The following is a 121,896-nucleotide window of genomic DNA, read 5'->3' as shown; positions in this document are numbered from 1 at the left end:
CCTGTTTGTAGATATTTGATGGACCAACAAGAAGTCTTAACAGGTCACCAGAAATGTACATTGTTGCTTTTGATGCTCCCACCAAATACTGTCCTTCATCACAATGCACCCTTTGATGAGTGCCTCCACATACCTGAATTATTACAAAAAAAACTTAAGATTGACAAATTTTTATATCCACTTTCTCTCCAGATATAAGAGGAGCTTGTCATCAGTCAAGTGAACTGGGAGTCAGCTCTTCAAATCTGTGAGGTGTATCCTGAACAAACTGAAGCTCCAGCACGTTCGGGTGGCCTCTTTACACAACGTTTGACTGCTTTTAGCATCTTCTGAACCTCTTCAAAATGGAGGACGGCTACCAAAACCGGACTGCCTTCATAAAAGGTGCCAAAGACATTGCCAAAGAAGTCAAGCGGCAAGCTGTTAAGAAGGTCGGCCGTTCAGTGGATCGGATGAGCGATGAGTACAGTAAGCGCTCCTACAGTCGTTTTGAAGAGGATGACGATGATGACTACCCAATGCAGGGAAGCCAGGATGGCGGTTACTACCGTGGAGACAGCCAGGCGGCCAATGATGATGAGGGTGGCCACAGTGACTCCACGGAGGGTCATGATGAGGATGATGAGATCTACGAGGGCGAGTACCAAGGAATCCCCAGGGCTGATTCAGGCAAAGGTAGCCTGGCTGGAGGGCCGGGCTCGATGGGGGCTGGCGCTCAGCAGTTCAGAGATATCGGGGTGTCTGAGGCCGAGAGGAGGAAGGACCAGGAGGAGCTGGCTCAACAATATGAGACCATTTTACAAGAATGTGGTCACGGGAAGTTCCAGTGGACCCTGTACTTTGTGTTGGGTCTGGCTCTCATGGCAGATGGCGTTGAGATCTTTGTGGTCGGCTTTGTCCTCCCCAGCGCTGAGAAGGATATGTGCCTGTCCGAACCTAACAAAAGCATGCTAGGTAAGACTCTTTTACAGGTGACCGTGTCTCCCTTCCTGTGTCACAGTGGATTTTTATATCAAAGATAAGGCTTCTACTACATTAGAAGCCTTATCAAAGATAAGGCTTCTAATGTAGTATTTTTTTCTTATTACCAACAAATTCCAGGAAAAAAAACTAAGAATGATCCTACTAACAAGTATTTCCTGTGTGGTCAAAGCCTGAAATAAAACAATGATAAAATCATTCTCTAATTAATTGAACAAAAACTGACATGTTGCATTTAGATCACCGTTTCTTTTCTTTCTCCACAGGCCTGATTGTATATTTTGGGATGATGGTCGGGGCTTTCCTCTGGGGGGCCCTGGCTGACCGGATAGGCCGTCGGCAGTCTCTTCTCATCTCTCTCTCCATCAACAGTATTTTCTCCTTCTTCTCCTCTTTCGTCCAGGGCTACAGCACCTTTCTGTTTTGCCGGCTCCTCTCCGGTGTTGGGTAATTGCAAAAATAATTTTCTTTTTCAATCTGGGCCACTTACTGTGATTTGTCAGTTGCTTATCTTTAAAATTGGATGTGCTGACGTTTACAGGGCATGCTGTTCTACAGTACAGTCTAGCAGGGACAAGGGAAAAACAAAAAGTCAAACTCAAAAATCAGGCTAATATAATTACATAACTATACATGTCAGTATTGACAGAAGGATGATGATTATCAATTATAGATGTATTTTGCTGTTATTTGTTCAGTTTTCAGTCTTTCCCACCGTGTAGCAAAGTTTTTGAAGACTCCAGGTTTTATGGCACCAGAGTCTTTATATTATTAAAAACAGCAACTTCTCTGGTTTACTGAAGTGGCAAATTGAGATGCTGAGATCTTTTCCATTTGCGCTCACTTGCAATCACTTTCCCACTGAGCCTCTATGATTTACTTTTGCACCATGGTGGCGGAGTAACACAAGTGCGGAGAGATTGAAAATAATGTTAGGGCTTTGGTGACCAAACAAAACAAACCATTGCAGTAAATTAAAGGTTGGAGAGTCAAGCTACGGTGCCTCCACTTAACAGTTCAGTTGCTCTGGTTTTAGCTCAGATTTGAAGTAGGTTGCTCTCACTCGAAGTATGATATCTCGTCATATCCATCGTACAGTTATTCAAAGTAAACAAGTGCCTGACCAAGTGTATCAGCACTTTAACAAGGTGTATATGATGCATTGGTACAATATAAATTATATAAACTTACCGATTATTTCTAAAAACAAAATTCTGTTAGTCTGACAACCTTAACTCTGTGTGCATTGCTGGATCTTCAGCTCTGGCCTCAGTTGGTGTCTGTTCTTTGCAGGATTGGTGGCTCAATTCCCATCGTGTTTTCCTACTATTCTGAATTTCTGGCCCAAGAGAAGCGCGGTGAGCACCTGAGTTGGCTCTGCATGTTCTGGATGATTGGGGGAATATACGCATCGGCTATGGCCTGGGCTATTATCCCACATTATGGTGAGTACAGTAACATATCCCTGAGATTATAAACTTATGGGTAGCTGCACTGTCCAAATTACCTGTTTATCCCTTTTTATTAATAGCAGAGAGTTTTGCACAGAGTTGGATAAAAAGACTGATACCACTCTTAGACTGTATCTGTCCATTAAATATAAAGCTGTAGGCAGTTAGCTTAACTGAGGACAAAGACTGTAAACAAGGGGAAACATCTGGCCTGGTTCTGTCCAAAGGTAACAGAATATGTTCATTATATAACATGATATATTTTGTTTTTGGACTATTTTATTGGCTCTGGGCAGTTGGTAGGCACTTTACACAACCATGAAATAGTCTGGTACATTACCCCCTATAAAACTGTAAATGCTGAGATAAGATCAATAAGCATGTTTCTCAAAATGTCAGATTATTCCATGAAATTTCGATATCTTTTAAAGCTTTGGTTTTCGCAGCAGGTGAGCTTGTTGGTGGAGGAATGCAGGTTGAAGCCCTTTGGTGGCAGATACTACGTCGAGACCGACCTCTGACCTCTTACTTCCCTGGAGGGAAGAAGAAATAAGAACATGGTTCATAGTGTGTCACATGAAATTAAAGATATTCCAGACTGTGCTTTATCAATACTGATTGTCTGACCTTATCTGCTGTTGTCTTGAGTTGACTCACATTTGTAGAGTGAAAGTATAAAGTGTGAGCTCATTTCTTTGTGTCCGTCCGTTTGTTTGTTTCTGTCTCCTCAGGATGGAGTTTCCAGATGGGCTCGGCGTATCAGTTCCATAGCTGGCGTGTGTTTGTGTTAGTGTGTGCATTTCCTTCTGTTGCAGCCATCGCTGCCCTCAACGCCATGCCAGAGAGCCCACGCTTCTACTTGGAGGTTAGTAGACGTGTTTGCTAAGAGTTAGTCCCTTTCTGGCAGTATTAGCTGGTTTTACTCATATATAATTGTGTAAACTAAAGGCCAGTTTAGACTTCTGTTTGAGATTGACATAGAGCCTATGTCAAGCCTATGTAGCCTACACAAGTGGCCCACGCTGTTGTGAGCATTTATACTTGTCTGTGTCGCTTTACAGTAACACCACCAAAATGCTATTAGGCAGTGTGGTTTCTGTGCCACTGTCTTGATTTTCTTCATGCACTTCAAACAATGGTGACTGAATCTGAGCGGATCATGTTGGACTTGGAGCTAATTAATGTTACTTTTGCAGAAATCACTGCAACGCAGAAAAGAGTATGACCTTTACTATTTTCCCAAACAGAACGGCAAGCATGACGAAGGTTGGATGATTCTGAAGCAAGTTCACGACACAAACATGCGAGCAAAAGGATACCCAGAGAGGGTGTTTTCTGTGAGTATCATCGACAAACACTCATACTGTTTTGTTCAGCATGGCAGACATTCAGATACACCCACATGACCTACTTGACATATTTTCCTTAAAACAGTGAGCCACAGTGGACCTTCATGACAGGAAATCCAAATATAGATTTAGCAGAGTAAGCTGATATGGAGTCAAAGCACAACAGCTACTAAACAAACTTTGTGGTGGTACAATGATAAATTGGGTCTTTACTTTAAAAAACATTTGAGTTAATAATCAGGTACATAAAGACAGTTTTCCATCTACTTTGACAGACAGACATCTGCCTCCATATTTCTTATCTACATTTCAATGTGTCAGCATTAAACTGTTGTATTATCTGCCTGGAGTTCCCCTCTGGTGGACTCAAAGCAGCTGGAGAAAGAATCTCTGAAAATCTAACAGTAAGTCAGAAAACCACGACATCTGGCTGAAGTCATGCCTCTGAAGGACTTTTGTCTCTTTCATCTAAGGTCACCACAATCAAGACGGTGAAACAGATGGATGAGTTGGTGGACACCGGCACCGACACTCCAGTCTGGCAACGCTACAGACTGAAGATTATGAGCCTCTCCCATCAGGTGAGTGAAACAGAGAGAGGGAAAAAAACTCTCATAGCTGAAAATCTAATTCAGATATATCATTTATTTAAGCCAAAGAAGCTGATACTGAAAGGTCTCTGTGGGCTCATGTGGGGTTTGCTTGCATAAATCAGAGATTTGTGGTTGTGCAAGCGCTTGTGAACTAAAACTGTAACCAGGTGCCTGCAACCAAGTTTTTAAAGCATGAAATTACCCTGAGATCACTACATCTTTAAACCTGTGGTGTTACGGTTATTATACAAGAGTATGAGACTGAGGCTCTTAACAGCTATCCCTAAGCTGTAAAAGGCCTCAGTGGATCTGGCGTTGGTGAAAACAGACAGTGTGGATGGAGGTGTCGGTGGTAGTAGTTCAAGCGTAGGTAAAAGGTTTAAATCATCATCTTATTCCCTATCAATTATTTTGTGTTCTTGACCTATATCTGATTTTGTGAGTGAATTAAACAGAAAATTGGCTAATTGATACAGGTTTGTTTTTTTCAGCCATAACCACACTCAGATTTTCTCCACTCCTTTTGTGTAATAAAATTGAACTGGCAGAAAGTAGCTCTGACAAATCCTGTGCACGTTTTCTGGTAGGTGTTAGTTTTTACAAATGTGACGAACCAGGGACATTTATTTTACCTTTTCATTTGACTTTCACATGTTCAAATGCGTCTTTTCCTTGTGTTGTACATTGTTGCAGCACCACTGCTCTTGGTAGAAACTTTGCCAGCTTTGTGCCTGATTTTAATTTGCATTCAGCCTACGTTCTGCTGCACACACACGCCTACACCCTCCATTTCTTCTGAATCTGCTCCTGCACCACCTGCTTAAATGCCTACAGAGAAAAGTCTTGACAATAAGAGTTGAAGCAGTAAAAATGTGGTTTTACATGGAAGACACTGAGGGTCTATGCAGAGACCAATAGGACAATTTGGAAAACCTGCATGGCTAATATCATGTGATTTTAACTTCTACTCATAAATTTCTTTCTAGCTTTACAAGTTGCACGTTCCTGCTCAGAAATATCTCATTTCAGATGAATGTGATCACATATGCAGTGTGATCAACCACAAATTTATTGAGAGTTTAAATCTGGTATCCAAGGCTTTCTTTATCAAAAGTTGTGTGTTTTGCTGTTCATATGTTGCAGATCCGGAATAACATTCTTGCCTGCTTCAGCCCTGAATATAAGCGGACGACTTTCATGCTCATGGCTGTTTGGTTTACCATGTCTTTCAGGTAAACTAAAGACTCATAAATCCTTTGCTATATCGTGAACCACGTTCACTTTTGATCCTTGTTTGATCTGTTCTTGACTCTCACAACTTCACAGCTATTACGGCCTGACGGTGTGGTTCCCAGACATGATCAAGTACATCCAGAAGCAGGAATATGAATCAAAGACAAAGACCTTCACGAAGGAACGAGTGGAGCATGTCACTTTTAACTTTACCCTGGAGAACCAAGTGCATCGCCAAGGACACTACTTCAATGACAAGTAAGTCCAGGATGTAGTTAACTGGTCACTGTTGCTGTCAAATTTAATACCAAAGCACAGAACATTTTACAAATATGCAACATAAAACCGAAACTGAAAAAAATATCCTGTTCACCAGGTTCCTCAACCTGAAGATGAAATCAATGGTGTTTGAAGATTCCGTGTTTGAGGAGTGCTACTTTGAGGACATCACCTCCACACACACCTTCTTCAGAAACTGCACCTTCATTGCAAGTTTGTTCTATAACACAGGTAAATATCAATGGAAATTCATCAGTGTATTCAATGATGATTTCCATCAAAGTGGACAGTCAGTATCACAAGGTTTAATTAACTCTAACTGATGATTTATTCAATTAATGATTATTCTTTAGATTGTTTCTTTTGATCATTTAATCTATAAAACATCAGGAAAAAGTGAAAAACAGAGAAAACCAGCAAATCTGCTCTGTGTACATCGACTAATTGTTTCAGCACTAGTTTTAGTTGCACTGTAGGGTTTGTAATGATCACTGTGCTTTTATCACACTGCTGCTCAGCAGAAACTGAAATCATGGGAGATTGCATATGAATTTTAAATATTTTTTACTGCAGCTTAAACTAAGAATAGAGAAAAAGAAAAAAGAAAACCACAGTAGTTCAGCAGGGCTGTTACCAAAGAAACACTGTGATGCTAGTATCCCGGGGTTACACCGCACTGTTACCGTAGCAACATAAACAAATTGAGCCCAAATGTTTTGAAGCCAGAGGGATGAGATTAAATGTGAAACAGTGCTTCATAATTAAGAAAAAAAAACAGATGCAAGAATGTGTTAACAGGATAATCAGAACCAAAGCTCTTGCCGACACTAAACAGACCAGTGTATATGTTAAGATAAATTTATTTCATGTCCTTTATTCTGGATCTCAGCATCACAGTGCCTGTTTATATAATGACTGTTAATCTGCATTAATCTGCTCCATAAGAACTTTCTCCTTATGCTGCAAATTATATCAAAAATAACAAAAAGTGTGTAAGAACTCTAACAGTGATTCTACTCTTGAATGTGCCTGTGTTTTTTGTCTGCTGTTGCTCTTGAGTTTTTTTTGCTCTTGAATCTCTAAGGCAATTATGATCTACTTAACTTATTTATAGTATGTGCAGCTCATTTACATGTGATCTGTCACTGCACACAAAAATGCACATAAAATGGAAGCATTTAAAACTTGATTTTGTTACATGAAAGCTGCAGTCCACGGTGTGTTATTGGTGGTGGGGTTTTTTTTCGTGCTGTTTGTGGTTTTGATTTCTGCTCATGAGCCTTTAAGTCAACATGTCAGATTGAGAACTGGGAAGTACATCTGAGGAACTCAAAAACTGCTTTCTGTTAACATACAGCAGCTTTCCATCCAGTTCTAAGCCATGAAAGATTTAGTTTTGAAGCTCAACATCTTCACTCCAACGGTTACAGCAGCTTTTACAGGAGCAGAATCTTCCCATCCTTGAAGCCAATTATACATTCTTTTATGTTTGTGTCATTTGAGCATCTAAAATTTTATGATCCTTCAGCACTTTTATGCCTGACTCCCTTTAATAAAACTGTTATTGGTTATTGGAGGTAGTTTCAGCAGCGTCATCAGAAAATCTAATCATGCACTTCTCAGCTGCTGCAGGCTGCAAAAATATAAACACAGTGTAAAGTAACTGACCTTATAAGCTCGAGGAGAAGCTGTCTGACCTCCCATGACCTTTTATGTTATTTTCCTGATGCAATGTATGTTTGAAGAAGTCCCGGGGAACAAAAATGATTGTGTTGGATTCAGTTTTTTCATGTTTAGTCCCCGCCTTAAAGGAATTTTGATAAAAAACAGACGCTGACAGAGGATTAGTTGTGTGGTGGCTGTGCAGATGTCCTGGCTGCTTTTGCAGGGAGATCATTTAGTTTCTTCTTTCCCCTCTTCTGGGAAAATGGATCTTTTATGCAAGGGTGTAGGTTTGGTTCCAGAAATGGGGGTTGGAGGGGTGGGGGGTGGGGGTGGTGCAGTTGGACTTTTTTTCTTTATATAGAAAAAATATGTATATTCACCACGGTCTTTGCTATAAAGAACACTGCCCTTTTGTAGTAAGAATAAATAAAACCCTTCTTAAAATATATATATTTTTTTATCCAGAAAACATGCAGAGGAGGTGAAAACATTATTCCTCCCAGGCTGAAGTATTTTGCCACTCTGAGAGGCAAAATGTGGGGCAAATAAGGTTTCTCGAAGCCAACACAAAGTGATTTAGATGAGTGTATCACCATTTTGACACTTTTCCAACAACTCCTTTCTTCTTTCATTTGGATTTTGTCAACTGGACAGTCAGAAAATAATGACAGTTGAAAATGAAACTGTAAAAGTTGTGGGATAAAAGTGGAATTTTTAAAAAGTGTAGTAGACATTTCCCTCTTACTCCCTGTGGGATTTACAATTTCTCAAGAATTCAAACATTTTCTTTCTGATTCTTTTGATTCTTATCGATCAGCTTATCAATCAGCGATAACACTCCTTTCGCTCTCTTTTTCTCTTTCATTTGTCAGATTTGTTCAAATACAGGTTTGTCAACTGTAAACTGATCAACAGCACGTTTCTCCACAACAAGGAGGGCTGCATGCTCGACTTCAGTGACGATTTCAACAATGCTTACATGATATACTTTGTCAACTTCCTCGGCACATTGGCAGTGTTGCCCGGCAACATTGTGTCGGCTCTATTAATGGACAAAATTGGCCGTTTGAGGATGTTGGGTAGGTAGACCTAAACACTGCAGATAATTCACTTGTGGCCATAGAGGCTATTCAGCTTAATGGAATTCTCATCCCTCTCTCCTGAACAGCGGGATCCAGCGTTATATCTTGTGTCAGCTGTTTCTTCCTGATGTTCGGCAACAGTGAGTCAGGGATGATTGCCCTCTTGTGTCTATTTGGTGGCATTAGCATCGCCTCGTGGAACGCCCTGGATGTGATCACAGTGGAGCTCTACCCCTCCGATAAAAGGTAACAAAGAGAGCAGCTTTTTCCACTGCTGCCAATACAGAGAAGATCATACCCTGTGATGAGGAGAGTACAGCTGGGTGTTATACAAAAACATATCACAGTGTAATATTCATGATGCTCAACACAAATTGTTCCTTACTTATAAGCAAAGATAGTCTATTAATTTTTGGTACAAACCTAAATTAAACCTATATCATCTCATAAAAATACATAACCAGTGTAGACCCATATGTGTACCGTAAGTCAAAGATCTGTGTTTGTGCAGCTATGTTCAATTACATTTAATTGGTATTAGAAACGGGTAGACATAATTGTCTGTCTGAAGAAGAAGGGCTTTGTTTGTAATGTGATTTGCTTCACACTGAAGTCCTTTTCATGTTTTATTGATAATTTAAAGTCTAAGCTTTTGAGTAAAATATTCTTTGATGACTCCTTTTGGTTGGATTATTATAAAAACAGTTTTGTATTTTAGTAATGGGACCCTTATTTGTTAGTCTACGCTCTGAATTTTGAGCTTAGAAGGTTGAATTGTGTTAATCCCTCTGTTCTTGTCCTAAGGACCACGGCGTTCGGCTTCCTGAACGCCCTCTGTAAGCTGGCGGCCGTCCTGGGCATCAGCATCTTCCAGTCATTTGTCGGCATCACTAAGGCTGTTCCTATCTTATTTGCCGCTGGTGCACTCGCTGCAGGTAGTTTCCTTGCAACAAAGTTACCTGAAACACGAGGCCAAGTGTTGCAGTAAAAGAGATGACCAGCAGTGGGCAACAGAGTACAGCTGGAGTGTGTGTTTGACAACTAGAGCCCAAACATCCCTGAGAGCTTCAGCACTGCCCATCACACACCAACAGAACAGACTGCCATCCCCATTGTAAGCCCAGAATCCTTTGAAATATGGATCACATCTTTCAAAGTCTTAACAGGCCCACAGAGATTAACAGAAGAGCACACAGACGTAGAAGTAAACACCCATGTCATGATAGCACAAGTACGTACATAAACACTTAATTTCACCTGCGGTGAAATTAATTATAAAACAAAACAAAAAAAGTCAGATCTTTTACAGAAGTGTAAAACGTACAGGGTGATATGGTACAAATGGAAATGCTGTTAAATGCCGTTAGGATAAAATGCCCATAGATCAACAGTGAAAACACCAGTGGTCAGATGAAACAGAAAAAAAAGCCATTTCTTGTGGAACGCGTGAAAAGATTTAATCTGTGTGTGTGGACAATTTTCAGATATGATTGTGTTTTTCTCTCCCGTCTGTCCTGAGCCTCAGTGACTGGCTTTCAGTGCTGCTTTTTAATTTGCTGTGATGTTACTGGTGCAATTCACTTAACATTTCCATTCAGACTGATGCTCATAGACAGGTTGGTGAAATGTTTTTCTTATGAAAAGACCTTGAAATTATTTTCAGGGTGGTTATATTTTCTCTAAAAGCACCCCTGACCCTTCACCACTGCCAACTACTGAAGCTAGACCTACTGAGAGCCGTTACTTTCTACCAAATAATACCAAAACATTCCAGTGAGGCCGGATTCATTCAGAAACAGTTTAATTCTTTTTCTTTTTTTTGTCTCTGCATAAATCCAGTCTGCTCCTCTTCTTATAGCCTAAAAATAAAGGCGAAGATGCATTTCACAGGATTCTCAGTTGTAAATGGGAATAGTTTGATCCAGCTCCTCGGTGTTCAGTGTTAAACTAATGTTTTTCCCTCCCTGTTGTTGAACCTTACAGCTGTGGCAGTGTGATGATGTTCATGTCTGCAGCACAGGAACGTCTGTGGGACGGATTTTGGTCAAGTTTCTAAATGTGAGAGCAGATACAAAAGTGTAATATTTGCTGAATAAGTCGAGTGAGTGTGTTTCTATGTGACTGTGAGTGATTGCATGTGTACATGTGTGAGAAAGTGTCTAATTTATTCTTCATTTCAAGGAAATCAGTGCCGCCACATAGACCATATTTTTCAGTCATCTTATTGATCCAGTAGCAGAATGTACAGAACAGCAGTCTCATGTTTACGGGATAAATTCAAAAAATGATAGCAACATTTGTATTTTAGCACCACTGCACCAAATTACTGTACATGCAGGATAATTTTCCATCCCATGTGCATTAATTAGCCTTTGAAAGCAAGTCACTAAACAAATCATCTGAGTGTGAAGGTTCATTTTTGACATTGGAAACAGTAGTTCTACAAAAAAAACCCTCAGTCAAAGCCCAGTAAGTGCACCTAGTTAAGATTTTTTTTTTCTTGTCAGCATGCTTTCTTAAACTTGTGTTGCGCCCCTTAAAAGTCATGATATGACTTCATTAGCCTCATAAGCACAAATCAAATGGGACCAAAAGTAGGAAGAATAAGAAGCAGTAGCAGCTGATCAGGCAGTGAAGCACAAAGAGAAAACAGATTACAGAATCGCTTGTTTAATTTCATTTTAAGGGCTCCTGTTCAGTCATTCCTTCACTGCCTCCATTCTACTAAAAGTGAAAAGTTATTCACTGTGCTCCCGCATGATACTGTCTTATTGTCTTTAATGGTATCATACGTACCCGTCTGCTGTGACTTTGATCTGAATCAGACACAATCGCTCTAAAAGGGAGGCTAAGTGAGTACCATTTTTTATACATATCACTACTTCGGTATCATTTCTCCAAAGGTGTACATCAATATGTGTGCTGACAATCAGTGAGTGAGTAGATGAGTGCTGCTGCTGCTGCACAGCAGAGTGTGATGTTTTGACCTAAAGACGTCCTCTGGATCGCGTGTGTGTGTGTGTGTGTTCAAGATGTTAGAGGCTTTGTTGTTGTCTATTGATGACCTCCCCCACCCCTGCAGCAGACTAATAAAGTTAGTTCAGATGGATAACGGATAATCTCAGCTACAGGAGTGTGTCACTTTTGTTAGCTTAGCTTAGCTTAGCATAAAGACTGGAAGCAGGGGAAAACAGATAGCCTGGCTCTGTCCAAAGGTAAAAGAAAGAGGGAAGAAATCATCTGGCATTTAACCCGTCGTAAAACTACAGTTTGTTATTTTTACTCTTCGGTGTTTGGACAGATTAAAGAGACAGGTTATAACATGTTACTGTACAGACACGAGAGTGACATTGATCTTCATCCAACTGTCAGCAAGAAACAAAATCAGAGTCCCAAAATGTTGAACTGTTCCTTTAACATTGTCAAATCTGGATTGCGTTCTTAGGATCAAAACTCCCCTTAGTTGCTTGTGTACAAAGTCTTGTGCATGTTCAATGAACAAATTTGTCCCGTCCTGTTCATGTTTGAGAGGCAGTTTGGATGTGTTGCTGACGTGCGGATGTATGTATGTGCATATAAGCTGACTCTAAATCTTCTGCCACATATTTTTCTACTTTTTTCTGTTGCGGTGTTTTCATCCCTGTGATGAATACAGCTCAGCTTGGGACCACGGAAATATATTTACACTATGAGAAGAAAAAAAAACTAATACGATATATGCAGTGTAGAATTTAATGTAATGTTCCTCATAATAGACACTGGTGCTCTTTTGCTGAAACACTTCAGTCGTTAAAACAAATCCCATCAAAGACAGCCAGTCTCAGAGATAACGTGTGGTCTGTTCCTCTGTTTAGAAACATGGTAAAAGGATTGCATCTCAAATTAAGACGACTTCACCCCCTAATCCTTCTGTATTCAACCGATCGTGACGCATGTTTGTATCGTATTGTCTGACTTCTTGGACGTCCTGTATGCCAGCTGTTTTTGTCTAAAGCAAGAACTTGTTTTCATTGTTGTATGATGACATAGATTTGTTGCTTGCAGTGATTGTTCTTAATCAAAGTGGGGTTAAAATTGGTGAAACTTGAGTATGTGTTCTGAAAGTAAGTTAGTGGTGACTGTGCTCCTTGTTTACCTTGGACCCAGGTAACTTCATATATGTATATACATACATATATGTGCCTGAATTTCTGATGAGGATGCTTGTAATCGTGCAGTTCATCTTGTTGCAGAGGTACAAGATAGCTACAGCCAGAAAAGGGAAATACTTTTAAGTGAATGGAGCCAAAAATATGCATAAACTTAAGTACAAAAAATACAATTTGACATACACTTGTTTGTCCATGTGAGTCCGTTGAATATGGGGAAGTGTAAGCAATAAAGTGGAGGCTTTCCCCAGTTCTGAGGAAACAGGAAGTCAGCGTTAAAAGGACCACGGCTTATCAACTCATCAAAAGAGCGCCCTCTGTCAAATTGAAGCTCCTGCCCAAAATATAAAAGTTTACTATTTAATGTTATTATGTGTATAATTTCATTCTATATATATATATATATATACATATACATATATATGTATAAACTATCAGAAGTGTCACTGGTTGGAGTTTTATATATAACAATGGCAGTGATATATGAGGTGTCAAAATAAAGCAAACACCAGCCTGAAGACTTCCCTTAATGATGGTGGTCTGACAAAGTGATGGAGGACTTTTTATGGCATGGTTTGTGGCCATCTCAACTCTTAGGAGCACACGGATCAGTCGTGGTGGAATTCTGAGGAAAGGGCCGTCCCATGCCAGAAAACAACTCCTTTGTCTGTAAAGAACTGCAAGAATCCTTCACTGTAGTTTGCACTGAAGGAGTTGCTGTTTTTGTTTTCTCTGGTTTGACTCTGACCTGTTTATTAAATGATAAAAGTTCTACTCTAAATGTGAGTTCAATTCAAAAATCAATGTACTGTGTGTAGAAACTGTAGATGTTTGTACGTGCAAGTATGGAATTTGTGGAACAAAAGATCAAGGAAAAAAAAATCCAAAAAATAAGACACAAAAATCTATTGTATGTTGTCTTTGTGTTTTGTATAATGAAGACTGAAAATCTTGGTAAATTCAGTATTTATTACTTCTGGATATTGAGAATATTTTAGTGATGCTGAAAAGGTGCTGTATTTAATTTATGTGAGAGTTGTTCATTATGCTGGGAACTGCACTTTTGTGTCATTTACCCAGTTCTATGAAGAAAATGATGAATTATAATGAAAATAAAACTTGAAGAAAGAAAAACATGTCATTGTCTGGATTACAGGGCATGAGATCAGTGTAATTTAAATTAAGTTTTTCTTCACACTTTAAATGTTAATGTCAGTGGGAAGTTGTATACACACTCCACATGTACACTAACCCACTGAAGAGACCCACATACAGCTGCCCTGCTGAAAAGTTACAGAGTAGGTGTTTCAGTTCTCTTGTGTTGTTTGGTGGAAATGTATTTTCCACGTTAGAAGCAAACAGGAGCTTATTGCTTCATAGTAGTTTTATTGCCGGGTCGGCAGTGACCCTCTGTTGTACTGTTTCTGGAGTTGAGTAATGTAGTGGTCACCCTCCCCCATGTACCCCCCTCTAACTTTTCAGTTAGATAAAGAAAGTCATAAGTTATAAGGATCAAATAATTTTATTTAAGAGATTTACTGTACATAAAAAAAAGAAAACATTAGGCCATCTGCTGATCACATGATGGGGTAACAAGCATAGAGAGCAATGCCACACTGGTTGTGACTGTTCCGAGCCATCTTGATGTAGCCTTCATCTCCGTAGTTTACACCCCAACTACAATTGAAGCATATTTACATCATAAAAATCAGTAATAAACAAAACAAAACAGGTTTCCCGTAATCTAAAATTCAAATTGACTAGAAATTCTGGTCACCTGTTTTTGACCAGCCAGTAATCGAGTCCTCTCTCTCTGCCGTAGCCCACAGCCAGCACTCCGTGGTTCACATTCTTGGTGCATGTGTGGTCCTTATACACACCTGTCGGGCCACAAATAGCAGGCATCAAAACTCAAGCTCAAGCTGAAACCAGACTTCGATCATGGGACAAAAACTCACTTCTTCAAGTCCCTGCTAAAATTAAACTTGGGTATTACTTTAAAGAGGAGAGGCGATAACCACTCACCATGATGGTAGAAGAGAAACTTCGACCTGGAAGCATCAATTGCGACGGAGATGGGGCCAATGTTAGCTAAGGCTGCTTTTAATGCAAGTTCATCCCCTGCTGGCAACAAGACATAGCTGGAGCAGTTAGCTGCCCGATGCCATGGGTTATACTTGCATTTCCCACGCTGAAAAGAAAGTCATGTGAAGGGGAATTATTGTATGTTTTGACAGAAGCTTATTTAAAAAGATTTAACCACAGTATGTGAAACTCTTAACATGCACTGGTTGACCATTGTTAACTCACTTTGCCAGTATAGGGGTAGGAAGCATCAGAGTTAATGCCTTGGTTTTTAATGACATACTTGAAGGCATTTGTCATGAAGCCACCATTGCACCCGTGGTTGTTGTATTTTAGGGAGCAGTCCACCAGATTTTGAGAACTGAGGGACATCAGGATACCTGTAGACTTCTTGAGCTGCCCTTCCAGAGCTCCAACTGCACTGAAGGCCCAGCAAGAGCCACAAGAACCCTAAAAATTAGCAAAGTTGCTCATGAATGAAAACATAGACTAAATCTATTGCTACAAAGACAAGTCCAGATGTTCTGTGTTGGTGTGTACTGACGTTGTAGGGCATGACCTACTGGGACCTCACCTGCATTTTGACCTCAGTTACCAGGCCTTTTTCCCTCCAGTCCAGTGATGCTGGTAGAGAAGTATTGACCCTGACGAAGTTGTAAGGACCCCTCTTCAGATCAGAGGGCACAATGGTGCCCATCAGTGTGCCCACGACCTCCTCAGAGGTCTACAAAAAATAAATAAATAACAATAAAAAAGAAATTCTACATTTGTGTGTAAACCTGTCAGTTTAGGATGAATATATTTGATTTTCAGTCACTTACAACAACTTGTAAACCCAAAGTAGCAGGGGAAAAAAATCCACATACTTTTTTATTGTTGGCATGGTTTTATGAGGCATACACACAATGGTTTGATGAAACAAAAATAGGTAACAGTGTTCTAGTCACCAGGTCTCCCAAGTGGTTCATTGCTAGTTCGTAGGTGTGTAAACCCAGGGATGCTTCCAGGTTATGGACATTAATCATTTCCAAGTTTTCTTCCCAAATCCTCCTGCGACCCATCTCCTCAATCTGTGTTATACAGAACAATTTATTCGTCACACAAAACAGCTTTCATACCGTATGAGGCACAGAAAATGTTTCTATTAGGATTTCTAGATATATAAGTAAAGGTGGAACAGTTTTCCTCAAGCCAAACGGTATTGTGTTCACATGGAAAAAGAAAAAAAACTGTTCACAGTCACTACTCTAGACATAATTCAATCATTGAACAGGATATTGTGCCTAAACCAAAACCAGTATGGATTTATCATCTAATTAGCAACTGAAGACAGACCCAACAAACACACATCCTCTAGACAAGAACAACGTAAGTTTAGGCGACTAGGTTGACAGGGATTAAAGACATTTACCTGATGAGAATACACTTTTTTATGCACTGTCTTCCATAGCTCCCAGTGTCGATCGAGTTCTGAACTGTTAACGGCCGCTGCAAATCCACACAAGATGGTGAAAAGCAGGCTCCGAGACATAGCTGGATCTGGGATAGGAAGAACTTGTCAATCAACCAGAGGCAGTGAAAACAAATGCTATATAACTGACCACAGGCCTGGTTCATGCTTTGATTGGACAGCTGCAGCTCAAACACCTCCAGGTGATGACAGTTAACAATTAGAAGCAGTGGAAAGCAGGAAAACTTGACTAAATCAAAACAGTGAAATTTATGCTAAAGACATTTAGGCACGCATATCATCATCAGTTCTGGCAAACATTGGCAGGTAGAGAAGTGCATGTACAAGTAATTTCCAGTAATTTTCAGAGTGTTCATAGTTCATATAATTTGACAAACTGACTGGTAGTAGACATTAATACTCTACCAGGTGGCTGATGTGGAACTAGAAGAAACATATTGACCTACCTGAGCAGGTGACCTGGGGAAACTCCAGGCTGTATCTAGAAGCACCTGTATTTGTCAGTAACTCACTGACTGCTCACCTGTATTTCATTAACTCTGCAATAACTGATTTTTGGCTACTGTGGGGCAGCAGAGGCATCACCTGTTAAGCTGATACAGTGAAACAAACAGTTGCCAATGCACATGGAGCAACATTAGCACTCATTTGGAGTCATTTTTGTGGATGAATGTAAGTCCAATATTCTCACTCTTTTAGCTCTGTTTTTAGTCTCCACCAACTCCTGAGGGAAATATCTGGGTCTTCAACTGCTAAAAGTTCCAAAATGTTCACCAGCTGGTCTCTAACTATGTCTGTCTGATGGTTGGTGCTGAGCAGGTTGTGTACTCTGGATTTTTAACCTAACCCTCACCCTCTGAAAACGATGCCAGGAGAGTGGTGAGAGTGAACTGAAATAGCTGAACAATGAGCTGAAACCCAAAATAAATCTCCATAAAGCTGAGAGGAACTGTACATTCAGGTAAAGTCCTGAATTGAAAATCAAAAAGGAAAAGTACAAAAATACCAAATGGTTACAAATGTACAAAAAATATCAAAAATAAAACTTAATAGCTTGCGGTGATCTGGAATGTGACAAAGGTCTCCAATGAAATGTTGCTTTTTAGAGGGGGTTTTGTGTGTCGTGTGTTTTAATGTAAAATCTTAATTTAGAAAGTAACTATTATCTACAGCTATTGTAAATAGTAGTGGCACAGCACAACTCGTCCTCGTGTCCTGTCACATGTTTCAGTAGATTAATTAAACCAGATCAAAAAGGTAGGATTTTCTGTTTAGTATGCTCATTTAATTCAATGGAAAGTTTTACAGCAATATAAACCTGTCTTTGTCCCACTCTTTTCAAAAAAGGCTTCATTAATCAACATATTTTGAGAAAACAGTGAGATCTGAGGAAGAATAAAGGAAAATGAGATAAATGAGCCACAGAATGATGGTGATGAGGGATTTTGTGACTTTAGGAGACAGAACTAGCATCAAATATGGCAGATATGAAATATTTATATCTCTATGTTTCTTCCATTATCTTCAAGAGGTTTATTAAAAACTGCATTTTAAAACACTGTAAAATATTAATATTTAAATTAACACACCAAATATACATACAATACAGTGAAAACCTTATTAGATGTATTAAATTACAAAGCGGATTACCGGTAAATAATTTTGTGAACTTGACTTTTTAAATCCTTTTTTTTTTTACATTCAGGACAGCATCTGAACCTTCAGTGTTAAAGATAAAAACCACAAACGTCTGATCTCTGATAGTGAATCAAATAATGATTCAGATGGTGGGTCCCATTTTCACAGTGTTGGGTAGACTGCAAAGCTGGCAATGCCACAGAGATTATTCTTGTTCCTCGCAAGACGAATGAAGCCTTCCTCTCCCCATGCAGTGCCCCAGCTGAAACCACAAAAACAGGCAGATTTACACACGCGATGCCACATGTTTTTTTTCACATGTGGGGTAAAGGTGTAGCAAATTTTATTGGTCAACTGCTTTTAACTAAAGACAAGTTCACCTGTTTTTCACGAGCCAGTAGTCTTGTCCTCTGTCTGTGCCATAACCCACAACTAGGACAGCGTGATTTATAAACCTTGGGTTGCAGCTGGGGACGTTGTACAAACCTAAAAGATCCATAAATTCAGTAACATGTTAAAGTGGCCAAGAAAATTAAATATAAAGTAATAAAAAGTCACAAATCCTCTTTTACCCTAACATTGTACATTACTGCTCTCTGCTGATGTCTGACACTTGAGTAAGAAATGATAATTTTCTTGTCTGGTTCTTGATGAACAAGTTCAGGTCGTGCTGTAAAGTCACTTCTGCTCTCATTTTGTTCTTCACTCCTGACAACTTTCAGTCAAAAGAAATCACACTTGACGTATCAGACTGAGCTGATCTTAAATTTCTCTCAGCATCACAAATTAATTTTGTAAACATTTGGGAAAAGAAAGGAGAGTCATACAGCTCAACTCATACAGTCATTGGGAGCAGTATAAATGCTGCTCAGAAGCCTTCAGCCTCACCCCCTCTGTAGAGATGGAAAGATGGCAGCATGGCGTTCACGGCCACAGCGACAGGTCCTACTGATGCCACTATAGCCTGCAGAGCCCTCTCATCGCCTCGTGGAAGGATGTGAAAACTAGAGCAGTATCCGGCCTTTCCTTTGAAGGAATAGCGACATTTCCCGTTCTGTAAACAGAAATAAGATTTACAACATAGATAAATAGATCATTATTTAATCAAACAAGTAAATATTGTGCACATTTTGTAAATGTTTTCAACCTAAAACAAAGTTTGTTGGTTTTTATCTTTATTTGAAACATAAATAACAATATTACACAATATATTATATGTATTATTCATGCAGTCACACTGCATATCTGCAGTGTAAATATTAATATGCAAATTAAAAGTCTCATATCACGTCGGCTAAAAAGAGAGCTGTTGCCCTCTGTATTTAACACATTTCATTTCTAAAATATAATGATCAGATATGTTATTCCCACTCCTAAATACTCATGAATTGAATTCTTTGTCTAAAAAATGTTATCAATTATTTTGAAAGAAAGTAAGGAATCAACAAACAACAAACAAGCAAACAAGAAAGAAACCATCAAAAAAGAAAAGAGAAAGAAAGTTGCTGCCTTCATGCTTTTCTGAGGACGACCTGGTGTTCGTAGGGGTAAGAGCTCTCTGAGTCGACACCTCTGTTGCGGATGACGTAGCTGAAGGCCTTAGAGATATATCCTCCTCTGCAGCCGTGGTTTCCATCCATGGTGCTGCAGTCTACCAGGTTCTGTGGACTCAGGGGAATGAGGACGCCTGTTCGCTTCTTCATCTGCCCCTCAAGAGCTCCCAAAGAGCTGAAGGCCCAGCAGGACCCACATAAACCCTTTAAAAAACATAGGAAAACTTTGTTTCTTGCCACTGGTTTTTCATCAGATTGTGCTCATTTCCCTTCTTTAAATCGCTGATCTTACCTGATTTCGGATGGGACTGACCAGGCCGCTCTTCCTCCAGTCCACACTCTGAGGTATCGACAAGCCACTCACATACTTAAGAGTGTCATTTTTGATATTAACAGTCTCCTCCACCTTCAAGCCGTTCAGTTTCTCATTGATCTCCTCAGCTGTCTTAATAGAAGACAGTGCTGGTAAATACATGAAATGCACATGAAAGAAACATTACGATGCCCAAGATTAGTGAAATCTTTACAGCAGTTTCAGGACACAGTGAAATACTTTCTAAGATTCCATCTTGAATTTAACAGCCTCTTCTAAAATGTTCTCCATGGATTATTTGTACTGGAAAAGTTCCGTTCACGGTCATAAATTAGGTCTCTGTTATACAGAATGCTGGTTCCACCACTCTCCCAGTCTTCCATATAATTATGACTCTATGTAGAAACCATTGTAATCTGTGATACAAGTTTTTATTTTGCACATGCTTTCTCGGCATCAGCGACACCAACAAGCAATCATAAAATTAACCACAACTTCCTCTGATTCTTATCAAAATTTCAGCTTCTGCCTTCAGGAGAAAGAGCTCAAAGTAGACAACAAATCAGCTTCATTTTATTAATTACAAGGTCTGTCACCTCACTTCTTTGCCATTTTGCCTTTCCTGTTCAATCCTGCTGTGAGCAGCTGGTGGTCAGATTTGACGCTCAGCCTAGTTTTATTGATCACAGCCTTTATTTATTCATTTATTTATTAATGAAGCACATTTCAGCTGTCCTCCCTTTTATCTCCAAGGCAACTATAACACACTGTCCTTTGGGATCTTTGACTGGGGGCCAAAAGCTGGAGTGTGTCCCGAATGCTGTTGCCAGTTTCCTGCAGAGTTAACACGTCACGCCCATACAGGCTCCTCAGGTTTCCTGCCGTCTTCAGGTTCAAAATACAAACCCTCCTCTTTCAGCTACCTACCAGTGCAGCTTTGTAAATGTCCTCCCTTCCTAGTTTATCTACCTTTTTACTCCACAAACCTCCATTCACACCAGGTAAAGCAACAGCCTGAACGATGAGCCCACACTGAAACATGATCAAAAATCTTTAATGACTTTTCTATCATGGATATATATAAAATTGTTTCTTTGCACTGCATTTTTTTGTGCATTCTACCTAATTTTTTACAATTTCATAGTTGTTTTAATTTGGGTATTTTTTTTTTACATAGAATACATAATTATTAAAACTGTTTGTATATGTAGATACAAATTTATGTAACTTTGTTAGCCTTCCCAGATGTACTTTAGGTCATATAACAGTCCTGATTGTCCAGATTGGCCCAGTCTATAGTGGATTAAATTAATCAGATTGTACAGAGGAAGATTACAGCTGCTCCATAGGTTAGGGTTTATATTAAGCTTTCAGGGTGCAGGTTTAAATGCAGATTAAAAGTGCTGATCAGTCAACCATCTTGTACCAGCAAAGGTCAATGAGTGTGGATGCACTTCAGGCTATGATGTGTGGCTATGTGTGTGTCTGTACAGGTCGCAGGACGGAGACAGCGTCAGCGCATTGAAATGTGAGGACCGGTGTTTGTGCTGAAATGTTTGTCATGTAGCTTGCATCCACCAGAGGTCTCTCAGGCACATTCCTGTCCCAAACAAACTGCACTCTGGTACTGTAATTTGATGGATGACGTCTGTTTGGCAGCACATTCCTTTATCTTGAACATTTTCAGGCGTGGATTATTAGGTTTTCCTCAGTTATACAACAGACGGATCTCTTGTTGTCAGGCTACTCTGGTAAGTTACGAGTCAGTATCGCTGCTTAATTCGGCAGCCAGCCAAGAAACTCTGATTACATTGTACAAGCAGTAATTCAATCTGTTTCTATTGTAATGAAATTAGCAGAAGATTGAGTCATAGAGCATTCATAAAGATAGTTGTCTGCAATGTTGTCAAGTAGTGAAAGAAAAAGCAAATGAAAGGTAGAAAAAAGTCAGTTAGCCAGTCTGTTAGATTTTAGTTTCAACTTGTGGCTCAAAAAGCAATAAAATATGCAAGTTACAAATAAAAGGTTACACAACCTTTTCTACTATTAGGGATGTAAATTATTCAGAAGTTAACTCAGTGGTAGTGGAAGTGGCTCTTTGTAGTGATCAGAAAAATTGTTAACTGTTATTTGTTGTTTTCGTTGCGACAGACATCGCCCTGCTTTGAGGTCAGTGTTTCCAAGTTTACCACTGGATTTCAACAGTTCACTCCCACGATGAAGCCAGAGTACAGGAAATGTTGAAGTGCTGATCTAAGACATGTCTCGTCTGTCATGATCCAAAACTCATAAGTTTGGGAGGGCCTATTTTCTCAGCAACAGAAACTAAAAAAAAAACACTGCTGCTGTGCTGGAGCAGAATCCTACCATGTCAGCCAGGTGGTTCAGTCCCAAAGCGAAGCTGTGTTTTCCTGCTGAGGCCTCCTGGTTGTGTCTTAGCACTAAGTCCATGTTCTTCTGCCATACGGCTCTCCTAAAGTCGATCTCTGTCTGAAACAGAAACACTGACTGAGTCATCTGTCTGCCAGTGGGAATGAATATGCGTGAGTGTGACAACAGAGAGAACAGGTTGTCAAAGTCCTACCTGATTATCATAAACCTTTTGATGTTTGATTTTCCACTCTTCCCACATCTTATTTAAAGCAGACGAAGAGTGGCCGAGGACCAGAGAGGCCAAAAGCGACACCACACAGAAAACCTGCATCCTGCAAATGGGAAAAACAGAAAACCAGTCACTTTGTGTGCACAGATATGACCCTAATGTTTTTCTTAATAGAGCTGAAACCACATGACTTATCAGTTATTCGACTGACAGGAAATGAGACTAGTTATAGCTTTGAGTATTCGCTGCTTTTCTTTTGAACTTTTTACAGATTCATAATTCAGTACTTTTTACAGATTCATAATTCAGTACATGTAGAATGTAAACACCTCCAGGTTGTTTGTGTCAGTCCGTGCAGCTGATTAGCTTCTTTGTGAAATCTTTTCACAGTAGAAAATATTCACATATACACTCTTACCCTCATTAAAGACGGCACTACTTACGTGCACAGTGAAACCAAAACTGTGTCAAACAGAGTCTTAGGTGCTAGTGCATGATTAAATGGAACAAGGTGGAGCCTGCACGTTGGATAAATATGAATCAGAAATGTGTTTCTAGTTTACATTGCAGACTTTTCAAAGTTTCTTCACCTCAAAAATGAGAAGTTCAAACTTGTTTTACTGTAATTTCTGAACTTCTTACTCTGCCAATCTTGTCTACACCTTCATTCATCCACACACCGTAGCTTACAGTCGTAAACAAGCATCTGATCTCTACGCAGAAACTCAGCCAAACAATCTAAATTCATTACAACAAACGAAACATTTACCTTGTTACAGAAGAATCAGCAGGGTTATTTTGTCCCAGGAAGAAAGTGTACCCGTTTTTAACGAACCGGAGGACCTTCACACTTAAAAGAGGAAGTATAGTTTCTTTAAACACGCAGTGTGCTGCTTTTTTCTTCAGTGCATCTGCTCTCTGGCTCATCATGTGAATCTAATTTATAACCAGCTGCACTGGCCCAAAACACCCTTCCAAGTATAAGAGGTGGAAGTGACAGCAGTTACATGATAGAAATATATGTAAATGAAGCATGCAGTTTCATGTGCTTTTTGGGGAACAGCGTACATGGCAAATTTCCCAAAATTGTACAGCAGTGTAGCAGAAGTAGAAGCAATAAAAATAGTAATCATGATAGTAATGTTAAATATAATAATGTATACTTACAATTCATGTACAAATGTAGTTTGTAAGAAAATTAATGGATACATTTATTTTAAAATGCTAAACAAAATAGAAGTAAAACAAGAATAACATCACCCAATAAGATTACTGACCCCCAAATGTTAGAAAACATTAAAATGGGTTTTAAAGGGCTGCCAAATCTGAAAAAATATATCCCTTGAGCCTCTCAGTGAATATTTTTATGTTCTCGTGTTTGAGAAAAAACATGACACCTTTAAGCCTTTGGGATATAGAGGGACTCTTGGCTGAGTTCCAGTGTAATAGTACGATACGTCTGGCTGTGAGAGATGTGGATGCAAATCTTTGTGTTTGTATAGAGTTAGCAGCAGAAGTTGCTACCGGTGGAAATGGTTGTAAATTGAAAATAAATGAGATGCAGCTAATTTCTATCAGTATCAGACAGAGTTTGCGATGAGAGCAGCACTTAGTCTGAACCTTCTGAGGAAAAGAGACTTCACACCATCAAGACTCTTCTCAGTCAGGCATACTGCATTTAAAAATGGAGAACAAAATAGTTATCATCCTATTGTTAAGGGGTTGGCCTTGTTGTTTGTTTGTTCTGTGTGGGAAGTTGAGGTGGAGGGTTAAGGTTCTGGTTTTCACTTGGCAAACATGGGTTGCTATATTGTGTGAATTCTTGCTCAAAATGTCCGGTTTGTGTGAGAGCCTGTGTGTGTAATGTTTTCAGTATAAAAAACTCCCTCAGTTTAGTTTCCCTTTACCTCATATTTAGAACCGTTTCCCTGTGTATATAAGTTGAAAAACACAACAAAAACAGAAAATGCATTTAATTAATATAAAAAAATGTCTGTTTATTTAACATACATTCTATTTACTTTTGGACAGAGGCAGGCTAGCTGTTTCCCCCCGTTTCCAGTCTTTATGCTAAGCTAAGCTAACCAGCTGCTGGCTTTAGCTTCAAATGCACCATACAGACGTGAGACTGGTAATTGTCAGCAAGAAAGCAATGTAATAAAATAAAATTAAAATTAAATTAAAATTAAACAAAAAATTAAATTAAATTTCACTCATCTCTCTTTTTTATCTGACAAAGACAGGGGAAAAAAAAAAAACTTAGGGAGGGAATTACCTAGAAACAACACAGCAGGCATCACTGCCGGGAGCAGCAATGACGAAACAATGTCACAATGAAACGACAGGAGGATGTTATGCAATGTGAAACTTTGATTTGGCCTAGGCTGTAACTGCCGTTCATCCATGATCTCTCCTCTTCCTGAAACCCAGGGTTGGACACAGATTCGCTGATGAATGCAGGTTCCCTGAGGTACCAGATGGTAATTTCCTGACTCAGCACCGGCTCTTCTTCTGTGGTGATCACGCATCTTTTGTGTCAACACACCACATAAGCCTGCAGCTAAGCAGAGAGGCAGGCAGCTCTACTCAAACACCTGAATGTTTTTTTTCTTCCTATAATTGAACTTTTATTGAATCTGAAGTGAGTGCTTGCTAATTATACAACACAGTGTTTGAAAAATAGCATGAACAACAGGGGCAGTGTGGGTGCAGTGAGCAGCTAAAACACAAAAGTATACAAATTCACAAAAAAACTTACACCCTTGATATTACAACACTTGAGAGATCTGTTGTTTGAAATCCATGAAATCCCACCCTGCATGTTCTCTAGCTGAAAATGACCTTGATAAGTTTTCGTCTCGCAGAAACACACTTACAGACTTAATTTACTTCCTCACACAGCCAATTTCATCTTGTTCTATTTTATTTGAATGAGACAATGAGTCTCTTTACCCAGACCATAATAGCCTTAGTCACCGCATCCACTACTTTCCCTTTATAAACTTCTGTTCACCTCACTCATTCATGATGTGTATTTCGGCTGTACAATTAAATTAAATGTGGGACCATTCATTCATACATTAGACTGCATCTCCTATTTTATCAAACTTAGTTTATTTAAGCTTATTTTTAGCTTCAGTTTTACTATTTTAAACCCTTTTATTTTGCCTTGTGTTTCTGTTATGTATTCTTTGTATACAATTTGTCTTAATTGTATTTTATGTCTCCTGTACAGCACTTTGAATGGCCTTGCTGAAAGGTGACATACAAATAAACATGCTTTGCCTTACCTTGCCTTACACCATGGTACAGTATATATTTTTAACTGGTATAAGTGTTAAGTAATACTGTTCTTTCCATTATTAGTTGTCATTTAATCATCACTTACAGCAATATTAATATTTTTGTTGATTTGTGACTTTTGAGTTGCCCTCTCTTGCCTCCTTTTCTATTGCTTTTACAGTGAACAAGCAGAGCTGAGAGTTTCATGTGAACACCAAAAAAGTGAAATTGGACTGTGTTTACTATCTTGCCATGTTGACATTCATTTAAGAGGATCATTCAATGAGAAACCATAGCCTGTTTATTACCCACAGCCTAATGTGACTGGAGTACATTACACCATCAAGTCTGCAGAGTTATATGACTATTCTGGGCTGAAAAAAACCCAAACCCTCAAGTGCAGTAAGTAAACCTGTTCAGGAAATTTTTCATAAATCAGAGACAGTAACTTTCAACAAGACAGAATTAACAAAGTGAAACATGTTGGGACCTAGTAATGTGCTGAAAAAACAGCTGTGATGGAGTTTTTGCAGCATGATATTCATACTAATAATCACACTAATATTAGCAATACATCTCACTGTTGTTCTTTAACCTATAGTACGGCCCTTTATTAATCACTGCAAGCCACTCATTTACAGACAAAAAAGTAGAGCATAGTCCAAACTTTCAAATGGCTCTGACAGACCAAGAAGATTAAAAAAAGATATTCCTTTATTTCTAAGTGTCAGTGCTTAAAATCACTCCCATCTGGTGTTGCTCCTAAATCTCTGCATTTGGCTGACCTGTGCCTTCATCCAGTGCAGTGTGTTGGATGAAGTCCAGGAGCTAGTGCATATAATCCCCCAGCATGCACCGAACACTTGCACGTCCAGAGCCAGATTGTTGTTGCCATGAGGACAGCGAAGCAACAGGGGAACTGAGCCGCAGCAACGCGCTTCCACGGGAATTGAAAAATTCAGAATGGGAGGATGAAGCTCTCTTGTTATGATGTGTCCGTCTGATTGTCTCACATCGCAGTTTTCACTCGGATGTATTTTTGAACAACAGAGGGTTCTGAGGTGGAGCTGACAACCCAAAAGATGAACTCTGCTCTTTACATTCTCTCTGCTTGTCTCAACAGTTTATACAGAGGCAATTTCAGAAGAAAAAGCTACACTTGCAAATGTACTGTTTTTTTTTTTTTTACTGCAAAATTGTGAAAATGGAGTCATCACAATGACAAGCCCTCCAGACTGAAGAGACGGTGAGTTACAATACTTGATTTTTCTTTCCATCCAAATTACTGTAATGCGGTGCCTTTTACTCTACCATCCTTTGTATTTGAGCTATTGCAGCTGTCAAACCACAGTAAATGACTGCAATTTCACCTTTGCGCGCTATTTTCACTTTCGAGCATGTGCGCTCCCAGAGGAGTTCAGGAGGAGTCAGCCTCCATCATTTACTGCTCTGGGGAGTTGCTGCCATCAGCAGCAAACTATACTCCCAAGGTCCATAGAAATAACTGTGTCAAGATAAAACTGCCACCTGAAAAATAGGATCTTGGATACAGTGAAAGATCATTTCACCCTGCTTCACTCTGGCATGTTTGTTTGCTGAAATTTTTGAATATTAGACCACGTTTCCTAGGCTACCACAAGTTTCAAAATAAGATGATTTAAGTGGAAAAGCATTTGGGGAACTCTCAAAGATATAAGCATGAGGTGTGGAAACTTGGAACCAAAATGAATTAGTTTGCAAGGATAAGAAAAAACATGCAATAAATGTTTAGCTCTTCAGCTTTCATACACATGAGTAATTTGATATTTTACATTTATAATCACAACTTTGTGCAGAAAATGTCACAAATGTATCTGAAATCAGTCCTACTGTTCTCCGACCTTGTTCACACATGCTCTAAAGTGTTGCGTCCTTCAGCATAACAACATGTGAGGAGAGCTGCCAAAACTGAGGGTGGCATCCCACTAGAAGGTGTTATCTTTTTTTTTTCTCACTCCCTCGACAATTTGAACAGCACATTTCAGCAAGTCACATATTTTTTGATGAACTGATCCCTTAGTCATTTTTACAGACTTACAGTTTGTTGGCTTCCTAAGTTTCTTGTTTCCATATAAGACAAAACAAAAGATATCTGCTTACATGCTCATGTCATCATAACACATGAATGAATTATTCTGTGTGTCACAACTTGCTGTGTGATTAAAGATAGCAATGTGACAGTAACATTTTTACAGTCAACCTTCATGCAGTGTTAGAAAATGCCTTTGTGTGGACAGAACGGACACATTTCTTCAAATTACCATACAAACATATTTCTGCTTTTGCCGCTCCCTAGTGGTGGGTTTAACAACTGTTAAAATAAAATTAGATGATCTGAGGACAGAACAAATGTTAGAGGTACTGGCCCCCTACACAGTCCTAACATTAAGCCTAGAAACCTTTTATGTCTAACTGTTGGAGCTATTATAACTGCTACAGTTTTTATTCCATTTCATTCAAGATCTTCTGGATCTGAGCATCAATAAAGTGAAATTCATTTTCCATTTCAAAAGATCTTGCTCTATCTTTGAGGCAGCAAACTACTGTTGTTGAGAAAAAGGTTAAATTGAAACTGGTTGAAAACGATTGAAACAACATTCATAGTCTAACAACGATGGGCATCAGCATCACCATCTGGCAGCACTTGACAATTTCCTTTGTTTTTTGCCTTATTTTTTTTTCTTCAGCAGGAGGAGCTTCTATCAACAGCTATCTGGTTATGAAAAGCGACTTCCTGTCAGCCAGGTAAGAATAAAAAAAATCTTATATAGTAAAACAATTATTTTCAGTATAAAAGAACAGATTAATACCATAGGCCACATCTTAAGACTGTCAGCCTTGTTGTGTTTGTGTGTTGCAGAAAGTTATGTTTCCCCCATTTTTTCTGATGTGATGTTGGAAAGTGTCATCACTCTCTCACTCTTTTCACAGCTTGTCTCTCTCTCTCTCACACACACATGCAGGCAGGCCACCAGATGTTTGAGGGGACTGCCGTCCACCAACGGCTGTGCTGGGGAGCTCTCTACTTGTTGGCAGCAGGGGTGGCACTGACATTTGAAACACGCCGTCTGTGTCCACAGTCCTGCCGCTGTAACACCGAGCTGCTGGAGGTGAACTGCTCCTATGGCCAGCTCAGCACAGTGCCCGATGATCTCTCACAAGACACTAAAGTGCTAAACTTAACTCATAATAACATAAAAACTCTGGTGCATCAGCAGTTCCAAACTTTAACACAACTTCTAGATCTGGATTTGAGTGACAACCTTCTGGCAGTAGTTGAACTGGAAACCTTTCTCGGCTTGCAAAGTCTGCTAACTCTGCGTCTTGCCCGCAATCATCTGAAGATTATTCCTGTAGGAACATTTGCTGGTTTGCCAAACCTGCAGTTGCTGGACATAAGCAGCAATGAGATCCTTGTTTTCCTAGATTTTACCTTCCGTGGCTTGACAGCCCTGCAGCATATCAAAGCAGCAGATAATGACTTAGTTTTCATCTCTCATCAAGCTTTCACTGGACTAACCAGTCTACAAGAACTGCACCTTGATGGCTGCAACCTCACTGCTGTGCCGACAGAAGCACTCACACAGCTTAGTGTGCTGAGAAGCCTTCACTTTCACCGTCTGGCCCTCACCACACTGCCGAACTATTCTTTCCATCATCTAGTCCGCCTCAAGGAACTTGTCATTTCTCATTGCCCCTGGCTGCAGACGCTGTCAGGAAACAGTCTATTTGGCCTAAATCTTACATCCCTCACCATTACACACTGCAACCTCAGTGCTGTCCCCTACATTCCTTTGCATCATCTTGTATATCTTGTATACCTTGACCTTTCCTTTAATCCAATCACCCACATTCAGGGGAACCTGCTAGGAGACTTGCTCCGGCTCCAAGAGCTCCATCTGGTAGGGGGATCTTTGCTACATATTGGAATTGGAGCATTCAGGGGTTTAACTCATTTCAAATTGCTGAATGTATCTAGAAACCTTCTCAACACACTGGAAGTGGGTACTTTTCAATCAGTGGACACCCTAAAAACTCTGGGACTTGATAACAACCCATTGGCATGCGACTGCCGTTTGCTGTGGGTGGTGCGAAGGCGTCAGTACCTGGACTTTGGCGGACATTCACCGACTTGCACTACCTCAGTCCAGCTCCAGGTCTGGAATTTTCTTGACTTTTCTGAAGTTGAGGTACCAGGCCTGCTCACCTGTCGGCAGCCTCGAATTCTGAACCGCAAACCTCAAGAAGTGAAAGTAGATCAGGGACACACAGTGGTGTTTTATTGCAATGCAGAGGGTGACCCTGTGCCATCTTTAAGCTGGCTAAACCCACAGCTGAGACCTTTATTGCCTATTGGTAGAATACGGGCTCTGTCTAATGGCTCATTGGAGGTTCGCTATGCTCAGCCTCAAGACAGTGGTACTTATTTCTGTGTGGCATCTAATGCGGCAGGAAATGACAGCCTGCCTGTCAGCCTTCATGTCCGAGCCTTTCCATCATCTTCTAAAAACCCCTTTCGTTTTAAAGGTTGGTTTGCCTTTCCATCTGCCTCTCCAGATGTGAATGGAAATCAGAAGGTCACATTTGATGTCAAGACTTTGCTGATAGCTGCCACCATTGGATTTCTTTCATTTTTCAGTTCTGTGAGCCTATGTTTCATTTTCATGTTGTTCTGGAGTAAGAGCAAAGGGCAAATAAAGCACACAGCCACAATCGCATATGTGCCACGAAGTGCCATGTCGAGTGGTAACAGAGGCACAGGCAACTATACGGAGACAAGCAGATTCACCATGAAACTAATATGAATCACTAAGTAAAACTGGTATAACTTGATATACTTGAAGGAAGGTGCCAGCTGAAAAATACAAAACTACCTAGAATTAAAATCCAAAGTTCTTGACAGAATTGAAAGATTACAATTAAAATTGAATTTTATTAGCATGGTAACTTGTGTGCAGCAGAGACAATAAATAAATACATTCACACAAATGTGAGCATTTGTATGCTCACATCTGTGCTGCAAAGTGAAAAAGACAAAGCCATACAACAAATTGTGCTGCTTTCAGTTCTTCAGGGCATTAAGAAGATTGTAACTAGAGCTCCACTCCAACAAAGCTGGAGTGCTATGCAACCAATGTTAGCCGTATTTAACATGCTAAAACATGTAAAATGTAGAGATGTAAATTGTTCTGTTAACTGCTTATTGCAAACATTGCTCTTCTTAATGTTTATATAATATAGAAACAAGAACCCAGTACAGAGATTGTACAGGAGAACAGTTACCTGGTTGACTAATCTTTTAATGATTTATTTGTTTGTTTTGTTAAAATGGAATAGTAGACTTATTTATTGAAATAATTAAGCCTTAGGATGGTAGCCATGCGATAAATAAAATGTAATAATAAGAATTCTAACCTTATGTTAAGGTTAATGTACAAAACACTTGCATCTATATAGCTTGGCATTTATATTCTACTTAATTTGATGTAATAGAATACAGACCTTGTCATATTTACTACTGTACTCATTCTTTAATGGATGCGTGTTTTTCTTTCTTTTTTTTATTACTCAACAAATCACTTTATATATTTTCTTTCAAAATGCAACATATAATAAAATGGTTGTGCACGTTGGTCTCCTTATTCAGTGTTTCTCAGCCCAAAATATACACAAAAAAACATCAGATGCAGTAAGCATTGTGTCTACTTTTTCAGTGTAGATTTTCACATGATTGGAAAAAGTGCCATAGAAAATGCATACTATAGCAGCCAATGGAGAGCTATGAGAGACAAACAACTTTAGTTTTAATCTGCCCATATGTGGACTACCATGTGTAGGCAGAATTTTGGGCAACACTGTATCCATCAGTGAGTGGAACCTTTTGCTGGGACCACTAAACAGTAAGTGACATCGTTTGGGGGTTAGTGCCTGATAAACACGTTAAATAAATTACACAATTACCACAAAACGAAAGTTCTTCAAGTAAAAGCACGTGGTAGTCATCTGCAGTGAGCACACATCAAAACTGCCACAAAGAGGTTCAGCCAAGTCGTGTCGCTGCCATGGCAATACATTGGCTCTCTGAGCGTTAGACAACAACTCCACTGGTTTTCGTGACAACAGTATCAAACGCCATTCCAAATATTTCAGAGGTTAATAAGTCACTGTGAATGAATCAATGCTGTTAGATATATTAGGTTAAAGAGCGTGCAAATGGTGCACAGACTGTGTACTTTATCAAGTCAAAATTTACTAATACTACATTCCATGGTTTAGCACTATTTTATTTTGAAAGTACCTCGGAAGTACATCATCTGCCCCGGATGTGTTGGATAGCTATGAGGAGGTAGCGGCAAGTAGCGGTTAGCGTTAGCTGTGTATTTATCTGATGTTACTACGAACAAATTTAGCATAATAGTGAGAATTTAAACCGTATTCGCAACTTAAATAAAACATGGGCAAACACATATGATTGAGTAAGCACAGTGAGTAACGACGAGGCAAAAGAAGTCCCGAAGTTTTACGGTTAGCGCAACACTAGCTATCAGTTAGAGCTAGCCAAACGTAAGTTAGCCTTGTTTAGAAATATAGAACAACCATGAGTTTAGCAGTCGGTCGGGAACCCAGAAAGACTGCGGGGAACCGCATGTCCAAACTACTGGATGCTGAAGAAGAAGACGAGTTCTACAAGACCACTTATGGAGGCTTCAACGATGTGAGTATTCAAGCTGATGGGTGCACATTGAGCCTATAAGGTGGCATTAGCTCCTAGCTAGCTTGAGTTTGTCGGATTTCCAGGCTTTTCGTAATAGTCCTAAAGGGAAACGTTGTTAAATCGAATCATATTAGGCTGCAACTGACTGCAACCGAACCCCTAATTATTATTTTGTCTTTTGGTAATTTTATTAATCATTCATAAAACTGAGAGGTAGCGTCTTTATCAACAAAAGTCAATCAAAAGTTATGTGAGGGTTGAACGATGCCTGTCCCTGGTATGACAAAGAGCCAAAAATCTGAAATTATTTTTATTAGACAAATTGGAGAAGAACCCAGAAGGAAAAGTATTGAAGTGTTATCAAAAATAGGATCAAACTAATTTCTCTTGATAGAGTTATCGATTATTATCAGTCACTGTAAGGAGTTTCTCAGGTGTGTGTAGGGATTGCGCTCGAGGTGAAAGTAAGAGAAGTTCAAAAATCCAGTAGACGTCAACAAAACCTCCAAAATGGAAAGAACTCACAAAAGAAGCAGTCTGAAAATGTGCCTATAGTTAAGGCCTGCAGCAGCCCTGGTCATCAAAACCACCATGCCAATGTGATTCATCTGAAACTGTGACCATAATACCAAAATATCCTGGCTCAGTCCATCTTCACAGCTAACAAATCTGTGAAGGCCGGATGAGGGTGCCAGTCTTTCTTGCATCAGGCCCAAGAAGAGAAGAAAGGCTACAGTATAAAGGCTTCAAGCTAAATTGTGTATCAGAACATTATGTGCTAATAACTGTTATTGTTGCAACTTCATTTAAGGCTTACATGTTAAGATGTTGATTTGTTTCCTCATTTAACAGTCTAGCTAATTTTCCTCCAACAGCTGCTGGATCAAGGGTCACCTTGTGTGGGGGGATTTGGCAGCGGCTGCTCTGGCAGTTCTGACGTTAGTCTCAGCTGAGGTTGACAAGAGTAGCTAGATAAAAAAAATATATATCACAAACAAATCCTGAGATACCTCAGTAATTTCTGCTGGCACTTTAATAAAACAGTGTGACCATGGCTGTTCACATACTTAAATTTTAAGGCTAGTGTAATTAATAATGTCAGTCAAGTTTTTTTTTAACGTGTGACAGGTTTTGCAGCTTGTTTGTGTTTGCATATGTTGTCATGGTTTTAATATCAATTAAATAACTTTGCAGGTCTTCTCTTATCTGTGCAATTAGCACCTATGAACAGATTATTTTTTTCCTTAGAGCTCTGTTATTTGTCTCAAGCGCATTCAGAAACTCGTATCAAAATGCCAAGTTTTGTGTAGCTGAAAACTACTGTTAATTGGCACTGAGCTTAAAGGAATCCAGTTTTAAAGGAATCTAATCTAATCTAAACCTAATTTTGTTCTTTTTGTGAAAGTTTTGTTCTTGTACATCTCTCTTAGTACTTTCGTTCTTTCTTTTTTATCCTTCTCTTAATTCTTTCTTTCTTTCTTTCTTTTTTATTTTATATTTTTATTATTTTCTGTTTTTGCACCAACAACACCATGGCAAATTCCTTGTATGTGTAACATACCTGTCAATAAAGTTTTCTGATTCTGAAATAGTGGTATTATTTTGTCTACTCCTTGTAAATACACTACACGGGTCTGATAGCTGTATCACTGTGAGATTTGCTTGGTGTTAACACAGGCACTTACATTTCTGTGTTTGTGTTGTAGGTCAGGGTGTGAGTAAGTGAGTAGCCCGAGTATCTGAATTAAAACTAAATCTATTATATGGAGAAGATTCTCCCCTACTTCCTCTCCTGGCTTCTAGCACTACTTTCCTCAGTGAACATGTACATTATAGAGTTTAACTTAGCTACAGTACTTAGTATCTTGTATATATTGTGTTTTTCTCTATTTTTATTATTTTTATTTTTATTTGTATTTGTATTTTATTTTTTAATTTTTATTTTGTCTTGTTTTGAAATGTCTTGTTTTCCACCTCATGCTGTTCAGTGTTCCTTATACTGCCCCTCTGGGACAAATAAAGTTCTCTGAATCTGTACAGTAGCCTGATTGACTTCACTTGTATTAACTGTGTTAAAAAGTCTGAATGCAACATATGGAAAACCTCAGAGGAAATTTGTTCTACCAAACTGACTCTAGGGTGTGTTCTGAAGGTGATTTCATTAACAGGTAGTCTTTATTAATCATATTTCATAAATTGTAGGCTAAGTTAGTATATTTTTTTCCTTTCAGGAATCAGGAGATGATGAGTATCATGGAGAACATTCAGACACAGAAGATGAGGTGGACAGCGACTTTGACATTGATGAGGGAGATGAGCCAGACAGCGACCAGGAGGAGGATGCACCTAGGCGGAAAAGTCGAGTTGTCACTAAAGCTTATAAGGTAGTGCCACTCATTTCAGCAGCTGACAGATTCTGAATAAAGTCTCTGCATTCATAAGTCATTTTAATTACCTTAATGAGTCTATATTCCCAAGAGACCTTTAGAATGACAGTGCAGCATAAAATGGTGTGTGCTTTTGAGTTGAATATTTCTTGTTCATGACATGAACATGGAAAGTTTGTTAAAACCAAATTTGCCATCAGCCCTGTTTATATTCATACAACTAAACACATTAACTTGTTAAAGGTGATTTTTACTGTGTATTCTTTGCAACCAATGTCAACAAGTGGTACTAGAGGAAATACAGCTCCACAGGAGCCATTGGTTGCCAAATGCCATTCTCTTAACATTTGCCAAAGGAGCAGAAAGATAATTGATTTAGCTTTGTTACCACACTTTGGATTAGATCACTTTATGGTGACAAGCCCTTGTAACTTGCTGTTGGGAAAGTTTGGACTTATTTTACTGGTTTGTCATACATTAAATAGATGGCTTTTGTTTTTCTTTATTCCAAGGAACCTATAAAGGTGGCAAAACCCAAACCCAAAAGACCCTCTGAGGAACAGAAGAAGACTGAGAAAGCTAAAGTGGAGCTCAAAAGGAGGATTCCACAAGAATTCCAAGATTTTAGCGAGAGTAAGATTTCCACAAACTACCCACAAAAACCTCAGTTTTCCTATACCTCCCCCAAAATGATCTACAAGCACTTCAGTTGTTCTAACACAAACTGTCTCGTCATAAGCGCGCAGTTCTTCTTTGTTTGGGTTCATTTGAGTTGTATGCCTTTAATCGTTCTTTAGCTCGAAAGTCTGTGCGACAGTCCACCAGTGAACATACCCGAAAGACCAATCTGCGCTTGCAAGAGCGCCAGGATGCCCCTCGGAGAAGGAGAGGTGCTCATCGTGACCGTCCCCTTACCCAGGAGGAACTGCTGGCTGAGGCCAAGATAACAGCTGAGATCAACATTCGATCACTAGGTAAAAACATCAGATTACTCAAAAGCAAAGAGATTGTAATATATTCTGTCTTCAGTAGAATGTTATCTGATGCTTAAGGTTCAGTACAGTATGTAATGTGATCTGACACAATTTACAGCGATTAATGCCATTTTTGTTCTTTACATTGCTCATCTAAAACAAGAAATAAAATGTTTTCATAAAGTTTTACTACAAATACAGTATAGAAAGTGCCGTGCTTAGTCCATAACCAGTCTAACAATTGTGGAAATGTCAGCCCTTCAAAGGGCATCATGACTACATAGACACAAATGTGAAATATGGATGCCCCTGCCCCTACTTTCTTTTTATAGAGAACTATGAACGTCTGGAGGCAGACAAGAAGAAACAGGTCCACAAGAAGCGCCGTTTTGAGGGACCAACCATCCGTTATCATTCAGTCTTGATGCCCCTTGTCTCTCACTCGGTCTTAAAAGAAGAAAATGTAGATGTTGAAGGGTATGTATGATCTCATGTTAGACTTGACAAGAATATTCTAGTTTAAATTCATCACCCTGAGGTATTTAATCCGTTTTTAGAATGGTGTATACCCAAACATTAAATGACAGTGATTAGTAGTTGTGTTTATCAATTCTTGTGCTGTCATTCATGTGGTTCCTTACTTGATGTGTTGTAGCTGTTGCAAAAAACACATGTAATAATTTGACCAAAACAAAAAGATGAGCGGGCGGCATGGTGGTGCAGTGTTTAACTGTCGCCTCACAGCAAGAGGGCTCCAGGTTCGAACCCCGGCCTGGGCTCTTCTGTGTGGAGTGGGTTCTCTCCAGGTACTCCGGCTTCCTCCCACAATCCCAAGAACATGCATGGGATAGGTTAATTGGCCACTCTAAATTGCCTCTAGGTGTGAGTGTGTGCGTGTGTGGTTGTCTGTGTGTCAGCCCTGCGATTGACTAGCGACCAGTCCAGGGTGTACCCCGCCTCTCGCCCATAGTCAGCTGGGATAGACTCCAGCTGCCTGCAACCCTGATGGATTAAGCGGTAGAAAATGAATGAATGAATGAAAAAGATGACCAAAAAATGAGACACTAAAGTAAAACTGGAACTCATCATATTGACTATTAGCATTCAGTATGTTTAGGTAAAAATGTAATTTTTGTCATTGTACTATTTTTTTAAAGGTTGGATCAGGATGTTCCTCAGACTGCACCACAAAATCCCACCACACCTTCCCAGCAGCCTGCAGGAGGCCTGTGCTCCCGAACCTACATAACGTTCAGTGACGACGAGGCTTTCGAGGCAGCCTTTCCATGCAGCTCACAGTCAGCTCCTCAGCTTCCCATCCAGGAGGTTTGTCCTGTCACCCACAAGGCTGCACTGTACCGAGACCCAGTCACTGATATACCTTATGCTAACACACGAGCCTTCCGCATCATCCGGGAAGCGTACCGTAAATATGTGGCAGCTCATGGATTTCCAAACACTTCGGGAGGGGTAACGGGACTTGATTCCTCAGCATCTAAGGGTGCTCGCCAGAAAATGGTTGTCAAACAGAGTGCAGTTGCAACATAGGCTAGTTTCATAAAGAATTTAGGAAATAGGTTTGTGTGTCATTTTTAAATTTCTCAGTTCAGGTACGGTGACTTGATCGAGTGGCATGAGGGAAAATCAAAACCAGTCACTCTCCTTCGCCACCAACACCACAAATACCGTTTCTTTCTACAACTTTGAAAATTAATTCTTATCTCCATCTGTATGGAGTCTCTCGCACCAGGGATTTACAGAAAAAGTTGCAGACATTTTGGGGATTGAGCAGTCGCTGCGATAATTATGTTACACAATTATTGTCAGTGCTTCAGCTGCCAGGTCAAAATTAAATTACAAAAACTTGAAAAACAAACATTGGGAAACCAGATCCGGTGGTGCATTCTTTTAAACTGCTAAAAACTTACTTACTTGTGACGTCTCTGTGAAAGGGAGTTTGCTTTGTGCATTAATACCTAGATAAATCCAAGTTGAGTGGATGGCTTGGCTTTGGCATTTGAAATAGGTTTGCATCTGCACATTGGCAGCTTTGATTTTTATTTTTTTTTAACTCCGAAGATTTTTTTTGTTTCTATAAATGTACATACTTCTCAACAAAAAAATAAATATTTGAAACTTTGAATAATTCATACTTTGAATGAACTTTGGTTTGTAACACTTTTCATAAACATCATTAGCAGCAGTCACGCTGCAAGGACTTTTGTGGAACAGCATGCCAAAAACAAAAGCACTTGATTGTCTATTGGTATTGGTTCATGCAATATATTTTTTAAGCCTGTGTATACAACAGAGACTGGCTGAAATGGCCAAAAGCTACAGGATGGTGGAGTGACTGTCATTCAGTGGTTGAGGGGGTCAAGGTGCCATACTAGTCAAGCATTCAGTGGTGTTCAGGGTGATTCTGTTGCTTTGTTAATGTACCTGGAGAGAATAAATATAGAAAACCTAATTTAAGTCCTAGAGAGATCAACACAACAGTATTGTTCGCTGTGACACTCGAGACTGGAGCTCAAACAATTTTATGCTATTAACTGTGAACTGGAAAAAAAAACACCTTTTATAATAGCTTCACAACCAGCTCAGACATATTCATATGGTAGTGAATCAGCTGTCTGGCTTATTTAGATACTGTAATATGACAGCCATTCAGTATTTTATATCACCTTATGTCTGGCAGTAAATTTTAAAATACAGTCAGACTAAACATAAAGAAAGATAAAAGAAGGACATTAAAAGTGTACAGTACAGTGTAACATTTTTGCTATTTTATTAGAGAGGAAAAACTCTTGTGACACTTGAAATTTAGCTAAGGTCACCCTTGAGATGTTTCCACACCTTGAAACAGTCGAAGGAACTGAGCAGAGACAGGATTGTGCTGATGCATAGATCTGGGGAAAAAAATCCTGCAGCATTGAAGGTTCCCAAGAGCACAGGAGCCTTCATAATTCTTAAATGGAACAAGTTTAAATGACCCAGGTCTCCTTCTACATCTGGCCACCCGACCAAACTGAGCAATCGGGGGAGAAGGGCCTTGGTAAGAGAGGCAGTCATGAACTTGATGGTCACTCTGGCTGAGCTCCAGAGTTGATGTGTGGAGATGGGAGTAAAATTCCAGCACAACCATCACTGCAGCACTCCAGCAGATTTTCTCCTGCTGTTCCTATAATGTACTGATGATTCTCAACAGAGCATCTCACTAAGCAGTCAACCACGTCTTTATTCTGTCAGGCTTTTGGTGTTTGAGCTTCATTAGTACTGCATGATCTAATGTAGAACCCACATCCCTGATCTTTAAGCCCAGATACTGTACATGCTTCATATGTTTGGTAAGCCCAGCTTGTTTTGTGGATTATGGGAAAAAACTGCCTAATTTGCCAAGATGAAAGTCTTTGACATCTTTCAAATTGCTTAGGCTTTTGTCGGATGTGTTTAATAGGTAGCTAACACTTTTGTCAGTGAGGACCTTTTAAAATACTGTCACTTGGCTCAGGTGTATGTTGACTGTGCAGTTATTAGGACACTGATCTACTAAAAGGAATAACTGAATAATTCATTAATTAGATGTAATTTTGCATGAATTCATGAATATTTAAAGTTACTATTTATATTGAAGTGGAGAATTTAAAATGTGGACAGGGGGGCCCAGAGTTCCCATAACAAACTAGGCAGCTCAGATGAAGGGTGAAGATCAAACCTCTTTCACTGTTCAGGCAGTCAGATGGTCTCTGTCATGATTCAAACAATGCTGGTGATGTTGAAAAGCAGAGGCGGACCAGCCATCTGGAAGTTGTCCTGATGGGCCGGCCAACAACCGACCTCACTCGCTCTGTATTCGTCATATGCTGAGTTGACAGACAGACTGATTTACTTTGTATTACTCATGACAGTCTGCCCAACAAATTAACACTGACTGACAAAAGACCAGACAAAGAAAATCCCCTCAGACTGACCTGACCAAACAGCACAAATTGATTCCTTTTTTTCAAATTTGGTAGCAGAATTAGTTATTCCAACAGCAGCATACCCTGTTTCTTTGGAAGTTAAACAAGCTGTTTTTAGATATCAAAATGAGTCCAGGGTAGGATAAAAGGGCCCTGTAAAGATGGCTAAAAAAAGGAGTGGTGGGTGTAGCAAAGACTCATTGTCTCAAGTAATTTCACCAGACTTTTATGGTTAAACCCAAAGTATCGTGCAACACAGATTGTACACACAGTTTGTGCAATGTCATCTACACATCGCATTATTTCAGAATAATGCCCCAAGTCAAACTGTATTCAGCACACTGGGGTCCTCAGTTTTTGAGCACACAGATTTCAAAGCCCATGTTGCACAAAACCACATAAAAAAGGTTTAGAGTTGTTATGGTGTCGGTTTACATTCACACCAACAGCAGGAACCACGATGGGAGAAGTAATTTAATTTATCATGCCTTTTCAATTCTATCAACCTCAATACTTGTTCTTTGAAAGCAACTGCTGCCCACACACTGTGCCACTTGCTTTGGTGAAAAAAAAAAAAAAAGACATTAATTCAAAAAATAACAAGTTATCCCTTAAAGGGATGATGATGAATTCAGTGTCAGGCTAAGCCGATGTCTTTGGCGGATAGATGGATGAAACATATATATGAAGTTAAAATATTTATCCTGAAACGCTTTAGAAGCGTCACAATTTAAAAGCTTCTCATATCATCCGCAACAACAGAATACTGAAAGCTTTGTCTCCCACATACTGCACAGCGCATATGGTACCAATTGAACAGTTTTCAGAATAGGAAGAGAGGGAACTGCATTATCACTCGTTCTAGTGTGGTAGTTGCCATGGAGACGAGTGTAGGTGGTGTACTGTGCTGTACTCTGTGCTGTACTCCTTCCCTTGTCCTCTCCCCTCTTCTGTTGCCCACCCTCTCTGTTCTGCTATCTGCCACGTCCGCCTAACTTTCATTCCTTCGTGTTTACTCAAATCTTTCTGCTCGGTTGGTATTTGCATTGTTGCATCGGGCAGTTTTTCAGTACTCACTCATATTAAATAAATAGCCGATAATTTAACCAAAAAAAAAAAACAACTAAATGATAGAAAGTCAGAATTGGATTGAGGACATTTTAGATGCTACTCTTTGTAGTAGAGTATCATTTTCTCTGAGTGTTTTTTTAAAATAATATAGCTTGGTAAATTTTCTATAACTGCTGGCCTGTTTTGTTAGATATCTCAGATCTTCCTGGATTTTTCTTTATTCCATAAATTATTTTCTTGCTGACCATCCAAGTTCTTATATATGCTTTGTCAATCTCTTTTTTTTGCAGACCAGCTATTCTTTTATCAGTTTCCATGGAGATGTGTGTGTGTTTGTGTGTGTGCATGTGTGTGTGTGCTTGTGAGTGATTGAGTGAGGGTTGAGAGTGAAAGAGTGGGGATGTGTCATTTCCAGTTTACATTTTCGGTGTATTTTTGAAGACTGCATGTGCGTCCAGTGTCCCAACATAGTCTTTTGAAAAATCATGTGTGACTAATGTAGCCAACATTTTACAAAATACTATTATGAAAACGACAGAAATGTTAATCTGGTTTCTATTTTAATGTGGTGGGTTTATCCTCTTTGTCAGTGTATTTTTAACAGATTTAACCTTTAATGATTTATTCAGATGACTATTGCCACTTAGGAAAAATGTTATCATTTCTCACGTCTCCGTTTTCTAACCATTTTATGTCCCCAATTTACCACCAGCCTTGTGTTTGTGATCTAGAGAAAAAAAAAAACCCTAACCGGGTTACACCTTCTTTATCAGGGATTTATGTGAGACCTTCTTTATATATATATGCCCACAAAATGATCTATGACACATTCAGGATTTAACAATTAGCAATACATGTTTACGTAAGATGTTTACATTGCAGATATTAAAATAAAAATCCTTTGAACCAGAACAATTGCTGTTGCCTCCACACTCCTATATGGACAGTTTTGTTGGACTGGCATTTTTTCAGTGACCAGAATAAAACTGATTACAGACTATTAAAATCCCCATGAGTCAGCCACAGACTCTGATTTCTCCTGTGTATGGTCGATTGGGTTTCTATTAAACACAAAAAACATCACTGAGCATCTTAAAGGACAGGGTCACATATTTTTCCAAGGCTCTCTTTAACAATGCTCACATGTCTGCGTGAACACTGAAAGATCTATTGGTCATTCCTCTTCCTGCATACTGGCTGTGAAACGATTCCTTCCTAGCATGACTCCAATGTAAGAAATCAGGGTCAAAGTCCACAGTCCTCATCCTGTGCAAAGACGCTTTCTCGCATTCAGCAGTCGCTGACATGAGGGTCTGCAATCTGAAATAGTCAAATCAAGTGTGTATCCTTCAAAGTTACGCTTTTTTTGTGCAAAATTGCCTTTTTGTGTTACTGTACCTCCACTGCATCTCAGAAAAGAAATACTGTTCAAACACAAACAAGGAATTTCTTTGCTAAAAAAAGACTTTAACTTAGGACAATACTCTTCATTTGGCTAATTCAGACTGCTGAACCCTCGTATAAGCTTCGGCTGATCTTAGAGGGGCACTCCACTTATCCACTAAGGATCAGCTATGCATCCAGCTATGTGCCATTGGGAGTGCCACTCAGCCTATGGAAAGGGTTGTATAATTTCTCTGTGAGGAGCTTGGGAAAATAAACCTGATGATGTCATGGTGATGTTATCAGGGTTATTTCAGTTTGAGCAGGACAGGAAAGCAGAATTACAATCTGACATTGAAGTTTAAAGTTGTGGACATTTACCAGACAATGCATGTCTAACTAATGATACTACTGAGTTGTTTTTGCAGCTTGATACATTCAAGGGACTAAATCCGTACTCAGACTGACTTTAGCTCTGCTTGGAAAAAAAAAACACAGCTCCTTAATTCCCCTAATTCATTTGAATGAGATAGGTCTGGCATTGTATCGTAGGGTCATCTGGCAAAATAAAGTCAAACCTGGCTAAAGTTCTTAAAATTAAGATACCGCAAACCCATTCCTTCACAGTGAACCTGGGGCTTTTGGGGGCCCTGGGGATCTTGTTATCAGAAATCTGTTGTGCCTGCTGACACAGAATGAGCTGTTTTTATCCATCCAATTTCCCCCATTTGTCACCAATGCACCGTGCAGCTACTGAGAGCACTGTCTTATTAAAATGTTGTTTACATGAAAAATGATTAAATGTAGGTTGTGATGGATCCCACTATATATATATATATATATATATATATATATATATATGTGTGTGTGTGTGTGTATCTATCTATCTATCTATCTATCTATCTATCTATCTATCTATAGATATAAGAATCACTTTCCTCACCTACTGTGGCTAAAAATAAGTTTATGGATTTTTTTTTTCAGGTGTGCAAACTTCAGCCTTATTAAAAGTGCAGCATCCCTACTTTAACTCAAGAGACATGCTGCCCACTCTAAATATTCAAGAAGTAACTTAAATGAACTTTGATATAGTCCCCAGCTTTATTTCCATCGCAGTTATTCGGCAGTGGGCGGACGGCCATCATCGTTGCGTTTTATTTTCGGGTGTTACAAACTCCAGAGATGGAACAGCGCAGGGCGGACTCGCCTGCCTTTGGAGGCGTTGGTTTCTGTTTCTGTCTATCTCACGCACTATCTCCGCCCTCGAGGGAGAGACTTCTCCGTTTACTGAGCACCTTTTTTCACGCAATGCCGTTAAATCAGAATTAGGTGTGACGGACTGCAAGAGCGCAGGGGACACGGCGTCAATTTGGCACCGGATTCACCCTCTCGCAATGAATTTCTGGATTATGGGGACGTCGTTATGCCACGCAGGGTGAACTACAGACGCTTTCCAAGATTAAATCAGCCGAGCTAGAAACAAGGAGCTTGTCAAAAAATGTGCATGAAATCAGATATTTTTCAGATGCTGCCGCACATCTTCGGAATTTCGCCTGTAAATACCTTTGGGATGTTTATCTTGATGCATTTGTGGTTTTAGTGCGCGCAATGTGCAGTAGGTTTTTTTGTGTGCTGTTCAGAGTTGGCATAGCCCACAGGCATCACCTTCATAATAATCCTCATTTTAATATCAGAAATCGGCATCATTAATGTGCAGCGTGGTGTAGTTGTAACCATACAGAACCCGTTTTGTGTCGTTATTCTCTGTAGAGTGTTTTAAATGTAAATATAAGTGGCAGATGATGAACTAATTGGCTCTGTGGATCGTTAGACCGACGGCACTAACAGGAGTTCATATTATTCCCAGATAATAAAGCGACGCAGGGGCTGTTTGAAGTCACATGTGCCCAGAACAAACAATTAAGATGACAAAACCCGTCCTCAGAGGAGATTCTCCATATTACCGAAGAAACTGCATTGGGATCACATCTCAGTTCCTGGATCGTAATAGAGTTGGAGGACAGGGAACAGAGGAAGAAGAGAGGGAGGAAAAGCAGAGGAGAGCTACTGAGCTGCACAACAGAGCCACTGCTCATAGGCAAGCTTTGGCTTCAGTGATGGACTGAGCTGAAGGTGAAGGGATCCTTGTGACAGCTTCACGTTTTCCTTCACACTTGACAAAGGCATGTATGGACACACTGCAGCATAGGTGAGAAGCAAGAGGAGCTGCCCGCTTTGAACACAACAAATTGGCCTAATGATTGAAACACAACTATCTCTCGAAGAGGACAACACTGGCCTTTTATTTGGAAACCGTCTCTCAGGTCTGCACAAACTGATTCTACCTTTGACCCAAAAATCAAGTAAACCTGGAACCTCAGCCCCTTCCCAAGTGCCCTGGACACCCACGGGATACAGTCTGTAACCACAGATGTAACTAAGCTCTCAAGATTTCGTCACCAGGAAGTCCTGTGTTTTTGGGTAAGTGTTGTATACTACTGTGGATGGTGGGAAAAGTAACATTCACCAGAACTTGTAGTGTTTTAGATATGTATACCATGTCACACTGGAGTGTCAGAGACAGCTGGCCTGTGCAGCAAGTGCTAAAGCTGGTTGTCCACCTTACAGCCTGATATATGAGTCTACAGCTCAGGCAGGAGGGTCTGTAACAGCTGTTAATATAGCTGTGAAAGTCAGTAATGCAGCTCAGGTGTCCAACACACCTGCAAGCAGAGGGCAGGTGTTCAGGTACAGTGTCTTGCTGAACCCGAACCTGTTTTAAGTTGATGCATTGCAGGCTGTGTAACTTCTGATAATGCCTAATAATTTCCTAAATACCTGGTGCACATGTCTTCCATGTTTTTTCTTTTCTTTTTTTAAGGAATAGTTTTACCAGTGTATTTTAGAGAAGTTTTTGTATGAAATATCTGTTAATTGGGACAAAACCGATTTCACGTTGTGCCATTTATGTAAAAATGCAAAGAAAATGGAACACATATCATGGTACACTGAGTAGAATATTATTAATCATATTATTTATTTAATTATTGAAGAGAATTTTAAAATAATGCCTACACAAACCTGCTGCTGTCTTCAGATGAAGTCAGTGCAAGGACCTTGGTTGATTGGCAGTTTGCTACTTGAGACTAGACCAGACTTTTTTGCCATTTTGCACTGATTTCACTGATACCTGCAGCTCGCTAATTAGCTATCCCTGGGTGTTGAGCACTGAACACCTGCACAGACTGTGCATAATGAAATATTAAGGGATGATTAATTTCACTTAAATTAGAACAACGTAAAAGACAAACCAGGATTTTTCAGGGTTAGTTTAGCCTCTCCAATCAGATATTACTCTGACAGGCTCCAAGTATGGAGTCAAGATTTGGTCCACTTTACAAAAACAGAATTGTTACGGGTAATTTTATTTTACGGTTACAGTAACATTTGCCTATCAGTGTCTAACTTTCACTGGACTTTGCACTGAGGCCTTTTTGTTCCATCTCAACAGGCAAAAACAGATGTAGTTGATATTTGGACACATATTCATAACATAGCGATGTCATGATTGGTGGCCACCATCATCTTTTTCCATTGTATTGCACAGTTAAACGAGTGTGGGCTCGTGCATACCGTTCCCCACCTTAACGGGAAAACATGATGCAGTGGAGAGAGAAGAGCTTCAGTTAATGAAATGTCTGAGGCTGCACACTTGATAGAACAAGATAAGTCCAGCTCACTCTGACTCATTGCCCCTCACAGGATTTCCTCGTCCTCCTCCGTATAAAATGCCCATCTAGGATAAGAACTGTCTCAGACATCTCTTAATGGAATGATTTGGTTAGTTTAGCTGAAATAGAAAAACGTAAGTCATGGAATATCTATTAATCTTTCTGGTGAACTGGTGAGAATCCGATCTCCTTGCTACAATTGTCAGCCGGGAGCCTGACAGCTGGCAAAGAGCTGATTCTCCTCCAACACCAAGTTTCCATCATGATTCTGCTGCTCTTCAGCCATCTTCAGTGCAATACACAGAGGGGGCTTTCTCTTGCTGCCAAGGACAGAAAGGCTTTGTCAGTCTGTTTGAATGTTCGCTATAAAAAAAAAAGAGCAAAAAGAAAAAAAAAAGTAGGGATGCCTGTCAGCAAGCTCCTGTCCTGCAATCTTCTCAGATTGTTTTCCTTTGCTTCAGGCTGTGATTTGCTTTCCTATCCTTATTTTTTTTTTTTAGAGTAACCCAACAAAGAAAACACAAGATATTTTTATCCTTCTGGTAATTCTTCTCCATCCTGAGCCTCTGTTCTCACTTAGCACAATCGACCAACGTACTACCTCATAATACTCATGTTTTCTCCAGCAAAACTGCCTAACAAACCTGTCCTCATATTCTCCTCCTCTTAATCTGTACATACATGGTCACTAGAGTTAGCCACCTCAAATTTCTCATTTAAATTGGCAGCCTAACTGTTTAGCATCTCATGAGAGAATAATTAAATATCTTGAATGTTTTCCTTGTGTTTTCCCATGTTTGGGTGACACTTAATATGTGTATTGGCTGCGTTATGAGTGTCTTTCCAACCTTTCCTCCTAAAATTACAATCAGAGAACAAGGAATAGAAAACACTGATGTGTCTGTACAATGCTTATCAATTAATCATAGTAACAGCTTGTGGTTAAGCAGCATCATGACATTTAGCCTATAAGTCTATAAAGGGCAGCTATGATAAGTTGAATGTGGCTTGCAATACAAATTCATAATTCACTGTGGCCTACAGGTTTTCAATTTTCTTTGCTATGGTCTGTGAAATTAAGGTGTGACTAGATTTCCTAAGCTGGAAGTTACCTTTCTCCTTTTTTCATTCTATTTATCTATCTGTTTATCTGTCTATCTATCCATCCATCCATCCATCATCTATCTTTATTGATTATTTTCAAACGCAATAACATGTTTATTTTACTTGTGTTCTTTTTTTTGTCATTGTTGTATAGTGATCATGCCGAAATCATCAATGCCGAAAACTAAAAAAAAAAACCCAAAACTTGTGTCTGTGCCATATAGCTGCATGGACACATCTTCAAAGACGTGGCTGCCGCATCAGAGTCAGTTTGGGTTGGTTGGCCAAGCGGAGGTTTGCTGTGGCGGACCTGGAGTTTTAACCCCAAGTGAGTCAGTTTAGCCCCAAAACGGTTCAATTTTTCTCCACTGTCAGCTGTGCCTGCTGTAATTTCTCAACCTCTTCTCCAGTCTGTTCGTGGTCCAGTAAGATTTTTCTGTTATATGTGTTTTTATATGTTCGCCTTTAATCCGTCCTTTACTCTGAGATCCGTGGACACAATTGTTGCCAATGTTTAATGAAAGGATTGACACACACTTTAGACTCAGCTGTGCCGCTCTGCTCATTTTCCTCTGCTATGGCTTTCCGGTCCTTTTCAGCACTATGAAGCTTTACAAAAGTACCATAATATATTGAGGATTTTTTACCACTCAGTCCTCCACCGGAGTATCACTCACCCTCTGAGCCCTGCTTTGTCACACTCCCAGAGTTTTATTTTGACATCCTCTAGGTTTGATAACGCCATTTGCCTTTTACTCCGGCTTTGATACACTCTGGAGTCTTCCTCCTCTCTGTGCTCTTTACTTCCGCACATGAAAGCAGCCATTTTTGCTCCTTCGAGGGACAGGGAGACAAATAATTTTTTTTGTTAGTTAGCGCAGCATGTAAAGCTGTTATTTCATTTGAGACATTTAGCCAGGCAGTATTGTTTTGAGCCGAAACAAACAAGAGGCGGTTTATACTGTAGCAGAAGTCTCGTTTGAAAATTGCCTCAATGTGAACTATGATGTGGTGATATAACACAGAAGTAGCTCAGTACAGTCAGGATTGAGAGCTTCAAATTGCTGCTTGATTGCTAGATTTTCATTTTCACCATTTTCAGCTCTTTAATTTGAGTCTGCTCATTTACAAGCACCACAATAATGCTTCAAAATACATTAGTAAAAATGAAGGTAGTTTGATGGAGAGCAGTGCACAAACTACAAACACGTTCCTATGGTAACTAGGCCACACTCCCCTTGGCTGGCTCACACACACACAGGCAGAGGGACATGCAAGAGAGAGACGAGAGTGATGGAAAACACACGTGATGGAGAGCAACTTCAGATTGTTTATTTAGGTTACTGTTTTTCTACCTTTCTGTGCTCTGAGGGAATTTACACTTTCAAAAACCGGTCTCTTGGCCCTGAGAAATTGTGGTTACATTGCAGGATGTTAGAAGTCACTTTCTTTCTGTTCCTCCAAAAATATCTGTCAGTTTTCAAGCAGGTTCTTTCCCGTGGCTCCCTCGCGCCCACACTGCCCCTGATTCCTCAACCCTTCCACCCACCTCTGCTTTCAAATCCTGCAGCTCTGCCTCTTCTGTGCATTTTGCATTTACTTGATTACAGATTACAGTACTGTTTCTAAACATAGCACCAGAGTGGCTCTGAACACAATCAGAAGTGTCACTTGTCCTTATTTTTGCTCAACTTTTCCTCTCCCAAGCCTAAGTTTTTTTTTCCTCCATTTAAAAATCTTTGATCTAAACCATTAAAGCACTGTTAAGTTTTAATGCCATTATCTTTTAAATGAATGCATTATGTAGGGTGCATAATTGAGCTGCTTTGAATATATTAACACCTCCAAGTTTGCATTCATAAGGCAGTTTAAGTGTATTAGTTTATTCACCTTGCACGTGAAATCACCACGCATTGCAAGACAAGAGTTTAATCTATCAAACAGCGGATTCCCTAAATGTCAGCAGTGTATGTCTCTGTGTGCTTGGCATCTCCAGTGTAATTCTGTGTTTCCTAAATCGCTGCTCACCCTTAAACCGTGTCAAACCTCCTGGGGCGAAGCTGCCAGCTTGTCAAAGAGCCACGAGGCTGATGCAGCAAGGTTTTGCTCCTGTCAGTTATGCAGGCTGATTGTTTGGACATCTGACTGTTAATGAATGGTCTTAACTTTCTGTAAACACTTGCACTGTCTGTGGTTTTTCAGCAGCTGTTTTTGTGGCAGATAATACTTAAGAGCAAAAAAATGGATAATGATGTAACAGCCAATATTCTTTTTTTTTTTTTTTTTACATACACACATAGCAGACATTTTGATAAGGATCCCTAAAATGTATTTTTTTAATAATTGGGAGTAAATATTTACTACTTTTTTATGGTTGGAAACATATTGCGGCATTGATTTTAAATAATCTCAAATTTATCTTGAGCATTTCTATAGTACAATCTCTTGCTACTTACGGGCCATCGTATATGTTGATACTGATATGCCTGTGTTAAGCTATTAGCTCACAATATTGGCCAGCAAATTTATCGGTAGGATTGTAAAAGTAACAGCAAACAATTTAAGACAAGCAGCGCTGGGTCTGACTGTTTTGAATAGATACATACAGTAGAAACTGTGAATGGGCAAAAAACTGAACTGTCAGAAAGCAAAACAGTTTGTCTCGAGTAAATGAACGCTGAGCCTTCGCCTCAGCATCATGTTATTGGCTGCAGAAACTATGCTATGATATATGGATGTCAGTTATTTGTTATTTTGATAACATTTTCCCAGATGTTCAACCACAGTTCAGTGACGGGCATTTTATGCAGGAAAGTCAATGTTGTTAGTCTACCTTGACATATTGACTTAGATTATGGACATATTTGTGCTGCTGGAAAAACAGCAAATTCTCAACCATAATTACCAGTCGGTTGTTGACATGAGCAGTATTTACTAGTTGGAATATGGCAATTACAGAGACTTCCATATGACATGAATGCGACATCTGCCCCAGCAGGCCTGCCTGTGAGTCACCAGAGGCTCCTTGTTGTCAGATGCTCCAGACCAAACAAAACAAGATTTTGCGTGTGTGATCAGTTAGTGGAAACATTATCACTCCAAGACAAACTGGACAGTCACAATAAAATCAGTATACGGTCACTTTTCTCAGAAGGGTCAGCTCCCAACCTCAGTGCAATGAGTCTTGAGATGTAAATTATGTCCTTTGTAGCACTCATAATACTGGACAAGGCACATATATGACATTAAACAGAACTGACTATGAGAGGGTCATATTGACCCTCTCATAGTCAGGATCCATATTGAGGTAATTTTCCTTTTAAAACTGTGCTGTTAAATACATTCAAACCTTTATGTTCACACCAGAAAAGTGAGTGATTTTAGGTACTGACAGCCTTATGTTTATATTCAGCTCCAGAGTTGTGTTGACTGAAATGTTTGGGAAAATTCACAGCACTGTATAAACCAGCTTAACGCTTTTAAACCTATCTGTTGTCCCAGCAGTATTCTCTGTGGGAATTTTTTGGCCATGCTATTATTTCTTCAGTCATAGTTGTGTCCTCCAAATGACACAGGCATCACTGGAGAGGACACAGTCAAACTCTAAAATAACTTTCCAGACAAGTGAAACTGTGTGGGGATGTTAGCTGTTTTGTAATATGTGTGAAAACTTGTTCACATTGAATGTCGAGCCTTCCTTTTTGATAAAGTGCATTTGCAAGCCAACAAACAGGCAGTGTTTAGGATTGTACTGTAGTATTGTTTTATCTTCTGATACTGATCCTGATACCTCAGCTCAGGGTCCTGATAACTCAGATCCTGATACCTTCTGATACCTCGTTGGGATCATTATCAGTGGGTTGGTTGGTTCACCACTTGATGGACTGACATGAAATTTGGTGCAGATGTGCATGGTGGCCAGAGGATGGCACCTACTGTCTTTAATGACCCCCTGACTTTTCTCCAGTACTATTGGCTTATGACCCAATGCCTCCAAAAGTAATGGCATTCCCATCCGCTTCTGTTGTGCTTTGGGTTAAGTGCGAACTGGCAAATGTGAGGATGCTAACATGCCAAATTTAGATAGTGAACATGCTAAACATTATACCTGCTTAACATCAGCATGTTAGCATGCTGGCATTAGCGTTTAGGTAAGCAATGCTGTGCCAGAATATAGCCTGAGAGAGCTTCTTGCATGGCTGTAGACTTTTAAGTGTGTTTGGCCTGTCATCTTGTTGACCACTAGTAGTGCCATAGAGCATTGCTCTTGAAGTGCTGTCTTGTTATGTAAGCATGAAGTAACTGAATCCAGGGATTGCTGTGGAGCTAAAAACTGAGTCGGCTGCTCACTGCGACTGAATGAGTTTAACTGAATTGTTTAATGACACTGAGTAAATGTATTTAATCTAGATCGGTCTCATCATAGCTGATACTCAGTCCACCTGATAAGGCCAGCATTGGTGTTGATACCAATCCAGCAGATCGGATCGGCGCATCCCTAATTGTGATTTCAGTAACGATTTTTTGATGACTGTGTGCCATGGGCTGAAAGGAAAGAGGGGGTCGGTTTTCATTAAGTGCATCTTTTGGTAAATGAATAGCTGCTGTGGGATTTCATGGCTATTAAAAACCAATCAAGTATCCTTATACTGCATCTGTTTTTTTTTTGTAGATAACAAAAAGAAAATGTTCCTGTGCAAAACATTATGATTTTATTCAGTTTATTAAAAAAAACAAAGTTTCCAAATGTGTATTAATAGAGAGATATACGGTCTCCAACACCCACTCACAGTCTTCCTCTTGCTGTCTTTCTCTCCCTCTGTATCTCAGTTAGCTAGAGGCTGTTGCCACCCACACACTCCGTCCTGACAGCAATTTACATTCAGAGTAGCCCATGTGAACACATCCGTGTGTTATAATATGTCACATTTACTTAAAGCACCAGATGCTGCAGGTGACTGTTTTAGTGGCAGCAATGTTAAAATCAGGAATATGCTAGATGTTCCTCCGCAGGGTCATTCAATCAATTCGATGCAGGTCTGCCTCTGAGAGGTGTCAGAATTCAGCCCCACATCAGAGACAAAAGAAGCCGAAATATTTCCTCCAGCTGAGGAAGATTCCCCCTCGTGGGCAGCCAATAGGTCTGATCAGGTCACTCACACGTGTCTTTGCAGAAACACGGCGCTGTGCGGCATGTTACTTTCTCATCATCTTTATTGTGCAGTTGTGTGCCAATATCTTCTACAGTTCAAGCAGCAGCCCTTGGAGTTGTTTCCATGGATACCAAACAATTAGCTGGGATTCAGAATAGAACCTGGAGAGTAGCCTATTTACAGGCTTTGGGAGCAGGGAAATCATAGGATGACAGAGTGTCTTGATTCTCTGTAGCAAAGGGAAAAAAACAGCTCTGTTGGGTAGTGGGTAATTTCTAAAAAAAAAAAATAAAAAAAAAATTACCCCAGCACATCAATCATGGACAAAAATAGAAGGGTGAATATCAACAAGAAACCTGATCACATTTTTAGTCTTAAGAGACCAACCTATGGATGAGTCAGTGACATTTTATGCCTCGCTTCAAAGGATCAAATGTATGACGGATGATGTTGATTACACAACCAGCTAAAAAAATGAATACAATCCTAACAGTGTATGAATATAAATTAGGATGTGTCTCTGTTGTAGAACCAGGGCTGAAAAATCATCTTTAGCCTCAAGTAAGGGCCACCTTACCTTTAGACAGGCTTCATTCCCCCTTGTACTGCTGTCATTACATTCACACTGACATTGTTTTTATGTTATCTGATGTCTTACTGAGAGGGGGGATATTTTGTTATGTTTCACACTAATCTTTAATTGGTGGCAAGTGATGTATCTGTCCCACTAATGGAATTTTCAATTGACACGACGTAATGTTTTCCACATTGATCAAAGGAATATGTCAATTTAAGACTTGTTATTCCTGCAGCTCGGCTTAGAACAACCGCGGTGTCAGTCTCATCAGTGCCACCAAAATGACACTATTTTTCTGTCATTGTTTTTCATGAATGTAGCTAGATAGATAGCTGTAATTGGTCAACTCTTTTTCTAACATGGGGAAATGTCAATCAACAGGAACAATACCAGACCTATCTGAAACCAGGCTAGGAAATAGGACAATAGGAGGGACAGAGGGAGGAAATTGGAGGGAAATATACTGCTTGCGGATTTGGTGATTGGAGTTATATGGGACATATTTGCATCCATTCTGCTGTTTGTAAAACCCCTCTTTCATTTCTGTTGTTGTTTGTACAGGATAAGGATTTTGGAGTAACATATGGAGCATTCACGATCTTCCTTTCTCCTGGGCATTGGCCCCTTCTTAGTCAGCACACAGTCATACAGAGGAAACATCAGATCTTAATCCCTAAAGATAGCTGCTAGTACTTTTATAGATCCATCACCATGTTCCAGAGTTTTCAGAGGCCTAAAGTCAGACGAAGACTGTGAGGTTGAGGATGACTCATTTGAGTGTGTTTCCTCCTTCGATTGTATAGGTGTCCAATATAGTTCTCACACCAGGATTTGCGTCATTTTCCATTGGCCTTAGATACAAAAACTTTTCCAGTGGAAGGGAGATAAATAGCTACTGTCACAGACAACATACAAGTGTCTTTCAGACTGTCACAATGTTGTTCTTTGTGGTTTTTTTGAGGCTGTAGCTGTCTGTCTTTGTTGGTGAGCTTCACTTACACCTACTATTCTGAATTGTTGATGTGCTGGTAGCTTGCTAGTGATTACTGTGTGTTCTGTCATGATTTCCGATGCTGTTTCCCTTTCTATATGTGACAGAAGCAGCTCCAAGGTAATGATTACAGGCTATGAATAAGACAATGTTCTAACTTGATAATGTGGTATAAAAGGTACTAAAACATCCCCTTTTAACTGACTGAACATTAAACAACATACAAGAAAAATAAATATGTAATGCAATAACAATTCAAGTTATTATATTATGATTCAACATTATAATTACATTATCTGCTAAGCTGTTACACCCTTGATGAAGAAATCATGCAATATGTACTAATGTGTTTTATTCCTTTAATGACTTATTTCAAAGGGCATTTTGTCTTGTTTTGTTATTACAGCCTAAAATTTACCACCAGTTGTTAGAGACATTTCTGTAATTCTGCTCATGGCCTCATGTTGTTTTAATATCTGATAAGAGTGTGAAAACATTTTGAAAGGTGACACACACTGATAATTGTCATTCAGACTTAATATCACTCAATTGTGTGGCTGCCTGTGCACCTGTTACCTCACAGTTTATCCATGAAGCCCATTCTCCTGCTATTTTGACTATTTTCAACACTTCATTCATTTTAATTATGCCACATCTTATAATTGGTTGCTACAGTCTTGTAGCTGTGGCCTGTTTGACATAAGCATAACTCTTGAATGCAATGTGAAATTGATACCAAATTTAGTTGACACAAGCACTGGTGCTAAATTCGATGGTATTTTGTGTACAGGCAGCCCTACAGCAATGCAATGAATTTAAATGGCAGTAACTTAGCAGCCATAAATCTAACGCTCATGGAAATTTGCACCGTTCATACAAAACCATAATATTCCCAGGATTTTAGTGATTTATTTGATAATATATGTAGTTCAAAGAGAATCTGGAACCAGATGCAGAGACAAATCAAACTAAAAAAATGATCTAGAATAACCTTTTGTTCTTTTTCATATTTACTAATCACCTTTTTTCTGGATTTTTATCTTTTTTGGCACTCTTTGCTCATAGACCAATCTCGCAGGGCAAGTTTTGCCTCTGCAAGACAGTCAAGCATGGAAACCCCTCCCAATGCCACCCCACAGCCCTTCAGACAGCCGGTGAGTACAGCAAAGTCTCTTACATTTTACAATGCAATCCAATCTCACATAGAAAATATGCACAGATTGGCTTTTTGGGGCCCTGTCTGATATCATTAATTACTAATTCTCACTTGGGAAAGAAAGCCAATTTGGTGCTTGAATGAGAGTTTAAATTTTCATAGAGAAGAATCCAAATGGTACAATTTTCATACATACATTTTTGGGTGTGAAGGATATTTTTATTGAATTATGCAGCCTTTCAGTTGGGGAAATGTCTTTACTCTGCAATGAACTGCAATTTTTTTCTGTTTTCCCTGATTGAATCTTCAGAGTTTTCTCAATCGAAGGTTGAAGGGTTCCATCAAGAGGGCCAAAAGTCAGCCCAAACTGGACCGGACCAGCAGCTTCAGACAAATGATTTTGCCCCGGTTTCGTAGTGCTGACCAAGAAAGGTAATAAACCTTTACTGTATAAAGCTTTCCTATAATTTCACGTAATACCATTGATCCAGCCTCTAGCTGCATATTCTAACTCAGCGCCATGGGGGGGTTGGAGCCTGTCCCAGCATGCTTTGGTCAAAAGCCAAGCAAGATACTGTGGACAGGCTGCCAGTTTATCACAGGTGTAACAAATATATTCCTACCTGTGAGTGAGTTAGTGTTCACAGTTCACCCTAGATACATGTTACGAAAAGTCTGGAGAGGCCATAGTTGCAATTAATCATGTGTTTCTTTGTGATTTATATTGTTTTCTTATGGTAATATAATAATTATCAAATCAAAGCTGAAAAAAATATGTAATCACACTAAACTGGTTGTTATATGTATAATTCATGATAGGAATCGGTGCATAATAAAGATATAAATATCATAAATATCTTAATGATTTTTTTAAGTTTAAATAAACCAAATTTAATTTTTCAAACTTTAATAGACCCCACTGATTCACAGGAGGCAGATATAACAGTTCCATAGACAGCTCTTCCAAAGCAAATTAATTCCCATCACCTTTACCTGCACGTTAAGATTATTACTCACAATGCATGCTTACATGCCTAAATTAGCATTTGTGTTATCCTGAGGGACGATGTGTTTTAATCCTTTCCTCAAAAAGCTAAAATCTACTCTGCGGCCTGAAAAGCCACTTCTGCCTTTATGTGTCTGAGGCAGAGTGTGGATAAATGTCACACTGCCAGCGGTGCTCTGAGGAGCCCACCTGACGCTCTTCACTCAAACTGTGTCTCCTTATCAACCACTCTGACGAAAGCAAAGCTCTGCTGAATGAAGGACATTGCCTTTAGTGATACCTTCACAGGTAGTTAGAGCTTGTGCTTTTTCCAGAATGATATTAATAGAAATGTTAGAAAAGCTGCCGTCAGCATCAGCTGTTACAAATTACCAACTTAAACCTGATTTGCTATGTGAAGCTCATTAAATGTGGAGAGCATATAATCACTACATTAAAGAAAAATGCTGGTTATCTAAGGTCATTTTATGTCTACAAAAATGAAATGCTCTTATATACTATAACAAAAGGAGAAAGGTATACAGTATTGTATGAACATCGCAGTTACAAGGCTAATGACTCCAAATCACGCATTTATTTTAATAAATACTCCTGTTTGTTTTTGATTGAATTTTCACAGTGTTCTACTGTTAACAGTTTTGAGATATTTATCACCCTGGGTGGATTGGATGGTTAAGTGCACCTGCCATCATGCCTACATATATATATATGTATATGTATATATCACAAGTCTCAATATTTCACAAGTCTGTTGGACTTTCTGGTAGAACTGAGTTACTCTGTGGTTACATTTATCTTGTCAATGTGATTTATATCATATGATCATGTTAGCATGCAATAGCTTGCAGGTCTCATGACAGCTTTTTCTTGTTTTGTATTCTGACGCAAGGTCATATCCCCGAGGAATCTCGCTTGCATTGTGATCAAAATTTTATGCAGTCCTCACACAATCCAGTCACGATGCACATATGGGAAATGTAATGAGGTAGAGAGGGAGAGGCACAAAGTAAAAATGTAATGCTGACAGTACACTTTCCTCCCACCAAAGGAGATGCACAATAGACATTTTTAGGGCAGGTGTGGATGTCCGATGCTCAGAAGATGCGGAATGTGTCGTTTAGCAAATGATGAAAAGGTCCTTTGTTCTAAAATGCGAGGGTGAGAGCCAATGCAGAAGCAAAATCCAAATGTTTAAACAAATTATATACTAACCCAAGGGGTTCTGTGGAGGCTGCACTAAAGAAGGTGGGGGGGGCTTATTGGTGTTGGGGCTAAAGTGACTTTCTGCCTCAGTTAGTGTGCTTTCCCCTCTAACCATAGCCATTCACCGGCTCCCACTGCTGTCTCAGACAGCTGCCTTCACAGCCTGCTTTGAGTTCTGCCCACACACGCTTAATTCACTCAGTAGTGTTAAGTTGACTTTGCTATAAACCCTCGGCGTCCAACTTCACACTCTAGCTTTCCAACACAGCTGCTCTGCCTCTGCTGCCAAGTCGGTTTACCAGAGCATTTTTCATGGGCTGCGTATTGCGATGGCACTGTCAGCTCCTTAAACTAGATGATCCGCTGTACCTCTGACCAGTGTTAAATCTGGCCTTAAAACAGTGCTCATCATTTGCAGTTATCAGGTGTTTCTTCAAAGCTGCTGCCTTTTACCAGTTTCTTACCCCTTATTTTCTCTCTTATTGTCAAAGCTAATGTTAATAATGACGAGGCTCTAGTTTTTCAGTGCAGATACATCTTCAGTTCATCATTTTTCAAAATTAGTTTCAGGAAATGTTAAAGAAACCGTTACACATTACACTTGTTCACTTTCTCACTGAGCATTATATGAGAAGATTGATACCACTCTCGTATTTGTTTATCAAATATGAAACCATTGCCAGAAGCCGCTTAGCTTAGCTTAGCTTTAAGACTGCAAACACGGGGACTGCAGGACGTTTCTGTTCCCCTTTGAGAAATAATCCACACGCACATAACCCACTGTAAAAATTTACACTTCAGTTTTTGTGTGAATAAAACAGGTGAGATATAATGTATTAATTAATGAACTTTAGATGTGCTGGTATGTAGATTTTGTCATCTTTGGACAGAGCCAGCACTAGCTGGTGTAAAAACTAGAGGCAGCCTCTAGTTTTTACACTAAGCCTTCTCATCTAACTTCAACCAAGAAAGCAAAGATGTTTATTTCCCAAAATATTGGACTGTGCCTTCAAATCAAACTGAAAAGCCAAAGATCTGTATTTTTGCCAATAGGACTGGAACTTTCATTCTATATTTTATAGTTCTGTCAGCCATCCAATCAATTTACTGGCTCACATTCAGTCTCCATTGCTGCACATTATCCTGAAAAGCCACAGCTGAACCTAAAGGACAGGACCTAAAGGACAGGCACCCACTTGCTGGCTGAGATAAGACACACATACTAAAGTTGTACCAATAATGGATTTAATTTGGTTTGCCTCCTTTTCCCACAACTCCTCAGAAAAAATGTTTTCCTGGCTACATTTTTTTTCATTTGTCCTATTGACCTCACTTCGCCTGAGAGACTCACCTTTCTGCTTCCATTTTTCTCTCTCTTGATAGAGCTGCCCCGTTCCAAAGGTTACCCAACGATCAGGCCTAATCCTCTGTGCCTCTTATAGTTACTCACTATACTACAGTATTCCTACAGACTTTAACTGCTGCTTTTACACTGTAGGCAATACCAACATTACATTTACATGTACATTTTTAAATTCTTGTGTATCTATAGGAAATTAAAGAATGGCATTTCCAGACAACACCACAATCGGAGAAACTGTGGGCCATTTCCTAACATACAGTATGAGTCACATGAGCCGGAACAACAGATCAAACTGCAAACACCAGAACTGAAAATCTGGTAGTCTTAACTTTTCCATATACTCATTATAAAAGGATCAGATCTCAAAAATCAGACTGCAATTGCAGAAGGAACTCACAAGGATTTCAGAGCTGCAGTGACTCATTTTGTATTATATGACAGCACCGATATAATCAGATCTGAATTCGGAAATGTAAATAAATCACCTCTCTGTTCTTCTTCTCTCACCAGGACTCGCTTGATGCAAAGCTTCAAAGAATCCCACTCCCATGAGTCCCTACTTTCTCCTAGCAGTGCTGCGGAGGCTTTGGACCTAGTTTTGGATGAAGAGGCCATAATCAAACCTGTCCACTCGAGCATTTTAGGACAAGAGTACTGCTTTGAGGTGTGTGAAATTGTTTAACCTTTCTCCCATTCTCCCTGGTTTTGCCCACCTACTACGGGATTTATTTTCTTTTTTATTCAATCACTTTATTTTTATAGTTAACTGACCCATTCAATTTAAATTGTTCATTGTTTTAAATACGTATCACTTCAGGCCACTTCACACTTCTCTTGAAAATTAACAAAAAATGACCTAATGGTTTGAGGAATTAGTGCTGAAACAGTTGAGTTGATTGTTCAATTTAGGTGTTTTATTAAGCAAAATGTATAAGTATTGCCTTGTTCTAGTTTCTCTTGCAGATTTGCTATTTTTCTGTGTTTGATGTAACTCAAAATTGAAAATCTGTGGGTTTTTGACTGACATGACAAGCAATTTTACACCATTGGAAATTGTCGTGGTCATTTTGCAGCAATTCAGACAATTTCTGAACTACAGATTAATATATTAATTGGAGAAACATTTAACTAGGTAATCGAAAATGAAAGTAATTCTTGCAGCCATATAAGGTGTATTTTCATTAGTAGGGGTATGCTGAAATGGTATGTTTTGTCTGAAGGTGACCACCAGTTCAGGGACAAAATGTTTTGCCTGCCGATCAGCTTCAGAGAGGGACAAGTGGATTGAGAATCTGCAACGGGCTGTCAAACCTAACAAGGTAGATACAATAGATTTTTTTGGTCTTTCATTTTAAATTCCATTAATTCCACAAAATGTACAATTACAGAAAACAGTACAATGTTTATCCGAACCCCTCCACACCAGGTGACCTGTTATCTTATCACAAAATTCAGGTTGTAAAATTAAGGACAGATGTAAATAAGGACTGTTATAATGCAGTAATAGAACTCCTCATTTCACCCTCAGGACAACAGTAGACGGGTGGACAATGTTCTCAAGTTGTGGATTATTGAAGCTCGAGACCTTCCAGCTAAGAAACGCTACTATTGTGAGCTGTGTCTGGATGACATGCTGTACGCACGCACCACCAGCAAACCCCGGACCGACACCGTCTTCTGGGGAGAGCATTTTGAATTTAACAATTTGCCTACCATTCGTAGCCTTCGCTTGCACCTCTACAAGGAAACGGACAAAAAAAGACGCAAGGTGAAGACATTGTGTCAGTAAAGCAAGCATTTAAAAAAATGAAATAAAATGAAACTAATAAGATGTGTTGTTTTGTTTGGTAATCTAGGAAAAAAGCACATACCTTGGCCTTGTCAGCATCCCCATCTCCAGCATCACTGGCCGGCAGTTTGTGGAGCAGTGGTATCCGGTGATACAGTCCAGTGTATTGGCCAAAAGTGGTGGTGTTGGAAGTGGCAAAGTCATTAACGCCTCGCTGCGTGTTAAGTCTCGCTACCAGACAATGAACATCCTCCCAATGGAGCTGTACAAGGAATTTGCCGAGTACATTACCAACAACTACCGAACACTGTGTGCAGTTCTGGAGCCGCTTTTGAGTGTGAAGAGCAAAGAGGAGGTGGCATTTGCTCTGGTGCACATCCTTCAAAGCACAGGGAAGACAAAGGTAAACAAGAGGTCAAAAGTTACCAGACTGCGTGTTATTTTTCCACAAATCAATGCTGTTCATGTCTGAGTTCATGTTTGAGTTCTCTGTGTGACCAGTTGGTTTATTTCTTTGCAGTACCCTTATATAAAAATGCTCTTTCCTTTGCATACACTCCACTGAACTGCAAATGTAATCTCTTCTCAGGAGTTCCTGTCTGACATGGCGATGTGTGAGGTGGATCGATTCATGGACCGTGAGCACTTGATCTTTCGGGAGAACACGCTCGCTACTAAGGCTGTGGAAGAGTACCTCAAACTGATAGGTCACAGATACCTCAAGGATGCTATAGGTAAAACTGCACATCACCGTGTTTCTCATTTCCTGCAGACTGAATGAAGGGGCTATTTGAAGCTCGAAGTAAATCAAATATTTTGATCAACTCAACTACATCTTAGCATAAACATCTGCCCTTTAGCAAAGTTGATGGCATTATTTAATGTCGAGATAGTTCTACACCTACATTTATGATATATTTGTTACATTTTCCCAAATTCCACTTTCATTTGAGAAACACTTGAGCTAAAGAAGAACATTTTAAATGTCACAGATACAGATTATGTTTTAATAACATTTCTGTCACAACATTAAATACAAATTTGTTCTTCTCTTCTTTTTCTTCAAATAAAGAGCTGTATTAGCTGATTTTAGATTATTATTCAATGCACATAGAGAGTAAATATGTATATGAATAAATATGCTTACAATTATATTTTCAAGTGCCATCCAAGCAGCCATTGTTAAACACCGTCTACTCACATCTTTATGTCATCCCAGTATTTTTTTTTAAACAATGACAAACTTATATCTAATAATAATATTACAGGGGGACGGTTGGTAGTAACATATTTCCCCTTGTCCCTATTTGTGGAAGATGTTGTTTTGGACAGGATTTTAGCCACTGGCAAATTACAGGAGCTGGTTCTGGAATAGAAAATGATATTCTGGGGAAACCAAGTGACCTTGATCACCGGCAGTCAGTATTATTTTACATTCGACAGCCCTAATTGGTGCTGTAATTATAGCCAAAACGAGAGGTAAAAAGTGAAGGACATAAACATTCTATACAGTCCTTAAAACCAGCGTAGGTAATGTTGAAAGCACTCAACCTCCCCTGGAATAATAGTCACATAATTTTCTTACTTCATTTTTTTTTTTTTATTCCTTATAAATAAGAGGTACAGCATTTGTGTCACTGTGTCCTGATCCAGGTTTAGCAGTAGTTTAGAGCTGAGCTTTTTGTATAATGATGCATTTTTTTGAATCATAATGACAGTCTCCTCCACAACTTTCAGGTGACTTCATTCGAGCCTTATACGAGTCTGAGGAGAACTGTGAGGTGGACCCTATGCGTATCCCGCCGTCAGTCCTCGCTGACCACCAAGCCAACCTTCGCATGTGCTGTGAGCTGTTACTCTGCAAGATTATCAACTCTCTCTGGTCAGTTTTTACATATTTCTACTCCCCCAAAAACCAAATGCATGTATCTGTTCTGCATGTGTATTGACTGGTGCCATGTGGGGTTTAAAACAGCTTGATGAACACAACTTTCTCTGTGAAGTCCATTTTGTCCATGCCAGTCACGTGAATGTGGTTGGTAGGAAATTCTGAGCCCTGCCTTTCTCAGTTTCCACATTTCTTGAAATCAGTATGTTTGAGCAAAGGTCTTAACCTGCTTTGTTATGCAGTCACTCACCCTTTCTCTTGCTCACACCCCTCCACAGCAGCAGAGGGAGGGTTAGCTGAAGGAAAAAAATGATTTTAAACTGAAAAAAGTTTCTTTCTAGAATTAGGGAAAACTGATCATTTAAAATGAGGAAAAGAAATGTATATAAAATTTTAAAAAGTACAAATTATTTTAAACAAACTCCAAAAATTAATCAAAATTAAATTTGCATTGACATTTTTTCACACCTTATTTTGTTTTTGTTTTGTTTGTTAGTCCCTTGACCTTGCTGAATTCCTTTGGATGAGCTGTTGGAGTTTATCTTGCACTTCTCCTTGACAGTGGGTTATGAAATCATGTTCTTGTTTCAGCATATTTCCCCGGGAGCTGAAGGAAGTTTTTGCCTCATGGAGGGCCAGATGTGCTGAGCGTGGAAGAGAGGATCTCGCTGACAGCCTCATCAGCTCCTCCCTGTTCCTTCGCTTCATGTGCCCAGCCATCATGTCCCCCTCCCTGTTCAACCTAATGCAGGAGTACCCCGCTGAACGCACGTCCCGCACACTCACACTCATAGCCAAAGTGATGCAGAACTTGGCCAGCCTCAGCAAGTGAGTTGCTATCCTCTTTTAAACAGTTCCCACTACATCGCCATTAAAAAGACCCTTTATTAGGCCAGCTTTGATTTTTTTACACTGAACTAAACAGAGCTGGCATATTGCTACCCTTGAGTGATTTTAGGTGACAGAGGTGTGACGAACACAACAGCATCAGTGTCTGTCCCATCTAGCCAGCTCTTCCTTTTACACAAAAGTTGATCCAGCTCTGTGACTACCTCCGCTGCCGGCTTATTGCCAGAACAATAATACCCCCCCCATCCCATGTTCATGCCTTTTATACAGAACAGGGAGGCGGAATAAAGACGCCACATTCCAGCCTTGAGCAGGCTGTGGAACTACAACATCACATTAATTTGATTCAGTTCATTTTTAGAATTGTAGATGATGACGCTTGTGCTAGGTGGGATGCATGTCACAGAGTAACATCTCTGAAACAGTGGCTTGCAGTTTTGACTGCGAGGGTATAAACTGTTAACTCACCCACAATGAGCTCTGAGCCTTTCAGCTGCGACACATTTGCTCCTGCCTTCACTCTGTTCTCTTTACCGACATTTTTTTTTTCAAAATTAAAACACTTCCTCTGACTTAAATAGGCACCTGTGATTAAGACATCAAAAGTTTGGTGGCAGTTTAATAGACTCTACCTTTCAGGAACACTCGATTTAATGCTCAAACGATCAGACGTGATACTTTTTGCACTCTAAAATATTATCACGTCTGTCGTCAGATATCTGTTATCTGAGGGTGACTTTTAAGGTGAAGCTATTATGAAAAATTTTGCATAATTAATCTTCAGGTCCCTTATAGAGCTGAAACGCTTACTCTATTTGTAATTAATCGTCAACAAATTTAATTATCAAGCAGTCCTTTAGATCTTTTATCAAAGAAAAATTCCAAACCTTCTCTTGTTCTTTCCAATGTTAAGATTTGCTGCTTTTCTCTGTATTGTGTCATTGTAAATTAAATATCTTTAGGTTTTGGACTGTTGGTTGGACAAAACAAGCAATCTGATGTCATGTTTTAATGACCATTTTTCACAATTTTCTTACATTTTTTAGACCAAACAGTTAATTTAGTAATCTTTCACATTACACAGTCATTTGGCCCATTTTTCATATACAAATGTTGTTTAATGGAGCTTTAAGGCTTTAAAAAGCTAAACCTCTTCATGTGTGTTGTCACACAGATTTGGACCCAAGGAGGAATATATGTATTTCATGAATGAGTTCCTGGAGATGGAGTGGGGCTCCATGCAGCAGTTCCTTTATGAGATTTCCAACATGGACACAGGAGGAAACGCTGGAGGGTTTGAGGGCTACATTGACCTCGGCAGAGAACTGTCCATGCTCCACAGCTTACTGTGGGAAGTCATGGGCCAGCTCAGCAAGGTACATGGAATAACATAATAAATTACTAGAAAATTTAAATTAAACATTTAATCTGATTTCGCTCTCACTCTGCAGTGTCGAAGGGGGAGGGTTGGAAAATGAGGTTCTGCATTTTTCTATCTAACAGACACAGTGAATATTATTCGAACTCTGAAAACAGAGGTGGAATTAGTACTTTAATATTTAATTGGTAATTTAAGCACAGTTCATTTGATTAAATATAATTATTTTTTACTGTAGCTGTAACATAATGAAAGATATAAATACTTTATGGTCAGCCATAAATTGCCTGATAAGTTAAAAAATGCGTTATATGTGTTTTTTATGCTTTTTTTCCTCTGATTCGTGTTTCTGTATGATATTTGAATTTAATGAATGATGAACATATGAATGATGAATGATGAGTCATATATATATTCCAAACCCCTTGGCCACGGCTTGGTGCTGGACCATAGAACATTTCCTTCCAGGCTGTGAGGAAATGATATGATTCTGCACAAAAAATAATGCATAATGATTTGAGGAATGCACTGATTTTATTATTTTTAATACAGAGTCTAGTACCTGAAATTAGGATATCATGATACCATGCTTTCTTTTTCTCAAAACTAAAATGTTTTTAATACAAGTTGCGTGTTAAACGTAAAATAAAATTGTCCATTCAGTGTTTCAGGAAAGCCTCCTGAAAATGTGATCATCAGATTCATTTTGGTACTATCAGCAAACCCTGAAAGGCACTTTCAGCACTTCCTTCACATTAAAATGCATTCATAATGAATCATAAGGGGAACATGATCAACTATTATCAGCACTACCTTTACAAATGTTAATTTTCACTCTGGCTATGTTACATTAAAAAATTGGATGTTGAATTTGACCTTTATTGTAGTCTAGTCTAGTAAAAAATAAAAATGGTTGTTAAAACAGTCTGTGGTGCCCAAAAGGTTGAGAACCCATGGTAGAAGGCATGTGAGCATAGGAAGCTTGGAATCCTTGATTTTAAAAGTGTTTCCATGTTTTAGGATGCAATTCTCAAACTCGGACCCTTACCACGGCTGCTGAATGACATCAGTGTTGCCTTGAGGAACCCGCAGCTCCACATGCCTACAAATCATCAGCCAGATCGGCCGAAGGACAGACTCTTCTCTCGACCGTCTTTCAATCGTCTCATGTCCTCCGACTTCCAAAGCCTCATGATGCGTGACTTAAACAGGTATATTCTTATGGTTTCCTCTGTTTTCCATGTCTTTGCTGCCTTCAGTTTACACATGAAATTGGATTTGCGTGTCCCCAAAGAGCTCATAATGCTAAAGTTAATACACCTCTTCGGGCTCTTGAAGTATTCTATCAGTCCATAACTGTCAGCATGTCTGTTCTCAGACTCTCTTACCTAAACCTCTTTCCTCTGTGTTTTAATTCACTTCAGCACTCCGCTGTTGTCAAGAGACGGTTACTCTCATTACAGCCTAACTATTTAAATAGAGTAAGAGGGCTTAACAGCAGCTATTTTGTGTTTACTGTGATACAGTAAGTCCTTCCTACCAAGTGGGAGTGAGCATGTAATTGAATGAGAATAACTTAACTCTGCGGCAGGCAGGTGTGAGAGGACAGGGATCAAAGCTCTGGACATTCAAACCGGCACCAAACACCTGTCACTCCTCGAACCCATAGGCATCAGGCTACGTGTGACTGACAGGACGGAGTCATGCCCTCTCCTCACTGTGTTTCCACGTGTCAGTGTGCAACCATTACATTAAAAAAATGTGTTCTTGCATACCATTAAATCTTACAGACTGGGGCACGGGATCAAAAACTTTTGACTGGATACCTGCACACTTTTGAACATGTGTTATTTATTTAGGGCTGCAACCAACAATTATTTTCATTATCAATTAATTAAGTTGATTTTTTTTTATTAATTGATAAAACAACACATTCTGATACACAAAACAATGTTTTTTTTTTTCTGACATTTTTCCCATCTTTGCTTATTTCTTGTGACATACTGTAGTTTTACCCATTTATGAAAATGATGTACCCAGTTCAGGCCCAGCAAGGGACCTTAGTTGTTTGGTTTTCCTCCTCTTTTTCACCTTTCTTTCCCATCAACTCTTTATTTTCCATTGTCTGATTAAAGCATAAAATACCCCAAAATATTGTAAAAATGTAGAACAGAAGGCAAAATTTGGGACCACCTGTTCTTACAGTTTTGTTTTTCTCCACAGAGCCCATGTACATTATTTAAAATCAAGTGGGCAGATATGAAATAGAATCCAGTATAAAAGATTTATAAGCTAGTGGAAATTGTAATGTCTTTCTGTTGTGTTTCTAAAGTTCAATAGACATCTCTCGCCTGCCGTCCCCTACGACTGGAGTATCAGCTGTGGAATCCCTCTCATCCAATCTGAACATGAGGCGTCACGCAGAACGAGACCTCCGCTCGTCCAGGGAGGTTTTCTATGTGACCCGTCCACCGCTGGCTCGATCCAGCCCCGCATACTGCACAAGCAGCTCGGACATTACTGAGCCAGATCCGAAGGTACGGTGTGAAATAATCATGCATTTGTTTATTTTCACTCTGGTATATCTTAATTCTGAAGCTTTTAAAGCCCTGTGTACAGTGTTGTGAATGTGTTTGAGGCCTTGGGGCAAATGCATACATTTTAATGTAATATAAACAACCAGCTAATATACTGCATTTACATTAGAAAGTGATGATTACAGTGCTACATAAACTGAATAAACTGATATGATTGTGGTTTAACACTCTTTTAGATGGACTACTTAATGTAACAGATGATGAGGAAATTTCAAACTAATTTCTTTAAGAGTGGATTAGAATTAAACTAGGCCTAGAACAAAAGGAGAGTTTTTTCTGTTAAATTATTTAATCATCAACACCATTTTACATTTTACAGTTTGACTTTTCATTCAAGTGGACTTTGCAATATATTTAATTTAGTTTAATTTAAGTAAAACTGTCTTTAAGTCACTCTCCTGTTTTTGCTTGTTCATTAGTTTCATCTTATGAGGAACTGAGAAGGAAAAATTTTTGTCATGAACAATGTTTTTGTAAATATGCTGTGATTTTAGGAGAATCCACTTAAGAATGAAGCTACAGTAAATCTGTTTTTTGTGTGTCTCAGGTCCACAGTGTGAATAAAAGTGTGTCTATGATGGATCTTCAGGACTCCCGTATGAACAGCATTTCCAACCTAAACTCTGTGGGAGACATGCTCACTTCCTCTCAAGCCTCCATCGCCGGCCTCGGCCACAGCTTCGGGAACCTCGGCGGTCCTCTTCGTATGGGAGGGCATATGCCGACGGGCTCAGCGGGCTCTGGTTTGAGGCTGAGCCAGATGGGCCACATAGGGGGGCCCACTGAATCCATCTCTCAACAGCAACAACAGGCAGCAGCGGCCATGCACTTCCCCCTGTCTTTCCAGAACCCGCTATTCCATCTGGCCGCCCAGAACTCCCCAGCTCAGCCTCAGCCACCTCCCCCTCCTCTCCTCCTCGCCCCCGAGCCTGAGAATGGCCACCACGACTACGCGCCCGCCTTTGGCAACAGTGCTTTCTCCCGCAGCGAGGACTTGTCCGCCCTGCGGTCACAGAGCAGTCTGGTGCAGCCGAGCATTGTCCACTCACACAGTTACAGTGATGATTTCACCCGACAGAATCAGAACAACGACTACGCCTGGCACCAGCTGTCACTTCAAGTCCAGGTAAGAACCTCTCGCTTATCCTCACACATACAGAAAGACAGGTTAGGTGTTCGTAATGAGATGCAACATTCTCTTGCAGAACCTTCTTAAAAAAAAAAAAAGCCTTACCATTGTATCTACTGTATACAGGATTCACAGAAAAGTGTACACAATTGTATTGATTGACGCAATGCCACTCTTCTTAAAATTGGTGAATCATGAGACATGAGGCACCAACATGTCCTGTAACTCCTCATATTATAGGCAAATAAATCACTGACACAGTTTTCATAGATAGTAAACCAAAAGCTCTAACCACAGAACATCACTCAGCCTATTAATGAGTGTCTAACCTGTAAGAGACCACTTCCAACAGGATATAAATGAGTCTCCATATTTATTGACTGCAGCTGAATAGCCAGAGTGGTATTGTGTTGTGAAGAACACCACTAGGTGGAGAACTTTAGTGTTAATAGTTTACCTATAAACTCACAATGCTCAGAGACTGCTATTCATTTACAAGGCTCGTTCTCTTTTGTTCATTTGAACTTGCTACAGTGGATTAAAAAAAAAAATTCAGGACATACTCAGAATCTTCAAATGGCACCAACTGTTGTGTGTTCAGTGCCAGAGACTGGCCGCTGCCATTGTTGTTGGTTAAACCTGTTGGAATGATAGAGCTGAGATTAGAAGCTTTGTACAGGCACGTTTCCATAAGGCATCACAAATGTAAATAAGGGAATATGTGCATGTCATACAGAAATTAACTCTTCCAAGACTAAATTAATTTTTAATCCATTTAACAGGCTACTTTGGCTTTTCAAGAAAGTTTGACTAGATTTAAGAAATGAATGTAAATTCATTAAACTGCTTGTTTATCATTAACCAAACCCCTTAAAAGTTTGAGTGAACCAACAAGGCTAAGAAAGAGGAATCGCTTGTTTTTTAGAAAAAATGTATATCCCTGAAATAAAGAATTAAGATACCCAAAAAACAGACAGTTATAAAGTCAAAACGAAAGCTTCCTACTCCACAGTCCTCAGTTCTGTTTTGGAGTAACTCTACTCTTATATGTTGTAAAAATCAGTGGATCTCCTGATATATATCCCCATTTTTTCTGAACTTTTATTTTAGATCCCAAATGACAAGGACAAGCGCAGCCAGAAATGAATTTTCTCAGTTTTGTCCTGGAGTCCTACAGACACTTTTTTTTTTTTTTTTAAATTCCAAGCCAAATTACCCAACATACTTATAGCCTTGTCATTTATTCTTAGTGTGATTTTAACACCTCAACCGAACAACAAAAATGTCTGCATCAAGTGCTGCTTTTCAGTTTGGCCCTTGCAGTTCATTAGAACCAGCGTGTGCCTCTGTTTTCAGACTGATTTTCAGGTTATTAAGTATAAAATTCACACAGAGTGGGAAATGTATACAAAAATGGCCCTCTCTCCCTCTCTTGAGCAGTAGAACATACATAACTAACAGTAATGTAAGGGCACTTTTTATAGAAGTTTGTTATGCCACAGACAAACACATTGAAGCCGCATCATTCACTCTCCTCTCTGCTGAACTGTGCTAAGGTGCTTGACACCTATCATACCTGTGTGTCCTTGTTTCAGTGGGACTGGAAACTAGCTTACGGTCAAGAGGGCAGAGAAAAAGTGTCGTAACTGCTGATAGTACATATATCATTATATTATACATGCTTTAACCCTCAGTGTGCTGCACACCATATTTGAATCTCCACTACAGAGACTGTTTTATAGTCTACACAGACAGCGAAAGTTTATTTTCAGCTAAAGCTCATAAACTCACTTGTTTGATGGAGCTCAGTAGTATTCTTGCGTTTTGCAGAACAGCTTTTAATGAAACAGAAATCTAAATTGACCTTTTTGGTTTTGACTTGATGGTGTACTCATGGGTCGCTGATCTATCATGCTGATCGGTTTACTACAGCATGTCTGTGTAAAATTACAGTGTTTAATGATACTGTCATGTAGTCTCAAGCTATTTCTGTCATGCTGTGTGGGCTTTAATGGAACAAACATCACAAGAGCCTCCTGTTTTATTAATACAGATAGTGTCAGCAGGACAGTGCTTTATGCATTAATTATGCATCTACCTATCCTTCCATCCATCATCCATCCATCAATCCAGTCCAGACCATAAGTATTTGTGCAGTTGCACATTTTTTTTGGTTCGTCAGGCTGTATGTCACACACAGTTCTTTCTATATTGATGGAAGCCTACTCAAATTAAAGCTGAGACTTGGCACTTTAATGTATTATCTGTTACTTTGATTTTAGATTGAATATGCTAAAGCAGAAACCCTGACAAACAAAAAAACGTGTAATGCAACAAATACTTAGTCTTTTATACATACATCTATACATCATCTATCTATGTGTCTATCTATACAGCTAGACATTTACCTACACATCTATCTATACATTCTACTGTTGGTTTATAAAACATTAGATAATAATAGCAAAAACACATTTCTAACCATCCAAACCTCTCAGGTCATCTGGGACTGGTCTGCTTTTGTCCCCAGAGTCCAACCAGTACATCAGCATTCAGTTTTTATGCATTAATTATTCTGTTGTTTTTTTAAATGAAAAATTAAGAAAACTTAAGGTCTGCTCCAACTCTAGGCTCAAAACTGCCTTTTGTTACCTTGATCTCTCCTCAGGAGTCTCTACAGCAGCAGCACCTGATGGGAGTCGCATCTCAAACACCCACTGGGACAGGCACTCCCGCCTCTTTGGCTACACCTCCCACTACAGTTCATCCCGTTCGCCAGTCGTCCATCGCCCCGCCACAACACCTCAAGTCCCAAAGGTCCATTAATACTCCAGCTACTGCCACGCCTCCCAAGGTTCGCCCACAGAGCAGGAACCTCCTCCTCGATTCTTCCGACAAAAGTTTCGGTGGCAGTCAGCCAAAACCACGCCAAGCTCAGCAGCTGCCACAACAGCAACAACAGCAGCAGCAACAGCAGACGCAGCAGCAGCAACAGGAAACACAGCTGTCAGTGACAGACAGTCCAGCTCCAGGGCTCCCGTACCAGACGAGCTCCTCCAAAGAGAACCAGGGCCCGCCAGCAGCGGCAGAGGAGTCAACAGACACACCAACAAAAAGCACCAAGAAGCCTCAACAGTCACAACTGCAGCCTCCACAGCAGCATCTGCTCAAGCCAGTTGTCAATAAACAGGTGAGTCTAACTTTAAACCTTCTATCTTAAAACATTCTCCTAAACTGTATAGCGACATTTCTTTAGCACATTAGTTCATACATAATGCCATGATATTAAGATTATTTGACATGATGTGAGAAAATACTAGATTTTGAAATAATACTTGTGTTTGAAGAAATTAAAATCACAACTGACCTGTTTTGTTGTTCCAGGGTTCTCAGTCGACCTTGAACACCCCGGCCCTCAATGAGCGGACAGTCGCCTGGGTGTCCAACATGCCACATCTCTCTGCTGACATCGAGAGCCTGCGGCCGGACCGTGAGGGTCAGCTGAAAGAGTACTCCAAGAGCATGGATGAGTCACGCTTAGAGAGGGTTAGTACATGTATAGTTTTCCACACCTTTTTTTTTCTTGTAAAAAAGTACACTCTTATGCTTCTATATGATAGCTGCCGGGCCAAATGCCAACTGAAATATGTGAGTAAGAAAACTCTCAGACAACTCAAGGGTGTGTGTGCATGTTTGTGTGATTTCTCCAAAATACATATGACAGTGTTTAAAGTGAAAGCTGAGATACAAAAGGAGATTCACAGGAATAAGCAGAATCAAAGAAAGATTATCTTGAAGGCTCCTTCAGGGATCTGAAGTGTAGTCATAAAATATCTGCTTTCGTGATCAGTACATTTTTCTTGTAATATGATGCACACACTCTAGTGCTGAATGTAAAAATCTAGTTGAGTATGCGGGTATCTCTAAATAACAGCAAGGGTCGGTTGTTTGAATAAAAATCATTGTTTGGAGTGATCAATAACCTGCACAGAAGATTCATGTTTAGTCTAATGCTGCTATGTTTAGTTTTATGTTTGAAGGCTGCCTCGATAGTTTTTAGGATATAGATCTATTGACCCAAACCCAACAGCAAAATTTCATGACACAAATCTTGCAGTACTGTTTCTTTATATTTTCCCCATCACTGAGGTGACACTTTAAATGGGTTTTGGCAAATTGAAATCTTAAATTGGAGCTTTAACAGAATCATACATGAGTTAGATAGTGGTGGCTGTTGTTGTGCATTTTCTATGATGAATAACTCCCACACTCTTGCCTATATTAGAAACAGATGCCTACTTTGTGTGGTGCTTATTACATTGGAACTTACGGTTGCACAAATTCAAGCCTAACACAATTCCACTGCAGCTTTGTCTGTACTTTCTACTTATCATAAAGAGATCTGTACCATCTGTGGTGTCTGTACTGATAAAAATCGCTCATTATTCAGGAATGCTGCAGAACACAAAACACAAATAACCTGAAGTCACTTTATTTCTTTCACCTTTCAGGTAAGAGAGTATGAAGAAGAGATACATTCCTTGAAAGAACGCCTGAAGATGTCTCATCGCAAGCTCGAAGAGTATGAGCAGAGACTTCTGACGCAGGAACAGCAGACAAACAAGATCCTGCAGCAGTATCAGAACCGCCTAGAGGACAGTGAACGCCGCCTAAAGCAGCAACAAATGGAGAAGGACTCCCAAATCAAAGGCATCATCAGCAGGTGATTAGTGTTCAGGTTGAACTAGAGCTGGCAGAAATGAGGCTGTGCAAGCTTAAATTCCACAGTGTTTTATGTAAAGTTTATGCCCCATATCATGATTGTATCCAACAGCAAAGCTGAGTGCGATGAACCTGAAAAGCTGCATTTACTGTCCTGACACTCTACAGTCTGTTACTGCTGCTCACATTCATGTGACCTGGTAAGGCAGCGACAGTTCAAAGTGTAGCAGGTCATGGACTACAGCTGTAAAGGCAAATGTTTGAGTGCTGCAAGAGAAATAACACATAAAAGTAGTTAAACACAGCTGCAGGGAAAATCCGTGCAAAGTAAAGGTGGTTAAAAGCTTTACTACGTTTTTTAGAAAAATTAAAAGATGTTTTTCAGAAAGAACTCAGTCAGAAAAGTTGAAGTTTTCCACTGAAATACAATTTGCATCATGTCATTTGAATCAGATTTTAAAGACAGTTCAACATTTGGGCTCTGCACTAGTATGCTATCAGGCTGAGAGTTAAATGAGAAAATAGAAAGCACTCTCATATTTGTGCTGGAGCCAGGAAGCTGTCAGCATAGTGTATTTTTGTATGGATTAAACAAATGAGTTACAACGTTTTAATTATCACTAATTATGTTGTTATGCTAAGCTAAGCTTATCACCTAGGGGCTTTAGCTTCATGCTTAAAAGTACCCTGTGGGGTCTTCTTGTAGAGAGCTTCTTGTAAAGAAAGACCTGTGTGGAAACGCTAAAAATAAAACTAAAAATATCATTAAAAAGTTTTTTAAATTTGGTGGAAAAGCATACTGCAACGATGTGCAGTGAAAACAGACGAAGCAAAAACAAACAAAACTTCCACTACTGAAGCGACTAAAAGAAAACATGAAAGAAACAAATGAAGAAGTAGCACTGTTCAGAGAGCATATCATAACTTCTTGTATTGTAAACACAATGATAGCTGAAATTCTTGAAAAGTGACAATCACCACCACCCGCTCCTGGCAAGAAACCACATTCAGTGGCAGAGAAAACAAAAACAAATAGCACATCTGGATTTGCCCAACTCATAATATTTTCATAACGATAGTGGATGGAAATGCCCTTTTTTTTGGGCAGATTTTGTGGAGAGTCAGTTAAAATGTGTGCTATATTTAGGTGGAAACATGGCTATTGTGCCCAAGCTAGTAAAACACAGAGACAAACAGAGAAACAAACAAGGGCCCTGCTCATCAATACATTGCTCCATTAGCACCATTAGTGGTTAAAAACTCCACAGGATACACAGACATAAGAGTGATATCAGTCTTCTCATCCAGCTCTCAGACAGCCAGCAAATAAGTGTATTATTTCCCAAATGTGGAACTTTTCCTTTAAATGTACATTTGAATATCATGACTAATACCGAAAAGTATACCCATTCGGCTCATCCTTGACATGAAACACTTTATTTTACTTCAGTAACTTTATTGTGAGGACAGAAGAAACCAAACCAGCCCAATTCTGATCGTAGCCACACAAAAAGGAAATGTTTGACTTCTACCCAATGCACCACATTAAATTTTCTGAAAGCCAAACTTTTGTATAACTGGAGTATACAGACTTCACATCTCATTTGGTGGAAAACCTCCCTCAGATAAATTTTTCTGTAGTTCCTCTAAATCCAGATCGGGCAGATGGGTGCACACTTCACTATCCTGCACACACCCATTTCACAAGTTCTGTGTCTGAACAGTTGAATTTGAACTGCGCTTTCACTGAGCTTTATTGAAGGCAGTTCAGAGTCAGCTGCAAGACACTGAGGATAGCTGAATGTGCCCAGAAACATGTCAAGACCTTAATATCATCATATGGCCACGTAATCCTACAGTAAATTTGAAGAACACCGGCTTCATAATTCTATTTTTGTCAACCGGTATGTTTGTTTCTATTTCCCTGTTGTCAGACTCATGGCTGTGGAAGATGAGCTGAGAGGGGGTGCCATTCCTGATATTAAGCCTCGAATCCTCACAGACCAGGTTTGTGCCTGTGTCTACATCTTTTATCATCCCTATTCGCTAAGCCAGTCATGTCCTAAAACAGTTTGCATCATTCTTACATCACATCCAGAGCATTTGCCAAAGCCAGTTCAGGGGAAAAGCTTGCCGCTGTCATGCGCTTTCACCTGTTCCCATCTTTTTGAAAGTACGTTTATGTCACATCTGAAATCACTTTTCACCATTTTACTGCAGACGTTTTAGGGGAGTGTGGAAAACGCGGTGCTGATCCTAAAAATCAAGAGCTGGGTGCAGCTTAAAATTGCATACAGAGGTGAATCTAGTTTGTTTCTGTGAAGGAATAGCCAGTCTTCAGCACTGAAATTGAATAATATTGAACACAAAAAGATGATTATTATACCACAGAATGCGTTCATGGTTAGAAAAACCTTGAGTGTGAGTCACCAGCAGCGTCACAGCAATTCTTCAGGGCTCAGCTTCATGAAAGCACCATGTGGGCTGGATTGTGACGCAGGTGAAGAGACTCTGTGTGTGTGTGTGTGTGTGTGTGTGTGTGTGTGTGTGCGTGCCACATTTACGCTGAAACAACTCAGAGAGAAGAAATTTGCTGTCCTTGAAATTCACTGTCACCTTCTTTGCAGCTCTCAATATCACGGGAAAATAGACCAAAATTGCCTCTTGAAAAATCTGTCCGTATATAGAAGTGTTTTTCACTGCAACTGCTGTGAGATCGTAATCGTTTTTACACCAGACTTCTCAAACAAAACTCTGCAACCAAAATTAGAGTCTAGTAAAGTATGCTGGCAAAGCAGGATTAGTCTGCAAGCCGTTGTTCTGTGGCTCAAGCTCACAGCTACGAGAATTTTGCAGTGCTTGGAGTCCATTTACAAAGAACAAAAGTCCAAGTAAGTGTTGAGAAATGCTATACCTTCAAAGTGGGAGAGTCAGCATTTTAGAAAATATTGTTTGCTTTCTTGAGCAAAGAGTTAGATGAGAAGATTAATACCACTCTCAGGCATGTACTGTAAATATAAATCTACAGTCAGGAGCTGATTAGCTTAGCTCAAAGACTGGAAAGAGAGGTAACCAAATCTATCTAACATCTCTAAAGCTCATCGATTGACTTGTTACCTCTCACTTGTTTAATCCTGAGGAGTAAAAAGGACAATTTTTTGAGGAGGGCTTATGTCCTGGACTATTATTGGCCAGGAGCAGTGACTTCCTGAAGTCTCCGCTGGTTGCCTGGCTCCCAGCCAAGACATATCACAATACCCCCACCCCAAATTGGCGAATTACCTTCAGACAGAGCCAGGCTAGCTGTTTCCTCCTGTTTACAGTCTGTGCTAAGCTAATTGCCTGCTGGCTCTCTATGCCACAGACACGAGAGTGGTATCCATCTTACCTCCTAGCTCTCGGCAAGAACGTGAATACACATTTAACCCAAAATGCTGAACTATTCCTTTTAACGTGTGCCCTTATGAAGTTCTAAATGGAGATATGTAAGTCACTTGTTTTCTCTCCCTTCAGTCTATCAGCCAGGGCTATGGCCACCCAGGATCCTGACTGCCAATTCCAAAGTGACCAGAGTTCATGATGGTCACTCGAGGGTAAGAAGACTGACTCACATCCTCTACAAAAACCCCATGAAGACGAAGCTCTGCAGTGGATCCAGCAGGACTACTGGAGGTTTCATACTTCATCTCACAACATTCTTAAAAAAAAATAAAAAAACTTTGCACATATTCAAACTTTGCCTGTACCAGAACTTGACAATCAGTTTAGCGTGATGACCAATGTGTGTGGTGAATCTTCTGCACATGTTGACTGAAATATAAGCCAATGCCACAATAACGGCAATACTGAACCTAATGAGTTTCTTTATTTGATTGGAAGAATTGAGAAGAGATGTGTAAAACACTGAGGATGAAGACTGATTCATGATTTTCCCAGCTACAAGCAGCACACTCGCTTCTGGCTTTAGTGGCTGCAGACAAAATGTAGAAAAGGCTTTTACAAGCACAATATCCCCTCATGGCGACGCCCATGACAAGCAACAAGCATGTTGTCAAATCATTTGCCATCTATGATGCTCAGATGCAGGGCCCAAGCGAAGGCCTACTGTATATTACTATCTGATTCTGATTAAATCATTTAGTAACATATTCTCACTGCAGAGGTATTTTCACTTACAGAGGAGGTTATCATTATGATTTTTGCATCCTTTATAGTGCAACCATTCTAACTAAATAGATGCCAAACAAGTCCTACAATCATATAACTGCATTCAGTACAATCAAAATCTTCTCGTTGGTTTCATTTTCTTCGGCCGACAGTGTAAAACCAGAGCTACAATCTCTTGAATTTCAGTGTATAGAAGAAATATTTCTACTATAGCTACTAAAAATTTTTAATAATGAAAATATTTTACAAAAATAATTGAGATTAAAATGTGTTTTGTTCACATGATAAATATGGTGATGCTAATAATAAATAAAGTATGTATATATAACATTTCAAAACAGTGATACAAAGTGCTTCATAAAAAATATAAAAAATTTAACCAAATATAGAGTTTAAAGGGGGCACTCCATCAATTTTACAGTCAAATTTCTCGAGCGGAGAACAGCGCAGCCTGTGGAAAAAGTTGTAAAATATTTGGGTACATTATTTGGATTATGTCATCCAGTCCACAGGATGATATTACTAAGCGTGCTCATCATCATCTTGATTCTGATCTCAATTTGTAAATTAGACAGGCTGCATTGACAGACAAGTCAACAAGAGAAGCAATGTCATTGATGGCTGTCGTTCATTTCTAAACCACTTTTTGTTGGGGAAGATTTGCTTGCAGGAAGAAGCAGAGTTGGGTGATCTTTCAACTTGCTCAGTGGATTTATTTTTTCTTTTCTCCTTTTCAAATGAGCACGGTCACAGTGTACAGTTGCAGTATACATCTGATTGAGATACAATCACAGTGCGAGCCAGACCATCTCCAGACGTGGCTTGGCTAAACCAAATGATCTTGCTCTCTTCTGCTTCAATTTTAAAGAATTTCGGAAAAAAAAAATCGCTGGAGTGCCCCCCCTTTAGGGGAAAAAAGACACGTCTTGAGGAAAGGTTATGCTTTCAGAAAATTCTTGAAGATAACACTTCCATAGTTTGTCAGGCGCAGCATTAGTGACAGGTCAACTTTAGTTAACAATCAGTGTTTGCCTCTGCGCTCCTTGATGGCCAGTTACATCTAAAGCTGCAACGATTAGTCGATTAATAAATTAGTCAATCATCAGAAAATTAATCAGCAACTATTTTGATCGATTAATTGTTCCAGTCATTTATCAAGCAAAAATGCCAAAAAATGTGATGGTTCTAACTTCTTAAATGTGTGAATTTGCTGAGTTTGCTTGTCTCAAATTTAATATCTTTGGGGTTCACCTTCAGGTCAGGAATTTCTGGTGGCTGTTTTTCACCATTTTCTGATATTTTATAGGCTAAGCGATTAATCGAGAACATAATCAAAATCAAAAATGAAAAATGAGTTGCAGCTCTAGTCTAGAGACAGTGTTGGTCTAAATTAGCCAAACCTAACAAAGCCTTAAAAGTGATAATTCAACCAGAAAAGTTAGAAAATCAAGGCCTTTCACTTTTCAACCCTTCATTTTATTTTGTTCATATTCATTTTGTTGTAAAGCACTTTGTTACATTGGTTTGAAAAGTGCTTTATTAATAAATTTATATATAAACTATGATTATAAACATGATGTGCAACTGGAAACAAATCATATTATAGCAAGTAGTGAATTACTCATCTGTTGTGTTTAATGTTTCTGAAGCATAGATGTGCAACAGTTCTGCATGTGCTTTTTAAATGCGAGGACGAGTAAGTCGGTTTGCTGTCAGATATCATTCTAATATCATTCTAATATACTAAAAAAAACCATGGCTTTCTTATTGGAAGGCATCTTTTTTTTTCTTTTTAAATCCAACCTGCTGACTCTTCGGGTTTTTTTTTTTTTCAGAAGAGGGTGGCATTCAGCCTTTTGCATTATACAACATGAAAGTTCTGAGAGGATTGGACAGAAATTGCAAACTAACAAAAAGAGGAGAGACAGTGAAAACAACAGAACAATAAAGAGTTTCCACGCAGGGATATGTAGTATATGTGCATAGGATTTGACTGCCTTACAGTCTGTGCCACAGGGCCCAAAATAACAATGCCAATACAAAAGAACTTGTAAACTTTGTATATTAAATGTCCTTTTTTGTAGTCAGGTGATGAATTAATAAGCAGTGTGTTGGTTAACTCTGTATGTTAGTCAAAATCATTTATATTAAGAATTCATGGTTGATATAATTTATCTTAACCTCTTGCCTTTAAAGACATTTTCTTTCAACATAAATATCAGTGATACAAAATTATATGTTTATGTTACCAGAAATGTATAAAATAGCTCAATGTATATTTATTCTTATATGTAAAATGTGTTCAAATCAAGGGTAGGCCTTCAGGCATGCTGAACGTGTGGTAAACACTGATTCTTATATATTATAACTCTTAATGCTGCAATCCAGAAACTATAGTGCTATGATGTGACTGTGTTTATGGGATGAGAGTTGAATAATTTCCCGGCATAGCACACTTGTGTTAAAGATGAAATAATACAACAAATTCCTAAAATATCTCGCCTACATTGTGTAACCAAAATAGCAGTGGTGCTTTCAACAATACTGGATTGCAGTTTTAAGTAATCTTCTTTTGAAATATGCGTTTATTTATTTGGCCGGCATTGCAATACAGTATTTTGAAATGTTATACTGCGCTTCTGTTTTCATTTTATGAGAAGCTGCAATCCATAAACTGAGAAAAAATGTTTTTAAAGACAGAAAACTATATGTTATACCCATGTATTATTGAAACTTTCTCTGTATTAGCTGCAGTGGTACAGTGTGCTACCTCTGAAATCGTGCCCTCATCTCCCTTTTCTGCTGGAATTAAGGACCCTTATTGTACTTTATACCACAACCTGAGAGCATGCTTTATTCCATTTGGCTAGAAAAACTTATTTATTTAAGAGACAGTGCTCAGAAAAAGTTCTAATTTTGTTCATAACCAGATGCAAAGTTCAGTTGCTTGTTCATTGCTGTTTTAAGATTTCCTATATAAAACTTTTGCCATCACAGGGCCATTTCTAAAGTTTGTCCTGTTTACTATTGTATTTAAGTGCTGTTACCATCACATTCTTACAAATCTCCTTTTAATTACAGGATGAAATTGGTCGTGTTCCAGGTATTTGTCAGACTCTCAGGTGTTAGAAGGAACACAGAATCATCTTTTAATATCTTTAATGCCAAATGCACAGAATATTGAAACACAATCTTTGGCAAGTGAGCATTAAAGCTAAATACATTTCCAAAAGCACATGAAATGGGGGGGTGGGGTCTGTGCTAAGACAATTACTCTGCTTTTATTTTGGTTGGTTCTTGACCCTAATACATATATATATATAGTTTAATTTACACCTTATTTTGTATTATTTGTTGCATAAAAAAAGGAACAAGAGTTTTGTTTCTTGGTCCAAATGAAAAATGTGACTAATGCTCCACTTGTAATAAAACTTGGTAAGAAATATTATTGAAGTTACTATTGAAGAAGTGCTTTATGTTTACAGAATCATGACATTTTAGAGGACATATGAACCTTTATTGACCCTAGGGAGGAGAATAACTGCCCCTTTGCTGCAGCTAAAGCAGGACCTAATAAATGAAATGAGATAGCTTGTATATTTTGAATAAGGGTATTTAACATCAATCAACATATTTATGTTTCTAAAATGGATGTATAGCATTTTGGAATGAAAAAGTATTTTTCTTGGCAGCTATTATTCTGCACAATTGATCTACTGTGTCTCAAATATATAGTTGGTGGGGTTTCTGACTTGAATTAGGCCTACTGGATGTAATACCTTAATTTACTTGACATTTCTTTTGAAATAAGCCATGCCCCATGGATAAGCCATACCCTCCAGTCCCCCGATGTTGTATGGTGGATGTTTAATGTTGGTAGTTTTATTTACAATGGTAGTTATTGTAGGTATGATTGCGCTTGTAATGATTATTATTAGTGTAAGTATACTTGATTGATATGATTTGTTTGAACAAAGGGAATGTATTCATTTTTCAGGTGATTTTTCCGAGTGATTTAAATAAATTAATAAATCTCTAATTGAAGATTTTTTATTTTAAGTAGGGATGGGGTCGATCCGATCCAGTATTGGTATCGGGTTCTGATACCAACCAACCAGCCATTTTTCACGGCTGTGCTTTAATGTTGTCTGCTGAAATGACTCCACAAGTGATTCCCTGCCGACTGCTCTGCTAACTGGCTGCAAAATGTGGAATGGATTTCCTTGAACGGAGGCGTGTCTCAATGAGATGCAGAGTAATGAGACACGCCGCCGTTCAGGAAGTCCATTCCACAGTTTGCAGCCAGCTAGCAGGCGAGCATTGAGCAGCACCATGGCTTTTCAGCACAACATGTTCGCTGTGTGGAAATATTTTGCACTAAAAACACCCCAAAGCAAGACAACAACGTGCAATGTTTGCAACGTGCAATGTTTACAAAGCCGTTGTACCGAGGGGCGGAAGCTAAGTCGTGACCTACAAGTGGTACAAATAAGTAGCGATTAGCTCAATGCTACCATAATATGTCTGTGAATGTTCTCATTCATCCAGGTCATAGTTCTCTCTTTGAAAATTGAATCGAAGGCAACTGGACTTAAGTTTGTCTGGGAAGACGTTTCGCCTCTTATCCAAGGGGCTTCATCAGTTCGTACGCTGCGTACTACGGATAAGAGGCGTAAATTTTGACTTTTTTTGCCCGAAAAAAACGCCATACTATACTATGACGTTTTTTATGACTTTTTGAGGTCCAAAATTTTTTTGACTTTTTTTGTCCGATTTTGACGTTTTTTATGACTTTTGGAGGTCCAAAAAATTTTTGACTTTTTTTGCCCGAAAAAAACGCCATACTATACTATGACGTTTTTTATGACTTTTTGAGGTCGAAAAAAATTTTGACTTTTTTTGCCCGAAAAAGACGCCATACTATACTATGACGTTTTTTATGACTTTTTGAGGTCAAACATTTTTTTGACTTTTTTTGTCCGATTTTGACGCCATACTATACTATGACGTTTTTTTATGACTTTTTGAGGTCCAAAAAATTTTTGACTTTTTTTGCCCGAAAAAAACGCCATAGTATAGTATGGCGTCAAAATCGGACAAAAAAAGTCAAAAAATTTTTCGACCTCAAAAAGTCATAAAAAACGTCATAGTATAGTATGGCGTTTTTTTCGGGCAAAAAAAGTCAAAAAAATTTTCGACCTCAAAAAGTCATAAAAAACGTCATAGTATAGTATGGCGTTTTTTTCGGGCAAAAAAAGTCAAAAATTTTTTCGACCTCAAAAAGTCATAAAAAACGTCATAGTATAGTATGGCGTTTTTTTCGGGCAAAAAAAGTCAAACATTTTTTGGACCTCAAAAAGTCATAAAAAACGTCATAGTATAGTATGGCGTTTTTTTCGGGCAAAAAAAGTCAAAAATTTTTTGGACCTCAAAAAGTCATAAAAAACGTCATAGTATAGTATGGCGTTTTTTTCGGGCAAAAAAAGTAAAAAAAATTTTTTCGACCTCAAAAAGTCATAAAAAAACGTCATAGTATAGTATGGCGTTTTTTTTTCGGGCAAAAAAAGTCAAAAAATTTTTCGACCTCAAAAAGTCATAAAAAACGTCATAGTATAGTATGGCGTTTTTTTCGGGCAAAAAAAGTCAAAATTTTTTTGGACCTCAAAAAGTCATAAAAAACGTCATAGTATAGTATGGTGTTTTTTTCGGGCAAAAAAAGTCAAAAATTTTTTGGACCTCGAAAAGTCATAAAAAACGTCATAGTATAGTATGGCGTCAAAATCGGACAAAAAAAGTCAAAAAAAATTTGGACCTCAAAAAGTCATAAAAAACGTCATAGTATAGTATGGCGTTTTTTTCGGGCAAAAAAAGTCAAAAAAATTTTTCGACCTCAAAAAGTCATAAAAAACGTCATAGTATAGTATGGCGTTTTTTTCGGGCAAAAAAAGTCAAAATTTTTTTTGACCTCAAAAAGTCATAAAAAACGTCATAGTATAGTATGGTGTTTTTTTTCGGGCAAAAAAAGTCAAAAAATTTTTCGACCTCAAAAAGTCATAAAAAACGTCATAGTATAGTATGGCGTTTTTTTCGGGCAAAAAAAGTCAAAATTTTTTTGGACCTCAAAAAGTCATAAAAAACGTCATAGTATAGTATGGTGTTTTTTTCGGGCAAAAAAAGTCAAAAATTTTTTGGACCTCGAAAAGTCATAAAAAACGTCATAGTATAGTATGGCGTCAAAATCGGACAAAAAAAGTCAAAAAAAATTTGGACCTCAAAAAGTCATAAAAAACGTCATAGTATAGTATGGCGTTTTTTTCGGGCAAAAAAAGTCAAAATTTTTTTTGACCTCAAAAAGTCATAAAAAACGTCATAGTATAGTATGGTGTTTTTTTCGGGCAAAAAAAGTCAAAAATTTTTTGGACCTCGAAAAGTCATAAAAAACGTCATAGTATAGTATGGCGTCAAAATCGGACAAAAAAAGTCAAAAAAAATTTGGACCTCAAAAAGTCATAAAAAACGTCATAGTATAGTATGGCGTTTTTTTCGGGCAAAAAAAGTCAAAATTTTTTTCGACCTCAAAAAGTCATAAAAAACGTCATAGTATAGTATGGCGTTTTTTTCGGGCAAAAAAAGTCAAAAAAAATTTTCGACCTCAAAAAGTCATAAAAAACGTCATAGTATAGTATGGCGTTTTTTTCGGGCAAAAAAAGTCAAAAAAATTTTTCGACCTCAAAAAGTCATAAAAAACGTCATAGTATAGTATGGCGTTTTTTTCGGGCAAAAAAAGTCAAAAAAATTTTCCGACCTCAAAAAGTCATAAAAAATGTCATAGTATAGTATGGCGTCAAAATCGGACAAAAAAAGTCAAAAAAATTTTTCGACCTCAAAAAGTCATAAAAAACGTCATAGTATAGTATGGCGTTTTTTTCAGGGAAAAAAAGTCAAAAATTTTTTGGACCTTGAAAAGTCATAAAAAACGTCATAGTATAGTATGGCGTCAAAATCGGACAAAAAAAGTCAAAAAAAATTTGGACCTCAGAAAGTCATAAAAAACGTCATAGTATAGTATGGCGTTTTTTTCGGGTAAAAAAAGTCAACATTTTTTTGGACCTCAAAAAGTCATAAAAAACGTCATAGTATAGTATGGCGTTTTTTTCGGGTAAAAAAAGTCAGAATTTTTTTCGACCTCAAAAAGTCATAAAAAACGTCATAGTATAGTATGGCGTCAAAATCGGACAAAAAAAGTCAAAAAATTTTTCGACCTCAAAAAGTCATAAAAAACGTCATAGTATAGTATGGCGTTTTTTTCGGGCAAAAAAAGTCAAAATTTTTTTCGACCTCAAAAAGTCATAAAAAACGTCATAGTATAGTATGGCGTTTTTTTCGGGCAAAAAAAGACAAAATTTTTTTCGACCTCAAAAAGTCATAAAAAACGTCATAGTGTAGTATGGCGTTTTTTTCGGGCAAAAAAAGTCAAAAAAATTTTCGACCTCAAAAAGTCATAAAAAACGTCATAGTGTAGTATGGCGTTTTTTTCGGGCAAAAAAAGTCAAAATTTTTTTCGACCTCAAAAAGTCATAAAAAACGTCATAGTATAGTATGGCGTCAAAATCGGACAAAAGAAGTCAAAAAATTTTTCGACCTCAAAAAGTCATAAAAAACGTCATAGTATAGTATGGCGTTTTTTTCGGGCAAAAAAAGTCAAAAAAATTTTTCGACCTCAAAAAGTCATAAAAAACGTCATAGTATAGTATGGCGTTTTTTTCGGGCAAAAAAAGTCAAAAAAATTTTCCGACCTCAAAAAGTCATAAAAAATGTCATAGTATAGTATGGCGTCAAAATCGGACAAAAAAAGTCAAAAAAATTTTTCGACCTCAAAAAGTCATAAAAAACGTCATAGTATAGTATGGCGTTTTTTTCGGGCAAAAAAAGTCAAAAATTTTTTGGACCTTGAAAAGTCATAAAAAACGTCATAGTATAGTATGGCGTCAAAATCGGACAAAAAAAGTCAAAAAAAATTTGGACCTCAGAAAGTCATAAAAAACGTCATAGTATAGTATGGCGTTTTTTTCGGGTAAAAAAAGTCAACATTTTTTTGGACCTCAAAAAGTCATAAAAAACGTCATAGTATAGTATGGCGTTTTTTTCGGGTAAAAAAAGTCAGAATTTTTTTCGACCTCAAAAAGTCATAAAAAACGTCATAGTATAGTATGGCGTCAAAATCGGACAAAAAAAGTCAAAAAATTTTTCGACCTCAAAAAGTCATAAAAAACGTCATAGTATAGTATGGCGTTTTTTTCGGGCAAAAAAAGTCAAAATTTTTTTCGACCTCAAAAAGTCATAAAAAACGTCATAGTATAGTATGGCGTTTTTTTCGGGCAAAAAAAGACAAAATTTTTTTCGACCTCAAAAAGTCATAAAAAACGTCATAGTGTAGTATGGCGTTTTTTTCGGGCAAAAAAAGTCAAAAAAATTTTCGACCTCAAAAAGTCATAAAAAACGTCATAGTGTAGTATGGCGTTTTTTTCGGGCAAAAAAAGTCAAAATTTTTTTCGACCTCAAAAAGTCATAAAAAACGTCATAGTATAGTATGGCGTCAAAATCGGACAAAAGAAGTCAAAAAATTTTTCGACCTCAAAAAGTCATAAAAAACGCCATAGTATAGTATGGCGTTTTTTTCGGGCAAAAAAAGTCAAAAAATTTTTCGACCTCAAAAAGTCATAAAAAACGTCATAGTATAGTATGGCGTTTTTTTCGGGCAAAAAAAGTCAAAAAATTTTTCGACCTCAAAAAGTCATAAAAAACATCATAGTATAGTATGGCGTTTTTTTCGGGCAAAAAAAGTCAAAAATTTTTTCGACCTCAAAAAGTCATAAAAAACGTCATAGTATAGTATGGCGTTTTTTTCGGGCAAAAAAAGTCAAAATTTTTTTCGACCTCAAAAAGTCATAAAAAACGTCATAGTATAGTATGGTGTTTTTTTCGGGCAAAAAAAGTCAAAAATTTTTTGGACCTCGAAAAGTCATAAAAAACGTCATAGTATAGTATGGCGTCAAAATCGGACAAAAAAAGTCAAAAAAAATTTGGACCTCAAAAAGTAATAAAAAACGTCATAGTATAGTATGGCGTTTTTTTCGGGCAAAAAAAGTCAAAATTTTTTTCGACCTCAAAAAGTCATAAAAAACGTCATAGTATAGTATGGCGTTTTTTTCGGGCAAAAAAAGTCAAAAATTTTTTCGACCTCAAAAAGTCATAAAAAACGTCATAGTATAGTATGGCGTTTTTTTCGGGCAAAAAAAGTCAAAATTTTTTTCGACCTCAAAAAGTCATAAAAAACGTCATAGTATAGTATGGCGTTTTTTTCGGGCAAAAAAAGTCAAAAATTTTTTGGACCTCGAAAAGTCATAAAAAACGTCACAGTATAGTATGGCGTCAAAATCGGACAAAAAAAGTCAAAAAAAATTTGGACCTCAAAAAGTCATAAAAAACGTCATAGTATAGTATGGCGTTTTTTTCGGGCAAAAAAAGTCAAAAATTTTTTCGACCTCAAAAAGTCATAAAAAACATCATAGTATAGTATGGCGTTTTTTTCGGGCAAAAAAAGTCAAAAATTTTTTGGACCTTGAAAAGTCATAAAAAACGTCATAGTATAGTATGGCGTCAAAATCGGACAAAAAAAGTCAAAAAAAATTTGGACCTCAAAAAGTCATAAAAAACGTCATAGTATAGTATGGCGTTTTTTTCGGGTAAAAAAAGTCAACATTTTTTTGGACCTCAAAAAGTCATAAAAAACGTCATAGTATAGTATGGCGTTTTTTTCGGGCAAAAAAAGTCAAAAAATTTTTCGACCTCAAAAAGTCATAAAAAACGTCATAGTATAGTATGGCGTCAAAATCGGACAAAAAAAGTCAAAAAATTTTTCGACCTCAAAAAGTCATAAAAAATGTCATAGTATAGTATGGCGTTTTTTTCGGGCAAAAAAAGTCAAAATTTTTTTCGACCTCAAAAAGTCATAAAAAACGTCATAGTATAGTATGGCGTTTTTTTCGGGCAAAAAAAGACAAAATTTTTTTCGACCTCAAAAAGTCATAAAAAACGTCATAGTGTAGTATGGCGTTTTTTTCGGGCAAAAAAAGTCAAAAAAATTTTGGACCTCAAAAAGTCAAAAAACGTCATAGTATAGTATGGCGTTTTTTTCGGGCAAAAAAAGTCAAAATTTTTTTCGACCTCAAAAAGTCATAAAAAACGTCATAGTATAGTATGGCGTCAAAATCGGACAAAAAAAGTCAAAAAATTTTTCGACCTCAAAAAGTCATAAAAAACGCCATAGTATAGTATGGCGTTTTTTTCGGGCAAAAAAAGTCAAAAAATTTTTCGACCTCAAAAAGTCATAAAAAACGTCATAGTATAGTATGGTGTTTTTTTCGGGCAAAAAAAGTCAAAAATTTTTTGGACCTCGAAAAGTCATAAAAAACGTCATAGTATAGTATGGCGTCAAAATCGGACAAAAAAAGTCAAAAAAAATTTGGACCTCAAAAAGTCATAAAAAGCGTCATAGTATAGTATGGCGTCAAAATCGGACAAAAAAAGTCAAAAAATTTTTCGACCTCAAAAAGTCATAAAAAACGTCATAGTATAGTATGGCGTTTTTTTCGGGCAAAAAAAGTCAAAAAAAATTTTCGACCTCAAAAAGTCATAAAAAACGTCATAGTATAGTATGGCGTTTTTTTCGGGCAAAAAAAGTCAAAAAATTTTTCGACCTCAAAAAGTCATAAAAAACGTCATAGTATAGTATGGCGTTTTTTTTCGGGCAAAAAAAGTCAAAAAATTTTTGGACCTCAAAAAGTCATAAAAAACGTCATAGTATAGTATGGCGTTTTTTTCGGGCAAAAAAAGTCAAAAAATTTTTGGACCTCAAAAAGTCATAAAAAACGTCATAGTATAGTATGGCGTTTTTTTAGGGCAAAAAAAGTCAAAAAATTTTTGGACCTCAAAAAGTCATAAAAAACGTCATAGTATAGTATGGCGTTTTTTTCGGGCAAAAAAAGTCAAAAAATTTTTCGACCTCAAAAAGTCATAAAAAACGTCATAGTATAGTATGGCGTTTTTTTCGGGCAAAAAAAGTCAAAATTTTTTTCGACCTCAAAAAGTCATAAAAAACGTCATAGTATAGTATGGCGTCAAAATCGGACAAAAAAAGTCAAAAAATTTTTCGACCTCAAAAAGTCATAAAAAACGTCATAGTATAGTATGGCGTTTTTTTCGGGCAAAAAAAGTCAAAAAATTTTTGGACCTCAAAAAGTCATAAAAAACGTCATAGTATAGTATGGCGTTTTTTTCGGGCAAAAAAAGTCAAAAAATTTTTCGACCTCAAAAAGTCATAAAAAACGTCATAGTATAGTATGGCGTTTTTTTCGGGCAAAAAAAGTCAAAAAATTTTTCGACTTCAAAAAGTCATAAAAAACGTCATAGTATAGTATGGCGTTTTTTTCGGGCAAAAAAAGTCAAAAAAAATTTGGACCTCAAAAAGTCATAAAAACGTCATAGTATAGTATGGCGTTTTTTTCGGGCAAAAAAAGTCAAAAAATTTTTGGACCTCAAAAAGTCATAAAAAACGTCATAGTATCGTATGGCGTTTTTTTCGGCCAAAAAAAGTCAAAATTTTTTTCGACCTCAAAAAGTCATAAAAAACGTCATAGTATAGTATGGCGTCAAAATCGGACAAAAAAAGTCAAAAAATTTTTCGACCTCAAAAAGTCATAAAAAACGCCATAGTATAGTATGGCGTTTTTTTCGGGCAAAAAAAGTCAAAAAATTTTTCGACCTCAAAAAGTCATAAAAAACGTCATAGTATAGTATGGCGTTTTTTTCGGGCAAAAAAAGTCACAAATTTTTTTCGACCTCAAAAAGTCATAAAAAACGTCATAGTATAGTATGGCGTTTTTTTCGGGTAAAAAAAGTCAAAAAAAAGTCAAAACATTTTTCGACCTCAAAAAGTCATAAAAAACGTCATAGTATAGTATGGCGTTTTTTTCGGGCAAAAAAAGTCAAAAAATTTTTGGACCTCAAAAAGTCATAAAAAACGTCATAGTATAGTATGGCGTTTTTTTCGGGCAAAAAAAGTCAAAAAATTTTTCGACCTCAAAAAGTCATAAAAAACGTCATAGTATAGTATGGCGTTTTTTTCGGGCAAAAAAAGTCAAAAAATTTTTCGACCTCAAAAAGTCATAAAAAACGTCATAGTATAGTATGGCGTTTTTTTCGGGCAAAAAAAGTCAAAAAAAATTTGGACCTCAAAAAGTCATAAAAAACGTCATAGTATAGTATGGCGTTTTTTTCGGGCAAAAAAAGTCAAAAAATTTTTCGACCTCAAAAAGTCATAAAAAACGTCATAGTATAGTATGGCGTTTTTTTCGGGCAAAAAAAGTCAAAATTTTTTTGGACCTCAAAAAGTCATAAAAAACGTCATAGTATAGTATGGCGTTTTTTTCGGGCCAAAAAAGTCAAAAAATTTTTCGACCTCAAAAAGTCATAAAAAACGTCATAGTATAGTATGGCGTTTTTTTCGGGCAAAAAAAGTCAAAAAATTTTTCGACCTCAAAAAGTCATAAAAAACGTCAGTATAGTATGGCATTTTTTTCGGGCAAAAAAAGTCAAAAAATTTTTCGACCTCAAAAAGTCATAAAAAACGTCATAGTATAGTATGGCGTTTTTTTCGGGCAAAAAAAGTCAAAAAAATTTTTCGACCTCAAAAAGTCATAAAAAACGTCATAGTATAGTATGGCGTTTTTTTCGGGCAAAAAAAGTCAAAAAAATTTTCCGACCTCAAAAAGTCATAAAAAACGTCATAGTATAGTATGGCGTCAAAATCGGACAAAAAAAGTCAAAAAAATTTTCGACCTCAAAAAGTCATAAAAAACGTCATAGTATAGTATGGCGTTTTTTTCGGGCAAAAAAAGTCAAAAAATTTTTGGACCTCAAAAAGTCATAAAAAACGTCATAGTATAGTATGGCGTTTTTTTAGGGCAAAAAAAGTCAAAAAATTTTTGGACCTCAAAAAGTCATAAAAAACGTCATAGTATAGTATGGCGTTTTTTTCGGGCAAAAAAAGTCAAAAAATTTTTCGACCTCAAAAAGTCATAAAAAACGTCATAGTATAGTATGGCGTCAAAATCGGACAAAAAAAGTCAAAAAAATTTTCGACCTCAAAAAGTCATAAAAAACGTCATAGTATAGTATGGCGTTTTTTTCGGGCAAAAAAAGTCAAAATTTTTTTCGACCTCAAAAAGTCATAATTTTTTTCGACCTCAAAAAGTCATAAAAAACGTCATAGTATAGTATGGCGTCAAAATCGGACAAAAAAAGTCAAAAAAAATTTGGACCTCAAAAAGTCATAAAAAACGTCATAGTATAGTATGGCGTCAAAATCGGACAAAAAAAGTCAAAAAATTTTTCGACCTCAAAAAGTCATAAAAAACGTCATAGTATAGTATGGCGTTTTTTTCGGGCAAAAAAAGTCAAAATTTTTTTTGACCTCAAAAAGTCATAAAAAACGTCATAGTATAGTATGGCGTTTTTTTCGGGCAAAAAAAGTCAAAAATTTTTTCGACCTCAAAAAGTCATAAAAAACGTCATAGTATAGTATGGCGTCAAAATCTGACAAAAAAAGTCAAAAAATTTTTCGACCTCAAAAAGTCATAAAAAACGTCATAGTATAGTATGGCGTTTTTTTCGGGCAAAAAAAGTCAAAAAATTTTTCGACCTCAAAAAGTCATAAAAAACGTCATAGTATAGTATGGCGTTTTTTTCGGGCAAAAAAAGTCAAAAAATTTTTCGACCTCAAAAAGTCATAAAAAACGTCATAGTATAGTATGGCGTTTTTTTCGGGCAAAAAAAGTCAAAATTTTTTTCGACCTCAAAAAGTCATAAAAAACGTCATAGTATAGTATGGCGTTTTTTTCGGGCAAAAAAAGTCAAAAAATTTTTCGACCTCAAAAAGTCATAAAAAACGTCATAGTATAGTATGGCGTTTTTTTCGGGCAAAAAAAGTCAAAACATTTTTCGACCTCAAAAAGTCATAAAAAACGTCATAGTATAGTATGGCGTTTTTTTCGGGCAAAAAAGTCAAAAATTTTTTCGACCTCAAAAAGTCATAAAAAACGTCATAGTATAGTATGGCGTTTTTTTCGGGCAAAAAAAGTCAAAAATTTTTGGACCTCAAAAAGTCATAAAAAACGTCATAGTATAGTATGGCGTTTTTTTTGGGCAAAAAGAGTCAAAATTTTTTTGGACCTCAAAAAGTCATAAAAAACGTCATAGTATAGTATGGCGTTTTTTTCGGGCAAAAAAAGTCAAAATTTTTTTCGACCTCAAAAAGTCATAAAAAACGTCATAGTATAGTATGGCGTCAAAATCGGACAAAAAAAGTCAAAAATTTTTTCGACCTCAAAAAGTCATAAAAAACGTCATAGTATAGTATGGCGTTTTTTTCGGGCAAAAAAAGTCAAAAATTTTTCGACCTCAAAAAGTCATAAAAAACGTCATAGTATAGTATGGCGTTTTTTTCGGGCAAAAAAAGTCAAAATTTTTTTGGACCTCAAAAAGTCATAAAAAACGTCATAGTATAGTATGGCGTTTTTTTCGGGCAAAAAAAGTCAAAATTTTTTTCGACCTCAAAAAGTCATAAAAAACGTCATAGTATAGTATGGCGTCAAAATCGGACAAAAAAAGTCAAAAAAAATTTGGACCTCAAAAAGTCATAAAAAACGTCATAGTATAGTATGGCGTCAAAATCGGACAAAAAAAGTCAAAAAAAATTTGGACCTCAAAAAGTCATAAAAAACGTCATAGTATAGTATGGCGTCAAAATCGGACAAAAAAAGTCAAAAAATTTTTCGACCTCAAAAAGTCATAAAAAACGTCATAGTATAGTATGGCGTTTTTTTCGGGCAAAAAAAGTCAAAAAAAATTTGGACCTCAAAAAGTCATAAAAAACGTCATAGTATAGTATGGCGTTTTTTTCGGGCAAAAAAAGTCAAAAAATTTTTCGACCTCAAAAAGTCATAAAAAACGTCATAGTATAGTATGGCGTTTTTTTCGGGCAAAAAAAGTCAAAATTTTTTTGGACCTCAAAAAGTCATAAAAAACGTCATAGTATAGTATGGCGTTTTTTTCGGGCAAAAAAAGTCAAAAAATTTTTCGACCTCAAAAAGTCATAAAAAACGTCATAGTATAGTATGGCGTTTTTTTCGGGCAAAAAAAGTCAAAATTTTTTTTGACCTCAAAAAGTCATAAAAAACGTCATAGTATAGTATGGCGTTTTTTTCGGGCAAAAAAAGTCAAAAATTTTTTCGACCTCAAAAAGTCATAAAAAACGTCATAGTATAGTATGGCGTCAAAATCGGACAAAAAAAGTCAAAAAATTTTTCGACCTCAAAAAGTCATAAAAAACGTCATAGTATAGTATGGCGTTTTTTTCGGGCAAAAAAAGTCAAAAAATTTTTGGACCTCAAAAAGTCATAAAAAACGTCATAGTATAGTATGGCGTTTTTTTCGGGCAAAAAAAGTCAAAATTTTTTTCGACCTCAAAAAGTCATAAAAAACGTCATAGTATAGTATGGCGTTTTTTTCGGGCAAAAAAAGTCAAAATTTTTTTCGACCTCAAAAAGTCATAAAAAACGTCATAGTATAGTATGGCGTCAAAATCGGACAAAAAAAGTCAAAAAATTTTTCGACCTCAAAAAGTCATAAAAAACGCCATAGTATAGTATGGCGTTTTTTTTGGGCAAAAAAAGTCAAAAAATTTTTCGACCTCAAAAAGTCATAAAAAACGTCATAGTATAGTATGGCGTTTTTTTCGGGCAAAAAAAGTCACAAATTTTTTTCGACCTCAAAAAGTCATAAAAAACGTCATAGTATAGTATGGCGTTTTTTTCGGGCAAAAAAAGTCAAAACATTTTTCGACCTCAAAAAGTCATAAAAAACGTCATAGTATAGTATGGCGTTTTTTTCGGGCAAAAAAAGTCAAAAAATTTTTCGACCTCAAAAAGTCATAAAAAACGTCATAGTATAGTATGGCGTTTTTTTCGGGCAAAAAAAGTCAAAAAATTTTTCGACTTCAAAAAGTCATAAAAAACGTCATAGTATAGTATGGCGTTTTTTTCGGGCAAAAAAAGTCAAAAAAAATTTGGACCTCAAAAAGTCATAAAAAACGTCATAGTATAGTATGGCGTTTTTTTCGGGCAAAAAAAGTCAAAAAATTTTTCGACCTCAAAAAGTCATAAAAAACGTCATAGTATAGTATGGCGTTTTTTTCGGGCAAAAAAAGTCAAAATTTTTTTTGACCTCAAAAAGTCATAAAAAACGTCATAGTATAGTATGGCGTTTTTTTCGGGCAAAAAAAGTCAAAAATTTTTTCGACCTCAAAAAGTCATAAAAAACGTCATAGTATAGTATGGCGTCAAAATCTGACAAAAAAAGTCAAAAAATTTTTCGACCTCAAAAAGTCATAAAAAACGTCATAGTATAGTATGGCGTTTTTTTCGGGCAAAAAAAGTCAAAATTTTTTTCGACCTCAAAAAGTCATAAAAAACGTCATAGTATAGTATGGCGTTTTTTTCGGGCAAAAAAAGTCAAAAAATTTTTCGACCTCAAAAAGTCATAAAAAACGTCATAGTATAGTATGGCGTTTTTTTCGGGCAAAAAAAGTCAAAAAATTTTTCGACCTCAAAAAGTCATAAAAAACGTCATAGTATAGTATGGCGTTTTTTTCGGGCAAAAAAAGTCAAAATTTTTTTCGACCTCAAAAAGTCATAAAAAACGCCATAGTATAGTATGGCGTTTTTTTCGGGCAAAAAAAGTTAAAAAATTTTTCGACCTCAAAAAGTCATAAAAAACGTCATAGTATAGTATGGCGTTTTTTTCGGGCAAAAAAAGTCACAAATTTTTTTCGACCTCAAAAAGTCATAAAAAACGTCATAGTATAGTATGGCGTTTTTTTCGGGCAAAAAAAGTCAAAACATTTTTCGACCTCAAAAAGTCATAAAAAACGTCATAGTATAGTATGGCGTTTTTTTCGGGCAAAAAAAGTCAAAAAATTTTTGGACCTCAAAAAGTCATAAAAAACGTCATAGTATAGTATGGCGTTTTTTTCGGGCAAAAAAAGTCAAAAAATTTTTCGACCTCAAAAAGTCATAAAAAACGTCATAGTATAGTATGGCGTTTTTTTCGGGCAAAAAAAGTCAAAAAATTTTTCGACTTCAAAAAGTCATAAAAAACGTCATAGTATAGTATGGCGTTTTTTTCGGGCAAAAAAAGTCAAAAAAAATTTGGACCTCAAAAAGTCATAAAAAACGTCATAGTATAGTATGGCGTTTTTTTCGGGCAAAAAAAGTCAAAAAATTTTTCGACCTCAAAAAGTCATAAAAAACGTCATAGTATAGTATGGCGTTTTTTTCGGGCAAAAAAAGTCAAAATTTTTTTTGACCTCAAAAAGTCATAAAAAACGTCATAGTATAGTATGGCGTTTTTTTCGGGCAAAAAAAGTCAAAAATTTTTTCGACCTCAAAAAGTCATAAAAAACGTCATAGTATAGTATGGCGTCAAAATCGGACAAAAAAAGTCAAAAAATTTTTCGACCTCAAAAAGTCATAAAAAACGTCATAGTATAGTATGGCGTTTTTTTCGGGCAAAAAAAGTCAAAATTTTTTTCGACCTCAAAAAGTCATAAAAAACGTCATAGTATAGTATGGCGTTTTTTTCGGGCAAAAAAAGTCAAAAAATTTTTCGACCTCAAAAAGTCATAAAAAACGTCATAGTATAGTATGGCGTTTTTTTCGGGCAAAAAAAGTCAAAAAATTTTTCGACCTCAAAAAGTCATAAAAAACGTCATAGTATAGTATGGCGTTTTTTTCGGGCAAAAAAAGTCAAAATTTTTTTCGACCTCAAAAAGTCATAAAAAACGTCATAGTATAGTATGGCGTCAAAATCGGACAAAAAAAGTCAAAAAATTTTTCGACCTCAAAAAGTCATAAAAAACGCCATAGTATAGTATGGCGTTTTTTTCGGGCAAAAAAAGTCAAAAAATTTTTCGACCTCAAAAAGTCATAAAAAACGTCATAGTATAGTATGGCGTTTTTTTCGGGCAAAAAAAGTCAAAAAATTTTTCGACCTCAAAAAGTCATAAAAAACGTCATAGTATAGTATGGCGTTTTTTTCGGGCAAAAAAAGTCAAAAAATTTTTCGACCTCAAAAAGTCATAAAAAACGTCATAGTATAGTATGGCGTTTTTTTCGGGCAAAAAAAGTCAAAAAATTTTTCGACCTCAAAAAGTCATAAAAAACGTCATAGTATAGTATGGCGTTTTTTTCGGGCAAAAAAAGTCAAAATTTTTTCGACCTCAAAAAGTCATAAAAAACGTCATAGTATAGTATGGCGTCAAAATCGGACAAAAAAAGTCAAAAAATTTTTCGACCTCAAAAAGTCATAAAAAACGCCATAGTATAGTATGGCGTTTTTTTCGGGCAAAAAAAGTCAAAAAATTTTTCGACCTCAAAAAGTCATAAAAAACGTCATAGTATAGTATGGCGTTTTTTTCGGGCAAAAAAAGTCAAAAATTTTTTCGACCTCAAAAAGTCATAAAAAACGTCATAGTATAGTATGGCGTTTTTTTCGGGCAAAAAAAGTCAAAATTTTTTTCGACCTCAAAAAGTCATAAAAAACGTCATAGTATAGTATGGCGTTTTTTTCGGGCAAAAAAAGTCAAAAATTTTTTCGACCTCAAAAAGTCATAAAAAACGTCATAGTATAGTATGGCGTTTTTTTCGGGCAAAAAAAGTCAAAAAATTTTTCGACCTCAAAAAGTCATAAAAAACGTCATAGTATAGTATGGCGTTTTCTTCGGGCAAAAAAAGTCACAAATTTTTTTGGACCTCAAAAAGTCATAAAAAACGTCATAGTATAGTATGGCGTTTTTTTCGGGCAAAAAAAGTCAAAAAATTTTTGGACCTCAAAAAGTCATAAAAAACGTCATAGTATAGTATGGCGTTTTTTTCGGGCAAAAAAAGTCAAAAAATTTTTGGACCTCAAAAAGTCATAAAAAACGTCATAGTATAGTATGGCGTTTTTTTCGGGCAAAAAAAGTCAAAAAATTTTTGGACCTCAAAAAGTCATAAAAAACGTCATAGTATAGTATGGCGTTTTTTTCGGGCAAAAAAAGTCAAAAAATTTTTGGACCTCAAAAAGTCATAAAAAACGTCATAGTATAGTATGGCGTTTTTTTCGGGCAAAAAAGTCAAAAATTTTTTCGACCTCAAAAAGTCATAAAAAACGTCATAGTATAGTATGGCGTTTTTTTCGGGCAAAAAAAGTCAAAAAAATTTTTCGACCTCAAAAAGTCATAAAAAACGTCATAGTATAGTATGGCGTTTTTTTCGGGCAAAAAAAGTCAAAAAAATTTTTCGACCTCAAAAAGTCATAAAAAACGTCATAGTATAGTATGGCGTCAAAATCGGACAAAAAAAGTCAAAAAATTTTTCGAACTCAAAAAGTCATAAAAAACGTCATAGTATAGTATGGCGTTTTTTTCGGGCAAAAAAAGTCAAAAAATTTTTCGACCTCAAAAAGTCATAAAAAACGTCATAGTATAGTATGGCGTTTTTTTCGGGCAAAAAAAGTCAAAAAATTTTTGGACCTCAAAAAGTCATAAAAAACGTCATAGTATAGTATGGCGTTTTTTTCGGGCAAAAAAAGTCAAAAAATTTTTGGACCTCAAAAAGTCATAAAAAACGTCATAGTATAGTATGGCGTTTTTTTCGGGCAAAAAAAGTCAAAATTTTTTTGGACCTCAAAAAGTCATAAAAAACGTCATAGTATAGTATGGCGTTTTTTTCGGGCAAAAAAAGTCAAAATTTTTTTCGACCTCAAAAAGTCATAAAAAACGTCATAGTATAGTATGGCGTCAAAATCGGACAAAAAAAGTCAAAAAATTTTTCGACCTCAAAAAGTCATAAAAAAGTCATAGTATAGTATGGCGTTTTTTTCGGGCAAAAAAAGTCAAAATTTTTTTCGACCTCAAAAAGTCATAAAAAACGTCATAGTATAGTATGGCGTTTTTTTCGGGCAAAAAAAGTCAAAATTTTTTTCGACCTCAAAAAGTCATAAAAAACGTCATAGTATAGTATGGCGTTTTTTCGGGCAAAAAAAGTCAAAATTTTTTTCGACCTCAAAAAGTCATAAAAAACGTCATAGTATAGTATGGCGTTTTTTTCGGACAAAAAAAGTCAAAAAATTTTTCGACCTCAAAAAGTCATAAAAAACGCCATAGTATAGTATGGCGTTTTTTTCGGGCAAAAAAAGTCAAAAAATTTTTCGACCTCAAAAAGTCATAAAAAACGTCATAGTATAGTATGGCGTTTTTTTCGGGCAAAAAAAGTCAAAACATTTTTCGACCTCAAAAAGTCATAAAAAACGTCATAGTATAGTATGGCGTTTTTTTCGGGCAAAAAAAGTCAAAACATTTTTCGACCTCAAAAAGTCATAAAAAACGTCATAGTATAGTATGGCGTTTTTTTCGGGCAAAAAAAGTCAAAAAATTTTTGGACCTCAAAAAGTCATAAAAAACGTCATAGTATAGTATGGCGTTTTTTTCGGGCAAAAAAAGTCAAAAAATTTTTGGACCTCAAAAAGTCATAAAAAACGTCATAGTATAGTATGGCGTTTTTTTCGGGCAAAAAAAGTCAAAAAATTTTTGGACCTCAAAAAGTCATAAAAAACGTCATAGTATAGTATGGCGTTTTTTTCGGGCAAAAAAAGTCAGAATTTTTTTCGACCTCAAAAAGTCATAAAAAACGTCATAGTATAGTATGGCGTTTTCTTCGGGCAAAAAAAGTCACAAATTTTTTTGGACCTCAAAAAGTCATAAAAAACGTCATAGTATAGTATGGCGTCAAAATCGGACAAAAAAAGTCAAAAAAAATTTGGACCTCAAAAAGTCATAAAAAACGTCATAGTATAGTATGGCGTCAAAATCGGACAAAAAAAGTCAAAAAAATTTTCGACCTCAAAAAGTCATAAAAAACGACATAGTATAGTATGGCGTTTTTTTCGGGCAAAAAAAGTCAAAAAATTTTTCGACCTCAAAAAGTCATAAAAAACGTCATAGTATAGTATGGCGTTTTTTTCGGGCAAAAAAAGTCAAAATTTTTTTTGACCTCAAAAAGTCATAAAAAACGTCATAGTATAGTATGGCGTTTTTTTCGGGCAAAAAAAGTCACAAATTTTTTTCGACCTCAAAAAGTCATAAAAAACGTCATAGTATAGTATGGCGTTTTTTTCGGGCAAAAAAAGTCAAAACATTTTTCGACCTCAAAAAGTCATAAAAAACGTCATAGTATAGTATGGCGTTTTTTTCGGGCAAAAAAAGTCAAAAAATTTTTCGACCTCAAAAAGTCATAAAAAACGTCATAGTATAGTATGGCGTTTTTTTCGGGCAAAAAAAGTCAAAAAATTTTTCGACCTCAAAAAGTCATAAAAAACGTCATAGTATAGTATGGCGTTTTCTTCGGGCAAAAAAAGTCACAAATTTTTTTGGACCTCAAAAAGTCATAAAAAACGTCATAGTATAGTATGGCGTTTTTTTCGGGCAAAAAAAGTCAAAAAATTTTTGGACCTCAAAAAGTCATAAAAAACGTCATAGTATAGTATGGCGTTTTTTTCGGGCAAAAAAAGTCAAAAAATTTTTGGACCTCAAAAAGTCATAAAAAACGTCATAGTATAGTATGGCGTTTTTTTCGGGCAAAAAAAGTCAAAAAAAATTTGGACCTCAAAAAGTCATAAAAAACGTCATAGTATAGTATGGCGTTTTTTTCGGGCAAAAAAAGTCAAAAAATTTTTCGACCTCAAAAAGTCATAAAAAACGTCATAGTATAGTATGGCGTTTTTTTCGGGCAAAAAAAGTCAAAATTTTTTTTGACCTCAAAAAGTCATAAAAAACGTCATAGTATAGTATGGCGTTTTTTTCGGGCAAAAAAAGTCAAAAATTTTTTCGACCTCAAAAAGTCATAAAAAACGTCATAGTATAGTATGGCGTCAAAATCGGACAAAAAAAGTCAAAAAATTTTTCGACCTCAAAAAGTCATAAAAAACGTCATAGTATAGTATGGCGTTTTTTTCGGGCAAAAAAAGTCAAAATTTTTTTCGACCTCAAAAAGTCATAAAAAACGTCATAGTATAGTATGGCGTTTTTTTCGGGCAAAAAAAGTCAAAAAATTTTTGGACCTCAAAAAGTCATAAAAAACGTCATAGTATAGTATGGCGTTTTTTTCGGGCAAAAAAAGTCAAAAAATTTTTCGACCTCAAAAAGTCATAAAAAACGTCATAGTATAGTATGGCGTTTTTTTCGGGCAAAAAAAGTCAAAATTTTTTTCGACCTCAAAAAGTCATAAAAAACGTCATAGTATAGTATGGCGTCAAAATCGGACAAAAAAAGTCAAAAAATTTTTCGACCTCAAAAAGTCATAAAAAACGCCATAGTATAGTATGGCGTTTTTTTCGGGCAAAAAAAGTCAAAAAATTTTTCGACCTCAAAAAGTCATAAAAAACGTCATAGTATAGTATGGCGTTTTTTTCGGGCAAAAAAAGTCAAAAAATTTTTCGACCTCAAAAAGTCATAAAAAACGTCATAGTATAGTATGGCGTTTTTTTCGGGCAAAAAAAGTCAAAAAATTTTTGGACCTCAAAAAGTCATAAAAAACGTCATAGTATAGTATGGCGTTTTTTTCGGGCAAAAAAAGTCAAAATTTTTTTGGACCTCAAAAAGTCATAAAAAACGTCATAGTATAGTATGGCGTTTTTTTCGGGCAAAAAAAGTCAAAATTTTTTTCGACCTCAAAAAGTCATAAAAAACGTCATAGTATAGTATGGCGTCAAAATCGGACAAAAAAAGTCAAAAAATTTTTCGACCTCAAAAAGTCATAAAAAAGTCATAGTATAGTATGGCGTTTTTTTCGGGCAAAAAAAGTCAAAATTTTTTTCGACCTCAAAAAGTCATAAAAAACGTCATAGTATAGTATGGCGTTTTTTTCGGGCAAAAAAAGTCAAAATTTTTTTCGACCTCAAAAAGTCATAAAAAACGTCATAGTATAGTATGGCGTTTTTTTCGGGCAAAAAAAGTCAAAAAATTTTTGGACCTCAAAAAGTCATAAAAAACGTCATAGTATAGTATGGCGTTTTTTTCGGGCAAAAAAAGTCAAAAAATTTTTGGACCTCAAAAAGTCATAAAAAACGTCATAGTATAGTATGGCGTTTTTTTCGGGCAAAAAAAGTCAAAAAATTTTTCGACCTCAAAAAGTCATAAAAAACGTCATAGTATAGTATGGCGTTTTTTTCGGGCAAAAAAGTCAAAAATTTTTTCGACCTCAAAAAGTCATAAAAAACGTCATAGTATAGTATGGCGTTTTTTTCGGGCAAAAAAAGTCAAAAAAATTTTTCGACCTCAAAAAGTCATAAAAAACGTCATAGTATAGTATGGCGTTTTTTTCGGGCAAAAAAAGTCAAAAAAATTTTTCGACCTCAAAAAGTCATAAAAAACGTCATAGTATAGTATGGCGTCAAAATCGGACAAAAAAAGTCAAAAAAAATTTGGACCTCAAAAAGTCATAAAAAACGTCATAGTATAGTATGGCGTCAAAATCGGACAAAAAAAGTCAAAAAATTTTTCGACCTCAAAAAGTCATAAAAAACGTCATAGTATAGTATGGCGTTTTTTTCGGGCAAAAAAAGTCAAAAATTTTTTGGACCTCAAAAAGTCATAAAAAACGTCATAGTATAGTATGGCGTTTTTTTCGGGCAAAAAAAGTCAAAATTTTTTTCGACCTCAAAAAGTCATAAAAAACGTCATAGTATAGTATGGCGTTTTTTTCGGGCAAAAAAAGTCAACATTTTTTTCGACCTCAAAAAGTCATAAAAAACGTCATAGTATAGTATGGCGTCAAAATCGGACAAAAAAAGTCAAAAAAATTTTCGACCTCAAAAAGTCATAAAAAACGCCATAGTATAGTATGGCGTTTTTTTCGGGCAAAAAAAGTCAAAAAATTTTTCGACCTCAAAAAGTCATAAAAAACGTCATAGTATAGTATGGCGTTTTTTTCGGGCAAAAAAAGTCAAAAATTTTTTGGACCTCAAAAAGTCATAAAAAACGTCATAGTATAGTATGGCGTTTTTTTCGGGCAAAAAAAGTCAAAATTTTTTTCGACCTCAAAAAGTCATAAAAAACGTCATAGTATAGTATGGCGTTTTTTTCGGGCAAAAAAAGTCAAAATTTTTTTCGACCTCAAAAAGTCATAAAAAACGTCATAGTATAGTATGGCGTCAAAATCGGACAAAAAAAGTCAAAAAATTTTTCGACCTCAAAAAGTCATAAAAAACGCCATAGTATAGTATGGCGTTTTTTTCGGGCAAAAAAAGTCAAAAAATTTTTCGACCTCAAAAAGTCATAAAAAACGTCATAGTATAGTATGGCGTTTTTTTCGGGCAAAAAAAGTCAAAAAATTTTTGGACCTCAAAAAGTCATAAAAAACGTCATAGTATAGTATGGCGTTTTCTTCGGGCAAAAAAAGTCACAAATTTTTTTGGACCTCAAAAAGTCATAAAAAACGTCATAGTATAGTATGGCGTCAAAATCGGACAAAAAAAGTCAAAAAAAATTTGGACCTCAAAAAGTCATAAAAAACGTCATAGTATAGTATGGCGTCAAAATCGGACAAAAAAAGTCAAAAAAATTTTCGACCTCAAAAAGTCATAAAAAACGACATAGTATAGTATGGCGTTTTTTTCGGGCAAAAAAAGTCAAAAAATTTTTCGACCTCAAAAAGTCATAAAAAACGTCATAGTATAGTATGGCGTTTTTTTCGGGCAAAAAAAGTCAAAATTTTTTTTGACCTCAAAAAGTCATAAAAAACGTCATAGTATAGTATGGCGTTTTTTTCGGGCAAAAAAAGTCACAAATTTTTTTCGACCTCAAAAAGTCATAAAAAACGTCATAGTATAGTATGGCGTTTTTTTCGGGCAAAAAAAGTCAAAACATTTTTCGACCTCAAAAAGTCATAAAAAACGTCATAGTATAGTATGGCGTTTTTTTCGGGCAAAAAAAGTCAAAAAATTTTTGGACCTCAAAAAGTCATAAAAAACGTCATAGTATAGTATGGCGTTTTTTTCGGGCAAAAAAAGTCAAAAAATTTTTCGACCTCAAAAAGTCATAAAAAACGTCATAGTATAGTATGGCGTTTTCTTCGGGCAAAAAAAGTCACAAATTTTTTTGGACCTCAAAAAGTCATAAAAAACGTCATAGTATAGTATGGCGTTTTTTTCGGGCAAAAAAAGTCAAAAAATTTTTGGACCTCAAAAAGTCATAAAAAACGTCATAGTATAGTATGGCGTTTTTTTCGGGCAAAAAAAGTCAAAAAATTTTTGGACCTCAAAAAGTCATAAAAAACGTCATAGTATAGTATGGCGTTTTTTTCGGGCAAAAAAAGTCAAAAAAAATTTGGACCTCAAAAAGTCATAAAAAACGTCATAGTATAGTATGGCGTTTTTTTCGGGCAAAAAAAGTCAAAAAATTTTTCGACCTCAAAAAGTCATAAAAAACGTCATAGTATAGTATGGCGTTTTTTTCGGGCAAAAAAAGTCAAAATTTTTTTTGACCTCAAAAAGTCATAAAAAACGTCATAGTATAGTATGGCGTTTTTTTCGGGCAAAAAAAGTCAAAAATTTTTTCGACCTCAAAAAGTCATAAAAAACGTCATAGTATAGTATGGCGTCAAAATCGGACAAAAAAAGTCAAAAAATTTTTCGACCTCAAAAAGTCATAAAAAACGTCATAGTATAGTATGGCGTTTTTTTCGGGCAAAAAAAGTCAAAATTTTTTTCGACCTCAAAAAGTCATAAAAAACGTCATAGTATAGTATGGCGTTTTTTTCGGGCAAAAAAAGTCAAAAAATTTTTGGACCTCAAAAAGTCATAAAAAACGTCATAGTATAGTATGGCGTTTTTTTCGGGCAAAAAAAGTCAAAAAATTTTTCGACCTCAAAAAGTCATAAAAAACGTCATAGTATAGTATGGCGTTTTTTTCGGGCAAAAAAAGTCAAAATTTTTTTCGACCTCAAAAAGTCATAAAAAACGTCATAGTATAGTATGGCGTCAAAATCGGACAAAAAAAGTCAAAAAATTTTTCGACCTCAAAAAGTCATAAAAAACGTCATAGTATAGTATGGCGTTTTTTTCGGGCAAAAAAAGTCAAAAAATTTTTCGACCTCAAAAAGTCATAAAAAACGTCATAGTATAGTATGGCGTTTTTTTCGGGCAAAAAAAGTCAAAAAATTTTTCGACCTCAAAAAGTCATAAAAAACGTCATAGTATAGTATGGCGTTTTTTTCGGGCAAAAAAAGTCAAAAAATTTTTCGACCTCAAAAAGTCATAAAAAACGTCATAGTATAGTATGGCGTTTTTTTCGGGCAAAAAAAGTCAAAATTTTTTCGACCTCAAAAAGTCATAAAAAACGTCATAGTATAGTATGGCGTCAAAATCGGACAAAAAAAGTCAAAAAATTTTTCGACCTCAAAAAGTCATAAAAAACGCCATAGTATAGTATGGCGTTTTTTTCGGGCAAAAAAAGTCAAAAAATTTTTCGACCTCAAAAAGTCATAAAAAACGTCATAGTATAGTATGGCGTTTTTTTCGGGCAAAAAAAGTCAAAAATTTTTTCGACCTCAAAAAGTCATAAAAAACGTCATAGTATAGTATGGCGTTTTTTTCGGGCAAAAAAAGTCAAAATTTTTTTGGGACCTCAAAAAGTCATAAAAAACGTCATAGTATAGTATGGCGTTTTTTTCGGGCAAAAAAAGTCAAAAATTTTTTCGACCTCAAAAAGTCATAAAAAACGTCATAGTATAGTATGGCGTTTTTTTCGGGCCAAAAAAGTCAAAAAATTTTTCGACCTCAAAAAGTCATAAAAAACGTCATAGTATAGTATGGCGTTTTCTTCGGGCAAAAAAAGTCACAAATTTTTTTGGACCTCAAAAAGTCATAAAAAACGTCATAGTATAGTATGGCGTTTTTTTCGGGCAAAAAAAGTCAAAAAATTTTTCGACCTCAAAAAGTCATAAAAAACGTCATAGTATAGTATGGCGTTTTTTTCGGGCAAAAAAAGTCAAAAAATTTTTGGACCTCAAAAAGTCATAAAAAACGTCATAGTATAGTATGGCGTTTTTTTCGGGCAAAAAAAGTCAAAAAATTTTTGGACCTCAAAAAGTCATAAAAAACGTCATAGTATAGTATGGCGTTTTTTTCGGGCAAAAAAAGTCAAAAAATTTTTGGACCTCAAAAAGTCATAAAAAACGTCATAGTATAGTATGGCGTTTTTTTCGGGCAAAAAAGTCAAAAATTTTTTCGACCTCAAAAAGTCATAAAAAACGTCATAGTATAGTATGGCGTTTTTTTCGGGCAAAAAAAGTCAAAAAAATTTTTCGACCTCAAAAAGTCATAAAAAACGTCATAGTATAGTATGGCGTTTTTTTCGGGCAAAAAAAGTCAAAAAAATTTTTCGACCTCAAAAAGTCATAAAAAACGTCATAGTATAGTATGGCGTCAAAATCGGACAAAAAAAGTCAAAAAATTTTTCGAACTCAAAAAGTCATAAAAAACGTCATAGTATAGTATGGCGTTTTTTTCGGGCAAAAAAAGTCAAAAAATTTTTCGACCTCAAAAAGTCATAAAAAACGTCATAGTATAGTATGGCGTTTTTTTCGGGCAAAAAAAGTCAAAAAATTTTTGGACCTCAAAAAGTCATAAAAAACGTCATAGTATAGTATGGCGTTTTTTTCGGGCAAAAAAAGTCAAAAAATTTTTGGACCTCAAAAAGTCATAAAAAACGTCATAGTATAGTATGGCGTTTTTTTCGGGCAAAAAAAGTCAAAATTTTTTTGGACCTCAAAAAGTCATAAAAAACGTCATAGTATAGTATGGCGTTTTTTTCGGGCAAAAAAAGTCAAAATTTTTTTCGACCTCAAAAAGTCATAAAAAACGTCATAGTATAGTATGGCGTCAAAATCGGACAAAAAAAGTCAAAAAATTTTTCGACCTCAAAAAGTCATAAAAAAGTCATAGTATAGTATGGCGTTTTTTTCGGGCAAAAAAAGTCAAAATTTTTTTCGACCTCAAAAAGTCATAAAAAACGTCATAGTATAGTATGGCGTTTTTTTCGGGCAAAAAAAGTCAAAATTTTTTTCGACCTCAAAAAGTCATAAAAAACGTCATAGTATAGTATGGCGTTTTTTCGGGCAAAAAAAGTCAAAATTTTTTTCGACCTCAAAAAGTCATAAAAAACGTCATAGTATAGTATGGCGTTTTTTTCGGACAAAAAAAGTCAAAAAATTTTTCGACCTCAAAAAGTCATAAAAAACGCCATAGTATAGTATGGCGTTTTTTTCGGGCAAAAAAAGTCAAAAAATTTTTCGACCTCAAAAAGTCATAAAAAACGTCATAGTATAGTATGGCGTTTTTTTCGGGCAAAAAAAGTCAAAACATTTTTCGACCTCAAAAAGTCATAAAAAACGTCATAGTATAGTATGGCGTTTTTTTCGGGCAAAAAAAGTCAAAACATTTTTCGACCTCAAAAAGTCATAAAAAACGTCATAGTATAGTATGGCGTTTTTTTCGGGCAAAAAAAGTCAAAAAATTTTTGGACCTCAAAAAGTCATAAAAAACGTCATAGTATAGTATGGCGTTTTTTTCGGGCAAAAAAAGTCAAAAAATTTTTGGACCTCAAAAAGTCATAAAAAACGTCATAGTATAGTATGGCGTTTTTTTCGGGCAAAAAAAGTCAAAAAATTTTTGGACCTCAAAAAGTCATAAAAAACGTCATAGTATAGTATGGCGTTTTTTTCGGGCAAAAAAAGTCAGAATTTTTTTCGACCTCAAAAAGTCATAAAAAACGTCATAGTATAGTATGGCGTTTTCTTCGGGCAAAAAAAGTCACAAATTTTTTTGGACCTCAAAAAGTCATAAAAAACGTCATAGTATAGTATGGCGTCAAAATCGGACAAAAAAAGTCAAAAAAAATTTGGACCTCAAAAAGTCATAAAAAACGTCATAGTATAGTATGGCGTCAAAATCGGACAAAAAAAGTCAAAAAAATTTTCGACCTCAAAAAGTCATAAAAAACGACATAGTATAGTATGGCGTTTTTTTCGGGCAAAAAAAGTCAAAAAATTTTTCGACCTCAAAAAGTCATAAAAAACGTCATAGTATAGTATGGCGTTTTTTTCGGGCAAAAAAAGTCAAAATTTTTTTTGACCTCAAAAAGTCATAAAAAACGTCATAGTATAGTATGGCGTTTTTTTCGGGCAAAAAAAGTCAAAAATTTTTTCGACCTCAAAAAGTCATAAAAAACGTCATAGTATAGTATGGCGTCAAAATCGGACAAAAAAAGTCAAAAAAATTTTCGACCTCAAAAAGTCATAAAAAACGTCATAGTATAGTATGGCGTTTTTTTCGGGCAAAAAAAGTCAAAATTTTTTTCGACCTCAAAAAGTCATAAAAAACGTCATAGTATAGTATGGCGTTTTTTCGGGCAAAAAAAGTCAAAATTTTTTTCGACCTCAAAAAGTCATAAAAAACGTCATAGTATAGTATGGCGTTTTTTTCGGACAAAAAAAGTCAAAAAATTTTTCGACCTCAAAAAGTCATAAAAAACGCCATAGTATAGTATGGCGTTTTTTTCGGGCAAAAAAAGTCAAAAAATTTTTCGACCTCAAAAAGTCATAAAAAACGTCATAGTATAGTATGGCGTTTTCTTCGGGCAAAAAAAGTCACAAATTTTTTTGGACCTCAAAAAGTCATAAAAAACGTCATAGTATAGTATGGCGTTTTTTTCGGGCAAAAAAAGTCAAAAAATTTTTGGACCTCAAAAAGTCATAAAAAACGTCATAGTATAGTATGGCGTTTTTTTCGGGCAAAAAAAGTCAAAAAATTTTTGGACCTCAAAAAGTCATAAAAAACGTCATAGTATAGTATGGCGTTTTTTTCGGGCAAAAAAAGTCAAAAAATTTTTGGACCTCAAAAAGTCATAAAAAACGTCATAGTATAGTATGGCGTTTTTTTCGGGCAAAAAAAGTCAAAAAATTTTTCGACCTCAAAAAGTCATAAAAAACGTCATAGTATAGTATGGCGTTTTTTTCGGGCAAAAAAGTCAAAAATTTTTTCGACCTCAAAAAGTCATAAAAAACGTCATAGTATAGTATGGCGTTTTTTTCGGGCAAAAAAAGTCAAAAAAATTTTTCGACCTCAAAAAGTCATAAAAAACGTCATAGTATAGTATGGCGTTTTTTTCGGGCAAAAAAAGTCAAAAAAATTTTTCGACCTCAAAAAGTCATAAAAAACGTCATAGTATAGTATGGCGTCAAAATCGGACAAAAAAAGTCAAAAAAAATTTGGACCTCAAAAAGTCATAAAAAACGTCATAGTATAGTATGGCGTCAAAATCGGACAAAAAAAGTCAAAAAATTTTTCGACCTCAAAAAGTCATAAAAAACGTCATAGTATAGTATGGCGTTTTTTTCGGGCAAAAAAAGTCAAAAATTTTTTGGACCTCAAAAAGTCATAAAAAACGTCATAGTATAGTATGGCGTTTTTTTCGGGCAAAAAAAGTCAAAATTTTTTTCGACCTCAAAAAGTCATAAAAAACGTCATAGTATAGTATGGCGTTTTTTTCGGGCAAAAAAAGTCAACATTTTTTTCGACCTCAAAAAGTCATAAAAAACGTCATAGTATAGTATGGCGTCAAAATCGGACAAAAAAAGTCAAAAAATTTTTCGACCTCAAAAAGTCATAAAAAACGCCATAGTATAGTATGGCGTTTTTTTCGGGCAAAAAAAGTCAAAAAATTTTTCGACCTCAAAAAGTCATAAAAAACGTCATAGTATAGTATGGCGTTTTTTTCGGGCAAAAAAAGTCAAAAATTTTTTGGACCTCAAAAAGTCATAAAAAACGTCATAGTATAGTATGGCGTTTTTTTCGGGCAAAAAAAGTCAAAATTTTTTTCGACCTCAAAAAGTCATAAAAAACGTCATAGTATAGTATGGCGTTTTTTTCGGGCAAAAAAAGTCAAAATTTTTTTCGACCTCAAAAAGTCATAAAAAACGTCATAGTATAGTATGGCGTCAAAATCGGACAAAAAAAGTCAAAAAATTTTTCGACCTCAAAAAGTCATAAAAAACGCCATAGTATAGTATGGCGTTTTTTTCGGGCAAAAAAAGTCAAAAAATTTTTCGACCTCAAAAAGTCATAAAAAACGTCATAGTATAGTATGGCGTTTTTTTCGGGCAAAAAAAGTCAAAAAATTTTTGGACCTCAAAAAGTCATAAAAAACGTCATAGTATAGTATGGCGTTTTTTTCGGGCAAAAAAAGTCAAAAAATTTTTGGACCTCAAAAAGTCATAAAAAACGTCATAGTATAGTATGGCGTTTTTTTCGGGCAAAAAAAGTCAAAAAATTTTTGGACCTCAAAAAGTCATAAAAAACGTCATAGTATAGTATGGCGTTTTTTTCGGGCAAAAAAAGTCAAAAAATTTTTCGACCTCAAAAAGTCATAAAAAACGTCATAGTATAGTATGGCGTTTTTTTCGGGCAAAAAAGTCAAAAAATTTTTCGACCTCAAAAAGTCATAAAAAACGTCATAGTATAGTATGGCGTTTTTTTCGGGCAAAAAAAGTCAAAAAAATTTTTCGACCTCAAAAAGTCATAAAAAACGTCATAGTATAGTATGGCGTTTTTTTCGGGCAAAAAAAGTCAAAAAATTTTTCGACCTCAAAAAGTCATAAAAAACGTCATAGTATAGTATGGCGTTTTTTTCGGGCAAAAAAAGTCACAAATTTTTTTCGACCTCAAAAAGTCATAAAAAACGTCATAGTATAGTATGGCGTTTTTTTCGGGCAAAAAAAGTCAAAACATTTTTCGACCTCAAAAAGTCATAAAAAACGTCATAGTATAGTATGGCGTTTTTTTCGGGCAAAAAAAGTCAAAAAATTTTTGGACCTCAAAAAGTCATAAAAAACGTCATAGTATAGTATGGCGTTTTTTTCGGGCAAAAAAAGTCAAAAAATTTTTCGACCTCAAAAAGTCATAAAAAACGTCATAGTATAGTATGGCGTTTTTTTCGGGCAAAAAAAGTCAAAAAATTTTTCGACTTCAAAAAGTCATAAAAAACGTCATAGTATAGTATGGCGTTTTTTTCGGGCAAAAAAAGTCAAAAAAAATTTGGACCTCAAAAAGTCATAAAAAACGTCATAGTATAGTATGGCGTTTTTTTCGGGCAAAAAAAGTCAAAAAATTTTTCGACCTCAAAAAGTCATAAAAAACGTCATAGTATAGTATGGCGTTTTTTTCGGGCAAAAAAAGTCAAAATTTTTTTTGACCTCAAAAAGTCATAAAAAACGTCATAGTATAGTATGGCGTTTTTTTCGGGCAAAAAAAGTCAAAAATTTTTTCGACCTCAAAAAGTCATAAAAAACGTCATAGTATAGTATGGCGTCAAAATCGGACAAAAAAAGTCAAAAAAATTTTTCGACCTCAAAAAGTCATAAAAAACGTCATAGTATAGTATGGCGTTTTTTTCGGGCAAAAAAAGTCAAAAAAATTTTCCGACCTCAAAAAGTCATAAAAAACGTCATAGTATAGTATGGCGTCAAAATCGGACAAAAAAAGTCAAAAAATTTTTCGACCTCAAAAAGTCATAAAAAACGTCATAGTATAGTATGGCGTTTTTTTCGGGCAAAAAAAGTCAAAATTTTTTTCGACCTCAAAAAGTCATAAAAAACGTCATAGTATAGTATGGCGTCAAAATCGGACAAAAAAAGTCAAAAAAAATTTCGACCTCAAAAAGTCATAAAAAACGTCATAGTATAGTATGGCGTTTTTTTCGGGCAAAAAAAGTCAAAAAATTTTTCGACCTCAAAAAGTCATAAAAAACGTCATAGTATAGTATGGCGTTGTTTTCGGGCAAAAAAAGTCAAAAAATTTTTCGACCTCAAAAAGTCATAAAAAACGTCATAGTATAGTATGGCGTTTTTTTCGGGCAAAAAAAGTCAAAAAATTTTTGGACCTCAAAAAGTCATAAAAAACGTCATAGTATAGTATGGCGTTTTTTTCGGGCAAAAAAAGTCAAAATTTTTTTGGACCTCAAAAAGTCATAAAAAACGTCATAGTATAGTATGGCGTTTTTTTCGGGCAAAAAAAGTCAAAATTTTTTTCGACCTCAAAAAGTCATAAAAAACGTCATAGTATAGTATGGCGTCAAAATCGGACAAAAAAAGTCAAAAAATTTTTCGACCTCAAAAAGTCATAAAAAACGCCATAGTATAGTATGGCGTTTTTTTCGGGCAAAAAAAGTCAAAAAATTTTTCGACCTCAAAAAGTCATAAAAAACGTCATAGTATAGTATGGCGTTTTTTTCGGGCAAAAAAAGTCACAAATTTTTTTCGACCTCAAAAAGTCATAAAAAACGTCATAGTATAGTATGGCGTTTTTTTCGGGTAAAAAAAGTCAAAAAAAAGTCAAAACATTTTTCGACCTCAAAAAGTCATAAAAAACGTCATAGTATAGTATGGCGTTTTTTTCGGGCAAAAAAAGTCAAAAAATTTTTGGACCTCAAAAAGTCATAAAAAACGTCATAGTATAGTATGGCGTTTTTTTCGGGCAAAAAAAGTCAAAAAATTTTTCGACCTCAAAAAGTCATAAAAAACGTCATAGTATAGTATGGCGTTTTTTTCGGGCAAAAAAAGTCAAAAAATTTTTCGACCTCAAAAAGTCATAAAAAACGTCATAGTATAGTATGGCGTTTTTTTCGGGCAAAAAAAGTCAAAAAAAATTTGGACCTCAAAAAGTCATAAAAAACGTCATAGTATAGTATGGCGTTTTTTTCGGGCAAAAAAAGTCAAAAAATTTTTCGACCTCAAAAAGTCATAAAAAACGTCATAGTATAGTATGGCGTTTTTTTCGGGCAAAAAAAGTCAAAATTTTTTTGGACCTCAAAAAGTCATAAAAAACGTCATAGTATAGTATGGCGTTTTTTTCGGGCCAAAAAAGTCAAAAAATTTTTCGACCTCAAAAAGTCATAAAAAACGTCATAGTATAGTATGGCGTTTTTTTCGGGCAAAAAAAGTCAAAAAATTTTTCGACCTCAAAAAGTCATAAAAAACGTCAGTATAGTATGGCATTTTTTTCGGGCAAAAAAAGTCAAAAAATTTTTCGACCTCAAAAAGTCATAAAAAACGTCATAGTATAGTATGGCGTTTTTTTCGGGCAAAAAAAGTCAAAAAAATTTTTCGACCTCAAAAAGTCATAAAAAACGTCATAGTATAGTATGGCGTTTTTTTCGGGCAAAAAAAGTCAAAAAAATTTTCCGACCTCAAAAAGTCATAAAAAACGTCATAGTATAGTATGGCGTCAAAATCGGACAAAAAAAGTCAAAAAAATTTTCGACCTCAAAAAGTCATAAAAAACGTCATAGTATAGTATGGCGTTTTTTTCGGGCAAAAAAAGTCAAAAAATTTTTGGACCTCAAAAAGTCATAAAAAACGTCATAGTATAGTATGGCGTTTTTTTAGGGCAAAAAAAGTCAAAAAATTTTTGGACCTCAAAAAGTCATAAAAAACGTCATAGTATAGTATGGCGTTTTTTTCGGGCAAAAAAAGTCAAAAAATTTTTCGACCTCAAAAAGTCATAAAAAACGTCATAGTATAGTATGGCGTCAAAATCGGACAAAAAAAGTCAAAAAAATTTTCGACCTCAAAAAGTCATAAAAAACGTCATAGTATAGTATGGCGTTTTTTTCGGGCAAAAAAAGTCAAAATTTTTTTCGACCTCAAAAAGTCATAATTTTTTTCGACCTCAAAAAGTCATAAAAAACGTCATAGTATAGTATGGCGTCAAAATCGGACAAAAAAAGTCAAAAAAAATTTGGACCTCAAAAAGTCATAAAAAACGTCATAGTATAGTATGGCGTCAAAATCGGACAAAAAAAGTCAAAAAATTTTTCGACCTCAAAAAGTCATAAAAAACGTCATAGTATAGTATGGCGTTTTTTTCGGGCAAAAAAAGTCAAAATTTTTTTCGACCTCAAAAAGTCATAAAAAACGTCATAGTATAGTATGGCGTCAAAATCGGACAAAAAAAGTCAAAAAATTTTTCGACCTCAAAAAGTCATAAAAAACGCCATAGTATAGTATGGCGTTTTTTTCGGGCAAAAAAAGTCAAAAAATTTTTCGACCTCAAAAAGTCATAAAAAACGTCATAGTATAGTATGGCGTTTTTTTCGGGCAAAAAAAGTCACAAATTTTTTTGGACCTCAAAAAGTCATAAAAAACGTCATAGTATAGTATGGCGTTTTTTTCGGGCAAAAAAAGTCAAAATTTTTTTCGACCTCAAAAAGTCATAAAAAACGTCATAGTATAGTATGGCGTCAAAATCGGACAAAAAAAGTCAAAAAATTTTTCGACCTCAAAAAGTCATAAAAAACGCCATAGTATAGTATGGCGTTTTTTTCGGGCAAAAAAAGTCACAAATTTTTTTTGACCTCAAAAAGTCATAAAAAACGTCATAGTATAGTATGGCGTTTTTTTCGGGCAAAAAAAGTCACAAATTTTTTTCGACCTCAAAAAGTCATAAAAAACGTCATAGTATAGTATGGCGTTTTTTTCGGGCAAAAAAAGTCAAAAAATTTTTGGACCTCAAAAAGTCATAAAAAACGTAATAGTATAGTATGGCGTTTTTTTCGGGCAAAAAAAGTCAAAAAATTTTTGGACCTCAAAAAGTCATAAAAAACGTCATAGTATAGTATGGCGTTTTTTTCGGGCAAAAAAAGTCAAAAAATTTTTCGACCTCAAAAAGTCATAAAAAACGTCATAGTATAGTATGGCGTTTTTTTCGGGCAAAAAAAGTCAAAACATTTTTCGACCTCAAAAAGTCATAAAAAACGTCATAGTATAGTATGGCGTTTTTTTCGGGCAAAAAAGTCAAAAATTTTTTCGACCTCAAAAAGTCATAAAAAACGTCATAGTATAGTATGGCGTTTTTTTCGGGCAAAAAAAGTCAAAAATTTTTGGACCTCAAAAAGTCATAAAAAACGTCATAGTATAGTATGGCGTTTTTTTTGGGCAAAAAGAGTCAAAATTTTTTTGGACCTCAAAAAGTCATAAAAAACGTCATAGTATAGTATGGCGTTTTTTTCGGGCAAAAAAAGTCAAAATTTTTTTCGACCTCAAAAAGTCATAAAAAACGTCATAGTATAGTATGGCGTCAAAATCGGACAAAAAAAGTCAAAAATTTTTTCGACCTCAAAAAGTCATAAAAAACGTCATAGTATAGTATGGCGTTTTTTTCGGGCAAAAAAAGTCAAAAATTTTTCGACCTCAAAAAGTCATAAAAAACGTCATAGTATAGTATGGCGTTTTTTTCGGGCAAAAAAAGTCAAAATTTTTTTGGACCTCAAAAAGTCATAAAAAACGTCATAGTATAGTATGGCGTTTTTTTCGGGCAAAAAAAGTCAAAATTTTTTTCGACCTCAAAAAGTCATAAAAAACGTCATAGTATAGTATGGCGTCAAAATCGGACAAAAAAAGTCAAAAAAAATTTGGACCTCAAAAAGTCATAAAAAACGTCATAGTATAGTATGGCGTCAAAATCGGACAAAAAAAGTCAAAAAAAATTTGGACCTCAAAAAGTCATAAAAAACGTCATAGTATAGTATGGCGTCAAAATCGGACAAAAAAAGTCAAAAAATTTTTCGACCTCAAAAAGTCATAAAAAACGTCATAGTATAGTATGGCGTTTTTTTCGGGCAAAAAAAGTCAAAAAAAATTTGGACCTCAAAAAGTCATAAAAAACGTCATAGTATAGTATGGCGTTTTTTTCGGGCAAAAAAAGTCAAAAAATTTTTCGACCTCAAAAAGTCATAAAAAACGTCATAGTATAGTATGGCGTTTTTTTCGGGCAAAAAAAGTCAAAATTTTTTTGGACCTCAAAAAGTCATAAAAAACGTCATAGTATAGTATGGCGTTTTTTTCGGGCAAAAAAAGTCAAAAAATTTTTCGACCTCAAAAAGTCATAAAAAACGTCATAGTATAGTATGGCGTTTTTTTCGGGCAAAAAAAGTCAAAATTTTTTTTGACCTCAAAAAGTCATAAAAAACGTCATAGTATAGTATGGCGTTTTTTTCGGGCAAAAAAAGTCAAAAATTTTTTCGACCTCAAAAAGTCATAAAAAACGTCATAGTATAGTATGGCGTCAAAATCGGACAAAAAAAGTCAAAAAATTTTTCGACCTCAAAAAGTCATAAAAAACGTCATAGTATAGTATGGCGTTTTTTTCGGGCAAAAAAAGTCAAAAAATTTTTGGACCTCAAAAAGTCATAAAAAACGTCATAGTATAGTATGGCGTTTTTTTCGGGCAAAAAAAGTCAAAATTTTTTTGGACCTCAAAAAGTCATAAAAAACGTCATAGTATAGTATGGCGTTTTTTTCGGGCAAAAAAAGTCAAAATTTTTTTCGACCTCAAAAAGTCATAAAAAACGTCATAGTATAGTATGGCGTCAAAATCGGACAAAAAAAGTCAAAAAATTTTTCGACCTCAAAAAGTCATAAAAAACGCCATAGTATAGTATGGCGTTTTTTTTGGGCAAAAAAAGTCAAAAAATTTTTCGACCTCAAAAAGTCATAAAAAACGTCATAGTATAGTATGGCGTTTTTTTCGGGCAAAAAAAGTCACAAATTTTTTTCGACCTCAAAAAGTCATAAAAAACGTCATAGTATAGTATGGCGTTTTTTTCGGGCAAAAAAAGTCAAAACATTTTTCGACCTCAAAAAGTCATAAAAAACGTCATAGTATAGTATGGCGTTTTTTTCGGGCAAAAAAAGTCAAAAAATTTTTCGACCTCAAAAAGTCATAAAAAACGTCATAGTATAGTATGGCGTTTTTTTCGGGCAAAAAAAGTCAAAAAATTTTTCGACTTCAAAAAGTCATAAAAAACGTCATAGTATAGTATGGCGTTTTTTTCGGGCAAAAAAAGTCAAAAAAAATTTGGACCTCAAAAAGTCATAAAAAACGTCATAGTATAGTATGGCGTTTTTTTCGGGCAAAAAAAGTCAAAAAATTTTTCGACCTCAAAAAGTCATAAAAAACGTCATAGTATAGTATGGCGTTTTTTTCGGGCAAAAAAAGTCAAAATTTTTTTTGACCTCAAAAAGTCATAAAAAACGTCATAGTATAGTATGGCGTTTTTTTCGGGCAAAAAAAGTCAAAAATTTTTTCGACCTCAAAAAGTCATAAAAAACGTCATAGTATAGTATGGCGTCAAAATCTGACAAAAAAAGTCAAAAAATTTTTCGACCTCAAAAAGTCATAAAAAACGTCATAGTATAGTATGGCGTTTTTTTCGGGCAAAAAAAGTCAAAATTTTTTTCGACCTCAAAAAGTCATAAAAAACGTCATAGTATAGTATGGCGTTTTTTTCGGGCAAAAAAAGTCAAAAAATTTTTCGACCTCAAAAAGTCATAAAAAACGTCATAGTATAGTATGGCGTTTTTTTCGGGCAAAAAAAGTCAAAAAATTTTTCGACCTCAAAAAGTCATAAAAAACGTCATAGTATAGTATGGCGTTTTTTTCGGGCAAAAAAAGTCAAAAAATTTTTCGACCTCAAAAAGTCATAAAAAACGTCATAGTATAGTATGGCGTTTTTTTCGGGCAAAAAAAGTCAAAAAATTTTTCGACTTCAAAAAGTCATAAAAAACGTCATAGTATAGTATGGCGTTTTTTTCGGGCAAAAAAAGTCAAAAAAAATTTGGACCTCAAAAAGTCATAAAAAACGTCATAGTATAGTATGGCGTTTTTTTCGGGCAAAAAAAGTCAAAAAATTTTTCGACCTCAAAAAGTCATAAAAAACGTCATAGTATAGTATGGCGTTTTTTTCGGGCAAAAAAAGTCAAAATTTTTTTTGACCTCAAAAAGTCATAAAAAACGTCATAGTATAGTATGGCGTTTTTTTCGGGCAAAAAAAGTCAAAAATTTTTTCGACCTCAAAAAGTCATAAAAAACGTCATAGTATAGTATGGCGTCAAAATCGGACAAAAAAAGTCAAAAAATTTTTCGACCTCAAAAAGTCATAAAAAACGTCATAGTATAGTATGGCGTTTTTTTCGGGCAAAAAAAGTCAAAAAATTTTTCGACCTCAAAAAGTCATAAAAAACGTCATAGTATAGTATGGCGTTTTTTTCGGGCAAAAAAAGTCAAAAATTTTTTCGACCTCAAAAAGTCATAAAAAACGTCATAGTATAGTATGGCGTTTTTTTCGGGCAAAAAAAGTCAAAATTTTTTTCGACCTCAAAAAGTCATAAAAAACGTCATAGTATAGTATGGCGTTTTTTTCGGGCAAAAAAAGTCAAAAATTTTTTCGACCTCAAAAAGTCATAAAAAACGTCATAGTATAGTATGGCGTTTTTTTCGGGCAAAAAAAGTCAAAAAATTTTTCGACCTCAAAAAGTCATAAAAAACGTCATAGTATAGTATGGCGTTTTCTTCGGGCAAAAAAAGTCACAAATTTTTTTGGACCTCAAAAAGTCATAAAAAACGTCATAGTATAGTATGGCGTTTTTTTCGGGCAAAAAAGTCAAAAAATTTTTGGACCTCAAAAAGTCATAAAAAACGTCATAGTATAGTATGGCGTTTTTTTCGGGCAAAAAAAGTCAAAAAATTTTTGGACCTCAAAAAGTCATAAAAAACGTCATAGTATAGTATGGCGTTTTTTTCGGGCAAAAAAAGTCAAAAAATTTTTGGACCTCAAAAAGTCATAAAAAACGTCATAGTATAGTATGGCGTTTTTTTCGGGCAAAAAAAGTCAAAAAATTTTTGGACCTCAAAAAGTCATAAAAAACGTCATAGTATAGTATGGCGTTTTTTTCGGGCAAAAAAGTCAAAAATTTTTTCGACCTCAAAAAGTCATAAAAAACGTCATAGTATAGTATGGCGTTTTTTTCGGGCAAAAAAAGTCAAAAAAATTTTTCGACCTCAAAAAGTCATAAAAAACGTCATAGTATAGTATGGCGTTTTTTTCGGGCAAAAAAAGTCAAAAAAATTTTTCGACCTCAAAAAGTCATAAAAAACGTCATAGTATAGTATGGCGTCAAAATCGGACAAAAAAAGTCAAAAAATTTTTCGAACTCAAAAAGTCATAAAAAACGTCATAGTATAGTATGGCGTTTTTTTCGGGCAAAAAAAGTCAAAAAATTTTTCGACCTCAAAAAGTCATAAAAAACGTCATAGTATAGTATGGCGTTTTTTTCGGGCAAAAAAAGTCAAAAAATTTTTGGACCTCAAAAAGTCATAAAAAACGTCATAGTATAGTATGGCGTTTTTTTCGGGCAAAAAAAGTCAAAAAATTTTTGGACCTCAAAAAGTCATAAAAAACGTCATAGTATAGTATGGCGTTTTTTTCGGGCAAAAAAAGTCAAAATTTTTTTGGACCTCAAAAAGTCATAAAAAACGTCATAGTATAGTATGGCGTTTTTTTCGGGCAAAAAAAGTCAAAATTTTTTTCGACCTCAAAAAGTCATAAAAAACGTCATAGTATAGTATGGCGTCAAAATCGGACAAAAAAAGTCAAAAAATTTTTCGACCTCAAAAAGTCATAAAAAAGTCATAGTATAGTATGGCGTTTTTTTCGGGCAAAAAAAGTCAAAATTTTTTTCGACCTCAAAAAGTCATAAAAAACGTCATAGTATAGTATGGCGTTTTTTTCGGGCAAAAAAAGTCAAAATTTTTTTCGACCTCAAAAAGTCATAAAAAACGTCATAGTATAGTATGGCGTTTTTTCGGGCAAAAAAAGTCAAAATTTTTTTCGACCTCAAAAAGTCATAAAAAACGTCATAGTATAGTATGGCGTTTTTTTCGGACAAAAAAAGTCAAAAAATTTTTCGACCTCAAAAAGTCATAAAAAACGCCATAGTATAGTATGGCGTTTTTTTCGGGCAAAAAAAGTCAAAAAATTTTTCGACCTCAAAAAGTCATAAAAAACGTCATAGTATAGTATGGCGTTTTTTTCGGGCAAAAAAAGTCAAAACATTTTTCGACCTCAAAAAGTCATAAAAAACGTCATAGTATAGTATGGCGTTTTTTTCGGGCAAAAAAAGTCAAAACATTTTTCGACCTCAAAAAGTCATAAAAAACGTCATAGTATAGTATGGCGTTTTTTTCGGGCAAAAAAAGTCAAAAAATTTTTGGACCTCAAAAAGTCATAAAAAACGTCATAGTATAGTATGGCGTTTTTTTCGGGCAAAAAAAGTCAAAAAATTTTTGGACCTCAAAAAGTCATAAAAAACGTCATAGTATAGTATGGCGTTTTTTTCGGGCAAAAAAAGTCAAAAAATTTTTGGACCTCAAAAAGTCATAAAAAACGTCATAGTATAGTATGGCGTTTTTTTCGGGCAAAAAAAGTCAGAATTTTTTTCGACCTCAAAAAGTCATAAAAAACGTCATAGTATAGTATGGCGTTTTCTTCGGGCAAAAAAAGTCACAAATTTTTTTGGACCTCAAAAAGTCATAAAAAACGTCATAGTATAGTATGGCGTCAAAATCGGACAAAAAAAGTCAAAAAAAATTTGGACCTCAAAAAGTCATAAAAAACGTCATAGTATAGTATGGCGTCAAAATCGGACAAAAAAAGTCAAAAAAATTTTCGACCTCAAAAAGTCATAAAAAACGACATAGTATAGTATGGCGTTTTTTTCGGGCAAAAAAAGTCAAAAAATTTTTCGACCTCAAAAAGTCATAAAAAACGTCATAGTATAGTATGGCGTTTTTTTCGGGCAAAAAAAGTCAAAATTTTTTTTGACCTCAAAAAGTCATAAAAAACGTCATAGTATAGTATGGCGTTTTTTTCGGGCAAAAAAAGTCACAAATTTTTTTCGACCTCAAAAAGTCATAAAAAACGTCATAGTATAGTATGGCGTTTTTTTCGGGCAAAAAAAGTCAAAACATTTTTCGACCTCAAAAAGTCATAAAAAACGTCATAGTATAGTATGGCGTTTTTTTCGGGCAAAAAAAGTCAAAAAATTTTTCGACCTCAAAAAGTCATAAAAAACGTCATAGTATAGTATGGCGTTTTTTTCGGGCAAAAAAAGTCAAAAAATTTTTCGACCTCAAAAAGTCATAAAAAACGTCATAGTATAGTATGGCGTTTTCTTCGGGCAAAAAAAGTCACAAATTTTTTTGGACCTCAAAAAGTCATAAAAAACGTCATAGTATAGTATGGCGTTTTTTTCGGGCAAAAAAAGTCAAAAAATTTTTGGACCTCAAAAAGTCATAAAAAACGTCATAGTATAGTATGGCGTTTTTTTCGGGCAAAAAAAGTCAAAAAATTTTTGGACCTCAAAAAGTCATAAAAAACGTCATAGTATAGTATGGCGTTTTTTTCGGGCAAAAAAAGTCAAAAAAAATTTGGACCTCAAAAAGTCATAAAAAACGTCATAGTATAGTATGGCGTTTTTTTCGGGCAAAAAAAGTCAAAAAATTTTTCGACCTCAAAAAGTCATAAAAAACGTCATAGTATAGTATGGCGTTTTTTTCGGGCAAAAAAAGTCAAAATTTTTTTTGACCTCAAAAAGTCATAAAAAACGTCATAGTATAGTATGGCGTTTTTTTCGGGCAAAAAAAGTCAAAAATTTTTTCGACCTCAAAAAGTCATAAAAAACGTCATAGTATAGTATGGCGTCAAAATCGGACAAAAAAAGTCAAAAAATTTTTCGACCTCAAAAAGTCATAAAAAACGTCATAGTATAGTATGGCGTTTTTTTCGGGCAAAAAAAGTCAAAATTTTTTTCGACCTCAAAAAGTCATAAAAAACGTCATAGTATAGTATGGCGTTTTTTTCGGGCAAAAAAAGTCAAAAAATTTTTGGACCTCAAAAAGTCATAAAAAACGCCATAGTATAGTATGGCGTTTTTTTCGGGCAAAAAAAGTCAAAAAATTTTTCGACCTCAAAAAGTCATAAAAAACGTCATAGTATAGTATGGCGTTTTTTTCGGGCAAAAAAAGTCAAAAAATTTTTCGACCTCAAAAAGTCATAAAAAACGTCATAGTATAGTATGGCGTTTTTTTCGGGCAAAAAAAGTCAAAAAATTTTTCGACCTCAAAAAGTCATAAAAAACGTCATAGTATAGTATGGCGTTTTTTTCGGGCAAAAAAAGTCAAAAAATTTTTCGACCTCAAAAAGTCATAAAAAACGTCATAGTATAGTATGGCGTTTTTTTCGGGCAAAAAAAGTCAAAATTTTTTCGACCTCAAAAAGTCATAAAAAACGTCATAGTATAGTATGGCGTCAAAATCGGACAAAAAAAGTCAAAAAATTTTTCGACCTCAAAAAGTCATAAAAAACGCCATAGTATAGTATGGCGTTTTTTTCGGGCAAAAAAAGTCAAAAAATTTTTCGACCTCAAAAAGTCATAAAAAACGTCATAGTATAGTATGGCGTTTTTTTCGGGCAAAAAAAGTCAAAAATTTTTTCGACCTCAAAAAGTCATAAAAAACGTCATAGTATAGTATGGCGTTTTTTTCGGGCAAAAAAAGTCAAAATTTTTTTGGGACCTCAAAAAGTCATAAAAAACGTCATAGTATAGTATGGCGTTTTTTTCGGGCAAAAAAAGTCAAAAATTTTTTCGACCTCAAAAAGTCATAAAAAACGTCATAGTATAGTATGGCGTTTTTTTCGGGCCAAAAAAGTCAAAAAATTTTTCGACCTCAAAAAGTCATAAAAAACGTCATAGTATAGTATGGCGTTTTCTTCGGGCAAAAAAAGTCACAAATTTTTTTGGACCTCAAAAAGTCATAAAAAACGTCATAGTATAGTATGGCGTTTTTTTCGGGCAAAAAAAGTCAAAAAATTTTTCGACCTCAAAAAGTCATAAAAAACGTCATAGTATAGTATGGCGTTTTTTTCGGGCAAAAAAAGTCAAAAAATTTTTGGACCTCAAAAAGTCATAAAAAACGTCATAGTATAGTATGGCGTTTTTTTCGGGCAAAAAAAGTCAAAAAATTTTTGGACCTCAAAAAGTCATAAAAAACGTCATAGTATAGTATGGCGTTTTTTTCGGGCAAAAAAAGTCAAAAAATTTTTGGACCTCAAAAAGTCATAAAAAACGTCATAGTATAGTATGGCGTTTTTTTCGGGCAAAAAAGTCAAAAATTTTTTCGACCTCAAAAAGTCATAAAAAACGTCATAGTATAGTATGGCGTTTTTTTCGGGCAAAAAAAGTCAAAAAAATTTTTCGACCTCAAAAAGTCATAAAAAACGTCATAGTATAGTATGGCGTTTTTTTCGGGCAAAAAAAGTCAAAAAAATTTTTCGACCTCAAAAAGTCATAAAAAACGTCATAGTATAGTATGGCGTCAAAATCGGACAAAAAAAGTCAAAAAATTTTTCGAACTCAAAAAGTCATAAAAAACGTCATAGTATAGTATGGCGTTTTTTTCGGGCAAAAAAAGTCAAAAAATTTTTCGACCTCAAAAAGTCATAAAAAACGTCATAGTATAGTATGGCGTTTTTTTCGGGCAAAAAAAGTCAAAAAATTTTTGGACCTCAAAAAGTCATAAAAAACGTCATAGTATAGTATGGCGTTTTTTTCGGGCAAAAAAAGTCAAAAAATTTTTGGACCTCAAAAAGTCATAAAAAACGTCATAGTATAGTATGGCGTTTTTTTCGGGCAAAAAAAGTCAAAATTTTTTTGGACCTCAAAAAGTCATAA

The 121,896-nt window shown here is 36.4% G+C and overlaps 6 protein-coding genes across 8 annotated transcripts; 4 read left to right on the top strand and 2 right to left on the bottom strand.

Annotated features, from left to right (window-relative positions):
- Positions 1-344: 344 nt before the first annotated feature.
- On the top strand, positions 345-9,621 carry LOC121191890 (synaptic vesicle glycoprotein 2A-like). Its single transcript, XM_041053339.1, has 12 exons — positions 345-954; positions 1,248-1,428; positions 2,275-2,426; positions 3,164-3,297; positions 3,680-3,769; positions 4,255-4,362; positions 5,518-5,606; positions 5,701-5,865; positions 5,984-6,117; positions 8,424-8,630; positions 8,720-8,879; positions 9,438-9,621. The coding sequence occupies exons 1-12, from the start codon at positions 345-347 to the stop codon at positions 9,619-9,621; spliced, it is 2,214 nt and encodes a 737-aa protein (XP_040909273.1).
- A 4,682-nt stretch (positions 9,622-14,303) lies between these two features.
- LOC121191573 (cathepsin S-like) lies at positions 14,304-16,652 on the bottom strand. The gene is made up of 7 exons (XM_041052767.1): positions 16,278-16,652; positions 15,814-15,936; positions 15,441-15,590; positions 15,092-15,316; positions 14,807-14,972; positions 14,559-14,661; positions 14,304-14,458 (listed from the first exon to the last, which is right to left on the bottom strand). The coding sequence occupies exons 1-7, from the start codon at positions 16,395-16,397 to the stop codon at positions 14,359-14,361; spliced, it is 987 nt and encodes a 328-aa protein (XP_040908701.1). The 5' UTR covers positions 16,398-16,652; the 3' UTR covers positions 14,304-14,358.
- Positions 16,653-17,846: 1,194 nt separating this feature from the next.
- LOC121191572 (cathepsin K-like) lies at positions 17,847-23,400 on the bottom strand. Of its 3 annotated transcripts, XM_041052764.1 has the most exons (9): positions 23,213-23,400; positions 22,887-22,961; positions 22,426-22,546; positions 22,209-22,331; positions 19,821-19,973; positions 19,508-19,732; positions 18,864-19,029; positions 18,356-18,461; positions 17,847-18,237 (listed from the first exon to the last, which is right to left on the bottom strand). In XM_041052764.1, exons 1-9 carry the CDS (start codon positions 23,371-23,373, stop codon positions 18,138-18,140), a joined length of 1,230 nt encoding a protein of 409 aa, XP_040908698.1. In that variant the 5' UTR covers positions 23,374-23,400; the 3' UTR covers positions 17,847-18,137. The 3 variants fall into 3 exon arrangements, with proteins under 3 accessions (XP_040908698.1, XP_040908699.1, XP_040908700.1); XM_041052765.1 differs by lacking the exon at positions 22,887-22,961; XM_041052766.1 differs by lacking the exons at positions 22,887-22,961; positions 23,213-23,400 and having other exon boundaries at positions 22,209-22,327; positions 22,426-22,548.
- Positions 23,401-26,888: 3,488 nt separating this feature from the next.
- On the top strand, positions 26,889-31,111 carry LOC121191571 (leucine-rich repeat and immunoglobulin-like domain-containing nogo receptor-interacting protein 1). Its single transcript, XM_041052763.1, has 3 exons — positions 26,889-26,971; positions 28,452-28,509; positions 28,728-31,111. The coding sequence occupies exon 3, from the start codon at positions 28,740-28,742 to the stop codon at positions 30,567-30,569; it is 1,830 nt and encodes a 609-aa protein (XP_040908697.1). The 5' UTR covers positions 26,889-26,971; positions 28,452-28,509; positions 28,728-28,739; the 3' UTR covers positions 30,570-31,111.
- Positions 31,112-32,096: 985 nt separating this feature from the next.
- vps72a (vacuolar protein sorting 72 homolog a) lies at positions 32,097-37,990 on the top strand. Its single transcript, XM_041054038.1, has 6 exons — positions 32,097-32,479; positions 34,711-34,863; positions 35,379-35,499; positions 35,664-35,840; positions 36,173-36,317; positions 36,998-37,990. The coding sequence occupies exons 1-6, from the start codon at positions 32,363-32,365 to the stop codon at positions 37,386-37,388; spliced, it is 1,104 nt and encodes a 367-aa protein (XP_040909972.1). The 5' UTR covers positions 32,097-32,362; the 3' UTR covers positions 37,389-37,990.
- Positions 37,991-43,625: 5,635 nt separating this feature from the next.
- Positions 43,626-75,121, top strand: LOC121192173 (ras/Rap GTPase-activating protein SynGAP-like). Its single transcript, XM_041053750.1, has 19 exons — positions 43,626-44,737; positions 47,246-47,419; positions 54,878-54,966; positions 55,279-55,400; positions 59,051-59,204; positions 59,761-59,859; positions 60,069-60,308; positions 60,397-60,732; positions 60,919-61,063; positions 62,067-62,211; positions 62,809-63,045; positions 64,241-64,442; positions 65,465-65,655; positions 66,777-66,981; positions 67,589-68,167; positions 70,839-71,360; positions 71,555-71,716; positions 72,682-72,893; positions 74,827-75,121. The coding sequence occupies exons 2-19, from the start codon at positions 47,251-47,253 to the stop codon at positions 75,119-75,121; spliced, it is 4,104 nt and encodes a 1,367-aa protein (XP_040909684.1). The 5' UTR covers positions 43,626-44,737; positions 47,246-47,250.
- The last annotated feature ends 46,775 nt before the right edge of the window (positions 75,122-121,896 follow it).

The sequence above is a fragment of the Toxotes jaculatrix genome, chromosome 13, assembly GCF_017976425.1.
Source record: "Toxotes jaculatrix isolate fToxJac2 chromosome 13, fToxJac2.pri, whole genome shotgun sequence".
In the NCBI taxonomy this organism is placed as follows: Eukaryota; Metazoa; Chordata; class Actinopteri; family Toxotidae; genus Toxotes; species Toxotes jaculatrix.
The sequence above is the reverse complement of the archived record's forward strand: the minus strand, read 5'-3'. Positions and strand labels throughout refer to the sequence as shown.

Excerpts from the sequence above, each read along its gene's own strand:
- LOC121191571 (XM_041052763.1), top strand. The coding sequence starts at position 28,740 with ATGTTTGAGGGGACTGCCGTCCACCAACGGCTGTGCTGGGGAGCTCTC.
- LOC121191890 (XM_041053339.1), top strand. The coding sequence starts at position 345 with ATGGAGGACGGCTACCAAAACCGGACTGCCTTCATAAAAGGTGCCAAA. Across the intron at positions 1,429-2,274 it reads CGGCTCCTCTCCGGTGTTGG|GATTGGTGGCTCAATTCCCA; the intron begins GTAATTGCAAAA and ends TGTTCTTTGCAG. Across the intron at positions 3,770-4,254 it reads ACCCAGAGAGGGTGTTTTCT|GTCACCACAATCAAGACGGT; the intron begins GTGAGTATCATC and ends CTTTCATCTAAG.
- LOC121191572 (XM_041052764.1), bottom strand. The coding sequence starts at position 23,373 with ATGATGAGCCAGAGAGCAGATGCACTGAAGAAAAAAGCAGCACACTGC. Across the intron at positions 22,547-22,886 it reads GTTTTGGTTTCACTGTGCAC|GATGCAGGTTTTCTGTGTGG; the intron begins GTAAGTAGTGCC and ends TCCCATTTGCAG. Across the intron at positions 22,332-22,425 it reads AAAAGGTTTATGATAATCAG|ACAGAGATCGACTTTAGGAG; the intron begins GTAGGACTTTGA and ends TTTCTGTTTCAG.
- LOC121191573 (XM_041052767.1), bottom strand. The coding sequence starts at position 16,397 with ATGTCTCGGAGCCTGCTTTTCACCATCTTGTGTGGATTTGCAGCGGCC. Across the intron at positions 15,591-15,813 it reads TGAACCACTTGGGAGACCTG|ACCTCTGAGGAGGTCGTGGG; the intron begins GTGACTAGAACA and ends TATTTTTTGTAG. Across the intron at positions 14,662-14,806 it reads GTTTCTCTTCTACCATCATG|GTGTGTATAAGGACCACACA; the intron begins GTGAGTGGTTAT and ends GTGGCCCGACAG.
- vps72a (XM_041054038.1), top strand. The coding sequence starts at position 32,363 with ATGAGTTTAGCAGTCGGTCGGGAACCCAGAAAGACTGCGGGGAACCGC. Across the intron at positions 32,480-34,710 it reads CTTATGGAGGCTTCAACGAT|GAATCAGGAGATGATGAGTA; the intron begins GTGAGTATTCAA and ends TTTTCCTTTCAG. Across the intron at positions 35,841-36,172 it reads GATCAACATTCGATCACTAG|AGAACTATGAACGTCTGGAG; the intron begins GTAAAAACATCA and ends TTCTTTTTATAG.
- LOC121192173 (XM_041053750.1), top strand. The coding sequence starts at position 47,251 with ATGCCGAAATCATCAATGCCGAAAACTAAAAAAAAAAACCCAAAACTT. Across the intron at positions 65,656-66,776 it reads ATGATGCGTGACTTAAACAG|TTCAATAGACATCTCTCGCC; the intron begins GTATATTCTTAT and ends GTGTTTCTAAAG. Across the intron at positions 71,717-72,681 it reads ATGAGTCACGCTTAGAGAGG|GTAAGAGAGTATGAAGAAGA; the intron begins GTTAGTACATGT and ends TTCACCTTTCAG.